General features: G+C 46.0%; 2 protein-coding genes across 2 annotated transcripts; one reads left to right on the top strand and one right to left on the bottom strand.

Annotated features, from left to right (window-relative positions):
- Window positions 1-29,470: 29,470 nt before the first annotated feature.
- LOC148532201 (uncharacterized) lies at window positions 29,471-42,322 on the bottom strand. Its single transcript, XM_088468222.1, is given in 3 exon segments — window positions 29,471-29,530; window positions 29,532-29,827; window positions 42,019-42,322. Coding segments are annotated over 3 exon segments (660 nt in total).
- Window positions 42,323-48,103: 5,781 nt separating this feature from the next.
- Window positions 48,104-127,669, top strand: LOC148532200 (uncharacterized). Its single transcript, XM_088468242.1, has 9 exons — window positions 48,104-48,348; window positions 54,626-54,719; window positions 67,714-67,867; window positions 98,253-98,398; window positions 100,462-100,638; window positions 107,993-108,112; window positions 116,268-116,354; window positions 124,658-124,805; window positions 126,260-127,669. The coding sequence occupies exons 1-9, from the start codon at window positions 48,335-48,337 to the stop codon at window positions 126,289-126,291; spliced, it is 972 nt and encodes a 323-aa protein (XP_088324368.1). The 5' UTR covers window positions 48,104-48,334; the 3' UTR covers window positions 126,292-127,669.
- Window positions 127,670-144,179: the final 16,510 nt, after the last annotated feature.

Here is a 144,179-nt window from a genome sequence, read left to right as displayed (position 1 = left end):
GTAGGGCGACCTGACGATGCGGCTGACAACCCCATGGAAGCGCGCACTGCCCAGCATAGTAGGTACACACTTGACGATTTGGACGATTTGTCGTTCTGATCCATCGGAATTGCGCAAATCATTAAAAAAATTGTTAAGTGTGTACCCAACTCTGTACTCTGAAATATTTGGAAACAAGGCTATACTACAGTTGTAAGAACTTTAGAGGGAGGAAAGAGCTGGCAAGTTTTCAAAGGCTTAAGTTATCAATACCAAAGTCATCTTTGATATAGCAAAGCTGCATATCATGCCCACTGGGGAGCTGTTCATTCCCTTATGAGTTGGATATAGTATTGTTACCCCTGTATATCTATATAAAGACTGGTAAAGTGAATAGTAACTGTGTAAACAGGAGTTAAATCACTTCAGAAGAGAAGGACTATAACTAGCTACTAATTCTGATATGTCATTGCTGGCCAGTCAATGTTTTTGTATGAGTTGTAGGTAGAGATGGCAATCGACCGTCGATGATTAGAAATCATTGATGGTTGCCACCTGATGTCAGATAGTTTTACCATCGATGGCGGAGAACCAGATAGTCTCCAGCCATTGATGGTAGCCCTGGGCCCAATGTTTCCCCCATTACACAGTGTTGCACCTATAATAATAATACACTTGGGAGATAAAGTATAATTTAGCCAATAAATATATGTAATTTGTCTGGTGAATTTCTCGAAAATGCTCAAAAATGGGTTAAATGATGTTGAACGGGTATGTTGAGGTCTTGTATTGATGGGAAATGGGGTTTTGTGCTTGCAGATGGGAGCTAAAACTATTTTTTCCATCAGTTTTTAAAATTGTATAAAAAAAGCTGAAAAAATAAAATCACATTAAACACATTTTTTCTGTACCCCAAAATACTGTAAAGACATTAATTTGCTAATAAACACTGGCTGAGTATCATTTTTCCACCATTAAAAAATTAACATAAAAATCAGCCATTTTACACCTTTTAAGAACCCCCAGTACATTGTTTGTGGCCACTAACAACCTTCGATATGATCCTGCTATCTCAGATGACTTTTTGGGGTTTCAGGATGACTTCCCCACTTTTTCATGCCATTCTCCCAACTCGTTTTTTGTAGCAAAGTTGCCCAACATCGCCATGATACCCACAAATCATAATTTCTAACTGAATCTCAAATTTATCAGGTTTGTGCAATGCAAGTTTGATGATGCAAGTTCACTTTCACAATCACGCACCTAATTGGATTGGCTTCTTTCACTGTACATTGTGTGAAAATTGTGTGTCTTATCTTCTAGGCATAACCTATTCCACCCAGGGTAATCCTACATAGTGCACCCAAGATGGCTGCCTCATCTGGTACCTTTTGTTGGTGGGATATATAACCCGTGAAAGTTATTTCCCAAAATGTCTGCACTAACCCTTCAATATGCTTATTGTGCTCTCTAGGTTTTGGTTGTTTTTAATTATCTCCATATAGTTCTCTATTTTCTGCAATGCCAAATCCTTGAACAATGTATCATGTTTTCTGATGCCTAGAAAGCGACTTTGAGTCCTGCAGGAGAAAAGCGCTATATAAATATTATTATTATTCATACACACTACACATTTTTAATGATCTGTTATTCTGATGTGTCGAAATCAGCCAAATTGTTAAAGATATTGTGTAGTGTGTAGGGTTCTTTACAGTGTAAGGTAAGCTTATGTTGATTTAAATGTTATAGGAAAATAATATTGGATGCTTAGATATTAGAGATGATCGGGCCAGGATCCGATTCCGTCTCGGGTTTTCTCGACCGACTCGGACCCCAAAACGAGGCAAAACTTCATCCTCCCAATGTCAGTTTCTCACGGGTTTTGGATACTACAAAGGTAAAGTGTAGTGAGCTTAGAGGTGCTGTGTCCATCCAGGGGCTGCTGTGTCTGTCCAGGGCAGAGGTTGCTGTGTCCATCCAGGGGCAGTAGCTGCTGTGCCCATCCAGGGGCTGCTGTGTCCATCCAGTGGTTGCTGTGTCCATCCAGGGCAGGGGCTGCTATGTCCACCCAAAAGGTTACTGTGTCCATCCAGGGGCAATGGCTGCTGTGTCCATCCAGGGCAGGGGCTGCTGTGTCCATCCAGGGCAGGGGCTGCTGTGTCCATCCAGGGGTTGCTGTGTCCATCCAGAGCAGTGGCTGCTGTGTCCATCCAGGGGTTGCTGTGTCCATCCAGAGCAGGGGCTGCTGTATCCACCCAAAGGTTGCTGTGTCCATCCAGGGGCAATGGCTGCTGTGTCCATCCAGGGGCTGCTGTGTCCACCCAAAGGTTGCTGTGTCCATCCAAGGGCAATGGCTGCTGTGTCCATCCAGGGGCTGCTGTGTCCATCCAGGGCATGGGCTGCTGTGTCCATCCAGGGGTTGCCGTATCCATCCAGTGGCAGTGGCTGCTGTGTCCATCCAAGGCAGGGGCTGCTGTATCCATCCAGGGGTTGCTGTGTCCATCCAGGGGCAGTGGCTGCTGTGTCCATCCAGGGGCTGCTGTGTCCATCCAAGGGCTGCTGTGTCCATCCAGGGCAGGGGCTGCTGTGTCCTCCCAGGGGCTGCTGTGTCCAACTAGGGTCTGCTGTGTCCATTCAGGGCAGGGGCTGCTGTGTCCACCCAGGGGTTGCTGTGTCCATCCAGGGGCTGCTGTGTCCATTCAGGTCAGGAGCTACTGTGTCCATCAAGGGGCTGCTGTGTCCATCCACGGGTTGCTGTGTCCATCCGGGGCAGGGGATGCTGTGTCCATCCAGGGGCTACTGTGTCTATCCAGGTGCAGGAGCTGTTGTGTCCATCCAGGGGTTGCCATGTCAATCCAGGCGCAGTGGCTGCTGTATCCATCCAAGGCAAGGGCTGCTGTATCCATCCAGGGGTTGCTGTGTCCATCCAGGGCAGAGGCTGCTGTGTACATCCAGGGGCTGGTGTGTCCATCCAGGTGCAGGAGCTGTTGTGTCCATCCAGGGCAGGGGTGCTCTGTCCATCCAAGGTTGTCCAGTGTAAAAAAATATATATATATATTTTTTTTACTGTGAAGCTACTGGTCAGACCACAGTGTTATATTCATACACGTATTGTGACACAATAAGTCTTAGCGCAGTGTAATATTCATACACGAATTGTCACTGTAAGAGGTAGCGCAGAGTATTCATAAAAATTATTGTGACGCTGTAGAACATTGATACCGCAGTGTAATATTAAAAATTGGTATAAATTGACGTGTGTGCTGTACCCCACTTAGTTCGTGTTTGTTGATATGGAGAATGATCAGTTGAGAGGAGAGCAGGAACCACATATTAGTGCTGCAGCTGCTGCCAGTGCCACCAGTCATGACGATACTAGTGTGTCTACTAAAGCCGATGCCCAAGGGCATACAGGGCTTAAGTCAGGGCATCTAAAATCAAAGAAGCAATCTTTTACAGTGGTAAAGGAAAAAAAATCAAAGGGAAAGTTAGCTGCAGAAAGACAAAATTGGCAATATGCCTTTCTCCACACGAAGTGGCAAGGAAAGGCTGAGGCCTTGGCCTTTATTTATGACTGGTGGTTCTGCCTCTAAATGTGTCGGCGGGTGCCACGTGTGAGCCCAGCCTGTCCACAGCTGTAGTCGGAGTCTCCTTTCAATACTTATACGTCCTCTGCAAATGTGTAAATGAGCAGCACAACTCAACATGCTGACATAGAAATCGAGGATGCTTCTGTGGAAGTGCACCAGGATGGAGAGTATATTTGTGTAGCTGACGCTAATAAGGATGTTCATGATGAGGATGTTGTTTGTGTAAATCAGGCACCAGAGGAAACAGTTGTTGCTCATGATAAGGGAAAGCCCATTGTCATGCCTGGGCATACCACATACACCCACCTGAACCCACCGACACCCGCATATGGATACGGGATCACCGGTGTCAGTTCGCACCCCCTCCACTCTGTCCACAGCTACCTATACAAGTCACTAAGAGGCACCCATCGGTCTAGGCTACTGCCTGCACCATCAGCAACCGGCCACCAACCTCCCACCAACCCCAGCGCCCATAACCACTGGGGTGTGTACACCCACAATGCACAATGCAAGTGTCATCTGGAGAGTAGAGTCACCCCCACCATTGGCCCAGCCTTCTGCCGACTGCTACAAGGCAACTATCACTGGGCCCAGGGGACCTGGAACCCCACATACACTGTGTGTACGCTGACAGCAAATAGCCATTTAAAGATCCCATGATGCGCACTCACTCATTAAGGTGGCCTGGCCACCTCCTCCGACAAGCGACCTGCATTCTCACTTTCTAACCACCGAACCAGCACAGCAAGGAAGAGAAAAACAAAGCATTCATCCTCAAGCATCTTGGCTGCACCATCCACCCACTCCAAAAAACCTACTGGCAGGTAAGTACTCGTTAAACTTTGTTACTACCATGCGGGATGCCGCCTATAGCGAGACAATCTTTAAGCAACAAACTGACTTCCAAGGTACCTGGACACTCCCATAAGGCTCATAAGACTGTAGACCATAGGTCCAGCTGAAAGGGTCCACCTACCTTCTCATTCATAGCCTGATCACCCACACCCTCCCCCTCCACCCCTATCACCCCCATCCTCAAGTCCTCATCGGAGTAGCATTGTGCCTGCTCAATATATGGCCTCCCTACAATGTTTGTCTCTTATTTATCTCATCTATCAAATGCACCAACACTACCTCCATACCTACGACCCGCTACAACCCCCTCCCCCACACACACACACAGGAAGAGAGCACCTTATCATCCTATACCACATGCCTGGGCATAAGACAAGTGTGGAATCATTTATACCCAAATCCAGACAAAAATTATCCAGCCATCTGTACCCATTGTCATGCCAGAATAAGTAGAGGTAGGGACCTTAACCATCTAGGAACTTCCCTGTTATATCATCTACAGTGCTTCCATCAAAAGTGTTTGCAAAATTCAGAAATTTTGTTGAAAAACTTATCAAGCAGTCCAGCATCAGCTAGCTCCCTTCTCTCTGCTAGATCCAAGCACCTGCCTTCTTCACCACCAGCACCTTCATCAACAATATCCTCAATCATGATCGGAAGTAGTCCTGCATCCAATTTGATAAGGCTAACTCAGTCCTTCACTATCCTGGATTCCTCAGAAGAATCCTTGAGCGCTATGCCTGCTGCTGCTGGGAGTGAATCTTCATCCCAGAAGGGGACCAGGAAGACTACTTTTAGTAGTAATTAAAAAAAACAATTCACTGTTAAACAATCCTTTTCAAGAGGGAGCATGTTTGACAGCAGTCACCCAGTTGCACAGCGGATCACTGACACCATAACATCCATGCTGGTATTAGATGTGCATCCAATATCCGTCATTAGTGCAGTGGGTTTTAGACAGTTAATTGAGGTCCTGTGTCCCCACTGCAAAATCCCATCTAGGTTCCACTTCACTAGAAAAGCAATTCCCAGCCTGTACAGGGACTTTAAAAAAAACCTAATTAGTGTCCTCCAAAATGCCGTTGTACCCACTGTCCACTTAACCACAGATATGTGGACAAGTGGAACAGGGCAAACGCAAGATTACAGGACTGTAACAGCCCACTGTGTGGGTGTATTGCCTTCAGCGGCGCCAACAGCAGCAGCAGCAGTAGCATCTAAGAAAAAGCAACTCATTCAGAGGCAGGCTACTCTGTGTATCACTGGTTTTACGAAGAGGCATACTGCTGACAACCTCTCAGAAAAAGTCAGGGAAGTCATTGCAAACTGATTTACCCCGCTTGGACTCCTTGGGATTTGTGATTTCTGACAACGCCATCAATATTGTGAGAGCATTACAGCTGGGTGAATTCCAACACGTCCTATGTTTTGCTAACACTATTAACTTGGTGGTGCAACTTTTTTTATAAAATTACAGGGCCGTGCATAAGATGCTCTCTGTGGCCCGCAAACATTTCTGGGCATTTTTGCCATTCAGCAGCTGCATGTAGAAGATTGCAGTAACTGCAAGAAATGTTGAATTTGCCCTGTCACCAGCTGAAGCAAGAGGTAGTTACAAGGTGGAACTCCACCCTTTATATGTTTCAGCAGATGGATGAACAGCAAAAGCCATCCAAAGCTGCACAACAAAGTATGACATAGGAAGAGGAAGGGGAATGTACCTAACTCAAGCTCGGTGGAAAATACTTTCCGTGTTGTGCCGAGTGCTGAAACCCTTTGAAGTAGCCACCTGTGAAGTGAGTTCAGATACTGCCAGCTTGAGTCAGGTAATTCCCCTCATTAGACTGTTGGAAAAACAGCTTGATAAACTGAAGGAGGAACTTAAACGAAGTGATTCCGCTAAGTATGTCGGACTTGTAGATCAAGTCCTTTATTCGCTTCGCCAGGATCCAAGGGTTGTCAGGATCTTCCAATCAGAGCAATACATTTTGGGGACCGTGCTCGATCCTAGGTTTAAGTCTTTCTTCCCAACAGGCACAGATGCAAAGAGCTGTTGGTAAGCAAATTGTCATCACAAGCAGCATGTGATGCAGTGATGGCTTTGCCTTCAGTTTCTCCAGCAAGTGCGGCTGCCAGGAAAAAAATAAACTTTCACAAAAGACCCACTGGTGAGGCAGATGAGTCAAGTTTTGGCATTTGGTCGGGTCTAAAAGAATTGCCTACCATTAATGAGACCTCTACTGTGACTCCATCTGAAACAGTCACCATTCAAATAATGGTTGAGGACTATTTTAATGATAGCATCCATATAGGGGATAGTATCCACTTTGATCGGGATGCCGGGGCGTAGGGTCTCTAGGCATCGGTAAAATGACAGGCATTTAGATTTAGATGCCTGTCATTTAACCCTCACCGGGATTAAGCAATTGGGAAGCCAGCTGTCGGGATTAGGTCCGCCGGCTTCCTGACTACATACCGTCAAAATGGACTGGAAACGAGTGGAAATTAATGTTATTGAGGTTAATAAATACCATAGGAACAAAAAAAAGCCCAAAATTGTGATTTTAGCAGTTTTTATCAATTTTTGAAAAGAAAATACAGAACCAAAACCAAAACACGTAAGGGTGATTTTGGCAAAATCAAATCGAGATCCAAAAGACGAAGGAGATACAGATCCAAAACCAAAACACGGGGGTCGGTGCACATCCCTAATAGATATAGATACTGTAGAACATGGACAGCCACAATACAACCTCTTGCTAAAATCCAGCCTTCTACCTGAATTCAGCAGCTCTATCTGGAGGCTGCTTAATCCTTTATGGGTGGTGTATGGGAACCAAATTAGGTGAGGTGCCAGCGACATCACTTTCAGCGTGTCGCGGCCACACTGGCCCTCTCTGTTGCTTTGTCTATAACCCTCCTCCTCTGAACAATCCTGGGGTGATGTGTGCTTGACAACTTTAGAGTAGCATCTTAGTTAGTAATGCCATGGGTTGGAAAAAGTTTAAAATATTTGCCTTATGAACAAACTGTAGCTGCTGCTTATGCAGAAAATATTAATATCACTATTTTATTTAGCAGCTGTAAATTGTGTTTTTTGTTTTTCATTTTAACTGTGATCTACAGTACTGCTCCTCACACACATCATGAATGAGGTCCAAGTCACAACTCCACTGTTCGCATTAAGACAGCATCTCATCACAATGAGTCAAATTTGTAAAAATATGTTTATTTCAAGATGCAGATGAGTCCTCATACATCTAGCCTCAATCCACCACACAGTGTGACTTATCTGGTGTGAATGAGCCGCCAGGTCCCATGTCGGGCATCTTTTTTGCCAAAAATGTATCTAAGTCGCAATGTGATGTGACAAGGATGCACCAGCAGACCAGCGACTAGGACGCCCCAGAGGACATTGCTCATCGCCATGTTTGGCAGCTGGGGAAGGGTTCTTCACATTAAGGAATCTATATTTGAACCTCTATATACCCCTGCCTATACCTTCTAATATCCTACCTATAAACCTCTAAGGATGACGCTATTTTGCGTATGCAGTCATACAGTAAATAAAGACTTCAAACCTAGAATCTGTGGTTCCAAAGCACAAAGTATTATTCAAGTAAAAGTACAGCAGTTACACGCTATGATCCTCATATAATCTAAGCGCAAAGAGATTATACAGACCCAAGTACAATTATACATACGCAGCGCTCTCTGGTCCAGATGTTAGGCATCAGCAAGAAACCCCTCGTCAGTCAGCATTCAGCAAGAAGACTAAGACCCAGTGTTGGAGCACACATATTTATACACCCAAAAGATATAGACATCACAATAGAGAAGTTTGTTGCTGATGCCATTGGTCCTCAAGGGGGATGCATCTGTTACAGAGCATTTAACAGGCTGATTCAAATAGACACAACCCAGCCTCCAACAACTGAGGGTCTCTGGTTTCCCGCCCCATGCAACATCCTAACAGTTGTTCATATAATATACATTTTGTTGCTTGAAGTCTCTGCGGTCCATAAGTTGAGAATGCATGATGCGATCTCCACACCGATAATACCGGAATTCTGTTGAAAGAGTATGCATCAGTACAAAACCAAACACGGCTTACTTAGCATGTATAAAACCTTAGTTACCAAATAATCTTTATTTCACAGCATTTATACTAAATGAACGAACTTAAATCTTATCCCTTAAAGCTTATGGAACCTTGTATGTGGATATGTAATGTGTGAGTATGTGGGGTTTGATATAAAGATGCTAGTTAACTTGGAGCAGATGCGTGCGCATAAAGCTAATGAACAGCAATTTCATATAGGATCTTATGCATTCGCTAATATGCGATTAGTTACCAGCGCAATTGTGCGTATTAATGTGTGTATGAGAAATGATGCACTTAAATCTCACTTAAACTAAGTGAACACCTAGCAGTGTGGAATGCTGAGCCTTATAGTTCCACACGTCCCCCTCTCTCAGCAGCCCCCACCCTTCCCAGGCTCAAAAGTAAAGTCCTTTGTACTCCCAGGCTCTTGTGTAAATGCAAATTAGCACAGCTACAAGACCCAAAACCTAAGATAACACTCTTGGCTTTGAAGGTATTTTATTGCAGGAAGCCTGCTAATGTAAGGTGTGTATTCGAGCAGGGCCACCTGGAGTGAGAGCAGACATTATATCCAGGAAGCTTGTCTACACAGGCTAGTTGTCACGTGGCCATTTGCTCTGTTGTTGCTAATGCAATCCAATTTTGACATACTGTAAAGCCATTTCTGAAATATATCCTTTAGGGGAATTCTAATAATATACACTTTATCCAGAGCACCCAAACTACGTAAAGTCATGAAATGGGCTTTTGGTGAATCGCCGTAACTTATGGCGATGGTCACAGATGCAATCGCATGATGCTAGTAGTAGTATCGCCACATGTACTAAAGTGTGAGTTTACCTAAAATGGCGCTTAGGCGGCCATTCGCAAAATGGCGTCTTGCGATCTCATTTCCAAGATGGCGTCTTACGGCCAGTCGCAAGATGGTGTCGCTGTGATTCAATTTTAAACTGATCTTGTCTCAGCCAATAATCCAGCTTCAACAGTCCACCCTTTGATAGCGAACAACATGCTATCACAATCTGATTTTAAAATTTAATTTAGGCTTACATTTATATACTATTTAGTGTTATTATGGGATGGCACAAGGTGGTTCTTAATCCATCATTAATGTGTCTCTGAGTGGGGACATAAAACTACTATTATACGCACACCGCGGATCTTGGAAGATCATGTGAAAGGTGTAGGGAAGCACCAGTCTTATAAAATTGCAGTCTTGAAGGGGAATTGAGACTTTAGATTATCTGAGGTGTTTTAAAAATAACATTTCAATAATACATTTTATGCATGTCTAAATATAATACATTAAATGATGGTATTTCCTAGTTCAGGGTTATAATGCAGTTCTATATTTACCTCGGTATTCATATTGTCATTACTGACCACCATCTTAGTTTCATTCTTGCGTTTTACTCTATTTTCACATTTTCCACATTTCAACACAATAGGAACACACCGGACGCATATGCCAATTATTATGATGACAATCAGTATAAGGATCAAGAATTTGCCTATACTGGCGATCATTTCCTGGACCCATTCCCCTAGACCTGAGAACCATTTCACTGGGTTCAGCCATGAAACCCATCCTTCTATCTTCTCCCCTACTTCAGCCACTGAAGCGTTATGGTTCTTACGAAACTCCCATTTTAGCTGCAGAATTTCATCCATCTTCCACTCTATCACTTCCTTAGGGTCGCTGGTATCATTGGTGACATAGGTGCAACATTTTACTCCAAATTGGGTGGCCAGAGTTACGCAATACCCTCCAGTAACAGCAGTTAAATAATTTATCACTAGCCTGTGTTGCACCAGTTCTTTCTTGTACGCTTGCAATTCCCTCCCTGTATACCTGAATGTGTCATCGTACATCTCGGTGATATTATCTATCAATTTAGGAAGATCCTGAATATATCCCAAATTTAGTGTTCCCCGAGCGATCCTGGTGGGATCCAGTGCTACTAAAACTTGAAAGCCAGTTGTCTCACTAATTAACTGAGTGGCTTTATGCACGTCACCAGGTATCATATTTATTTTGCCTCTGTGTTCATATTGCGTGTGAAGATATGGTGATGGTATGTTTTAATGTATACCAAGCATTTCAACATGTGTGAGGGTCATAACTTCTGGGACTACTCTTCCCAGGTAACACAATAACAGTACTAAGATTGGTCAGACACTCCCCTGATTGGCATTGCACTCCTCTTGACTCCACTCCATCAGCACTGCCATCAGCTCCCATTTCCTCAATCGGTCCTCCATCACAGACACCGAGTATCCCCAAACAGATCATCACGACAAAAACTCTGGAAAAAAAAGAACTAGGATGACCACAGCAGACCACTCCATTGCTGGAAGCACTGATCTACACATTTCTTTAGCTCAGATATCTCACCGTCACCTTTTTAATCCTTCTGGCACAAGCTCGCAATCGACAGGTCCACGTTATCGGCCTTCTCTCCGCCTTGTATCTCCACCGGTTGGTTAACCTCCCTATAGTGAGTGGAATGGACCCACGTATCTTCCTCGGCCACCCTTTGAGGATGTGGTATCATCAGATACGGACCTTTCCACTGATCAGTCAAACAACCTGAGCTAAAAAAATTTGGATCATAACAAATTCTCCAGGTTTGACATCATGATAGTTTGCATTAGACATGTTAGTTAATAACACTTTTAATTTTGGTTATTCTCATTCATCTTCGTGAGACCCTGCACAGTAACCGCATTATCATATTTTCACATGAGGCTGCCTGTTTGAACAGTATCTCAAAGGGGACAAATAAAGGAAAAGACAGTCTGGGATAATCTTAGTGTTATTACCCATCACCTTACACATGTTCTTGGAAACGTCACCTGTAAAATAAGTCCCACTATCATTTTTAATAATTCTAGGGATATAGGGCCTCATTCAGAGGCGGTCGGAGGATGCAAGCGGTCGCTTAGAAACTGGGCAGCCGCTTGCATCCTGACCGCCCACCTCTGTTTCGGTCATTAGGCTGTGGGTTTACACCCACAGCTCTAACAACCGCTAGGGTGATGGTCGCGATGGTCTCTGGGGTAGGGTAGGGTCAGAGCCGGAAGCTCTCCACTGACATCACTAGTGATGTCAGTGGGGCCTCCCCCAAACGGTAGGCGTTCCCATGGGAACGCCTCCGTTTGGTCTGCCACCCCCCCGGCCCGCCTTCCAAACAGGACGAGCTGTCACTCAACATCAACAGCTCACCCCCTTTGGAAAGAGACCCGCTACGACCGGCGCTGTCGGTCGTATTGGGTCTCACGCATGTGCACGAAGGAGCCGGCTCCCTTGTGCGCATGCGCACTGGAAAACATCGAGGCGCCTCTGAATGAAGGCCATAGTATCTGCATACAGGTTCCTGCAATTAAGTCTTGTTATTAATAGCTAAATAATGCCTGGGCCACTGGGTTGGATAGTATTCCGAGTATTCGACCTTAGCCTGGCATAGCTGCCGTTTATCCTTAGCAACCTTGTGTCCTGTGAGTGGGAGATAAAGCACAACAGTTTAATATCATTTAAACATGACCTAAAATACAACAATAAATCGTCCACATTTTACATTAGAACAGATCCACTGATAGGTTGAAAAGATAGTAAACAGTCATATAAGGCCTGGGAGAAGATACTGGGGTTGCCTATGAACCCATGGGAAACTCGTGTTCCTGTGTGGTGTTCTTCACTTTGCAGTTCTTACTTATGTGTCCCACTTGGTGACAGTTAAAACATAATTTTGAACAGGGTGGATGAAAGGATTGTTGTGGGAGTTGAGAAAGAGGGAAAGATGGTGGGTATGGGTAAGGATATGAAGGATAAGGGTATTGTGGAAGGTATGACGTTTGTGGGTAGTATGAGGCCTGTGGTTGTGTATGATATGTGGGGTAAGGATGTGTTTGCTGTGGTGTGGGATTGGTGAGGACGTGTAACTGTTCAGGTGCAAGTGTGTGTATAGGTGCGAGTGTGTCTACTGGCTGTGATGTTACCGTCATTCCTTCCAGAGCTTGGATACTGACAGCCATTAGCTTTTCGCTCTGGGTCTCTCTCTTCTTTGAGATGTTTTTATCATGTTCTATGGCAGATTCTATGAGTGTATCTATTGTGACTCCCCTCCAGCCAGGTTGTGAGGTCTGATCCCGAGTCTTTAAGTCGTCTTTCAGGCCGTCCATGAGTACCGTGACTATCATTCCCCTGTGGTGAGTGCTATCTTTAATATCTTCTATCCCAGTGTACTGGGCGATAGCCTGCAGAGCCCGGTCGCTCTTCTGCAGATTCACTCTCCTTTTGCTTAATGGTGAAAATTTTGTTCCAGTTAACTACTACTGGAAAATATATATACCCAATTGAGTTATGATGCGGGAAATATTATCTTGGTTTACTTGGTCTGTTAAGGGAACGTCACCATCCAATACACAATCCGTGATAAATTTTGTCACGTCAGTATTGTGTGGTAGACAGGCCCTTAACACCACACGCCAATCTTTATTAGTTGGCTCATGAGAACTACCCAAATTCCTCAAAAATCTTTGACATTTGGCTAGTTCCTTTTTGGGATCGGGGAAATCATTTATGATGGAATTTAGTTCTGCTCTTGTCCAAGGACAATGCATTACTACTTCCCTCGTGGGCACTACACCGTTTGCATCTGCGTTTCCATTCGGAACAGTTATCGTCTGAATGGGATGCAGACCGGTAGCGCTGCTACCTTTGACCTGGTTAACTGGCTGGGGATTTAATCTGCTGCTGCTACGTATGGTATTAACAACTTCCTCTACGGGTGCAGAGTGTGTTAGCACTTCCCTTGCTGTTACCGATGAAGATGGCGGCACCACTCGTGATTGTGGTGATGCAGCATCTATCATTTGCACAGCATGGGAAATGGCAGACATTACAATAGGCTCATCATCCACATCATAAACATTTTCCTTATGGTTGCTTAAGAGAGGGTACAAATTGCTTGTTACATTTTTATGGGTATTTTTGGTAACTGTACTTGCACCTCCATCCACATAAGGTGGGGGTGGTGAGCGTGAACTGCTGGCAATACTCTCCACAATGCTACCTTGCTGCACGTGCGCGCCATTTTGCGGTACGCCCGTATTGCAATTTAGCGTCGCGGATGTATTCTCTGGCACTGCGCTCGCAACGCTAGTTTGCGTCACTTGCACATTTTTAAGCCACGCATCCCCTTCATGCTGCCGCAATTTTAAACATTCATAATATTTTCCCTTTTTTTGCTTACCGAGCGACTAGCACTTAGCCCTTAAAGGTCATACGGTACCTCTAATTGTAGGGAACAAGTTACCCCTACCAACAAATACTCACTGTTACACACTTTTTCCTGTGCAGAAAAATACACGTTAACCCAATTATTGGCAACAATTGAAAAGAATGTAGACCTCAATGGCTTTGTTTAAACACGTGGCAGCACAACCGGACGTACGTATACGTTATTGTGCAACCAGTCGCATACACAATAATGCGACTACCACACAACCGTATGACAACTTTTTAGCTACGTACGCAAAAGTGCGTCTTTACTGTGCGCAAAACTGCGACTCAGCCGCGTGCTCAATACTGCGGCACCCCCTTTAAACGTTAGGGTCTATCAACAAAGGAAAACAAACTTTTTCCTCTCTTGTCCCTGGATTCTAGTCAGCGTCCTTGGCTCACACGAAAACAGGTAGCGATTTCTCAGCATCGAGCAGTTGCAGGTAAACCCTGCATGTGGCCACTCCACCCTTTGCTGGGATATCGATAACCGTATGTGCCGAGTGAGTAGGTAAGTGACTTCACTATGAGCCCCCAACTAAGGAATCTACAGTATATTTGAACCTCTGTATAACCCTTCCTATACCTTGTAATATCCTACCTATAAACCTCTAAGGATGACGCTATTTTGCGTACGCAGTCATACAGTAAATAAAGACTTCAGACCTAGAATCTGTGGTTCCAAAGCACAAAGTATTATTCAAGTAAAAGTACAGCAGTTACATGCTATGATCCTCATATAATCTAAGCGCAAAGAGATCATACAGACCCAAGTACAATTATACATATGCAGCGCTCTCTGGTCCAGATGTTAGGCATCAGCAAGAAACCCCTTGTCAGTCAGCAAGAAGACTAAGACCCAGTTTTGGAGCACACATATTTATACCCCCCAGAAATAGACAACACAATAGAGAAGTTTGTTGCTGATGCCATTGGTCCTCAAGGGGGATGCATTTGTTACAGAGCATTTAACAGGCTGATTCAAATAGACACAACCCAGCCTCCAACAACTGAGGGTCTCTGGTTTCCCGCCCCATGCAACATCCTAACAGTTGTTCATATATTATACATTTTGTTGCTTGAAGTCTCTGCGGTCCATAAGTTGAGAATGCACGATGCGATCTCCACACCGATAATACCGGAATTCTGTTGAAAGAGTACGCATCAGTACAAAACCAAACACGGCTTACTTAGCATGTATAAAACCTTAGTTACCAAATAATCTTTATTTCACAGCATTTATACTAAATGAACGAACTTAAATCTTATCCCTTAAAGCTTATGGAACCTTGTATGTGGATATGTAATGTGTGAGTATGCGGGGTTTGATATAAAGACGCTAGTTAACTTGGAGCAGATGCGTGCGCATAAAGCTATTGAACAGCGTTTTCATATAGGATCTTATGCATTCGCTAATATGCGATTAGTTACCAGCGCATTTGTGCGTATTAATGTGTGTATGAGAAATGGTGCACTTAAATCTCACTTAAACTAAGTGAACACCTAGCAGTGTGGAATGCTGAGCCTTATAGTTCCACACGCCCCCCTCTCTCAGCAGCCCCCACCCTTCCCAGGCTCAAAAGTAAAGCACTTTGTTCTCCCAGGCTCTTGTGTAAATGCAAATTAGTACAGCTACAAGACCCAAAACCTAAGATAACACTCTTGGCTTTGAAGGTATTTTATTGCAGGAAGCCTGCTAATGTAAGGTGTGTATTCGAGCAGGGCCACCTGGAGTGAGAGCAGACTTATATCCAGGAAGCTTGTCTACACAGGCTAGTTGTCACGTGGCCATTTGCTCTGTTGTTGCTAATGCAATCCAATTTTGACATACTGTAAAGCCATTTCTGAAATATACCCTTTAGGGGAATTCTAATAATATACACTTTATCCAGAGCACTCAAACTATGTAAAGTCATGAAATGGGCTTTTGGTGAATCGCCGTAACTTATGGCGATGGTCACAGATGCAATCGCACGATGCTAATAGTAATATCGCCACATGTACTAAAGTGTGAGTTTATCTAAAATGGCGCTTAGGCGGCCATTCGCAAAATGGCGTCTTGCGATCTCATTTCCAAGATGGCGTCTTGTGGCCAGTCGCAAGATGGTGTCGCTGTGATTCAATTTTAAATTGATCTTGTCTCAGCCAATAATCCAGCTTCGACAACACGGAGACTGCAGAAATGTGCACAGGTACCCCAGCCCTGGGGACATGCTGCTGCAAATGCTTACAGTAGATGCAATACAAATCTTTCATCCGTGATCCTCCTGCCCTTCCCAGATCATCCCAGTGGCCAGCCAGCTGCAGGGCAGCAGAAGTGGGGGTTATGGTAACACGGTATGCAATCGGGAAGCCGGCGGACGTAAGCCCGACAACCGGCTTCCCGACTGCTTTATCCCGGCGAGAGTTAAATGACAGGCGTGTAATTCTATACGCCTGTCATTGTACCGACGCCGATCGAAGTGATGCTGGGCGCCGCTGCGGACGGCCACGCGGGGGGGGAGGGTTGGGTTTAGAGCTCCTGGGGGGGACTTAGGGTTAGGCATCCCCCCGGGAGGTTAGGGTTAGGCTAGGGGGAGGGAGGGTTAGGGTTAGGCACCCCCGGGGGGGACTTAGGTTTAGGCAGCGGGGAAGGGGGTTTAGGTTTAGGCACTTAGAGGGGGGATTAGGATTAGGCACTGGGGGGGAAGGTTAGGGTTAGGCACCCCTAAGGAGGGTTAGGGTTAGGGGGGATTAGGTTAGTTGATACTTACCTGGGGACGATCGGGATTTTCAGCCATGTCGGCCTGCCGCTATCGGGATTTGAACCGCCAGACTTGTGTCCGGCGGTTATTTGTATGTATTCCAAAAACACAGATGCAGGGATGTGCAGTCAGGGTAGGCTCATACCCCTGAGATTTGATATAAAAATTATTAGAAAAATACAAAGAAGATATTTATAACTTAGAAACATCTTCTTTGTACATGTCCTGAATGTTCTGTACTGTAACAGTCCTTTTTATATTGTTTTATTCATGTTTCTGTTTATGTACTTTGTAAGGCACTGCAGAGGCCTTGTGGCACCATATTATTAAAGGATAATACTAATGAAATTACTGCAGCTACCTATGAGCAATTAAGAGGCTATTAGCAGCAGGAGCTACTGTATCAAGGCAAGTCCAGAGGGCATGAAACAGGGAAGAAGTGAGAGCAATGTGGAGGGGCCATAGAGTGATAACCAGGGGCATGGGAAGAGAATACAGGACCTAATTCAGAGTGTACGCTATGGTGGTACACGCCGTTGAGCACTTTTTTGCTATTGCGCATGCGCAAATCATGGTGGAAAGTCTCACTGCGCACATGTGGGGCAGATGTAAAATGTGCAGAGAGAGTTAGATTTGGGAGGGGTGTGTTCAAACTGACATCTAAATTGCAGCGTAAATTTAAAGCTGGCCAGCATTTGTGGGATACATGCAATAGCAGCCAGTGTTTACCCCACATGCAAAAAAAATTATGTATTTGCACCCCTTGCATTGCAACATGGTTTGTTACTCCATTTCCAAATCTGAATCATGCCCAATGTGCATCCAATACATACATGCTGACTTTCTGGCTGCCCCTTCCGGTAGGGGGCTGCCAGGCCGGTCCAGCAGGGAGGGTGCGGCATTACAAAGCAGGGGGTGGGGTTACGATGACGCGATTTAGCGCGAATCATGTCATCGCCTCCCGAACCGCCCACTTCTACGTGCGGTCGTGGGCGGTTGCGGGCTGCGGCGGACAATGTGGGAGACTTGCCTCCTCTTGCAGGGTGTCGGGAGTGGCACCCCATTTTCGGGAGGCTCCCGACAGTCCTGGGAGAGTAGGCAAGTATGGTCCAATGTTGTGTTATTGATGGTGTGTTATCAACCCCTCACACACAGCGCAGATAGGGGAAGTGGGTGTAGCAACATTTGCTCAGTCCATTGCACACTATGGGCCTGATTCAGAGATGGACACTAATGTGATTGCAGCTGCATTTTCATACGCAACGCAGCTGCTATAATATGCTAATGTTTGCACAGATCATCCGAGCAGAAAGACGCCCACTGCTGCCTTCTTACCTGCGTGTGACGACGCACATTGGCGGCCATCTTACCCTTGCAGAAGGTCTGCCCTGCCACAGCCTTGAGAGCCCTTCTGACACGCAGAGCTGCGAATGCACTTGCAGTGGCTAATTTATGCACGCCCATGTAGCGGCGTGTAAGCAGACAGACACACCTGCGTTTCTCAGGCCACCCCCATCACCACCCCCAAATTCTGACAACCTGTCACTCACTCTATAATGGATTCCTAGGTGCGCCCGTAATCGTAGTGCATTCGCTACGCATGCGCAGTGTGGCTTGTACACATGCATCTCGCAAACAAACAATCACTTGATTGCGTGCGTAATCGCCTTTCTGTCTGTCTGTTAGCACGTTGTGAGCACGAACATAGTTGAGAGTTAGCATACAACTCTAACTCAGGCCCACAGTCAGGAGAGGCTGGTTTGGATGAAAGAGGGGAAATCAGTGCTCAGGAAGACTGTAGATAGGAGTGTGATCCAAGAAATGGAGGAGGGGACCTAAGAGCTCTCACAGCGGAAAGCCTCCAAGAAGCCATGTACAAAATAGGAATTCATTATATTTGTCTACTTTTTTTGACCTCCGCTACTGGATCTGGTAAGGGAAACTTAAGTTAGTGGTATGATGATGTCAGTATCATGGGTTCGGGAAGGTGGCCTACTCTTTCAGGAGTATGAGACATCGCCCCAAAATTCCTGTGTATACTCTATCATGTGGTGTTTATCAGTGGCATAGCCAAAATTTGAAGCGGGAGGAAGCAAAATAGGAGCCAAATGTTTGTCAACATCAGGTAACTGAATAAAAACATTCAAACACACAAATTTGATACATAATGAATGGAAGTTGTATATGAACACTCACTGCTGGGTGATTACATGCCATGCACACGGCATCTGTTCAGTGTGGGTAGAACTTGGGGGCAGCCCAGCATCTGTGTGTGTGCTGGGCACACTCCCTAGAGTGATGGAAAGGGAGTGCCACGCCCCCCTCCCAGGGAGACCACACCCCTTTTCATCTGCACGCAGATGTGGTCTCCAGAGAGAATGGCATCCTGTCCTCCATAGACCCAAGAATAAGGGATGCGGTTTTTGGGATTTACCGCATTCCCCATATGTACAAAGTACCGTAATGCGATGCATTCCGGGGCTTTAATCACTATGGGTAACTCCATGTTTAGGTGGCATTACCCAATAGAAGCCTATGGGCTTCTTATCAGGAAGCTCCTCCTTGGGAGGGATGCGATCGGATCCCTCCCATCACCCCCTGCAGCCATTGCAAAGAACAGCTCTTATCGGTAGGGCTGTCCTTTGCGATATTCTACATACATACAGCGAAAATCAACTGCCGCATGTTTCGTGAAGACAGGCAGGATGTATGTATGCAGTGGGGGAAGTCCCGGAGATAATGGAGTCATTTGCCGCCGGGCGCCAGCCCTGAAGGGGGCACCTGGCTCCATTGTCCCCGGGAGCTGCATGGAGATGGAGCGCCGCTGATTGGCACTCCACCTCCATTATCGGAACTACGGAGGGTGTAGGGGGTGCGGTCACACCCCTTGCACCCTCCATTTGAGGGGCGCCCGGTGAGTGTGTTACCAGCGGGCGCCCGGCTCCTATTCAAACCCCTCCGTCTTCTGGGTCCCGCGGTGCACTATGGGAGTGACATCATGACGTCACTCCCATAGTGCCAAGGAGCGGACGCCGGGGACGGAGCTCAGGAGTGAGCTCCATCTTCCGGGTCCCGCAGTGCACTTTGGGAGTAACATCATGACGTCACTCCCATTGTGCCGAGGAGCGGACTCCGGGGATGGACGGCAGCAGCACTGAAGCGGGGATACAGGTAAGTGTTTGGGTTTTTTTTGTGTGTGTGCGCGCGGGGATCACTACTGGGGGCAACTACAGGGGGCTCACTACTGGGTGCAACTACAGGGGGCTCACTACAGGGGGCAACTACTGGGGGCTCACTACTGGGTGCAACTACAGGGGGCAACTACTGGGGGCTCACTACTGGGGGCAACTACTGGGGCCTCACTACTGGGGGTAACTACAGGGGGCTCACTACTGAGGGCAACTACCGGAGGCTCACTACTGGGTGAAACTACCGGGGGACCACTACTGGAGGCACTGCATAGAGGGACCATTACTGGGGGGCACTACATAGGCAGGCACTGCATAGGGGGACCATTACTGGGGGTATTGTATAAAAGGAACTGCATAGGGGGGCGGCGGCAGCTGGGGCTGGCATAGGTGCTGGGGGAGTGGTACATTTTAATTGGGGGGGGCACCAACATTTATCTTGCCTCCGGGCACCTGGGATGAAGTTACGCCACTGTATGTATGTATATGTATGTGCCATGGGTGTCCTTATAGGGTTGAGTACGGGATCCTGACAGTCAGGATGCCTACGGTCAGAATACCGAGAGCAAAATCCGGACAGTCAGAATCCCAACACATTTATGTAACTTTTATAACCCTAACCCTCCCCCCTAACTCACCATTCTCTCAGTCTAACCCTTCCATCCCGCAGCCTAACCTAACCCTCCCCTCCCACAGCCTAACCCTAACCCCACCCCCCCTTCCCGGTGCCTAACCCACCCCCTAACACCAATACTAACGTTCGCAATCTGATAGTATTCTGACATTCATGATGCCGATGTCAGTACTGTCACCGTCGGCATCCTCACTGTCGGGATGCCAACTACATCCCGCCATATATGCGGATTTAGGGCCTGATTCAGACCCACTCGCGAGCGGCTGTCCGCTCGCAAGTGGGTCGATGTTATGGACTGAGCATGCGCACGACGGAGGGAGCTCCGTCGTGCGCATGTGCCAGACGCGACGAGCGAAGGAAAGTCCTTCGCTCGTTGTGTCCGATCAAAGGGGGCGTGCTGTCAATGTTGATTGACAGCACGCCCCCTTTGGTGGGCGTGCCAGGGGCGTGCCTCCCTGACGGGGGCGTTCCCACGGGAACGCCTCCCGTCAAAAGCCGGCCCACTGACATCACTAGTGATGTCAGTGGGAGTGATTTTGGCTATGATAGAGCCAAAATCACTCCGGAGCTTGCGGTTGAAAACCTCAACCGCAGGCTCCGGCTCGCAATTTCGTGGTCGCGATGGTCACGTCCATCGCGGCCATCACAATGCACGCTCGTATAGCCTGTGGGTGGTGACCCACAGCTATACGAGCGTCCAGGAGGACGCTCCATTTTCATGGAGCCCGGCCCTCATTCAGAGCGTGCGCTCTGCTCAGAGCGTACGGCTCTGAATGAGGGCCTTAGCACCTAATCTCTACTGACAGATAAAATGTGACTTTGTTATTATTGCATACCAAGCGAGAACGCCAGCTTGTGTACTTCTCTGGGTTATGGATCTGAAGCCTTTCATTATAGGGCTGATTTGGACGCATCCGCAGGCCACTTTTCCGCCTGGCAGCAGATGTCTGTTTATTTCATTATGGCAATGCTAGAATCCATCTTTGTATAATAAAGATCTGTGTGACTGTATGTGGAAGCCTCTCCCGCCAACTGTTCTTATGTGCGCTGCCACAGTTGGCCCAAATGATCCAGCTGATACAGACTGTCCGTATTCTCTGTGAATGAGCACAGGGGGTCATTCAGACCCGCTCGTGAGTGCAGGACGCTTGCAAGCGGGTCGATGTTCCCCCACTGCGCATGCGCACGACGGAGGGAGCTCCGTCGTGTGCATGCGCGAGACCCGGCGAGCGATGGGCTCTCCATCGCTCCGGGTCTCGCACCGCTGGGGGCATGCTGTCGATGTTGATTGACAGCACATCCCCTTTGGTGGGCGTGCCAGGGGCGTGCCTGCCAGACGGAGGTGTTCCCATGGGAACGCCTACCGTCTGAAGCCGGCCCCACTGACATCACTAGTGATGTCAGTGGGAGTGATTTTGGCTCTGATAGAGCCAAAATCACTCCAGGGCTTGCGGCAGCGAGACCCTACCGCAGGGTCTCCGTCGCAAGCCCGATGGTCGCGATGGTCAAGACCATCGCGACCATCATCATGGATGCTCGCATATGCTGTGGGTGGTCACCCACAGCTATGCGAGCGGCCAGGAGGCCGCTCCATTTTCATGGAGGAGGGCCCTGATTCAGAGCGAGCGTTCTGGTCAGAGCGTTCGGCTCTGAATCAGGCCCACAGAACACTCCCACGAGACAGAAGAGTTTAGTGCAATTGCATGGTCACCGTCCAGCTGTCACCCATTTACTGATAGTGTGGTCTGCTGATAGATCAGTCTGTATGCAGTAGCGACGTCCACCCGTATGCATATGCTTGATACGGCATTTGTGCTAAAGCCGATTTCTTTCTGTGGCGCGAGTGACTTGTGTGCCCCTGAATCTTACATTTCCTAATGTAACTGGTGGGAGAGACAGTAAAGCACTTGGTAGAAATGTTATGAATGAGGAAGATTACAGCACTAAAAAGGAAGTTATGTATATATTTTCCCCTAAGAAATAGTATACAACCATTACTCATCATTGCATATCTAACTTGCAGAAAATGAAAATGTAAGAGAACTGCTGTTTGGAAATCATGAGGTGACATTGTGCAAGAGCCCTGGTATGCAGAAGACTCCATGCACCGGGAGCCTGCCAGGCCAGGGCTGCTGCTTGTTGCAGAGAGAACTTACAGCCTAGGGTGTTAATTTTGAGGTGCATGTGACTATTTATTTATTAATAGGCAGGGCTACCATCAAAAATTATGGGGCCTGGGACTGCAAAAAATAGGCAGCCCCCCCCCCCACAACCCTAGACATTTACCTAAGTTACCTCACTTCTTTTCTTTTGTTCTAGCTGCTCCTACCGTCCTCACACGCGGCTCCTCATTCAGCAGCGCTGTGCGGCGTTATATCGTCATGCCGCACCAGCTAACAAGAAAAACTGTATTGCACTAGGTATGAGGCGGAGCGGGAGGGCGGCTAGGTGAGAAGTGACCCATGAGTCACTTCTATTGCGCAGGTAGTGGTGGGTGGTACGCTGGTAGGAGCGGGTGAGTCCCTGGTTGGGCCTGTCACTCACTTATAAGATAATAGTAGTAGCGGGCGGCTGGTGGTACAAGAGTAGGCAGGCCCCAGAGTGTCCGGCGTTGTTAGGAGGCAGAGTGGGAGGGCGTCCCTGGGCTTGTGTGGTGGTGGCGGGGGATAGGAGTGGACGGACACCCCCGAGTGTCCGGGCCCGGGACTCCAGTCCTGGCAGTCCCACCCTGATGGCGGCCCTGTTAATAGGACTTGGTCCAGATAATTATTTCTTATCGCAGCTTCTCACAGCAATAAGAAATTAGGTTTTGCCTGCCACAATTTCATGAAGTTGGAATCCCTTGTTATTCTCACTGTAATAGGACCCTTCCAGGCCTGGTTTGTTTTATTTATTTATTAGGTACCCTATTGACTCTGCTGCCTGGTGTCCCCCCCTTCCCACCCATTACTGGTTTTTACACCTTAACTTTTCAAAACAAATATCACGAAAACAAGAAAGTTAGATGTCTTTTATTATCGATTTTGTGGCTGTTAAATTTTTATCTTTTCTTATTTACTTGTTATCTACCTTTTAAAAATAAAGAGATTTAAAAAAAAAAAGAAATTACATTTTGACCAAATGTATTACAATTACATCCAGGAACAGGGGCATGGCGTCCATTTAGTGCCGGTAGCTGAGAAATGCGGCACTAGGTCACGCCCCTAAAATGTCATACACCATGGGGTGCAGCTGACTAGCAGCCATGAGACCACACCTCCTTTCACACATGCGGGTCTTCGCCATGCTTGTTGAGTCCCACGACTGGGAATAAAAATATTGGTACCCTACTTCTGAGGTGTGGCTATTAAATAATGATACTGTACAGTATTTGCAAAAATAAACCATACCGTTTGAGTTAAAAGGGGTTGAGGGAACATTGACCTTAGACTATCACAAAATGGTTTTGCAAGTTTCACCCCTCTCGCACAGATTGGGCCTGATTCAGACCCAGTCGCTATGAGCGTACGCTCGCATGTTGCATATGCAAATATTTGACAGTGATGCGGCAAGGAGCAATCGCTCACCAAGGCATAAGCACGCCCATCTTACCTGTACGAGCATTCACTTTGTGTATGCAGACTCCCCTTAGCATATGCAAAGACGCCCACTGTCCCACGTCATCTCCTGGAAGTTTATGAAAACATTGGTACATCGACTACTATCGGATATGAACGCAGTGCTTGTGGTAGCTTTTTTTAACGCAAGCATTGCGAGGAAAGCAGAAGAAAAAAATGGCTGGTGACGTGTACTATGACGCTGCCTGTTAATTATGCACAACTCTAAAACGGCGTTGAAACACTCGGGCACGCCTGCGTTCGCATCTACAACCCCCAGTTTTTACTGGACTGCCCCTGTCACCACCCACAAATGGCCTCTCCTGTCACTCACTCTGCTGGGCTGGTTTTGCTGGGCGAGCGAGGGATCTGTGATCGCACAGTGTAGTTCGCGCATGCACAGATTAGCAACCATTGGCAATTGTGAACGGACTGCAGATACCGTCCGGGTCTGAATCAGGCCCATAGTTTGCTGTCACAGCATTCAAAGAAGTGGTGTTTTTTCCATGCATTGTAAAAATGCTTCATTCAAAAGTAGAGCAATGTGTTAACTTAACATTTTTAGTTAAATTGGACAAAACGCCCACTAAATCTTTCCATATGCTAACCGACGCTTATGGAGCAGATTGTAAGTCTCGTGCACGTGTATTTGAGTGGCACAAAAGATTTAGTGACAGTCGTGAGGATGTTGAAAATGATAAACGTCCCCGAAGGCCTTGCACATCAAAAACAAATAAAAATGTGGAAAAAATTGACCGTCGACTCAGCATCCGAATGATAGCCGAAATGCTAAACATCAACTAAAAAAAATGTAAGGTACATTTAACATCAAGATCTTAACATGATAAAAATTTGTGCTAAGATGGTTCCAAAGCTTCTCACTGCCGTGCAGAAAGAAAAGCAAATTTGTACAGACATTTTGGAACAATTCAAGCGGATTTGCATTTTTTAGCTAAAGTTATTACCTGTGATGAAACATGAATCTTCCAGTACAATCCTGAGACAAAATGGCAGTCCATGCACTGGAAAACACCATCATCATCAAGAAAGGGATGCGGTCAAAATGCTGACGGCCTGAAAGCCGTCTGACTAAATCCCGGTGTCTAAGTCCCAACGCGGGACTAAATACAGGTGGCGAAATCCCGACGCCCGTCTAGATCGCGATACCGGAATCTAGACAGACGGCTTCCCGAAGGAAGGTAAGCCGAGCACTGTTAGCGCTTAGCCGTGGAGTTAGGTTTAGGCACCCCGGGAGGGTTAGGTTTAGGGTGCGGTAGTTAGGGTTAGGCACCACCTCGGGAGGGTTAGGTTTAGCTTGCGGAGAGGGGGTTAGGTTAGAGCGCCCCCGGGGGACATGTTAGGATTAGGCACCACCGGGGGGATGGTAGGGTTAGGCACCACTAAGGGAGGGTTATGGTTAGGCACCACTAAGTGAGGGTTAGGCACCACTAAGGGAGGGTTAGGGGGAGGAGGGGATGGTTAGGGTACTTACCAGCCCCAGTTGGGATCTTAAGCGTTCGGGCTTGCGGCGTCGGTATTCAGTCAGACGGCCTTCGGCATTTCATACCCTACCATCAACGAAACATCTCAAAGCAAATCCAAATTCGAAAACATGTTAATTGTTTTCTTTGATATTAAGTGTTATTTTGGAAGACTGGGTACCAGAAGACGCAACAGAGAATCTACATTACTACAAAAATATTCCAGTAACTTTGCGGGAAAGAATCAGAAAAAAGAGGCCAGAGTTGTTTAATCCTCCACCGGACAATGCACCAGCCCCCACAGGTCTCTGTGAAGCAGTTTTGGCAGAGAAACAGATTGCAGTGCTAGAACACCCACCATACTCGCCAGACCTAGCACCATGTGACTTCTTTCTTTTCCCTAAAGTTAAATCTGTACTCAATAGAACCCATTTTGCATCAGTTACTGAGGTAAAGAGGAAAATGACGGAGCTGCTGAGACAGCTGACAGATAATGAGCTACAGCACGGCTTTGACCAGTGGAAAATAAGAATGCAGTGATCTGTGGCTGCAGAAGGGGAGTACATAGGGCCTGATTCAGAGCCAGACGCTATTTGCGCTCACTCGTTTAGAAAAAGGGGCCAGCTATTTAAATTGAGCGCTCGCTCTTTGCGGTCTGTTGACGCCTCTATGTCTGAGCGAGCGAACGAAACATGCGCTCGCTATTTTGTAAAGACGCCCCCTGGCCACTCGCATCCTACGTCATCTCCGCTATTTATTAGATTAATCGAGTACATCGAAAGGCGTCTGAACTGCTCGCAGTGCTTGTGGTTGGATTTTCTTACCGCAATCATGCGAACAGTTCAGGCTAAGAAACAACCAAGTGACGTGGTCGATGACGCTGCTTTGTTAATTATGCACACCCTTAAAACACCCGTTTTTACTATTTGGCACGCCTGCGTTCGGATCTCCACTCCCCGTTTTCAAGCACCTTCCCCTGTTACCACCCACAAACGCCTCATTCTGTCACTCAAATTAGCAGGCATTCGCTATTTTGCGAGCACACAATTTCCGACCGCAATGACTTGTTCTCGCATGCGTATTACAACCCATACGCATGCGCAGTTGTGCGAACATCGCTCGGAGCGAACGAGCGGCTCTGAATCAGGCCCATAGTACATAGAAGGAGACTGGAGTTAAAATGTACTTCATATAATTAAACATAAATTATAGCATCAGTCTAATTTTTTAATAGTCACATCTCGTACATCCCAGGGATACTTCAATTTAATGGCAATGTTTGCGAAGTTACTTTACTAGTAAATATACCCCTATGTATACAACCATTAAGCACTATGGCATATCTAACTTACAGAAAACAATACAAAAAACAGTTCCCGGAATGTAAAGGCCCCTACACACTAGGCAATATTTTGAACGATATGGCCGATTCTGACTCATCGGAATGACAAATCGTTTAAATTGTCAAGTGTGTATACACTATGCGTGCTCCTGTGGCATTGTTCGTTGCATCTTCAGATCTTCTCTACATGCAGGAAGATCTGTCAATCTCATTAACGATTGCCCTCAGATCGTGCAGTGTGTACGCACTACCAGACGATCAGGTGATACGGTTACATTATATAGTTAACTATATAACCACCAAACAATGCAAGATATATCGTTTGGTCGTTTGTTAGATTACACAGTGTGTATGCACTAGATCATTTGTCCGGGAGTTCAAGGGAAATAGTTGACGACATCGCATCGTTTGCAAGTCGTCTAGTGTGTACCTAGCTTAAAGGTGCCCACACACTAGACGATTTTAGGCATGATAAGCACGAAAATATCAGAATGAAACATCGTTTAAAAATGTGCAAGTCGCGCAGCTTCTAGGAACAATAATGATCCAATGCGCGTTCCTGCAGGTCTTTGGTCGTATCTTCAGGTCTTACCTACTGCAGGGAAGATCTGGTAATATTGTTAGCGATTTGGTGCAGATTGTTCGTATTTCTACACCTGCGATCGATCATACGATAAATCATCTGATCTGCGTCATTTGAGTGGCATTTCCCTGGACACTCCCACCCTCCACTTTATACAGCATCGTGAGGAGAGTGGAGTAGCAGTACACGCAGCAGAGACACTGCATTTCAGCCCCGATTCTACTGTTTTTGGTATGTGTGTACTGCTGGTCACCAATGTTTATTCCTCTGAATACCAATGTAGGCCCATAATGTGTATTTATTTTACTCCCCTGAACACCAATGTCTGTATACACTGACCCCATCAATGTTTGCCCACCGATAACGTATGATCCCCTGAACACCAATTAATTTTTATATTTTCCTCTGTCCTCCATATACGTAGTATATGCTACTGTCCTCCAATGTGGAATATTTGCGGATGACGTGCAATTGTGTTTTATGTGCTACTGTCCCCCAAATGCGTAGTATATGCTATTGTCCCCATATGTGTTTTATACGCTACTGACCCCAAAATTTATATTATATGCTACTGATGGCCATATGTGTATTATACGCTACTGACACCCAAATATGGCTTTCATTCACACAAAGGTCACTGCTCTTTTCTTTAAATTTTTTGTTAAATGTGAGGTTGTTGTTTCTTTTTTTTTAAATGATCTTTGTGTTAATGAAATTTGTTTTGCCACTCTTTATTGTACTTATACATTAAAAGGCAATTATATACATATAAAATAATTGAGATGAGTAAACTAATAAAACTTTATTAAAAACAAAAACATTAACTCAACATTAAAAACAATATAACTATTTAATTTAAAAAATCTTTAAAAAATTTACACAAAAAAAACCCAAAATTTTAAAAACTTTTCCATAAACAAAATTTCCTTTGTGTTAAAATAACTGTCCCCACATGTGTATTATATGTTTACTCCCAAATGTGTATTATATGCTAAAAAATAAGGTTTAGGGATCCCCCATTGATTGGGGACCACAATAGTTCAAAAAGCTGGCCACTCCCACTGTTGGGGGTGTTCAGATATCAAATTGTAGTCTGTGTTTAAATCCTTTCTCCCTTTAACAACAATAGTCCCAAAAATGTAATTTATTTTTCTTTTATTCTTTTCTCATAGATATGTCAATGGACAAGGATCGTGAATTTATCCAAGGCTTTATTTAAATGTACAGGGACCATGAGTGTCTTTGGATGATTAAATCCAGGGACTACGACCAACAAGTTTAAACATAACCAGGCTCTGCAACAGTTGACTGAATTCAGCAGGCCATATTATGAGGCTGCCTCACTGGATTGGGCACGAAAAAAAAATCTAGGATCTAAAAACAGTTTTTGTCAAGGAGCACAAAACAAATACAGAATTCAAGGACGTCCGATGCGGGGACCGATGAACTGTACCAGCCCACTCTTTGGTATTCTGACCAGCTCCTTTTCACCCTTGACCAGGAGCCACAGAGAAGAGGACTGGTAGTAATGATCATGAGAGAGAGCAAGTAGATGTGGGGGAAATATCGGAGGCACGATCAGTAAGTAGAGACACAGTAATTAAATGTAATTGTGAAATGTGAGAGTCCAGATTTTTTTTTAAATGTTTGTTAATTGTGAAAAGGTCCCCAATTGTCCACTCCACTTTATCTAATAGAGTACTCCTGCCATGGCACAGGACATTAAAATAGGCCAGGTACTCCATCCTGACCCATTTTGCCCGTGTAGTCCCAGTGAACAGAACTCAAGGTGTGGTGCTGCTACAGACTACATTTGTACTACCTCCTCTGGTTATTCTGAGTCTTCTGGGACCAGCTGTGCCTGATGTCCTTTGCTGGTTGGCTTTGCGGCAGAGAAAGTTGTGCAGGACACAGCATGCAGAGACGACCCAATCAGTCTTGTCCACCCGCAGGTTGATGGCAGTGTGGAAGATGCGTAAGCGGTTGCTGAGGATTCCAAAGTCATTCCCCACAATATGACGTGCCCTAGAAAGCCTGTAGTTGTAGATGCGCTTCTCCTTGGTTTGGCCCCTTTGGGTGTATGGCTTCATGATGTGCTCGTGCAGTGCGTAGGCCTCGTCTGCCACAAACACAAAATTTAGGCCATGCTTGGTTACCTCCACACACGGCAAGTTCAGGGTCTTGGAGGTGAGCCTCTTGAAGAATGGCGTATTTTTGAAGGACCCACCATCTGAAGCACAGCCATTCTTGCCAACATCAGGAAATATGAACTCGTAGTTAGCATTCACCACCACCATGAGCACGATACTGAAGTACCCCTTATAGTTGTAGTAAGATCCGGTGTCGGCAGGTGGGGTTATCCAGATATGTTTCCCACAGATGGCTCCCCCGCAGTTAGGCAAATTCCAACGCCTTTTAAATTCCTCAGCGTTGGTTTTCCACTCTTCCACGCTTGTAGGGAACTAGAAAAAATGAAAATAAAAATGATTATTACAAGATCTTTGTTTTTTTTTGCCAACATACTCCAACCCCAGACCAGGACATCCAGAGCACCCTGGACCCTGCTTTTATCGCAGAAAGTGAGGGTGATTCATCAGGGCCGCCTCCTCCAAACCCGCCTCACCCCCCCCCCCCCCCCCAAGAAACAGCGCTGAAAGACCAGGCACAACTAGGAGCAAGAGGATGTGTTTATAAAGCAGGCTCGGGAAGTATTGCAAAAACCCCATGATCATTTTAATAATTTTAGGACTTCCGTGAGCAGTGCACTGAGACAACTGGACACTGACTAGTAGGTCCAATTTGAGCGCCTCGTAAGCGAGATATTTCAGGGGTGAAGAAGCCTCCTTGCATCTGACACGTACCTGGCGCGGCCTGCAACCAGCACCACTGTTCCTCTCTCCCCATCACACCTTACCCCCCCACCCACCTCATCACAACCTGCTCCCCCACCCACCTACCCATTCACCTCATCACAACCTGCTTCCCCACTAACCTACCCATTCACTATATGCCTTATTACAAGCAGAGGAGGAGAATCCAGATTTTTACAATCTGTGAAGTGTTCCCCAGTTATCATTCCCAATACCTATGGTGCTGTATGCTATATGGTGCTTTCATCACAGTTTGAAGTAGGTCAATAAAACACATGCTGTAAGTGCACATTGAAGGGGCCGGGACCTCAGTTTGCATTTATGGCACATGTTTATTCTGCTATTCAAACCTGTGCCAGAAACACCATACATCAAACCACACCCTATTTATTGGGAATGATAAAACTTGTTGATAATTTATTGTTAATATTGTATTATTATTTATAATCAAAAAGTTTTGTACATATTTTTACAATTTAACTGAGGAAAGCAGCCATGTTGATCGCAAAAAAACCCTCTTTTCTTGTGTTTTTATTAGACTTAATAAAAAAAGAACTACTAAAAAAAAAAAGATAAAAAAAAGTTTAATAAAACTTTTGGAATTCGCAACAAAATTAGGATTTTGTTACTTACCGATAAATCCCTTTCTCCGATTGCACAGGGGACACCGGAGCCTCAGTACAATGGGGACGTCCCACAGCTCACATCCCGGGTGGGAGAACGCTGAGAATCCTGCAAAACTGCACGGCCAAACTCTGAAGCGGAGTCCGCAAAAGTATCAAAACGGTAGAATCTTAGAAACGTGTGCTTGCCGGACCAAGAGGCTGCTCGACAAAGCTGGTTTAAAGAAACCCCACGAGCAGCCGCCCATTAAGGTCCTACCGAGCACGTAGAATGTGCTGTAATGGAAGCCGGTGGTTGTCTGGAAGCCACCACATAAGCCTGTCTGATAGCCAGACGTATCCATCTGGAAATAGATTGTTTGGAAGCCGGCCAACCTGGTCGGGCCAAATCAAACCGAACAAACAAAACATCCGATTTTCTGAGCGAAGCAGTCCTGTCGACATAAATCCGGAGTGCTCTGACTACGTCTAAGGATTTAGAAACTGGAGACTCATCCTTAAACACAGGGTCCACAATTGGTTGATTTATATGAAAAGCAGATACTACTTTTGGAAGGAAGGATTTTTGTGTGCTTAATTCTGCCCTATCTTCATGGAAAATGAGATAAGGAGGGAGGCATGATAAAGCACCCAGTTCAGACAGACGCCTCGCTGAGGCGAGTGCCAAAAGGAGAACCACCTTCCAAGTTAAGTACTTTAACTCCACCCTCTGTAGCGGCTCGAAGGTTTCAGACTGGAGAAAAGCCAATACCAAATCTAAGTCCATGGTGCCATAGAAGGTGGTATTCCTTTCTGTCTGAGAACGGCCCTTTCAGTAGCCATGTCGTCAAACAAAGCAGCCTTAAGTCTTGATAAATAAACGGCCCCTGAAGAAGGAAGTCGTCTTGAAGAGGAAGGGGCCACGGCTCGTCTACCAACAGATTCTGTATCTGCGAGTACCACGCTCGTCTGGGCCAATCTGGTGCTATGAATAGCACTCTGACATTCTTGCGTTTGATTCTCTAAAGTAAGCGAGGAATTAGCGGGAAAGGAGTGAATAAGTATACGTAGCGGAACCTCCACAGTGTTGTCAGTGCATCCACTGCTGCTGCCTGTGGGTCCCTGGTCCGGGAACAGTAAATTGGTAATTTGTGGTTCTACCTTGATGCCATGAGATCAGCCTGTGGACGACCCCACCTGAGAGTTAGTTGGTGAAATACCTGAGGGTTGAGCGACCATTCCCCTGGATGAATGTCCTGCCGACTGAGATAATCGGCCTCCCAGTTTTCCACTCCTGAGATGAAGATAGCCACTGCAAATTCCTCTGCCCAAAGCAGGATTCTGCTTACTTCCCTCATGGCGGCTCTGCTTTTGGTGACGCCCTGTCTGTTTATATAAGCGACCGCTGTGGCATTGTCCGACTGTACTCGGATTGCCTGACCCTGCAACAGAGGATGCGCCAGCTGGAGAGCATAAAATACTGCTCTTAACTTCAGAATATTTATGGGCAGACCTGCCTCCCTCTGAGTCCAGTGCCCCTGAAAATGTTTTCCCTTGGTCACTGCTCCCCACCCTCTTAGACTTGTGTCTGTGGTGAGGAGAATCCAATCCCATACTGCGAACCGTCTTCCTGTCAGCAGGTGCGAGGGATTCATCCACCAAATGAGAGATGTTCTCGTCTGGGGAGACAAAAGGACTTGCTGGTGGAGACATAGGTGGGATCCTGACCACTGGGAAAGAAGGTCCAACTGAAAGGGGCGGACATGAAATCTTGCATATTAAATTGCCTCGAAGGTTGCCACCATCTTCCCAAGCAGGCGGATACAGAGATGTACCGATACCCTGCGATGCCGCAAAATCAGGTGCACCATGTTTTGAATGGAACAGACCTTGTCCTGGGGCAGAAATACCTTTTGTTCCACTGTATCCAATATCATGCCCAGGAATAGCAGACGTGTCAGAGTCAGGGATGATTTTTGGAAATTTAGAATCCACCCGTGTTGCAAGAGAAGATTCTGGGTTAATTGAATGTCTATTAACAATCGAGCTACTGATGGGGCCTTGATCAGGAGGTCGTCTAGGTATGGGACAATGACTACCCCCTGGAGCCGCAGCAGATCATTATGGCCATGACCTTTGTGAACACTCTGGGTGCCGACGAAAGACCGAAAGGTAGGGCCTGAAATTGCAAATGCGAGTCTAGGACCGCAAATTGAAGAAAAGCCTGATGAGGAGGCCAGATGGGGATGTGGAGGTAGGCAACCTTTATCTCTAGGGACACAAGAAACTCGTCTTTTTCGGGACCTGCTATAATAGATTGGAGAGACTCCATCTTGAACTTGAAGGTTCGAAGATAAGGGTTTATATCCTTGAGATTGAGAATGGGTCTCATAGAGCCATCCGGCTTGGGCATCACAAACTAGCTGGAATAAAAAACCCTGGCTTCTATGATGGGTCGGGACCTTCACTACCACCTGGGACAATAACAGCTTCTGTATTGCTTCTAGAATAACCACTTGTTTTTCTGATGCCAGTGGTAAACCGGTTGTGAAAAAACGAGAAGGCGGTTCTATTCTGAAGTCCAACTTCAGACCGTGGGTAAGGATGTCCCTGACCCAGGCGTCCTGGCAAGACCTGATCCACACTTCCCTGAAGTGTAGAAGACGAGCTCCCACCCTGTGATCCCCCAACTGAGAAGGGAGAGAGTCATGTGGAGGGTTTTGCTGCTGTCTTGTCCTGCTGGGACCCGGATGTAGCGGATGTTGCAGATCTACCGCGGCCTCTAGACCCGTGGGAGAAAGCCGGAGCTCCTCTGGAGCGTCCTCTAAACCTACCGGGGGCACGAAAGGACCAAAAGGAGGGTCCCGCTGTAGGTCGTCTAGGAGGAGGAGCCGCCGATGGTAAGTGGATTTCCCACCCGTAGCCTGTGAGATCCACTTATCTAACTCCGTCCCGAAAATAACTTCCCCGGTGAAGGGAAGAGCTTCTACTGCTCTCTTGGACTCTGCATCTGCATGCCATTGATGCAGCCAAAGGGCTCTTCTGGCTGATATAGCTAAAGCCGAAGATCTAGCAGAAAGACCACATATGTCCTTAGAAGCTTCCCCAAGGAAAGCGGCTGATTCTGCAATCTGTTCAGCCAGCTGGATAAGATCTTCAGTCTGTGTTTCGGTCCTGAGACCTTCTGCAAGCTGTTTAGCCCAGGCTTCGACAGCCTTATTTACCCAGCAGCTAACCAGTGCTTTATGCAGTGATACTCCTGCCACTGTATATATGGATTTTTGCGTGTTTTCCAGCTTTCTGTCAGAGGACTCCTTTAAGGAAACAGCCCCAGGTACAGGAAACACTGTCTTTTTAGAAAGACGGGATACCGAGGGATCTACTGCTGGGGGAGTTTTGCATATTTTCCTACTATCTGGTGGAAATGGATAATAAGATAAAAGTTTCTTAGAAATTTGAAAGCTCTTATCAGGGTGTTTTCACGCTGAGGTTAGGATATCATCCAACTCCTCTGCTGGAAAACTGACAGCCTGTCTAAATCTCTTATCAAAAATAGACAGTTTAGAAGTCACCTCTGAGTCTTCTATATGTAAGGCCTGGCATACTGCAGTAATTAATGCATCTACGCCCTGAGAAATAGGTTCTGACTCATCAGGAAACTGAACTAGCCTTCTTCTGGCTCCTGTGCCTCTTCGTCATCAGAATCATCCCAATGTAAGGGATTCTAGATAAGTCTCTTATTAGGGACATTATATGACGAGGCAGCAGGGGGGGCCTGGGACATAACTTTAGTAAGTCCTTCCACAGATTTGGCTAAAGAACGTGCCCAATCTGGTTCAGGTGATCTCTGGGCCTGATTCAGACCTGCTTGCGAGCGCTCGCAACCGGGTCGATGGTGGGAGCCGGCTCCATCGTGCACATGCGCGAGACCCAGATAGTGTTGGGCAAACCGTCGCTCCAAAGGGGGCGTGCTGTCGATGTTGAGTGACAGCACGCCCCCTTTGGTGGGCGTGCCGTGGTTGCCCAGACGGAGTTGTTCCCATGGGAACGCCTACCATCTGGGGCCGGCCACACTGACATCACAAGTGATGTCAGTGGGAGTGCTTTCGGCTCTGTTTGAGCCGAAAGCACTCTAGGGCTTGCGGCAACGAGACCCTACCACAAGGGTCTCGTCGCAAGCCCGATGGTCGCGATGGTCTTGACCATCGCGACCATCTTCCTGGCCGCTCGCTATAGCTGTGGGTGGCCGCTCTAAAAATCAAGAAGGACGGCCCTGATTCAGAGCGAGCGCTCTGTCAGAGCGTCCGGCTCTGAATCAGGGCCACTGTCTGATCACCTCCCTGTCTCTGCGAGCTGCTTCAAGCTCATCAGACAGTCTTGACATAACAGATGTTATTTGATCAGACCATATTGGCTGGGATGGTGTGTCGGCCGCCTGAGGCTGTGACACACACTTGTCACACAGCAGAGAAGAGTTAGATTGGTCCTGTGTGAACTTCTCTGCACACTTCTTGCATGAGAAGGCTTTTTGTGCAGCTTTAGATCCCTTGAAATTCATGCTGCAGCACTCTGTCACACACACCACACACACACAGTAGGCGATAGGACAGATCTAGAGACCACACAGCAGAAGGGGGGGCAGAGAGGGAGATATGCTATGCACCCTATAGAGCTCTAATTAATAGAGCTATAATACATGAAAAAACACCCCTTACTGGCCTTATTTAGCAGTCTACATGCAGCTTCCACAAGCAGCCCTTCTTCTAAAATGGCTCCCCAGCGTCCTTGTAGAAGCGCTGGGGTTGCTGGGAGGCAGGAGCAGAAGTCCGACTTAGGCTCCGCCCCCTTCGCTATGGCGCCTTCACAGCGCTGGCGGCTGCTGCTCCAGTTTACCCGACTGTTTAAGTCCTGGTTCTCCCGCTAGTCAGGGAGCCAGGACGCACTGACCTTATCGCTGCCGATGCTGCTGGCAGCGTGGTTTGAGCTGGGGGAAGCCCGTGACGAGCGCCGCATGCAGCACGTCTAGGGCTCCCCAGAGACTGAGGTCTCTGTAGCTGGAGGCCTCAGCGCAGACCGCAGGCAGTAGCGGTGAGGTCTCCCCAGCAGTGCAGACAGGCAGGGGCAGTGGGCTGCCTGTCTGTATCCTCATTTTGTGTTTGCTTGTAGATTTCTATAGTATGCCTAAAAGAGCCTAGGTCCAGCTCCGAGGGCACAATTTTTAGACTGACCTGGGGGGGTATAGAGGGGGAGGAGCTAGCCACCATTCAAGTTTTTCTTATTAAAGGTGCAAGCTCCCGGTTAACCCACTTCTATACCCCATTGTACTGAGGCTCCAGTGTGCCCTAGTGGATGAAGGAGAAAATATGAGATATGGTAAGAACTTACCTTTGTTATCTCTATTTCTACGAAGTCCATAGGGTTCCACAGGATACCTTGGGGTATAGGTGTGACGTCAGTCATCGGGCACCATAGAGTTAAGCTTTCAGCCTCCCAGGATGCACTAGGGTCCCCCTCCTATACCCCGCCCCCGAGATAAGGCATCTCAGTTACGTACCAAGCCATAGGCCGGAGGAGGAGAAGGGAGAGAGAGAAAAAAGATCTGGACACACAGAAGAATCACATTCTCACCAGAGGGAGACGGAAAAACCGGTGACCAATAGTAAAGCCCATCTGCAGCACAGGTGCGACAGGGCGGGAGTCCTGTGGAACCCTATGGACTTCGTAGAAATAGAGATAACAAAGGTAAGTTCTTACCATATCTCATATTTTCTACTTTAGGGTCCATAGGGTATCCACAGGATACCTTGGGGATGTCCCAAAGCAGTATCCTTTAAAGGTGGGGACGCTCCTGTGCTGTAAGGAGAATCCGCCACCCGAAGGAAGCATCCTGAGAGGCAAAGGTGTCAAACGCGTAATACCTCACAAAGATATGGACCGAGGACCATGTGGCAGCCTTGCAGATCTGGACTGCAGAGGCACCACGTCGAGCAGCCCACGAAGGACCCACATACCTAGTGGAATGAGCCCTCACAGAGGAAGGAACCGGAAGACCTTCATGAAGATAAGCTTCTGAAATGGTCATACGAATCCAGCCTGCCAAAGTCTGCTTTGAAGCAGGCCAACCCTTTTTACGGAAGCCATAGAGGACAAACAAGGCGTCAGACTTCCTAAACGAAGAAGTGCGGTCAACATAAATCCTTAAGGCCCGCACAACATCCAAAGTGGCCTCACCCACTGAAAGATCAGGTGAGTTAAAAGCCAGCACAACGATTTCCTCGTTGATGTGAAAACTGGAAACAACTTTAGGAACGAAACCAGGGCGAGTGCGCAGCACCGTACTGTTCCTATGAAAAATCAGAAAAGGGGGTCTACAGGAGAGAGCCCCTAAGTCAGAAACACGTCTGGCCGAAGCAATGGCCAGAAGGAAAATAGTTTTAGCTGTCAGCCATTTGAGGTCCACTGAGCCCAGTGGTTCAAACGGCGGTCCCTGGAGAGCCCTCAGGACCACAGCTAAATCCCAAGGCGCTATCGGTGGAACAAAAGGTGGCTGAATTCTGAGAACACCTTGCATAAAGGTGCGCACATCAGGGATTGCAGCAATCCTACGATGGAACCAGACGGACAGGGCAGACACCTGCACCTTCAGAGACGCAAGGCGAAGCCCATGGTCTAGTCCCGCCTGTAGGAAAGCTAATACTCTAGACAGACGGAACTCCCGAGGGGCATAACCTCTCGGCCGACACCACTGGAAGAACGTATGCTACACACGATGGTATATCCTTGCAGATGATGGTTTCCGAGCCCTTAGCATTGTTTGCACTACAGAGCTGGAAAACCCCCTGGACCTTAACATGGCCGTCTCAACAGCCACGCCGTCAAAGACAGCCAAGTCAGGTCCGGGTGAGGACAAGGATTCTGTTACAGGAGGTCTGGACATAATGGCAACCGCAGAGGAATGTCCACAGACAGTCCCTGGAGGTCTGAGAACCAGTGCCTCCGGGGCCACGTGGGAGCTATCAACAGGAGCGTCCCTCCTTCCTGTTTGAATTTCTGGATTACCTGTGGAAGAAGGGAAAACGGAGGAAACAGATAAGCAAACTGGAACGTCCACCGGACGGACAGAGCATCCCCCAGAGATGCCTTTACACCTCTTGTGCGAGACCCGTACACCGGCAACTTGTTGTTGTGCCGTAACGCCATGAGGTCGATCTCTGGAAGACCCCACCTGTCCACCAGCAGTTGAAAGACGTCATGGTGCAGAGACCATTCCCCTGGATGAACGTCCTGGCGACTGAGAAAGTCCGCCTCCCAGTTTAGGACTCCCGGGATGAAGACTGCTGATATGGCCGGGAGATTGCGCTGCGCCCAAACCAGGATTCGGGACACCTCTACGAGAGCTGCCTGACTTCGGGTTCCTCCTTGCCGATTTATGCAGGCCACGGTGGTAGCGTTGTCCGACTGGACCTGCACTGGATGACCTTGGAGAACCCGATGTGCCTGCTGGAGAGCATTGAAAATGGCGCGGAGTCCATCTGCCCTGGAACAAGTGTGGACCCGTGACCGCTCCCCAGCCCCAAAGACTGGCGTCCATTGTCAATAGGACCCAGTTCGGCACCCAAAACGGACGACCCTTGTTGAGATTGGTCGTCTGCAACCACCAGGCAAGAGACAGGTGAACCTCCAGAGTGAGCATCATCGTCTGGGTTTTGAGACTCTGAGGCAGTCCATTCCATTTGGACAGGATCAATTGCTGCACAGGTCTGGAGTGAAACTGGGCATATTCCACCATGTTGAATACGGACACCATGGAGCCCAGTAACCTCATCGCCGAGTGAAGAGACACACCTCGACTCTGCAGACAACTGCGTATCCTCAACTGCAAGGCAGAGATCTTTTACCCCGTCACAAAGATCCTTTGCTGTCCGGAGTCCAATAAGGCTCCCAGGTGCAGAATCCTCTGAGACGGGATCAGGGTGGACTTTTGCCAGTCTATCAACCAGCCATGCCGTTGCAGTACTGCAATAGTCAGATCCAAATGGTGTAGAAGGAGTTCCGGAGATCCTGCTACCAACAGTAGGTCGTCCAAGTACGGCAACATGCGGACTCCCTGCAGCCGCAGGGATGCCGCCATCACCTTGGTGAACACACGTGGAGCAGTCGCCAAGCCAAAAGGTAACACCCGGAACTGGAAGTGATCGTCTCGGATTGCAAACCTGAGAAACTGTTGATGGCGCGAAAGAATAGGGACATGCAGATATGCGTCCTGTATGTCCAACGACACCATGTAGTCCGCAGGTTCCAGCGCCAGAATGATGGACCGTAGGGTCTCCATCCGAAACCTCGGCACCCGCAAGGACTTGTTGAGTGCTTTGAGGTTGAGGATCGGACGGTACGACCCATTGGGTTTCTGCACCAAAAACAGATTGGAATAGAAACCCAGGCCCCTCTGGGTAAAAGGAACAGGCACTATAACTCCAGCCTGGAGCATAGTGTGCAAAACCTTCCGCAGTTCCGTGGCTTTGTTCCGGTCTGATGGAAGACCCGTGGTGAAGAATCGGGACGGGGGCCTGTGCCGGAAGGAGAGGGCATACCCGTGAGAAACCACGTCATGAACCCAACTGTCTGTCATGGTTACCGACCAACACTAGGCCCCGAAGGGAGGCCCGGACCGTCAGGCCGCAGGCTTGTCATCGGACTTAGGGGCCGGACGTCTGGTTCTCCAGGCCTGCTTCCGGGGCTTGGCCGACTTCTTGGGGTCAGCCTGTCGGAGAAAGGACTGTGTTTTAGGTCTACCCTGGGCCCTGTAAGGCCGACGTACCTGAACTGGAAGGAACTGCAGCAGACGGGAGACATGCCGATTTAGCTGGCGCCAGCACGGCTACAATTTTGTCCAGATCCGGACCAAAGAGGACTTCTCCGTTAAAAGGCAAGGCTTCCAAGGCCCTTTTTGGAATCAGCGTCCGCCTTCCAAGATCGCAACCATAAGGTGCGACGAGCCGCCACAGCAGCCAAAGAAATCCGTGAGGTCAGGGTACTGATATCTAAAGCCGCTTCATTAATGTAAGTGGCCGAATCCCTGAGATTGCCTATCAACTCGGTCTGTTCAGCCGAACAGTCGGAATCGAAAGACGCCTCTAAAGTATCTGCCCAGCGCTCCATAGCTCTGGCTACCCAACAAATGGCCATAGCCGGCCTAGCTGCTCCCCCCGCAAGGGAATAAACGGACTTTAGGCAGATTTCCACCTTACGGTCCCTGGCATCCTTTAAGGAGGACATGGAGGGCATGGGCAACGTGGCACTTCGGACCAGGCGTGTAACATGTGAATCCACCTGTGGCGGGGATTCCCACTTAGCAAAATAATTGTCTGCAAACGGATACGCCACTGCTAAACGCCTTTGAGGCTGATACCGTTTGCCTGGATGTTTCCACGCCTCCTCTAAGTGGTCCACTAATTGACCCGAAAGAGGAAACACTGTGGCATCGCCCTTAACATCCTTGAAAAAGGCATATTTGGATTTTGATATCGGAGGCTCATCATCCTCAATAACTAAAGCAGTGCGGACTGCACGAATAAGGCCAGGAATATAAACCTTAGATTTAGCGTCTGACGTCCCGTCATTATCCTCATAAGGAGCAGACAGAGACGCCACCGGCCGCTTGTGAGGCCGCAACACAGACTCCCCTTGCAACATGTCCGACAAATGCTGTACAGAGCTTGTCAATGAATTAACCCACGCAGGCTCATGAGAGACCTGAGGAGGGGAAATAAGGAAACTGTGGGGTACCATCAATTGTCTCGGAAAACCCTGCATGGGTGATGACACCACTGACTGCTGGGACAATCCCATCTGAGGGAAGGTAGGCTGCGGAGCTAACTGGCCCACAAGGGTTGTAAGCGCTTTGGCGAAACAAGCCCAGGGTGGTTCCTGTACTGGAGCCGTGACAGTAATTGGCCGTGTCAATAAATAACACTGCCGACATAGCCCCTCCGCGCTACCGTCCCCCTCCGCTATAGGTACCTTGCACGTAGTACACATAAGCTGGAGAGGAAAGTCACTCTCAGACATGATGGTATGTGACCCCTCTCACTGATACTCGTAGTATAGTGTGAGACCACCCTGCAATCACCGCACCGCAAGGGCTTTAGCAGAAAAAGATCAGGGACAGTGAAAAGGCTGACAGTAGAAATGAAAGTACAGGCAGCAGCGCTAGCAGAAGTCACATACAATGCAAAGAAAATCAATTCCTGCACTAACAGCGCTGATAATCAACTACACAGACACAGAGCCTGGTAGGACCCAGCGCTGCATACACAGACCTGAACCAAACGGAGGAGAGGTATGCCGGGGGACCCAGACCGCGATGCCACTGCTTCCAAGCTTCCAGCAGTGTTCACCATGCTCTTGTAAAGATGGCCACCGAGGAGCATAGAGAAGGCCGGCCTGGGGGAGGAGCGCTGCCACAAGGCCAGTCAGCACAGTGCAGAGAGGGCTGTGTGCAGCGGGGGAGGCGCCGGCTGTGCTACAGGGAAGGCGAGCTCCCCTGGCATGCAAATAATCCCTGGGACGCCGCAGCACTAACGCTCAACCGCGGTCCCAGGGGGGTAGTGGAAGCACAGGTTAGGTACCTGGCTCCACGCTGCAGCCAGTCCCCAGGGAGCCCCCTGCCTGGGGACTTTGGATCATGTTTCAGCGGGGACCCACCACGGGACCCCGCTGTTTACCTGCTGTCCCCCTTGGATCCGGCCATGGTCCCAAACATCTGGGGTCACCACTAGCTGTGACCCCAGATGCTTACCAGCATCCCCGGATCGGTACCGGTGTTCTGGTACCGGCGGGGGTGTAGGGAAGACAGCATTGGACGTCAGTACTGACTGTCCATGCTGTACTTCCAGATGTGCAGCCACAGCTGCATTGAAGAAAACTTCAGGGGCTCTTCTTAGCCCCCCTCTAACAGGTGCATCCGACTCCGGCCGGGCACCAAACGAAACTGAGATGCCTTGGCTCGGGGGCGGGGTATAGGAGGGGGACCCTAGTGCATCCTGGGAGGCTGAAAACTTAACTCTATGGTGCCCGATGCCTGATGTCATCACCTATACCCAAGGTATCCTGTGGAACCCTATGGACCCTAAAGTAGAAAGTGTGGTGTATTTTCCTTTCCTTACAATACTGGTACTGCAGCACCTTCACAATAGCTTTGTAGGTCTCCAGGATGATTATGCCCACAGCTTGCAGGGAGATGAGGGTCCCAAACTTCATGTCTTCAAAGGACTTTCCTGTAGCCAGATACCTCAGGGTAGCAATCAGCCTCTTGTCAGCAGGGATGGCCCTCCACAGTTTCGTATTATGCCTCTGGATGTAGGGAGTGACCAGACGTAGCAACTCCTGGAAGGTGGCATCATCCATACGCAGGTAGATGCAGTAGTCGTCAGGACTGTTCTCATGGATCTCCATCAGCAGCAACATGTGAGTATCCCTCTGCAGCAGCCACTCCTTCGTCCAGCAGGATCTCAGCCTCCTCCTATGCTGGGCCCTCTCACTCTCAGGTTCACCACAGCATAGGCTAGCACAGTGCTTAACCACTTGCCTGGCACGGTCGTATCAGATACGACCAGTCAGAAGTGGCCACTAGGCGGCTGCGGGAAGCTAATCTTCCTACAGCCGCCTATGTCAGAAGGACCTGCTGGTCCCTCTGCTTCCTCAGATTCCTGCCAGTGTGTCCCGATCACTGCTGGCCACAGTGATCGGGCACCCAGCAGGACCCCCTCCCGGCAGCCTGTTTTCAATAGAAGAAAACAGCAGCTGCTGCTGGCAAGAACCCCCTCCCGGTGCAGCTTCTCATACCTGACAGCGGGCGCTGTCCCTGGCCGCATCCACCCCTTCCAACTCGGCGTGGCTGCCTGGCTTGATACAATAGAGAAGTAGCAACCGTGCTCTGTTCCCGGCCGCTCCCACCCCTTCCATCCTGGCGCGGCTGCTGAGCTATGTGCCCGGCAGCTCCCACCCCTTATTTGCCAGCGCAGCTGCTGCGCTATGTGCCCGGCCGCTCCCATCCCTTCTCTGCCAGCGCAGCTGCTGTGCTATGTCCCCGCCGCTCCCACCCCTTCTATACTAGTGCGGCTGCTGCGCTATGTCCCGGGGCCGGGGACAGCACACGGCAGCTGCTTCTCTATAGTAATAGTATGCCGCGCCGGTAAGGAAGGGGTGGGAGCGGCTAGGGACATAGCTCGGCTGCTGCTTCTCTGACTTGATATAAGTACTGTAGAGAAGCAGCAGCCGTGCTGTATCCCTAGCGCTCCCACCCCCTACATCCTGGCACTTCACTACAGCACTTGTTCCCCTGCTCGGCGGCTGACAGTTTTGTGTCCCCGGCCCTTCCTTCAACACCACCCCTGTCCATCCCCCATGTCCTGATCACTGCTGGTCACAGTGATAGGACATTGTATTTTGTATAAAAAAAAATAAATCACTAATACATATATATATATATATATACAGTCAGGTCCATAAATATTGGGACATTGACAGAATTTTCAGATTTTGGCCTCTATTCACCACCACAATGGCTTTGAAATGAAACAAACAAGATGTGCTTTAACAGCAAACTTTCAGATTTAATTTGAGGGTAATTACATCCAAATCGGGTCGACGGTGTAGGAATTACAATGGTTTCAATATGTGCCTCCCACTTTTTAAGGGGCCACCTCACAATAGTGTTTTTATGTCCAAAAGGTTGCACCGAGGTAGCTGGATGACTATGCTAAGCGACACGAGTGGGCGGCACAAACACGTGACCCATCTAGGCGTGATACTGCAGTGGCACAGGATGGCAGTTTGAAAAACTAGGCCCCAAACTGTACATAATGCAAAGAAAAAAAAGAGGTGCAAGATGGAATTGTCCTTGGGCCCTCCCACCCACCCTTATGTTGTATAAACAGGACATGCACACTTTAACAAACCAATCATTTCAGCGCCAGGGTCTACCACACAACTGTGGCTGAAATGATTGGTTCGTTTGGGCCCCCACAAAACAAGCTGGCAATTAATCTGTCCCTGCACAAACTGGCTCTACGGAGGCAAGATGTCATCCTCATCCTCCTCATCCACCGATTCCTCACCCTCTTCAGTGTGTACATCCTCATCCTCACAAAGTATTAACTCGTCCCCACTTGAATCCACCACCACAGGTCCCTCTGTACGTTCTGGAGGCTGGTCTCCCTGGAAGAGCTGATAATTCATTTTGATGAACATCATCTTCTCCACATTCTGTGGAAGCAACCTCCTACGCCTTTTGCTGACAAGGTTCCCGGCTGCACTAAACACTCTTTCGGAGTACACACTGGAGGGGGGACAACTCAGGTAAAATAGAGCCAGTTTGTACAGGGGCCTCCAAATTGCCTCTTTTTCCTGCCAGTACAGGTATGGACTGTCTGACATGCCTACTTGGATGCTGTCACCGATGTAATCCTCCACCATTCTGTCAATGGTGACAGTATCATATGCAGTGACAGTAGACATGTCAGAAATTGTTGCCAGGTCCTTCAGTCCGGACCAGATGTCCAAACTTGGTCCTGCCTGCCCTGCATCACCGCCAGCGGGTTGCTTAGGATACCTAAGTTTTTTCCTGGCAGCCCCAGTTGCGGGAGAAAATGAAGAAGGAGCTGTTGACGTGTCACGTTCCGCTTCAGCTGACAGTGTGTTCACCAGCAGGTCTTTGCACCTCTGCAGGCTTGTGTCGGCCGGAAAGAGAGACACCACATAGGCTTTAAACCTAGGATCGAGCACGGTGGTCAAAATGTAGTGGTCTGATTTCAACAGATTGACCACCCTGGAATCCTGGCAAAGCGAATGAAGGGCTTCATCCACAAGTCCCACATGCCGAGCGGAATCGCTCAGTCTTAGCTCCTCCTTCACTTTCTCCAGCTGCTTCTGCAAAAGATGAGGGGAATGACCTGACTCAAGCTGGCAGTGTCTGAACTGACTTCACGTGTGGCAAGTTCGAAGGGCTGGAGAACCTTGCACAACACGGAAATCATTCTCCACTGCGCTTGAGTCAGGTGCATACCCCCTCCTTTGCCTATGTCATAGGTGGATGTATAGGCTTGTATGGCCTTTTGCTGCTCCTCCATCCTCTGAAGCATATAGAGGGTTGAGTTCCACCGCGTCACAACCTCTTGCTTCAGGTGATGGCGGGGCAGGTTCAAGAGTGTTTGCTGGCGCTCCAGTCTTCGGCACGCAGTCGCTGAATGGCGAAAGTGGCCAGAAATTTTTCGGGCCACCCAAAGCGTCTCCTGCACGCCCGTCGCTTTTCAGAAAATTATGCACCACCAAGTTTATTGTGTGAGCAAAACATGGGACGTGCTGGAATTTGCCCAGATGTAATGCCCGCACAATATTGGTGGCGTTGTCAGATATGACAAATCCCCAGGAGAGTCTAAGTGGGGTAAGTCACTGGGCGATGATTTCCCTCAGTTTCTCTAAGAGGTTGTCGGCGGTGTGCCTCTTACTGAAACCGGTGATACACAGCGTAGCCTGCCTTGTAACGAGCTGGCGTTTCTGAGATGCTGCTACTGGTGACGCTGCTGCTGTTGCTGCGTAAGGTGATACATCTACCCAGTGGGCTGTCACAGTCATATAGTCCTTAGTCTGCCCTGTTCCACTTGTCCACATGTCCGTGGTTAAGTGGACATTGGGTACAACGGCATTTTTCAGGACACTGAGGACATTTTTTCTGATGTTTCTGTACAGTCTCGGTATCGCGTGCCTAGTGAAGTGGAATCTAGACGGGATTTGGAACCGGGGACACACTACCTCCATCAATTGTCTAAATCCCACTGCACTAATGGCGGATACCGGACGCACGTCTAACACCAACATAGCAGTCAAGGCCTCAGTTATACATTTTGCTTCAGGATGACTGCTGTCGTACTTCATCCTCCTCGCTAAGGACTGTTGGAGGGTCAATTGTTTAGTAAAAGTAGTGGTGTTCCTACTTCCTCTCTGGGATGATGAACGACTCCCAGCAGCAGCAGGAGGCGTAGCAATGCAGGATCCTCCGGAGGAATCCCCGATAGGAGAGTCAGTCATGCCAGTGACATGGCCTGCAGGACTACTTCCGATCCTGACTAAGGAGGAAATTGACGAGGAGGGAGTTGACGGTGTGGTTTGCAGACGCTTGGATACAACAGGACAACGGGATTTAGGTGTCCCTGGACTACTTACGGTCTTAGCCAAAGTTTCTGAACTTGACAGTAACTTATTATGAACACGCTGCAGGTGCCGTATAAGGGAGGATGTTCCTAGGTGGTTAACATCCCTACCCCTACTTATTCCACCTTTACATAAGGTACATATGGCAAGACAGTTGTTGTCCGGATTTGGATAGAAATATTGCCAGACCAAAGAGGTGGAATGTTTGGTCTTCTGCCCAGGCATGACCGTGATGGGCTTTTTCATCCCGCGGACAACAACTGTCTCCCCCGGAACCTGATTTAAACAAACCACATCACCATCAGAATCCTCCTCGCCAACTTCCTCCTCAGCGCCAGCTACACCAGTATCCTCATCCTGTTGTACTTCAACAGTGACATCTTCAATTTGCATATCAGCAAGTGGACTGTGGGTGCTCCTTTCAGCACTTGCAGGGGGCGTGCAAATGGTGGAAAGAGCCACCTCTTCCCGTCCAGTGCTGGGAAGGTCAGGCATCGCAACCACCACCACACTTGGACTCTCCTTGGGGATTTGTAATATCTTCTTAGAAAGCACAGTTCTTTGCTGTGCTTTTGCCAGCTTAACTCTTTTGATTTTTTAAGTGGGAGGAGGGCTTCCATCGTCATGTGAAGCTGAACCACTAGTCATGAACATACTAGGGATCGACCTTAGCCATTCCTTGCCACTCCGTGTCGTAAATGGCATATTGGCAAGTTTACGTTTCTCTTCAGCTGATTTAAATGTTTTTTTCAAGGTCATTTTCCTGAACTTTGTCATTTGGGATTGTATGTGCCCTCTATTATGACATTGGGCATCGGCCTTGGCAGAAGACGTTGATGGCATGTTATCGTCTATGTCATGACTAGTGGCAGCAGCTTCAGCACTAGGAGGAAGTGGTTCTTGATCTTTCTCTATTTTATTTTTATCGGAGAAAGTTTGGTCCTCCATTTATGTTATATCGATTTGATATATACGTGCGGCTAAACACAGAAAATATTTCTTTATTTTTGCTGGAGAGTAGTGCACTTTGTGGGTTACACCAGCCTTTAAGAAATGAGCCAGCCGGCTCTTTACTTATGGGACACAGGCGCACGTTTGGCGCTGCTCCTTTGTTGATGCACGTGCGGCTACTGCGCACACAATTCACAAACACAGAAAATAATTTTTTTTTTGGTTTGGACTGGAGTGTACTTTGGGGGTTACAGCACCCTTTAACGGTCAAGCCAGCCGGCCCTTTACTTATGACACAGGCGCACGCTTGGCACTACTTTGTTGATGCACGTGCGGCTACTGCGCACACAATTCACAAACACAGAAAATATATATTTTTTTGGTTTGGAGTGTACTTTGGGGGTTACAGCACCCTTTAACGGTCAAGCCAGCCGGCCCTTTACTTATGACACAGGCGCACGCTTGGCACTACTTTGTTGATGCACGTGCGGCTACTGCGTACACAATTCACAAACACAGAAAAAAAAAATTGTTATTTGGTTTGGAGTGTACTTTGGGGGTTACAGCACCCTTTAACGGTCAAGCCAGCCGGCCCTTTACTTATGACACAGGCGCACGCTTGGCACTACTTTGTTGATGCACGTGCGGCTACTGCGCACACAATTCACAGACACAGAAAAAATATTATTTTTTTTAGCACTTGGGGGAGCACTCCTGATGGACAGAGCACCCCCTGGACAACACTACAGTCCCGTTTTTTGCCGGGACAAATCCGAACTCGCCGTGGAAATCCGAACTAATCCGTACCAGCTCACCTCTACCAACGACCCAACGATATATCGTGCATCGCTAACGATTTCATAACCAGCGGGTCGTAAACGATATCCCCAGTTACCTGTACATGCAGTCCAATCTGGGGATACCGTTAACGATGTCATGCTTGGCATCCCCCCATAAGACATCGCTGGGTACACACATCGTCCAGTCTGTACCCAGCTTAAAACAACTGCTGTTTGGAAATCATGAGAGGTGACATTGTGAAAGAGCCCTGGCATGCAGAAGATTCCACGCCCCATGATGCACCGGGAGGCGAGCCTCCAGGCCAGGGCTTCTCTGCTGTGTGCTGCACAGAGAGCTTACAGTCATTCTAGGCATCAAGGTCCGGTGCTAGAGTGGCAATTCTGCGGTGCTCGGCCGTGGAAGTGACGTGAGTGGGGCAGAGCCAGTGATTTCTTGGGAGTTTTATTTCCCGTCTGAGTGTATGGGCGAAGGGAACACATCTCCCGGAGAGACCACGCAGCACAGAGCTTCTGCAGCATGGACGATCACAGGTGACACACGTTATGTAGTGATCCTATCCCGGCACCTGCACTGTGTGTATGATCTACCTATAGCCAGGCACAGTGTGATGGTGACACAGCCATTCCGCCTTTTCTATTTATGCTCCACAGTATTTATGGATACAATTTCCATTGACACTTTATGAAACTACAAATCCCGACATGTAGCATACGCCTATTGCAGAAGTTCTGTAATACTGCTGGCGGACGCCTCTCTACTACTGTATACTCACTGTGCAACACAACATACCGCCATCACCACTTCCTCTCCTCATACAACTACTGTTGTTCTCTGTGTAACCTAGGTTCTCTAGTGCAGCCCTATGCAGCAATGAGATTTTGTTGTGGTGGACTGTGTGTGTAGAGTGTGTATATGTGTGTGTATGTATGTATGTATGTATGTATATATATTATGCACTGCTCACGTGAGTCCTATATATAATATGGTGGCACTCAGGCAGAATTAGGGATGTATACAATTAGGTAGCGAAAAGCCGTTCTTGGAGAAACTTTTTCGCCGATTAATGCATTTTTCGCCGATTTGAGTTATCCCGGTATTCATTTTTCTGACTTGTCGCCGGAGCGAAAAGTCTATGCATTGGGACCAGCGATAAAGTATCACCTATGAATAGGTGGCGAGAAAAAGTGCAGAATTGGGGTTTTGTGGTGCAGACAGGCCCCCAAAGTTATTCTGTATCAAAATTTTTTTAGAAAGTACCTTAGGACACCCCAAAAAAGTACTTTCATTTTGGGGGCAAAAAAAAAACAACAAAGTTGGGGGACAAACTTGTAAACTAGCGAAATAGACTCTGGGGGGATCCACAAGTATGCGCCAGGTGTTTTTTTTTTTTTTTAGTGCAGGTGGTTGCGGCAGGTGGATTATTTACGTTTTTAAAAAATTCACATTAGCCACTTTAAAATATGCTTGCGCCCCTCTTCGTGTACCCCAAATTTGATGGAACTACTTATTTTGCCCCCCAAAAATTGCTAAATGCTATTCTAATCCCAGCAAGTGTTTAATGACAGGCGTTGAAATCTCGACGCCTGTCATTAGACCTACGCCAGGAGCCTGACACCCGGCTTACCGATCGAAGGTAAGCCGGGCGCAGACAGCTGCGGGGGGGAGGGGGATGTTGGGTTAGGTTTAGGGCTCCCGGGGGGACTTGGGGTTATGCTAGGGGAGGTTAAGGTTAAGGATAGGCACCCCCCGGGGGACTTAGGTTTAGGAGGCGGGGAAGGGGGGGTTAGGTTTAGGCACTTAGAGGGTGGATTAGGGTTAGGCACTTGTGGGGGATGTTAGGTACCCCTAAGGGAGGGTTGGGGGGTAGAATAGGGTTAGCAAATACTTACCTTTGACGATCAGGATTTTCACCCCTGCCGGGCAGCCGCTGTCGGCATTTGAACCGCCGGCAAATCATGCTGATTCCAGTGAGAGTGCCCTTACATGATGCTAGTTTTAGTGAATGAGAAAACGTCCTTTTTTCTCTGCACATCTCGACAAGCAGCAGAACTACATTTTATCTCCATATATTTTGCATGGACAAAAACAGCCCTCAGGTTTACACCGTGCCAGGGAAGGCCACAGGCTATCTTAATATTCCATGATTGCTTTTCATGCAGTATTTCCTGCCTTTTATGCCACTGTGCATGATACGAATGCCATGTTTTCTTAGGTGCTCATTTTTATCTTGAACAGTGAGCGTTGCACATGTTTAGTGAGACACAGTTTCTGTGCGTTATAACATGCAAATGACTTAACAATGGGTGACCTTTCCCAGTAATTTCAATTGGAGGCACATGTGCAATACAGGTCAGGCGCATGCGCAGATTCCCGTAATTGCGTCCGCAGATGAATCGCCCCCATAGTTAACACCCCACACAAAGTAAATAGTGTAAAATGATTCAGTGTATTAATCCCTCAAAACGAGGGATTAATACACCTGTTGTAGCTGTCTGTAGCACATTGCATAACCCGATACGCTAACAGATGGTAGATGTGCAGTTAGCAGTCCCTAGTTCTCAAGTGAGTATATTGGACTTGTAGTTTTACAAATTCTAACAAATCCTAGGGTGAACTAAAAATGAAAAGAAGTGAAGTTGGTAAATGGAGTTTGCTTGCTCCTGACGCTGGGTACAAACTATACAATGTATCATACAATATATCGTTCTGACGCTGATTGGAATGATATATTGTGCAATCATATAGCGTGTATGCCGTTGTTCATCACTTTATGCCATCTTCTGTTTTGCACAGCAGACGGGAGGATGCAATGAACGACACGGTGCTGTAGTATGCAGCATGTGGTGACACGTCGCGCCGTTGTACACTGGACTGTTTACAGTAGTGTGTATGGCGCGTGCAATGTATTGTTGCATTGTACAAATCGTATGTTGTGTACCCAGCTTTACTCTCAATCCCATGACCTTAGTTGCAATATTCTACAGTATAGTAGAGCCAATCCAGCACCTTGTATCCCCTACAATTTAACTTAAGTGATACTTTCCAAAATATTTGACCATCCCTCTGGGAGATCCTGAAGGGGATATCCAAGGGGCAAGTGCAGGTGACATGGCGGCACAATTCGTGTTATAGCGGCAGTGCCATGATTTGCTGCACCACACACCATCATGGCCAAATGCTTGAGTTTAGAGCAAGTGTGGCCAGTCCATGGAGAGGGCATACTTAGCACATAACCAGCTGTAATATACATCATACGAAGTTTAGTGTGTGTAATAATTCTGGGATATACAGGACCAGTGATCACAGTGTGCCATTTAGGGGTCTATTCATTAAGATGTGCGGTACAGTATGGTTACTCAGTTTGATGCAATCTATATCTTAGATAAGTAGCTATTTATGTACCCTCACCTGTTTTGGGTAGCGATGCGGTCTACGCTGGAGGTGCGGTCCGGTCTTCTCTTGTCTCCAGGGTGGTTTTGGAATTTTTTTCCTCCCTCTTATGCGCATGCGCCATTTTGAAGCCTTAACGGCGTATGCGCCTGGCACTTGCTGTGAATCCTACGGCAGCAATGGCTCACAGGAAAAAAGGGGCGGAGCAACAAGAGAGGATGGGGCCCGGCACAAGGACAGGCAAGTTCCTCGTCCTTTCCATTCACGAACACCACACTTCACTATCCTGAGATGGCGAATGCTGTTCAGCTATCTTTCATGACTAGCACTCGCCATACAATAGTATGGTGATGCTAATCGGGCATAGAGCAAGTGCATCGCTGGAGAAGAGACCAGCTTCACCATGGTAACTTGCTTTATGAATGGCAGAAAGCAGAGAAAAGCCCTGTTTAACGCAAAACAGGACTTTTCTCAGCTCTATGAATAGACCCCTAAATGCGGCAGTAGGGACATCCTGTCTGAGCTGAATGTTTTTATTACAGATGTGGGCTCCATTCCAGATAATTGTAGCAAGTTTGGGAGTCAGGGGGAGCAGCAAAAGAACCTTGCACTGCCCTGGACATATATGTACACATTGGTCTCCTTATGCACTGGATGGTGTATTATTATACAGTATTAATAATTGGCCCTATAGATGGTCTATAGCCGTGGTTCGCCAACTTGGTCCTCAGGACCTCACACAGTTCAAGTGTTCCAGGTCACCCAGCAGATGCACAGGTGTATTTATTACTCACTGACACAGTTGAAAAGGTCCACAGGTGGAAATAATTATTTCACTTGTGGTTCTGTGAGGAGACCTCGAAAACATGCACTGTTTGGGGTCCTGAGGACCGAGTTTGGGAACTTGTGGTCTATATCAATTCATCCCTAACAGTTTGTTTTACAGATCTCCTAGTTGGTGCACAAGTGCATTCATTACTGCCTCACACATTTTAACAGATTAACATGTGGTGCAAATAATTTCATTTGTGACACTGAGGGGATCTTAAAAACATACAAGAAAAAGAAAAAAAAACAGCTGGTGCTGATGCACTAAATGTAGACTCAGGGGTCTAATTGCTAAGCAGTGTTAGGAGACAGAGTGAAAAGTAATAAGGTGCCAGCCAATCCGCTCCTGTCATTTTTCAAACACAGCCTGTGAGATGGCTGTTAGGAGCTGATTGGCTGGCACCTTATCACTTTTCACTGTCTCCTAGTACTGCTTAGTAAATAGATCCCTAAAAGAGATATGGTCAATTTAGCAGCTGTTCAACAGTGGAATACTGCAAGTCCACAAAAGGAAAGAAAGAAAAAACAACTAAGATATTAGTTTAAACTGCGCTTTGGAAACCATATCACACACAAACTGCAAACACAATTGTATGACGTTATTTATTATAAAAATGTTTTCATAACACACATAAAAACTGGTTCTTGTTTAAGAGCAAAAAATCCACAAATAAGCAGCAATCTTTCATAATAATAAAGTCATATGACTTATAGTGTAACCCTTATTCAAAGGTATCTTTCATGGAACCCTTGGATACAATGTCCCAAAGAGCAATAGATAAACAGACCCGGCTGTTATAAATAGTATCCACACTGTTCACTCCGCAATAAGGTGAAATACTGAAAAAGTCCAAGATTGGATGTCAATATCTGTGCCCCTATGGCAAAATGTCTTACCACTCCTTTGGTTTAAGAAAAAGTCTCCACTGGTCCGTATACACCATGCGTGTACTTCCGGTTACACGCGGGACAATGTCGACAACAAACCGGAAGTCAGCGGCCGCAAACTTCCTGCCTTCAACCTCCTTTCATTAAGTGAGGGTATAGAAAGAGGGCTGCAAGCATGCACGGATCCATACCTTGACAAAGAGCTCAGGAGAAGCTTGAAACGTGTTGGCTGGACTGTGCATGCTGTACTTAACTTTTGGGACGACCTTCCCTGTCTGGGAACAAATTCTTTTGGAGCCCATATAGGGTAGTCCGGACTTACCCTGTATTTCAGATCCTGTGGCTCCATATTCTCAACTGGGTAGGATATTCCCCCTTTTTTTCATCAATTTGTGCATAATCTGACATCTAGCACTTTATATCCACATACTGTATTTGGATTTTTTACATGTTGATATCTTTTTATATGTTTGTTTTATTCTGCCTCTTTTTTTTTGATATTTTTATCATATGTTAATAAAATGCTTTTAATTGGCATGTCTAGTAGTGATCATATGACTTTGAGGCTTTATATATTTTTTTAATATATATTTTATTGTGGTTTGAGCGCCAAGAAGTCATCACTACTGCCTTTTACCATTCACTTTCTTCTGGGAGTTTAGGGACTTTCTATTGTGGTTGACTTCTAAGGCAGACTCCAGATATATTTTGCGCTCTTAGGGGATTTCTACACATTTATATACACTAGTCTTCCTAACATGTTTCTTTACACCAGGTAATTTCATCAGATTTTCTGTCGGATATCTGTCCAATCTGGCTGGTTGGAATGAAAACCTGGTAATGTATGGGAGCAAATGACAGTTGATCATACGGTTTTAAACATTGAAAAAAGGACAAACAAAATTGTTCAAATTGGTTAAATTTGTTTGTTTTAACCAGTTTGTCTGAACAAACATTTTTGGCTATTTTCCAGTGTTTGTGAGCAAATGGACGATTGTCATTTGCTCCCATACATTACCAGGTTTGAGAAAATTGTATAGTGGATACCCAGTTTAAGACTTAACACATAGGAGTTTCTTTATAATTCTTTAACTATCACTTGTAATCTCGCACTAGTGTGATGCAGTGGGGCGGTTCTGCTGGGTTGGCTTGTGGGGTGAGTGCCCTGTATTTGTTCCATAGGAGTGTTAGGGACCTGCCTGATAGAGGTCACCTGGATGCTGTGGGCAGGCCCATAATTATGGCCATTATTATGCTAAGAACCTCTTTGATGCAATATAGCAGTATTATTATTAGGATATGGTTAGAGTGTGCACTTGCATTTTTTTTCTCTTTCTTCTTGCAGCACTACTAGTCTCAGCAGGTAGCACCTCATATTGTGCTTAGGGTGTGCAATCTAGGGCACCACCCCTATGCTATCGTCATTTTGTCCAGCATAATTTACTTCAACAACAATAAAAAAAATTTTCATACTTGTTTTGCACACCCAAGTTGTATTAAAATCATAAATAAATTGAATTAGTAAGTGCGGGATTGATAGCCACCACAGGCCCTAGGAGAGAGCCATGTGTTTTATAGCAAGAGCTGACCAATAGGTCTATTGTATTTGTGGCAAATGAAATGTGTGACTATAATGATCATGGGCTGTGCTTGTGTAATGTCGCTTTGGGTAAATTGCTTATTTTTTGTTCCCCTCCATAGGTCTAGTATTTCAGAAAACAGTGATGCCTGCGACCTGCCTCTGCCAAACCTGCGACCGCGGCACCAGGAGCTAATTCCTACACCATGTGGCCCTGTAAGTACTAATTGGCAACATGCAACTATTCTGGACAGAATGAAAAATGTTGTGTTGGCATTCGATCGTGTTTATTAAAGTCTACCCGATTTACCCGGTTTTACCCAGGTAAACCTTAGATATTTACTGTTTCCATTTCCATCTGACCATTCCAGTAACACAGGGCTCCCGATCGCCATGGCGACTAAGATTTTGGTCCTGGCGACCAGGTTTTTCAAGGGTCCCCCCCCACCACACTCCTTCCCCGCCCGTCGCAGGGAGGCTCCATTTGCCGGGAGCCCGCTGAAATTGTGCCAGCGGGCGCCCGACTCCCCGCAGCGGCAGCCGAAGCTCGCTCCTGAGCTCCAGCGTCCGGCTTCCCCCACGGGCACTATGGGAGAGATGTCACGACGTCTCTCCCATAGTTACAAGGAACGCCGGACGGCAGCCGATGCAGGATCGGGGCTCAAGGTAAGCATTCTGTTTTTATGGGGTTTTCTTGTGTGTTCGCGTGGCACTAATACAGGGGGCTTACTACTGGGGGCACTTTTACAAGGGGCAACTTTACAGGGAGCTTACTACTGGGAGCACATTTACAAGGGGCTTACTACTGGGGGCACTTTTACAATGGTCAATTTTACAGCGGGCTTAGTACTGGGGGCACTTTTACAGGGGGCTTACTAATGGGAGCACTTTTACAGGGGGCTTACTACTGGGGGCACTTTTAGAGGGGGCTTACTACTGGGGGCACTTTTAAAAGGGGCTAGATTACAGGGGGGCTTACTACTGGGAGCACATTTACAAGGGGCTTACTACTGGGGGCACTTTTACAAGGGGCAGTTTTACAGGGGGATTACTACTGGGGGCAATTTTACAGGGGCACTACTACTGGGGTCTCTATTACAGGGGTCTTACTATTGGGGGCACTTCTACAGGGGGCAATACTACTGGAGGAAATTTTACAGGGGCACTACTACAGGAAGCATTACTTTTGGGAGCACTATTACAGGGGCTGGTATGGGCATGTTGCAGAATCTGATGACCATTAAAGAGGCATGTGTGGTGATTTGATGGCATGTGGGGAGGTTGAGGGGCACTGAAAAGGCATGTGTGGTGGTCTATACAAGCTTTTGGTAATGTACGATGGTCTGGCTCCTAAACTTGTAAGATGGCTCCTAGATTGTACAAAAATTTGTCGAGCCCTGCAGTAACACATTAATCTTTCACTTTTATGCATCACTGCTATAGTACAACATTCCACTCCCTCACCTGTGTACTAACACATTACACTCCCTCACATCTGTAGTAACACAGTATTCTCTCACATCTGTAGTAACACATTTCCCATCCTCTTTCTTCTTTTTCTTTGCAAGAGAGCAAAGCAAAGACAAAAAAACGGCTTTTTTTTAATTGCATAAAAATTTTGTGATTACAACTTTAAAATATAACTTTAATTAGATACTAAAATATGTGTATAAAACAAGTATTAAATATTGCTGGGTTCTGCTCTCTAAAAATCACATAAGGTCTTTAACAAATTATATTGCAGACTTGCTACTAATTACAAAGACCTTATGTGATTTTTAGACCTGGTTATTACAACAGTGTCCTAAGCTTTTTATGCTTTCATGAAACTGAATGCAAATTATCTCATGAGATTATTGCTGTTATTTATGTGACTTTTATTTGAGATATATGTGTATATATTTATTTATTTTCTGTTTGAATAAACTATATGTGGTATAATTGAACCCAGCCTCCTGTTTGCATAATAGATAGCAGACTTTTTACCATATTATTGCAGACTCACTGGATTATAGCATAATTAATACCAGCGGAGTGATTATTGTTTTCAATGGTAGAAATGCTGTCAAACCCCCAAAATGCGGGTTGACCGCATTTGTCAATGCACCAAGCCCTGGAATACGATGTGAAGATGGCGATCTGTTGGGAGTGCTGTGAGAGGGTTCCAATCTGATCCCTCCCAGCACCCCCCATGGTGTGTGTGTCCTTCTGCGCATGCGCAGAAGGATGCCGGAGGGGATTCTGGGTCATATACCTGGAAGTCCCTCCAGCGGAAAGGGCCGCTCTCACTGAGTGTTCTTCATGCATACTGGTGCAGCTAACGCCAGCATACATGCGAAAAGTGGCGGGATGCATCGCATTCCGAATGGGTTTCATCAAGCATCCCGCCCAAGGAGGGAGGCAGAAAGCGAATTGGGGGAGGGGGGGGAGAGAAAGAGAGAGAGAAAAAGGGAGTGAGACCTGGGCCCCCATTTATTAATGATCACTTTTGCAACGCAATCAGGGCATGACAGTGCCGCCCATGCTTGCATTGCATTGCAAAATGCGATCATAGCGGACGAATGTATCATCTCTGAAAGGAGCCCGTCCTTGCGATGTGCCCAGAGAGCTGCCGGCCAGTGCAGGTTCTACTGAACATGCATAGCCGGGGAGGGCACCGGAGGATAACTCAGTTGGCTAATTATGCGCGGTGTAGTCCATAGGCTTCAGCGGCTAACGGCGTTGCGGGGTCCAGTATCTGGTATGCATCGCATTCCGAATATTGGTAAATGTGGCAGCATCGTATCCCCCATAGAAACCTACGGGGTATGCGGGTGCCAGCAGAGATACCTGCTGCGGTCCCTCCTTAATACATCCGTAGAATACTTAATATTTGATGTATAATCCCCGAAAACTGGTGGAGTTTACGTCAAATATTCTTTAATAAATGGGCACCATAGAGATAGAGCAAATAAGAGAAAGGTAAGGAAGAGGGAGGGAGGGACGGACAGAGGGAGAGAGAGAGAAAAGGAGTGTTAGAGGGAGGGGAAATAGAGAGGTCATGAGGGAGAGAGAAAGCCCGAGAGGGGGCGAGAGAAAGGGAAGGGGAGGGAGGAACAAGAGAGGAAGGGACAGAGAACACACAGCCACGCACACGCTAACTTGATTTTCCAGCATCAGGCAGGCTTTTGATGGGGGTGGACAATTCACGGCATTAGGCTCCGCCCCATGCAACCACGAATCGCGGCAGTATGTTAGCGAGGGGGCGGGGCTTCTATCATCAGCCACAGTCAGTGACACTGCTGTCACTGATGTCGGGACTCTGAGCCGTTCATAGAGCGTATGTATGCCACAATGTGGGGGCCCCTAATGTGTGGGGGCCCCTGGACAACCGCCCCGTCCACCCCCTTTATAATCCGGCTCTGCCGACAGTGCTCGTTCATATGAGCTTTTTTTAAGCTCTATCTGATGTTGTGTTCCGACCTATGAAAACCACTCTGAAACTCCTGCAGCACCAGTTCACTATTCCCAGTGCCTCCCCATGGTTGTGCACATAAGCCATAGGGTAAAACCGATGGTGAGACCAAAATGCTATAAATAGCTGTGGTATGATGATCAGGTGTTTCAAAGAAACACTTGATTAACGGGTTTTTCTGCACAAAGAACCTAAATTCTTTGCATATCTTTATGTATCCGTGTGATTTACATAGTAAAAGTGAAATTTCTTTCCGTATACTGTTCATCCTTGAAAGATAATGGCGTACATGTGGTTTAAAGAAATATTTATAACCTGCAATATATGTACAATAAACTTACTCACCAGCTCTACCCAAAAGCTCTTTTTAAAGGAAACTGTCTAAGGGACTATTAACTGTATTGAAAGTTGTTATCCATTATCAGTAGTTTTCTGTGATCGCTGCACCAGCTTTGGCTGTGAATATTTTTCCACAGAGAGATTTCCGCTCCAGTCTCTTCCGTCACATATGTGAGATATAAGTAATCCGTATAGGATTCAGGAGTGTGCTGTACACAGAAACAGGACGGCTTCCATCTATCAAGTGTAAAAACTTTTAAATGGACTATAATTAAATACTAGAGTTTAACAATAGGTTATCACACACATACTTGGATGACCTTCAATTGCACTGCAGGAGCCAGATAAGTAGAACATATACATACAATAAATATAGTTAGTTATGTATTCTATAAATTGTACTTTATATTGTATGAATTTTATAATGTGATCATTTTATTATACATATATAGAGAGCTGAACCTCTACTCTAATTCCAGAGTGCCACCTTCCTGATAAGGAGATTAGTATAGCAAGTCTACTGTGCTCAACCCCTATCTATGGCGTGTGTGAGTATAATAAAAAAAATCTGATGAGACCTGGAATAGCTGTATAGTATCTTTATAACGTGTGTGTGTATGTATAAGTACGTGTATATATATATATATATATATATATATATATAATGTGTGTGTGTGTGTTCACTGACAAACAGTGTATATAATTGTGTGACCCTGTTTTATAGCAACATAACAGGGTGTGAGGAACAATAAGGGTAAAAAAGTTTCCACAGTGGATACAGAACTGAACAATGGTGACCTCCGGTGTGAGGTTTAAATAGTTCCTGTAGTATAGGAGAAAGTCACTGACTCTTCACAGAGCTGCTAGGCATCTGGGTGCCTTTTAAAGTTTATATGCAAGTGCAGTGGTTAGTATAGTCTCCAGGTGGACGAATGGTGGTCGCAACCTCGAGGGTAAAGTTTAAACAGTACCTTAATGGTGTGCAGTAAGCGGCATCCCGCTTATCTGCTGTGCGTTCTACCTGGTCCTGTGGTGCTGCTTGAGCTGCAAGACATGCAGTGGTGGACTACAGTGTCGCTAATCAGATGTGTAAGTGGTGCAGAGTTTCAGTGGCTTCACTTCTCAGACTGAGATGCTTCCGGCGGTTCTCTTTGTGGGGGTCACCGTCAGGACTTTGATCCGGTGGGTGTGTCCACTTTTCGGGTGGTGCTCACCGCTGCTGTCTCTAGTGCAGGTTTCTACCGCGGGGCACACACCTCTTGCTTGGGCTCTGCTGTATATCTATTGATACTTTTTCCAGTATATGGATGTGATACAATAGATTGTCTCAGGCGCGCCCGGGCCATGACCTGCCTATACGTGGCAGCATGAAATCACAGGGCACACACGGCGCGATGCCTGTCTAGCCTGCCCCAACAGAGTCTCAGCCAGCCCTTCTCTCCCGCCTGCGGACACCCAGTACTACCCTCCCTCGGCCAGTCACCCAGCCAGCCCTTCTCTCTCACTCGCCTGCGAACAGCCAGCCACTGCTGACAGCTCTGCACTGTGGGAACCCGCAGCTGATGACGGACAGGTACGTCTAGAAAAATGAAAATTTATTTTTGATGTGGTAGCCAGTATGATTTGATTTTGTGGAGAGCAATGTGGTTTTTTTTTTCTTTTGGCGGCCAGCCAATGGTTTTATTTTTTTGTTTGTTTCTGTGGGAGCCAATGATATTTTTATTCTTTGGGGGCCTATGTTATTTTTTTCTTATGGGATGCTTCAGTATTGCGCAACTGCAGGATTTGTAACACTGTACTTTATCCTCAGGCTCCGGAACATAGTGGGCTCTGTGTCTGGTGTTTCGAAGCCAGAAGGTTTAGTCTGCCATGTCATCCAACCAGGAACTGACTTGGACTACCTCTCTCTTCGGGAACCACTATGGATGCAGTCCTTCTTGCAGGTAATGTTGCAGTGTACTAACAGACTGGCTCCGTCAGGGCTTGTATCCTTACCAGGGGCCCAGCCACACCCGGTTGTACCGTCTCATCAGTGCAGGGTTTAGCGAAGCTGTCTGCATCTTTCCAGGCGCAGACCCTCCAGGCTGGATAGTTCTACACCCCTGTCTGGTTATATTTTGGTCTCACGAGGACAATATGCTTCAGGGGCCGAGACCTTTTATTTTATTTCCTTTATCTCCCTTCCGCACCTGAGGTTTGGTAGAAATGTTTTCGTCTGTGCAACTGGAGGGCCTCTTAGCGGAGGCATGGGCGCTCCCTAAGATTGATCAAGCCAAATGGGAGACTCCTCAGGGTACTCGCATTGCCTGCCTAGTCATGAACCCTACCCTTCCTATTCCTAATTTGACATCTCTTAAGAATCCGACAGATAGGAAGGGGAACCTTTTCTCAAGGGTATTAATACTCATGCAGATGCTATCGCACATCAAGCCCTGGATTTTGTCTGGGTGGCTAAAGTCATTGGAGGCTGGGTAGACGCCCTTCAGGAGGACCTCATATCGGGTACCTATAGGAACGAATTTTGGTGGTTAGTTGAGCATTTTAGTGAGGCGGCCTCTTAATTGTAGAGGCAGAAGTAGATACTGGTGTCCTAACCTCTAAGTTGTCGGCATCCTCGGCTGCTAGGCGAACCCTCTAGTTTCGTCCCTGGCGCACTGGCTTAGACTCTAGGTAGGCCCTAGAGTCTCTTCCTTTTTCACGGGACGTGACTATGGTAGCGGAGTCTAGGACGGCCTTCCTCCCTTCTGCGGCAGCCCCTTGATTGTGAACTTCTAATTTTCGCCTCTTTTATCTGCAGGGAAAAGTCATGGTCCAGCCTTGCTCTAGTTCCCAGGGGTTCCAGGTCCGAGCTAAACAGCCTCGGACGCCCTACCACCAGGTCTACTGACAAACCTGCCGCTTGATGGGGTACGTTTCCACCTGGGGAATACCAGCGTGGGAGGCCGACTTCTGCTGTCTCTGAGACCTCTTTAGCGAACACCTGGGATGCCTGGGTGAAAGGGTTGTCTACTGAGTCTATGCTCTAGCCATTCAGAAGCGGCCTGCAAACCAATTTTGTTACACAGGTTTTCAGGTTAATACAGGCAAAACAGTGATCCTGCGGGTATCTTTTCACTCCCTGGCTGGCTTCCAAAGTAATTGTTCCAGTTTCACTGTCTCAATGGGGCAGTGGCTTTTTCAGCCAGCCTCTTCTTGGTTCAGAAACCGAACGGTTCCTTCCGGCCAATCCTCAACCTAATAGCCCTCAGCAGGTTCTTGTGGTCCCCAAATTCCGAATGGAGGGTGCCTTGTTAGCGCATTAGGTAGCGGGTCAGTCTTGTAATCTGAAGGTCGTGAGTTCAGTCCTCACACAGGGCATTAAATCTCTGCGTTCCATCTTTCTGGCTCTGTAGCCGGGAGTTTTCACAGCCTCCTTGGACACCCAGGAGGCTAATTTGCATGTTCTGTCACCTGAGCTTCCTTAGGTGGGCGGTCCGGGTGGAACATTTCCTTTTTTTTTTTTTGTTTTGCCATTTGGTCTTTCCACAGCCCCTTGGGCCTTCATGAAAGTCATGGCAGCTCATTTGTGCCACAGGTGTACCAGGATTCTGCCTTATTTAGATGACCACCTGATCCGTGCCCAGAACATATCCATCTCACAGTGGATGTCCTCCAGTCCTATGGAGGGATCATCAGTTAGGAATTCCTCTTTGTCTCCATCGGAAGATGTACCCTCTGGAGGCCTTGCTGGATTCTAGGATTCAGCTGGTCATCTATCCGCTAGAAAAGCTTGGGGCCTGCATGCCAGGATTCGCAAGTTCTTGTGTCATTGCTGACGTTCAATACTGTCGTGCATGCAGATCCTGGGCTCTCTGGTCTTTGCCTTCAACAGGGTGGAATATGCTCTCCCGTTCTCTTCAAATTTTGTGGAACTGTTTTCATCTGCAGCTGAAGATGTGGAAAATCGTTCTCTCTTGAGATGTTCAGCTCTGCCTCTTGTGGTGGCTTCAGGGTTCCTACTTGGACATGGGTCGCCCCTTTTGACTTCTAGAATGGGTTCTCCTCACCACCAATGCAAGTGTGCACTGGTGGGGAGCTGTAACCTGTCGGCAGACCTTTCAGGGTCGGTGGACGGCTTTGGAGAGTCTGTTGCTGATAGAGGTTCTGGAGCCTCTTGTGGTCTTCATGGCTCTTTGCCTGGCTCTGCCGCTTTTCCAGCATCGTCCTGTCCTGGTACAGAATGATGATGCGACAGTCGTCGCCTACATTAACTATCGCTCTGATGCAATCGCAGTCGAGACACCTTCAAGTAGGCGAGTTGCTTTTATCAGCTGGCCACAGTATCATCTTCCGGCTCTGTCAGCAGTTTTCTTTCCCGGGGTTCGGAATTGGAAAGCGAACTTCCTCCACCAGGCTGTTCACGTCGGCGTATGGACATTTCACCCAGATGTCTTTCAGCTCCTGGTTCCTCCAATAAGGTTTGCTGGACTTCGCCTTCCTGGCACTTCCATAGGCTACAGAAACAAAGGGATTTGCCCTCCAGCACACTGTAGCAAAATCAAAAAAAATACTTAAATCCTACATAATAGAGATTCAGAGGTATTAGTTACATACATTTGCAAATATATGAATAAGCGCCAGGCCAATCGTCAAGGCTCTTCTATACTGGTGTCCCTAACATTAAGGGGTTCACATCCGAGAAGCAGGGTACCCCAAAAAATTCCAGCCAAGGACCATCCCCAGGGCATCACACGAAAAAGGGAAAAAAGGTGATAGTGAAGTGAAAAGAATAGATGTGTAAGGATAAATCAAAAGTGTTAATGAAATGTGAAAGAATTAAAATGACATAAATACTAAACAAACAATTAGAAAAGTGATGAAAATATTTTATGTGAATTAAGTGGTGATGCCCTGAAAATGGCCCAGCCAGAACAACTCTGGGGGCCCCACTCCCAAATGCTCACCCCAAAATAATTATTGCTACATAATAGTAGCACCCACCCTGGGTCATATAATTACAAATTGGTGTACTGCATGATATAAGGACCAGCACCTCCTACTAATGTTGGCTCCCTTCATACCTCTCAAAACTGCTAAAAAGTACGGTGGTTGCTCAGATCAGCTTAATGATTTAACACAGGTGCTTGTAAAGGGTGGGGTTTACACTGAACACAGGAACAAAAGTGATTTGCCCTTAGTTTTGAGAGGTATGAAGGGAGCCAGCATTAGGAGGAAGTGCTGGTCCTTATAATGCCATGTGGAGGTTTCTGGGGTAGCTGTAAGGTGAGTTAGCTCTCAGCTTATACATGTTCTGTTATCATGCAGTACACCAATTTGTAATTATATGACCCAGAGTGGGTGCTACTGTTATGTAGCAATAATTATTTTGGGGTGAGCATTTGGGAGTGGGGCCCCCAGAGTTGTTCTGGCTGGGCCTTTTTCAGGGCATCACCACTTAATTCACATTAGAATATTTTCATCACTTTTCTAATTGTTTGTTTAGTTGTCATTTTAATTCTTTCCCATTTCATTAACACTTATGGTGCATACACACGATCAGATTTTTCCTTCAGATATGAACGATAACGATTTAAAAATTGTTCAGTCGTTCATATCTGAAGGAAAATCGTTCATATCTGACATGCCTGAACGACGGACGATCAACGATGCGCGTTCCCGTTTGTCAGATAACGATATCTGACATCTGATGGGTTTGCAGTCAGACTTGGACGATTCCATTCATTTTAATGCAGTCAAAAATCGTTCAATCGTTCAAATCGTTCAAAACTTTGGTAAAATCGTTCAAATCTTTAAAATCATTTAATCGTTCAGTCGTTCATCTGACAAATCTGACCGTGTGTACGCTCCATTATTGATTTATCCTTACACATCTATTCTTTTCACTTCACTATCACCTTTTTTCCCCTTTTTGTGTGATGCCCTAGGGATGGCCCTTGGCTGTAATTTTTTGGGGTACCCTGCTTTTCGGACTTGAACCCCTTAATGTTAGGGACGCCAGTATAGAGGAGCCTTGACGATTGGCCTGGCGCTTATTCATATATTTGCATTATTATGTAGGATTTAAGTATTTTTTTTGATTTTGCTACAGTGTGCTGGAGGGCAAATCCCTTTTTTCTGTGTTCAGTGTAAACCCCGCCCTTTACAAGCACCTGTGCTAAGTCATTAAGCTGAACTGAGCAACCACCATACTTTGCACTTCCATAGGCTGCTGAGATTCTGCGTTTGCACCATGTTCCAGTAGCTTTTCGGGTGTACGCTTTGACGGGCCGGTGAAAGTTAATTCTCCTGTACATCTTTCCCTCGATCTTGCCAACTCCACGGGTCCTCCGCAAGTTGATGTTGGAGGGTGGCTTGGTATTCCTGGTAGCCCCCAATTGGCCATGTCATGTTGATACGCAGATCTCCTCATCCTTGGACACTCCGCTGTGTCTTCCTCGGAGGTCCATTTTTCTGTCTCGGGCTCCCGCTTCCATCCGGTTCTGAACAGTCTCGCTTCAACGGGGTAGTTATTGAGACATCCGTCCTGCGAATGTAGGGCTTTTCCAGTGCAATCAGTCGTACTATGCTGAATGCCCGTATGCCTTCCTCTGCAAGATTTTTTCACCGCATTCGCAGGCTTACATTGCTTGGTGTTCTAACAGGAACTTTAACCCCAGAGTAGTGTTTTTTTTTTTTTACCTTTTGGGTTCACTCTAGGCGGATCTTGATTGGGGCCTCTGTGTCTTTCTTCTTTGCAGGTGTGGAACCGCACTTCTGGTCTTCTAGAGTCAGATTACTCTGTTGCCCAATGTACAGGCTTTTATTCAAGGAGTTTTCTTCGTACAGCCCCCATTTGTTCTTTCGATGACAGTTTGGCACTGGTCTTTAGTGCTTCGGGCTCTTCAGTTGTTGTCCTTTGAACCTTTGCCTTCGGTGGACATTTGTTAGATTTACATGGAAGTTTGTCTTCCTACCGACTACTGCGTCTACCCGGCTGGTGTCAGACTTGGGCAGGCTAGCTTGTCGCTCCACATTTCTGTTTTTTCACATGGACCGGATCGTTCTTCAAAGTCGCTTAGGCTACCTTCCTAGGGTAGTCTCTAGGTTTCTCATCATTCTGGAAATCGAGGTCCCTGTTTTTCGGCCACCTGATTGTTTTACAGAGGAGGCGTCTTTGGACGTTGTGTGGGTCCCCTGGTCCTTGGTGTATAGGACCCGGGAACTTCATAGGACTGGTTCATTTTGTGTGTTCTACGACTTTCACGGACTCGGCTGGCCTCCTTCAAGAGGGACTTTGGCCAGTTGGCTCTGTTTGACTATTTGTCACGTCTATGCTGTGGCGGACCTTCCTGTTTCATCTGTGATGATGAACCATTCCACCGGATCGGTGGGTATTTCTTGGGCAGCTCGCCAGGGTGCCTCGGCTGAGCAACTTGATAGGGCGGCCCTGTGGTCCTCCGCCCATATGTTCCTAAAATTCTATTCATTTCACACCTTCACTACCGTGGTTGCGGATTGTGGCTGAAGGGTTGTCAGTGCAGCGCCGGCATGTCCCCTTTGCTTAGTTGGATAGCTTTGGGACATCCAGTGGTAATGCCTGTGTCCCCTATGGCATGAAGAAGAAAAGGAGATTCATGGTCTTACTTGGTTAAATCATTTTCTTTGAAATCCATAGGGGACACAGGGCGCCCACCCTGATGCACCAGGCTTGCAGGGTTTTTACTCTGCTTCCAGTCCTACCTTTGGCGTTTCTGGGTGTTGGGACGTGTGTGTGTGTGTGTTGGTCTTCCTTTTCCTCTTTCTCGCTCCTGCCTTGGGCTTGCTAACTAACTGGCTTAGCTGGGGTATAGGGGAGGAGGAGCTGGGGCTACTGGGAGAAAAAGTTTTTAACTTGGTGGTGCCCTGACACCTCCTGCTCCAGCCTATACCCATGGTAATGCCTGAGTCCCCTATGGATTCTGAAGAATAGGATTTAACCAGGTAAGATCATAAATCTCCTTTTTTGAGGTAAACCACTATTGGACATCTAGTAGAACAATGGAATTTTGTGCCGGGTTCTCTGTGCTTTGCTAGACATACACCCCTACTGATACCTGGCATGACAACTTAGAGATTTGTTATAATACGCCATGGTAAATTTCAAACCAGTTTCTACTACTTTTGTTTTAGGTTTGGGGTTGAAAAATTGATTTGACTGGTGGCCCCCTTTTTGTTAATCTTTCTATTTCATCATCATCTAGTTCTTCAGAGACCTCTTTGTAATTGTGTCCAGATGTATTTCTAAAGGGCGCATGTGCAGTAGACCATTTTGGCATGTCTGTATTACATATTTATTCCATGTTAGAGTACTCTGTCCTGCTCCAATGAATACAACTAGATAACTGATAATAATTTGGTATTTTTGCACTCAGTGGCTGTGTCTGCTTGACCTACACAGTGTCATATGGCTCTCTGCTTCGAGTAACTGACTTGAGATAGGAGGACTGAAATTGGATAGCATTTCTAAAGCAAAGATCTATACTGAGCACAACATTAGCTACAGTATATGCTTTTTTTTTTTTTTCCTAAAGCTAATTTGCTTGATGCTTGCAAATGTATTTGTAGTGTCATCAGTTACCCTATATCTTGTTTTACAGTCTTATTGGAACATAAAAATACAGCCTTGGGGGCAGATAAAATTGACACCAGGGACTAAATGTAATAGACTGCTAGTCGGCACCGTCTCGCAGTCTATTACATTTAGCCCCATATATTTTACCCTTTTTGCTTCATTTTGAGAACATTCTTGGAACAATAAAATAATTTTATTCTTTTACCAGTAGAGGGCTCCATTTACTTATAGTTGCTTTATTTATCAGTGAGTGCAGAGCCAACACCATTAACAAACTGTATCTGGGTTGTGTTTTGTCACATATAATAATGCCGGGCAGGCCTGGTTTTTAGTAAATGAAAACCTCAGTGACTGGTATTTGCTAGGTTTTCATTGATTAAGGCAACTTTACTTTTAACATATGTTCTCTTAACTATTGTCAGATTGGGGATTCAGTTGGAAGCATGGATTTTGTTACCTATAGAAATGCATTTTACACCACATTGACAGGAGCCTCAAGGTTTAGATCTTCAGCTTGGCAACATGTTTGACCGGGCACTGCCCCTTCAAGCTTGCTATACATGGACACACGGGAGTTAGTTGCAGTTAAGTTGCTGATTTTCTGTTACCGGCTGTCTAACCCGTCTCACTTCATCTGGCCGCCTGTCTCCGGTGGTGGAAATGAGTGCAGCAGGTGTTCTGACACCAGTCTATAACACAACTAAATTGCACAGATGATACATATGGCAGCGTGGGCATATATTTTACAGATGGCACTATAGGCACAACTGTATATATATATATCTTTGTCCTTTTAATATATATTTTTTTTCTTGTTTAAATGACAGATCAAACCCTGGGCAGAGTTGCCATGGCCAATAAAAACCTATTTCTGTCTGACCATCATTTCTCTTCTCTGTGTGTTTGGCTTAACCATCTACAACCTTGTGCAGCAGAGCAACGAAGATTCAACGGTGTCTCTCATTCAGCTGATAGGAATTGGTAAGTGCACAAAGTGACTGTAGAGATAAAGCCAGGTTCATTTGTTTGTAAATGAGCAATATAACACAAAGGGGGAGATGTATTAAGGTCTGGAAAGTGATAAAATGGAGAGTGATAAACTGCCAGCTACTCAGTTCCTAACTGTCATGTTACACACTGTTTGAAAAATCACAGTTAGGAACTGATTGGTTGGTGGTTTATTTATTTCCGATTTATCACTTTCCAGGACTTAATACATCTGCCCCAATATACTAGTGTTCACTCTAGGTCCGGCACCAGACCTAGAGCAAAGGCACATCTGCGTACTCTCCCCCGAAAAGGGGACATGGCCAAGGAAAAGGGGGCGTGCCTTTAAGACGCGTCCCCTTTTTGTCACTCTTGGGGGCGTCCCCGACACTTACGGAAATGCCGGGCTGCTCCCAAGCGCTGCTGTCAGTGTGAATGGGTGCTGGGCACGTGTCCAGCATCCATTCACCAGCGGTGACCGCTACATCACAGTTTTCCCCACCCGTGGGACTCTGCGACCCCAGGGTGGGAACGGCACCAGCAGGCTGTTTCAGTGGGGCGCCACGCCAGAGGGCAGGGTGCTTTTTTGCCCTTTAGAAATAGGCCAGGGCTCGGCGCCCCACTAAATCAGCCCAGCGGGAATGCTATATACTATATTATATGCATTTTATGTACTGTACCTTTATTACATTTTCTCTTGGACAGCAGCATCTATTGTTTTCAGGCAAAGTATCTTTCTGTTAATAGTTGTAAATTGTAAATGTTTTATACCATTCAGAAAGTACAAACCTTTTATGGTGCATCTACATATAGGGCGTTCCATCCCCATGGCTAATGTTGAGAGAACAGATCTCTGTCAGATTCGGCCATACCCATGTGGCTGACTCTCTGAGAGACATCCGTCCGGTATTCGGGCTAGGTTCTGACATTGCAAAATGTGTATAACGGAAAATACTACGTTTATTTCTCCCACTAAAGATGTGATAAATTCTGCTGGTTAAAGTTCAGGTCTTAGCTGTGTTATTGGCAGTGCAATGGTCAGGTCATTACAGTACAGTTTATATTTGCACTATACAGAATTTATTAGCACTGGGACAATGATGATTTATTCATTCTTCTTAGTGGGGTAGTTCACTGATGTTTGCGATGCATTTCTTTCATTAAGGCAGGAAAGCACTTATCCAGTGCATATGCACGGAGTACACATTTTATATGTGTTGTAAAGACGATTCTATAAATTTCAAATGTGTTGAAACAGTAACATTAAGCATTAGAGAAAAGCAAGAACATGAGTGATAATAGTATATAATGTAGGCATGGACTGACTTGGAACAATAGTCTTTTTGCATACATTAAAAAGCATATATGCAACAGAATCCAATCTCCAGTGAATATGTACCTTTAGGCCTGTTGGCACCTGTGAATTGTAAAATTCCACAGGCAAATGTGGAATAGGAGAATGTTTTGTGGAACAGTTTTGAAATTTCTAATATACATTGTGTACTAGTGCCGATATCATAGAGAAGACCTGTAAACTGAGGCCTGCTAAGCTGTAAGGTTATACCCCATGTAATTGGCATGAAAATAGAAGCGCACCCAGCACTGTAATCACATTGTAAGTATGAGGCGTTTATGCTGCAGAATAATGGATGAGAACGACACTGTGTAGTAACATCTAATGTCAGAGAGTGTGTGTGTGTAATAAATAAATATATATATATATATATATAATGTGTCAGTGTCGACTGTGACCCACTGCAAATATGTTAACAATGTGTGAAATGTGTGTGGGGTGTTTTGGGTGTAAAAACGATTGTACTGGAAAAGGAGGGAAGCTGCCCTAGGAGGGAAACAGGACCTCCCACCAGCTGGAGTTTGGAAAAAAACAATTGTAAAAGGTATATGGAGCAACTCCTATTGGTGCTATACAATCAGGATGATGGTTCTGGTATTATAGCAGCAATCACAATAATATACTGTATATTAAAAAAAAAAAAAAACTAATGATGGATTGGCAATGATGATACAATATAGATAAATACAAACAATGTATATGTTGTTCTATGTATGTACTTTCGCCTTGAGATCTATACTGGCATTTTTAGGCATAGCAATGGAGAAGTACAATGTATATAAATCAATAACTTTCTACTTCAGGGTCCGTAGGCTCCACAGGGAGACTTTGGGGTATAGGTGATGATATGGGGCACCACGAAGTTAAACTTTTCTCCCAGGATGCACTGGGTCTCCCTCCTGTACCCCGCCCCCGGGCCAGAGGCACATCAGTTTCGTTGGGGGCCCGGCTGGAGTTGGGTCACTGCACGTGGTTAACACAGCCCCTGAAGATTTTATTATTTTAAAAGAGTCCTGCGCTTCCACTAGGCCACCAGGGACAGCAGGCTGGAGGGATAACTGAAATGCTCCAGCATCCCGGGGGTTAAACGCTGGCCAGGGGAGGCTACCTTCCTTGTCTAACAGCCGGCTCCTCCTCTCAGCTAAAGCTCACCTTTCCACTGTGGTCTGGCTAGGCTGAGCTGCTCTCCTCCTCGGGCCACGCCACCCCCGAGTCTCCGGTGGCCAATTTCTTGAATGGCAGTGTCGCAGTTCTCTCTGGCCAGCGGGTGCCCAGTCCCCCTGCATACCTCTCCCTTTTGGGTCAGTGTATACAGCACTATTGCCCACCAGACACTGAGTCTGCGTAGTTGATTATAGTGCCATGGTGCAGGTCAGGGCCGGCCCAAGCCTAATAGTTTTGCTAAGCGAAGATACATTTTGGCACCCCCTTGCCCGAAGTTGCGTGCACCCGACAAAGGAAAGGGGTGTGGTCTCATGGAAAAAGCCACAATCACGAGTACCGCCCCGTAATTCCAATCATGCTGGGTACATGCCCAGTGCTCTTGGAGCTGCTGGGAATGCTCCCAGTCTCTTTCTCTAGTCAATAGATGCTGCATGCATGCACATGGCATCTATTCACCATTCTCCCCCCCCCATCTGGGACACTTTGTCGCCAAAATAGGGATGGTTGGGAGGCATGGTAAAGGAAAGGTCTCAAAAGAAAGGGGTGTGGTCACAGAATGGTATCCCCAATTCACACTACACCACACAGTAGCGCAATCTTATTCACATTACACCGCAGTAGTGCCCCTGATTCACATTACACCACATAGTAATGTCCCTTATTTATGTTCTGACACACAGTACTGCCCCTTTTACACAATGCCATTAGTGCCCCTTATACACTGCCCACAGTAGTAGTGCCCCTTATACACTGCCCACAGTAGTAGTGCCCCTTATACACTGCCCACAGTAGTAGTGCCCCTTATACACTGCCCACAGTAGTAGTGCCCCTAATACACTGCCCACAGTAGTAGTGCCCCTAATACACTGCCCACAGTAGTAGTGCCCCTAATACACTGCCCACAGTAGTAGTGCCCCTAATACACTGCCCACAGTAGTAGTGCCCCTAATACACTGCCCACAGTAGTAGTGCCCCTAATACACTGCCCATAGTAGTAGTGCCCCTAATACACTGCCCATAGTAGTAGTGCCCCTAATTCAATGGCCATAGTAGTAGTGCCCCTAATTCAATGGCCATAGTAGTAGTGCCCCTAATACAATGCCCACAGTAGTAGTGCCCCTAATACAATGCCCACAGTAGTAGTGCCCCTAATACAATGCCCACAGTAGTAGTGCCCCTAATACAATGCCCACAGTAGTAGTGCCCCTAATACAATGCCCACAGTAGTAGTGCCCCTAATACAATGCCCACAGTAGTAGTGCCCCTAATACAATGCCCACAGTAGTAGTGCCCCTAATACAATGCCTACAGCAGTAGTGGCACTTGTACAATGCCTACAGCAGTAGTGGCACTTGTACAATGCCTACAGCAGTAGTGGCACTTGCATATAATGCTGACAGCAGTGGTACCCCTTCTGCAGTGCTCCCAGTAGTCGTGTCCCTTCTGCAATGCCCACAGTAGTGCCCCCCTGTAGTAGTGCCCCTGTAATAGTGCCCCCAAAAGTAATGCTCCCTATATTAGTGCTCCAAGTAGTAGTGCTGCCAATAGTAATGCCCATGTAATAGTGCCTCCAGTAGTAATGCCCCTGTAATAATGCCCCAAGTACTTAGTCACCAGTAGTAGTGCCCCCAATAGTAATGCCCCTGTAATAATGCCCCCAGTGGTAGTGACCCTGTAAAAGGGCCCACAGTAGTAAGGCCCCTTTGATAGTGCCCCAGTAGTAAGGCCCCTGTGATAGTGCCCCCAATAGTAGTGCCCCTGTAAAATTGCCCGCACTATTAATGCCCCCTGTAAAAGTGCCCACTGTAGTAATGCCCCAAGTAGTAGTGCCCCTGTAATGCCCCCAGTAGTAGTGTCCCTGTAAAATTGCCCCCAGTAATAAGACCCCTGTAATAGTGCCCCTGTAAATTTTCCCCCAAGTAGTAAGGCCCCTGTAATAGTGCCCCCTGTAAGAGAGCCGTGCACACACAGACACACAAATAATCCCAACACACAAACTTACCTTAAGCTCCGATCCTGTGTCCGCTGCCGTCCACCGCTCCTCTGAACAATAATGTGTGCCCTGCTGCACCCACTCTGCTATTTTAAAGGTCAGCTGTAGCCGGTTTATGTGAGGAGGAGATGGTACAGGATGGATTAGGTGGTATAATCCACCAGGCCCTTCTAATGTCCCAGTCCCTGTGCAGGAACCCCTTTATAAGGGCTTCCTTTTATCTCAGGTCCTGGCTATTGCAGGCCGCTTAATGCCAGCTGATTTCTCCTCTATGGAGTTACCACAGCAGTCTGTTTTTTTCCCGCTCTGGAATTCCCACAACAGATTACTGCTATGCAGATTCCTCCTGTGCCCCCGCCAGGGGTGGATGGCGGCTACCTCTACTGCTCTACAGACTTGTTGGAGGAGGAGAAAGCCGCTAGGCCTTTCGGGCTTCCTCTGGTGTCAGCGTAGTCCACACACATCTCTGAGATGTCATCTGATGACGGAAAGATTGCGTATGTCTCTAACCCTGAGTCTGGGGTTACTATTCCTGCTTTGGTGTGAACTGTCAGAGCCGTCTGAGTCATAGAGGATAACGAACCAGCTCCTCTGTTCAGGCAGGCTCTGTTTGTACAAATAAAGGGCTACTTCTGCGGAATTCCCTTTATCGGATCATTTGGTTGATCGCAAGGCTACAGCCTGGGGAATGCCCGGTAAGAGGTATCAACCTCGGAGACATTTGGCTGCGTGTTATCCATTTCCAGAAGTTCCTTGCGCGAAATGGAACTCATCCCCTGCAGTGGACATGTAATATGGTTAATTACGAATGCTACGTTACCTATGCCTTCCATTTCTTCCCTGAAGGTTAGGATGGTGGGGGTTTGCCGGAAGTCTATATACCTTCCCTCAAATGCTTCTGAGGCCTCAGAGGTTTTTTTGGTTGGTAACATCAGAGATGCAGCCACACATATTGGGAAGACTTCTCTGGATATCAGTCTCCTGACTTCCAGTGTCTCAGCTGCAGCTATGTTGGCTCGCCGCTTCCTGTGGCGGTGTTCTTGGACTGCAGTCGGCTGCAGCTTCAGTGAAGCCTTGCACCTTCACCTTTCGATCCTTATGTCCTCATGGTTAACCCACAGGTCGGGCCTTCCCAAGGCCGTCGGCTTCCAGTAGAGCTGTCAAACCTGAGAAACGGGCCTGAAGTACAAGACATCCTGCTTCCAAGTCAGAGGTTAAACCCTCAGCCTAACGGGACGGGCCTCTCTCTGGAGGATACTGGCTTCTTCAGTTCAACCAGGGTTGGTGTCGGACCATCATAGACACATGGGCGAGAAAAGTAGTCTCTCACAGGAAAACAAGGCCTTACAAATCCAGAAGGCTGTACAATCCTTGGTTCAAGCAGAAGTCATTGTACCTGTCCCATTGCCCCTGAGGGGAACTGGTTGTTATTCCAATCTCTTTCTGGTTGAAAATCCGACCGGATCCTACCGGCCTATCCTCAATCTTAACTCCCTGAACAAATTTCTTAGGGTACCTCGGTTCAGGATGGAAAACCTACGCTCAATAATACTGGCTATGGAACCTGGGGATTTTATGGTGTCTCTGGATATTTAGGATGCATGCCTGCATATTCCAATTGCTTCGGCTCACCAGCTTTTTCTCAGGTTTGCCGTACTGCAACAACATTTCCAGTTTCGGCTCTGCCGTTTGGCCTATCTACTACACCTCGGGTGTTTACCAAAAGTTATGGCAGTGATGACAGCCCATCTGCGGCTGCAGGGGGTCCGCTTGTTACCATACCTGGACAACCTTTTACTGTTGGCAGGGTCTCCAGAGGTACTTCACCACCACCACCTACAGCTAACTATATCTATGTTACAGATGCACGGGTGGTTAATCAATTGGAAAAAGTCCTCCCTGATCCCATCCCAAAGGATGCTACATCTGGGAGCTCTGTTGGATTCACAACAGCAGCGTATCTTTCTGTCTACGGAAAAGATCTCCACTTTGCAGACGTAAGTACGCATATGCCTCCACAGTTGCCGAGGGTGCATCCACTCAGCAATGCAGTTATTGTGTCCCTTGGTGTCGACGTTCGACATGGTGAAATATGCCCAATTTCATTCCTGGCCTCTGCAGAAATTGATCCTCTCCAGGTGGGACGGATTACCCCGTCGGATAAAGACGCAAACGATGGTGCACTCTCTGGAGGTGCGTCTGTCTCTTGCTTGGTGGCTGCAGACTGCCACCTCACCAGGGGGTACCCCTTTTGGATTCCAGTGTGGGTCCTTCTGACAACGGACACCAGTCTCTGGGGTTGGGGCGCAGTGACGGGTCCACACTAATTTCGGGGACGGTGGACAGCAGAGGAGTTTGCTCTACCAATCAACATATTGGAACTTCGGGCGGTCTTCATGGCCCTGCAACAAGCCAGACTCCTACTTCACGGAAAGTCTGTGCAAGTTCAGTCAGACTACCCCACGACTGTGGCTTACCTCAACCATCAAGGAGGAACTCAAGTTCAGACGGCAAAGACAGAGGTGTCGCGCATTCTGACATGGGCGGTAGCTCATCTCCCAGCCATATCTGCAGTGTTCATTCCAGGATTTCGCAATTGGGAAGGAGACTTCCTCAACTATCACGACGTGCATCACGGGGAGTGGTCTCTTCACCAAGAAGTGTTTCAGCTCCTAGTGGACAAGTGGGGCCTTCCGGACGTGGACCTCATGGCCTCCCGACACAATCAGTGTACGGGTCCAGGACAAGAGATGCCAAGGCTCTCTTGGTCTTGGTAGTCGCTCTGTCAGTCAAATGGGCCTTCCAGTTTGCATACCTATTTCCTCCAATCTCCCTTCTTCCTCTGGAACTTAGGAATTTCAAACAAGGAGGCACGGTCCCGCTTGTGGCTCCAGCGTGGCCCATACGTCACTGGTACTCAGCTCTTCAGAGACTCTCCATAGACGCTCCATTGCTGTTGCCTCAATGTCCGGACCTGTTGTCTCCTGTTTTCATCAGAAATTACATCTTTCGTGGTCCTGTTTGTGTACGTTGTATTCCCAACTTCTTTACTACCTGGTTCTTAGCCAGCTTTATATGAGAGTTGTCATCTTATGTACTGCCAGGGAATTAAAGTGAAAGTGTATTAATGTTCTTATAATGATAAATATCTCAATTGGAGTACACAGTAAATAAAAGGTATAAGAATAAAAAATCTATTTGTATATTCTTCTTATATGGACATTTATAAATGAACTATTTTGTGAAAATTGCTAAAACACTAATTTAATGATAAAATAAAACTTGAAAAAAGAGAAACATAATAATGGGCAATCCCTGCATGATGAAAGTTAATAAAAAATAAAATGATGACCTTAAGAAACCCATATGTCATTGAATAAGTTAAACATAAGGCGAGGTGGAATATGTTTAAAGGAACCATTTTAATGCATAAGTCTGAATTTAGACGCATAGCAGAGCCCTCCAGCCACAGCCGTCCTGCCCCCTGCGGAGCCTAGAAGAAACACTCATATATACTAATATTAGGAGTTACTACAGTGTCATTATATATACTGACATTAGAAGTTACTACAGTGTCGTTGTAACTTCTAATGTCAGTATATATAACGACACTGTAGTAACTTCTAATGTCAGTATATATAACGACACTGTAGTAACTTCTAATGTCAGTATATATTACAGTGTCGTTATATATACTGACATTAGAAGTTACTACAGTGTCGTTATATATACTGACATTAGAAGTTACTACAATGTCGTTATATATACTGACATTAGAAGTTACTACAGTGTCGTTATATATACGGACATTAGAAGTTACTACAGTGTCGTTATATATACTGACATTAGAATTTACTACAGTGTCGTTATATATACTGACAGAAGTTACTAGTAGTGCCGTTATATATACTGACATTAGAAGTTACTACAGTGTTGTTATATATACTGACATTAGAAGTTACCAGTGATCGCAAATACGCGCTATACCAAGTATTTTACCCGTAAATGAGGCCAGGGGACTCCCTTTTGCAGAATAGGTGGTCCCCGGGGATGCGTTCCGCTGTGGCAAATCCCTAGGCTTTTTATTAAATTATTGATGTCTCCCTGGCCTGGTCAGGGAGAACTATAAAAAGAGGAGGTGCAGCCAGCTCTTCAGCACCTTTCCTAGATGCTGCGGCACCTGGCACTACAGTACTGGCCATGGCAGTAGCCTCCGGCATGTTGAGAGCCTCCGGCACCTGGCGTGTGGAGAGCCCCTAGACAGCACCTGGCTCCCGGCGTGTGGAGAGCCCCTGGACAGCCCTCCCGGCGTGTTGAGAGCCCCTAGACAGCCCCCGGCACCCGGTGTGTGGAGTGCCCCTGGACAGCACCCGGTGTGTTGAGAGCCCCTGGACAGGCCCCGGCACCCGGGATGTGTAGATCCCCTAGCACGAAGGCATGTGCAGAGCCACATGGACAGCCCCCGGCACCCGGTTTGTACAGAGCCACGTGGACAGCTCTCTATGCTTCACTACTATGCTCCTACCAATAACAACTCATTATGCTTTCTGCACCTTTCCCCAGACTACCCTTGCTCCCTCCCTACCCTCAGTACTGCCTGCCCCTAACACCCTCCTTTCCCCTATTACAACCCCAGTTGCTATATACACTTTCTTCCTCCCTACCCCCAGTACTGCCTGCCCCTAACCCCCTCCTTGTCCCCAGTACTGCACCAGCTGCAATCTACCCTTACCCCCTCCCTACCCCTAGAACTTCCTGCCCGAAAACCCATCTTTGCTCCCCAGCACTGCCTGCCCTTACTCCCTTCTACCTCCAGCTCTACCCCAACTTCTCCCTGCCTTTACCCCTAGCTCTACCCCAACTGCAGCCTGCCCTCACCCCCCCATAATAGGTGATGGGACCCAGAAACAGTGGCTTAGGACCCATATTCTTTAAAGTAAGGGGGTCCCTAGGACCCACAATTTTTTTTCATTCATCGTGATTACTGAGTTACTTCAGTGTCGTTATACTGACATTAGAAGTTACTACAATGTCGTTATCATCTGTTACACTCCAGCATGTGCACCTCATATCTACAATGCGACTAGGGTGCTGGGTGTTCTACTAATTGCAATTATGTTACGTTGTTCCTGCAAAGTGTGCATGTTACCTTATTTCTGCAATAATTGCATTTCCTACTTCACGGCTATGGAACATTGACAATCTGGTTGCTATGAGAAACTCCACATTTTTCTATTGCGACAGTGTAATTAAGTTTCCACAGTAGCTTTTATTTAAATACTGCCAGAGAGAGCATCACGCCACTGTTTGACGTTAATGTACATGAAAGGCAGAGTTGTCTTTGAGGAGAATTCAGTTGTGCGGGAAGTAGCGCCAGCTTTGCTGTGCACATATTGGGCACTTACTGTAGTACTGACATTGCAAGTTTCCCTTGCACCTCTATTGTGGTGCCGGCAGGACGCGATGGGCTATTCCGGAACAGCCCATTTTGTCAGTTTTTGGAATTTAATTATCGTTTATCTGGTACACTGTATAAAATGGGTATAGAGGACATACAGTGCATCCGGAAAGTATTCACAACACTACACTTTTTCCACATTTTGTTATGTTACAGCCTTGTTCCAAAATGAAATAAATACAGTTTTGTCCTCAAAATTCTACACACAATACCCCATAATGACAACGTGTAAATCGTTTTTTTTTTACATTTTTGCAAATTTAATTAAAAAAAACAAAACTAAGAAATCACACGTACATAAGTATTCACAACCTTTGCTCAATACTTTGTTGATGCACCTATTGGCAGCAATTACAGCCTCAAGTGTTTTTGAATATGATTCCACAAGCTTGGCACACCTATCTTTGGGCAGTTTTGCCCATTCCTTTTTGCAGCACCTCTCAAGCTCCATGAGGTTGGATGGGTAGCGTCGGTGCACAGCCATTTCCAGATCTCTCCAGAGATGGTCAATCAGATTCAAGTCTGGGCTCTGGCTGGGCCACTCAAGGACATTCACAGAGTTGTCCTGAAGCCACTCCTTTGATATCTTGGCTGTGTGCTTAGTGTTGTTGTCCTGCTGAAAGATGAACCATCGCCCCAGTCTGAGGTCAAGAGCGCTCTAGAGCAGGTTTTCATCCAGGATGTCTCTGTACATTGTTGCATTCATCTTTCCCTCTATCCTGACTAGTCTCCCAATTCCTGCCGCTGAAAAACATCCCCACAGCACGATGCTGCCACCACCATGCTTCACTGTAGGGATGGTATTGGCTTGGTGATGAACGGTGCCTGGTTTGCTCCAAACATAACGCCTGGCATTCACACCAAAGAGTTCAATCTTTGTCTCATCAGACCAGAGAGTCCTTCAGGTGCATTTTGGCAAACTCCAGGTGGGCTGCCATGTACCTTTTACTAAGGAGTGGCTTCCGTCTGGCCACTCTTATATACAGGCCTGATTGGTGGATTGCTGCAGAGATGGTTCTCCTCTCTCCACAGAGGAATGCTGTAGCTCTGACAGAGTGACCATCGGGTTCTTGGTCACCTCCCTAACTAGGGCCCTTCTCCCCTGATCGCTCAGTTTAGGCGGCCGGACAACTCTAGGAAGAGTCCTGGTGGTTCCGAACTTCTTCCATTTACGGATGATGGAGGCCACTGTGTTCATTGGGACCTTCAAAGCAGCAGATATTTTTTTTGTACCCTTCCACAGATTTGTGCCTCGAGACAATCCTGTCTTTGAGGTCTACAGACAATTCCTTGGACTTCATGCTTGGTTTCTGCTTTGACATGCACTGTCAAGTGTGGTACCTTATATAGACAGGTGCATGCCTTTCAAAATCATGTCCCATCAGCTGAATTTACCACAGGTGGACTCCAATTAAAGGCCCCCATACATCAGAGATTGATTGCAGCAATCGTGCAATTTGCAATTGATTGTGTATAAAAATCTTTCCCTTTTTCAATCGATTGCAAATTGCACGATTGCTGCTATCAATCTCTGATGTATGGGGGCCTTTAGCTGTAGGAACATCTAAAGGATGTTTAGTGGAAACAGGATGAACCTGAGCTCAATTTTGAGCTTCATGGCAAAGGCAATGAATACTTATGTACATGTGATTTCTAAAGCTGCATACACACACAACGATTTAGTAAATGAACGATTTTAGTAAACGTTTTTTTGTTCATTTTTTCAAGGGAAAAATGCTAAAATCGTTCATTTACTAAATGTAATGAACGATTTTTTTGAACTACAAACGATTTTTGCATATTCCCTTACTGAAAATCGTTGAGTTGGTCAGTCTGACTGAACTACAAACTACAAACGTGAACGTGCATGAACGATAATCGTTCATTGTTTTAACTGCGAAAGTGAACGATTTTTTCAACGATTGAAATCTGAGCTGAAAGCTCTCTGGAGCTTGTGGCCACGAGACCCTACCACAAGGGTCTCGTCGCAAACACGATGGTCGCGATGGTCTTGACCATCGCGACCATCATTCTGGCCGCTGGCAACCCACAGCAATGCGAGCGGCCAGGAGGTCACTCCATAAAAAAACCCAAAAAAGACGCCCTGATTCAGAGCAAGCGCTCTGTCAGAGCGTCCGGCTCTGAATCAGGGCCTGTATGTTTAACTGAGCTGTGTGTTCAGTCAACTTACCAAAGAAAAATATTCTTAACAATGGTTCATATCTGAAACATTTTTATTGGGGTAGTGGCCCGTTTTAAGCTGTATTTTCACCTTGTGTTTTATAGTTATTCTTTGTTTTTAAACAACAATAAATTGCACATAGATTTGTATTGCAACATCTGTTTCCATTCTTATACGCCTCAACTTGTTTCCTGTTTCTGAAGAGTACAGTTTGTTTTTCTAAATTACCAGGAAACGCTGCAGACATTGTAATGTAGAGATGCACTCAGTGGAAGCAAATCCAGCGATTGCCTCTAACTGCTGTGTATCGCTCACTGTCATCATAGTGTGGAGGCTGGATGGTTTGGAGCAATTTCTGCTTGCTGCACCCAGGAAATTGCACCACTGCTTATTGCAATGGGAAGATTGTGGTTATGGGAACATTATTTTTTACTTATTTTTGTGTATAGAATATACTGTATAGGATTTCATCATTTTGCAACTACTAAACCCTTTTTTTTTTTTTTTTTCTTTTTAAAAATTTTCAAAGATCTTTCACAAAAAAAAGTGTAAAAGTGGTTTGTTTCCTGTAAATAAAAGCACCTCCTAGTATAATCATTTGATTTTGTTTTGTTTTCTTTTGTATCTGTTTTATTAGATTTTCTAACTAATGCTGCCCATCCACTACTAGATGCGGGGACGACGGCACGATTACGACGCCGTTGTCTCCCGCAGGGTAAAGTGCATACACTGAACGTTCAGACGTTCAGTGTATGCAGATCAATCATCCTGGAACATGGCAACCTGACGGCGTTCACCAGATTGACCGTCATGTTCGGGCGATGATTGATGTTAAAAACGACCAGCGGGTGCGCGCATCGCTGGTTGTTTTTAACCTTTTACTGCCCGATTTGTGGGCGATTACCAAGCAATGGAGCGATAACGAAGGTCATTATCGCTCAATCGCTAGGTTTAATCACCTAGTGGATGGGCAGCTTAAGTAGAGTTCACAAAAGTGTGTCATTGTCAAGAAAACAAACCAATTTGGAAGAAGATGTAACATCTAGATCCTTATAGCACCCATGAAAAAGCATAATCATTTGTTTTTAAGTATCTGTGTCCCCACTCCAGTGGCAGTGTGACAACGGCAAGCAAACAGCACTTTATGGCAATGTGCAACTCGCTTGCAGTGGAGAGTAGCAATGTGAAAATCTGTAACAAAGTGGACAAGCAGCATGTGACATTAATTCAGAAGGAACCAATACAATGAATCTGCATTCAATATAGTCACCGCTTCACTCAGCTAATGTCCATAAATTAATTTCAGAGTTATAACAACTTCCAGCTTCCCAAACACTAATTCTGAACTGCGTCTTGGAGTATTTGCTGTTCACATGTTCTGCTCAGTTCCACCAATGAAGGATTTAGAACAATTTCCCATCTTGAGTTAAACCTTCTGTTTATGCTCCTTCATAACTATCCAATGTACAGTTGTATTTAGTCCGGTCTTTCTGCAGTTACTTTCAATCTGCTTTAATCACGGCTGCCAAGAGGAGGCCAACACGAGTGTGTAGCAGAGTCTGAGACGGGTGGTCAGATTCTGCCTCCCTATTTGTATCACATGAGCCCCACTGTAGTCTGGGAGTGCTGGGATTGGGTAATAACAGCAAATTATGTTTGCCTGATTCATTTTGTTTCTTCAAGATACTTCATGGCAGCCATTCCATGTGAGTTTACATCCCATCCTCCTATTGTTAGATAGGAAGTTTTCCCCCCCTTGGGACCGCCCCGTTAGGGCATATAGGCTCACTCCTCCCCTTCCTCTGTAGTCTTTTCAGTGTCTCCTCACATTCTGTACCTGGGGAAAAAAACACACTTGGAGAAAGAGTATATTCTAGGCTGCCATGAAGTATTCTCGAAGAAACAAAATTATCAGGTAAACGTCATTTGCTGTTTTCATGGCAGCCATAACTTGTGGGATATACCAAAGCATAATATAGGGAGAATTGTAAAATAGTCCAACGGAAATTTTCATGCTAAATGATTATTTAATTATGCCAATGCACCTTTAAGGACATGACTTCCAAAGTGGGTATCTGAAACATCCAAAGCATAATGCTTAGATAAAGTGTGAACAGACGACCAAGTAGCCATTGCACAAATGTCTTTCCCAGACCACAAAGCCGCCATTACCCTGGTTGAGTGTGCCTTCAGATTCTCTGGAACTTTACGACCATTCTCCTCCTATACAAACGGGATTAGCTGTTTGATCCAATTCGCTATTGTCTGTTTATGGGTGCCCCACCTTTTCTTGTACCTGTATGGAGGATAACAAATGCTTTGTTTTCCAAAACTCTTTAACTCAAACCAAATAGACAGAGATTGCTCGCAATAAGTCCAGCCTATGCAATCTTTCCTCCTTCTCATCTTTCGGCTGCAGAAATAACAAAGGCAAAATGATTTCTTTATTTAAATGAAATGTTGATATTTACCTTTGGCAAAAAACAAAAACTTTGTCTGGCAATACTGTATATTTAAATAGGGCTCTTCTACCCATAATGCTTGTAGTTAACTTTTTTTGCTGACATAATAACGAGTAAAAAGACAACCTTCCAGGTTAATATTGTTAATGGAATGGTTTAAATGGAGATATCATTAATGCATTAATTATTAGATTCAAGTTCCATGGGGGGTAAGATAGACCTAATTTGTTCTACTGCAAAATACAATATTTTTAACTCTTTCAATTACTCTACACTATCAAAAGGGCACCCACCGCTCCATGGGTGCCGGGGATAGCCCCGGACTATCAGCCTAGGCCTTAGGTGCCCTGGAGAGGGGGATCCCATTATTGAGGGGGTCCCGAACTCCCCAGGGATCCCTGGCCTGGGCTGACTAGCGGTCCAGGGTAAAGAGTTCCCCTGGCTGTGGCATTACTCACCCACTAGAAAAAGTTTGTTGTTGGTTATGGCTAATACAGGGGAACCCTTCGCTTTTTGTCTCCTGTATTTCCATAACCAGGATCGGCTCAGAGCCCAGTGCTGGTTGCGCTAAATACAGGGGACCCTTACGTTTTTTTGTCCCCAGTATTTTGACAACCAGGGCTGGCTCTGAAGAGCATGATGCTGGTTGTGCTAAATATGCTGGACCCCTACATCGTTTCTCCACTGTATTTAGCACAATGGCTGCATCTCCAAAGCCTGGGGCTGGTTGAGCTTTATGGGGCCCATTGAATTTTTATTTTTTTACAGTTTTATTCATTTTTTTTTTTTTACACAGATGCACAGACGAATCTCACTGATCCATCCCTGCATCTGTGTCTTTTATTATAGGTGCTTGCCACACTGATTGGTGTGTTCATCTGTGTCGTCCATGACATCGTTCACCGTGCGCACACACGGAATGATGTGTGGCAAATCGTTGAAAGACAGGTCGTGATCTTTCTGCATGTTGAAAACATCACCGACCACAACCAACGACAGCAGGAGCGCACATAGACATCGTTATCATGCCTACACACTGCACTTTTTAAATGATTTGTCGTTCCAACCTGTCAAAAATGGCAATATCGTTCTTAAAATATCGTACCGTGTGTAGGGCCCTTGAGAATCCTGCGTACCAGAGAACAGTTATCACATGAAAAACAAATATACAGTATGCAGATTTTTCTTCTTCCAAATCTTCTTCCTGGCTCCCAAGCTGGAGCACAAAGCAGAATAGATAGAAACTTTCACTGTAACTAGCATTACATAGTAAAAGCGCCCTCTATGAAGACTTACCTCTTTTGGGCGCATACAGTCCTTTGGGGAGAAGGCTCTTATCCATGTTGCTAGACACAGGATCACACCAGGTCAGACTTTTGTGGAGGGCAAAGCAACTCCATTGCACTCGGTGCTCAGATCTGGGACAGATGCATGTTCAGACTGTCCATGCACAGAACTCTGGTAATGGCCGCATCACAGGCACTTACGCCCATCGCCAACTTTTTCCCACATAGCCGCTTGCCACAACCATCTCCAGCGCTTCCGCCCGCCAAACCACACGAGGATACAGGACGGCTGCTGGGACTGGGATACACAGCGAGTAGCGCTATAGGCACAATGAAATCGGGCACAACACAGGGGCCCATAATTCTGCGGCACACATTAGCCTCTCCCCGTGGTGCTGACCCCCTTTCATATCACGGCTCCAAGAGGCCTATTTACTGGGTAGTCACTGAGGTAAGTCTTCTGCATTGATAAAATAACAATCTTCCCTACACTGTCTGCACTAGGAGACAGGAAAAAAGATTGAGGAAGGGGAGAAGTGTGCCTATATGCCCGAAGTGGGCGCTTGTAAGGGGGAGGGGGGGGGACACTTCCTGTCTACCAATAGGAGGATGGGATGTAAATCCACAACCAATGGCTGCTATGAAGTAGGAGGAACTACTAATGTAAAATGTCTGCTTACTACAATGCTTTCCTGTCCAATCCAGAATACTGTTGCTGGCACAGAAACAGACCAGGGGGCTTATGGGAACTCCTGCAAGTCTATTTTTTAAAAGCGGCAATCTTTTTAAAGGCAAATGATTGCCCCTTTTAAAAAAACAAAAAACGGGAATACTCGCAGGAGTTCCTGCAGCGACTGCAGCTCGCACCCTATTACATAAGCCCCTCTGTATGGATTTAGGCTTCATAAATATTAATTTTAAAACATTATTAATGTTCATATAAACTTTTTTTTAGATTTTTTTTTCTGAACATTGGGTTCATGTTTAAACTGTCTGTAGATTCTAGATATGCAGGAATTCACTGGATAAACCGGGTTGTTTTGATTTAATTTTACTTCACAATGTTATCATCTGAGTATAGTATGATCGGATCCTAGAGCTTTAAGATTGTGACACGTAAGAATGCTTAAGGCTGCCCTAGGAGCTAGGGAGTGACGAGGTATAGCACATCCTGACCTGGATTAAGGCCCTGCAGCCCCCCTCCCCCGCCATGTGTATGCTTATACGTGTGTTTGACTTAGATTTAACATTAGTATATATAATTCTTAATTAAACTCAACAGCATTTCTGCAACCTAGGTTCTTGACACCTGTCCGACCTAAGGGCAGGCCCACCTGGCCTTAAGTTGGGGCCTGGGTCACATAACTGGTGATCTGGTTCTGGATTCACCTCCTCTTGAAGTCCAGGTGGTTTCATTGGGGATTATTTTTTTTCCCATTAGTCTCCACTGTAAACCTGGGTTGTTACATTTTGGAGGGCAAAAGAATATGATGGATATTGCAGCTTCTTGTCCTCGCACTCACACCCTCTGTTCTGCAGACCTTTTAAAGCGGTGAATAAAAATGTAAAATTTGAGCTTTAGTTACATAAGTTCAATAATAAAATTAAATATTACCTGTGGTTCAGTCATCCCTATCCTGTTGTGCCCTCCATACGGGCTCTATTCATATATCCATATGAAATATTTTTGCAAAGCTTGCCTATCTTTATTGTGAAAAACAATTATTATTTTTCAGGCCATTCAGAGACCCTTTCCCATCCTGCTACGTAGTATGAAAAGTGGGGTCCCCAGTGATGATCTTACAGGGAGCGGAATGGTAGAGTGAAATACTTTTCACCAAAAAATACAGATGATGCATGCATCAGGACAAATGTGTCGCTGGGACTGGAGGTGGCCATTTTTTTGGTTGGATCCTTCTCCACAGTGTGTTGTCCACTCAGTCTCTGTTTCCTGACAGGGACTCGTGCAGTGCATGAGTTAAGGAAGTACCTGCTACACTGGTGAGTTATAGAGAGAGGGGGTTAGTTTCATTGGCTGAAGTCTAAGGGGACTGAATTTCCGGATCCTGCTTTCCTATCACTGCACTCCTTTTTGACTGGTGCCCTGCTCCTGGCCAGCCATGCCAATACTGACATTCAGAGCACTTGGCTGTCAGCAGCAGAGTTATTAGGTAATTGCTCTTAAATAGCATGGGAAGTGCTGAAGGGAATTTTGTATGAAATATCGGCGGCTCGATAGCCACTAGCTCAAATCCTTACAGTGGCATCCCGATATCTGAAGATCCTGATTCCCCCCCCCCCCCCCCCCGGTGGTGCCCAATCCCACACCCTAACCCTCCCGGGGTGCCAGACCCTCCCCGGGAGGGTGCCTAATCCTAACCCTCCACCTCCCGGCTAAGACCTAAGAAGCCCCTCTTACCTTTTGTCGGGATGTTGGCTGTCGGGATTTCGGCGTGGGGCTAAATATAAGCATTGGAATTTTGACGTATATCTTTAGTCCCGGGTCAGGCTTCCACTGTCAGGATTCTGAGGGCCGGCATCCCGGCCACCAGTAATCTAACTACAACCCATGCGGAAGTACCACTGAGTAGCCACACATTAATATTCCCTGATTACCAGCATGATAGCGAGTAAACCAGACATGCACTTTAATAACCTTGAGGTGGACTAGACTGTTGTGGGAACACAACTCTGTCTGATTACTTCCAGTTCATTGGCAGGAACTGATTACTGGGCAGTACAGAATTTGTGTCTTATTGGCTTTGCCTTCATCTAATTAATACAGTTCCTGTGTTAGTCGAGCATTACCGCGTGATTTTGTTTGCAGGAGATGGTACACTGGAAAGCTGACCTACAACCGGCACAGCAAGTGCAGTACATGGTAGTGACACTTCTGATTGGCCGCTGTACACTGAAGGGAGTTGAGCGACACACTAAGGACATGGAGGAGGCAGGAAGATGGTACTTATCACTGCTCCCCCCCCCCCCACCCCCACAAGGCAATTTACCCCACCCATAGAGGACGTACTGATTTGGAGAAGAGAAACGGAAAGACAACCTTTCCATTGTTCTCTGAATTGCTTTCCCCATACTAGTGTAAGTGGAAGCAATATTTGCACCTATTAGGGTAACGACTGAAGAAATATGAGATTCTCCACTATAACCCATTCTGTGAACAGATTGAGGCAGTGAAAAGTCCTGTTATTACAGGGGACAAGTGATAAAGGGCTTTTCACTACTTTATGAATAAAGGCGTATGTCTATAATAGTCAGGTAACACTGGGCCTAATGCAGACGTTCACATAAACGTGATATTTACACAAATCTCCGATGTTTGACATCTGTGCATGCGCAGAAGCTGCACTGCGTGTACAGATCTGGGTCTGCAATATCGATCGCAGTGCACCAAATGCAGCAGAATGATTGATATGCTGCTGGGATTTGGGGCGGCAACATGGAGATCTCCAGGAATTGGACGTATCTGTCCCATTTTTCTGAGTGTGCAAAAGCCGCTGGCTGCGTCCTTGGGTGCAGGTTCACTGGCCCCAGCAGCGTGATTTTTCCAGACATCCTGAGTAACCTGAGGGTTACTCAGATGTTCGATGGTCATGCAGTTGAGTCGATGGCTGTGTCCTCGGACGAAACATTGGATCAGAGAAGCCGGCAGTGAGCTACTTTTTTTTTCTACTTAAGACGGCACTTGCGGCTTTTGCATATTGTAGCACAGCTGCTGTTGTATAAAGACGCAGCGGCTGTGCTACTGCGTCTGTCCTTACTGTTGCTGCACAGGGTTTGTCTTCAGACAGATACCATGTTAACATCCTTCTGCTGTGGACATCTAAATCCTTTGCATGGGACGTTCAGTTGGAGGAGGACTGTGCAACACCGCTGCTTGTCTGGCACTGGTAAGAAACCCTGAGCAGTGCGGAGAGTGTCACTGGACTACTACAGATATCAGGAGATCCACTGGATTAGACTAAACACTAGAGTGCGTATTATTCAGCAATAATGTTTACCTTGATGAACATCACCCAAAACTGAACTTTGTTTGATGGTGTCCTTTTATCCTTTACTTAGAATTCAGAACTGCTGAACTTGTTGTTCCTCTATCATTTATTACCCTCAGTTATAATAATACTTTAAAGATGGACACACACACTTATTTTGTTGGGCAGTTGGCAGTACTGGTCAAAATCAGATTTTAATGTGTTATGGCGTAAAATGCATTCAGCCAACAACCCTGCATAACCTATTTTGCTATAACATCCACCCAGGAAATGCACCTGGCGGGTGCAGACATTTTGTGATTTGTTGTGCTTTATAATCCAATGATATAACTAGTTACAAACTTGTAGGCTAAATATTTGTTTGGCTAATACTTTGACTTCTTTTCACATATCGTTTTCTTATACTGAATTAGGACTTTTCATGCTTTGCTAATTTTATTTCTTCAGGTTTGTTCACATACATCTTACCTCCGTGCACCACAAGTCGCTTTGAAAATTACGCATGAGCGCCGTGTGACTCGGTAGCGCAGAGCGTCTTTTCCCTGCAACTTTTTATTTTCAAATATATCTTCTTCATAAAGTGATGTGAATAGGATGCACATGCAGCTTATCCTGATTAGAATGATATGAGGCATGCCTATATTCTGTGTGCGACTGCGGGTGTATCTCCATGCAAAATGCTACATTACAGTATCAGCGGCTGTGACACCGTAACGTAGCATTTCACATGCAGATACCCCCGCAGTCGCATACGCAATATAGGCATGCTGCATATCATTTTACTCATCAGAAGCTGCTTGTGTGGTGCTTTCCAAATAAGATGCATTTGAAGGTAAAAAAGACGCTCGGACCAAGTCACGCAACAGCATGGCGCGACGAGATGGGCTATTTAACGCGCAAAGGAAGTAAGATGTATGTGGACACCTCTGTACATCACTTATGCTTAAACCAAATGATTTATGAGTATTTAACCTTTTCTCTTATGATAATCTGAGGCTGGCAAGGCATCTGGGACTTGTAGTTTTACAACAGTTGAAGTGCAACGGGTTACCTACCTGTGTTTTAGAGTAATCTGAGCTTTGTGTACCACTGGGGCAGAAAATATTTCACGTATAGAAACAGTTGGTAATAAAATATTGTTTAGAGCTGGATATGGAAATGTATACTTATAATACTTATATATTTATATAATTCTGCATCTTCTCTGGGACCAGAGGCAATGTATCGAAGGATACCAAGAAAACACAATAAACCACTTATCTATAAGTTTGTTTCACTTGAAAATTTCTAGAAACATAAAGCGAAGGTAAGCCACATTTTATAGATGGGGTATACATGTAAAATGGACTCAACCACCGCACTCAGCCTGTCATGGCTGAATTAGACCACAGATATTATAGCATGCTTGTGAGGTTACCCAGCCAAAATGAAAACCACCTACCTACAGCATTTATCGCCATTCTGTGTGTGGCGACTATTGAAGTCTGAAGCCACTGATACTAGAGTGACAGGACAAGCTGCATGTCAGATTGATCTATGTCGGGATGCTCTGCAGACAGGCCTGAATATAGTAAGCATGGCCCCCGTCAGCCATTATAGGCTCTCCAAAATCAGAGTATGTTGCTGGAGACAGATGTGTGAGGTGATTATATTTTCTTCTTAAATGTGTGTCAGCTGGCTGCCCACTCCTTCCCAACATATACCAAGGCTCAACATATCCAGAGGAGAGCATTGCTGGGCTCCTTATTAAAGTCCCATAGTGACCTCCATCCTGTCCTAGGTGCAGATTATTACAGCCTGCAGATGGAGGAGCATAAGTGATGCCAGTTATCCCTACTCCAAAATCACCCTTTATTTTTTACCAGTTCTGGTTATACCTTAAAGTACCACTTCTCTGTTAAAATAATCTGAGTCCTGTTGCCTCCCTATGTTTTAGGTTACTCAGGGCTTTAAATGCCTCTTGTGCACGTAATAATGTTTCATGAATTGGTACACTTGGTGTGAAATATTGTTTAGGGAGTGGATATGGAAATTTGTACTTGTTCCTTTATAATAGCTAATCATTGTATCTGTGTTCTGTATCTGCTGTGTGACCTCAGGCTTCCTAGAGAAGGCTGCCAAGAAAACAAAACAAGGCTCCGATCTATACTCATGTTATATACCTGAAAATTCATGTGACCAGAGCAGGATATTGAATGTAAAGGTTAAGCCCACTTGGCATCCCTTTTGTCAGTATATGATACATACTGTATGTATTCTTTCATTTTAATGTTGTACTTCACACTGTTCTTAAATAAGTCCATGTGGTTTACGGTCCCCAAAAAATAGTTACTGTCACTTGGCTTCAGTGGGGCACCCAGCCGACCTGTGAAACAGATTATTTGTGCTGCCTGCTAGCACTATACATGTACCTTGCAGGACTTTCTACACTACGACTGCACTCCATTCATAATATATGCATGTCTATATTTTTACCAAATCAAAATATAGACAGTCTAATTGCTGATATTGACAATATAGGTCACTGCACATACTGTAACCTGCAGTCAAATTATAGGCATGTGTACATGCTTTGATTTGTCTTTTATTTAGCACAACTAAGCAGGGGATTAGTGCTATTATTTTTGTCATTTATTTAGCTCTACTCTTAAGGGTACTAGTGGCCGCGGCAATTGGCATTTGCTGCTGTGCCAGCAATGCCCTGCCATAGTTTGAGAAGGTTCTAGCAGCAGCACTACCATGATGGTGTCGACATTTTAACTGTGTTTACATTTTACCTGTCGATATTATGAATAGTTACAGGGTCAAAATGTTGACATTTGAAATATAGTCCAGTGGTTCCCAAACTATGCGCCATTGCACCCTGGGGTGCCTAAGGACACCTGCAGGGGTGCCTCAAGTTGACGGTCCAGCACCAAATCAAATTATTTATGGTCAATTTAATGTAAATATGTGGACAAAAAGAAGCGCAAACCTGTCCACCACCACATAACTGAACCTAAGGATAACTGATGAGCACAATTTACTTCAAATTACTACTTTACAAAAAATTTCCTGAAATTTCTCAATAATAAACTTTTGGCTTAGAGGTGCCGTGAAAACAATGCTGATACTCTAGGGCGCCGTGATTCAGACCACTGGTCTATATACTAATGTAAATTATGTACCTGTCAATAATTTGACTGTCTTAAGTTTTTGTCTACAAATAGTCCATGTCGGCACTTTGGTCTAATATTGTACCTGAAATGTCTTACCACACACCAATCGTCTGCCCGATGTCCTGGGCTTGATGGCTCACCTGGGCAAGCATTTCAATTTGCCCACCCAGTTCAGCTGACAATCACCACCGGGTCTCTGCAGCTTGTGTACGGGCGTTCAGTGGGCCCGTACACATCAGTAGATGACCATTATATCTTTGAGATCTATCATCCATCTGCTATGCTACACAGCAGATCGGATATGTCTGTGAACGACCTCGTTCATAGGCGTATCTGCTATACACACCCGGCAATGCACTATATATATATCGCCTGATCAATGTAACGGGCGATATATCTATCAGTGTGTACCCAGTTTAAGAAATGTACCCAACCCCTTAAACCTATTGTAAAGGCAATGTTGGCCTGTGGGTTTGCGTGGGAGGATTTGCTTTTGTTTGTTTATGTATGTTTGCTTTTGGGTTTGTCTGTGTGTAATTGTAGCGTTTCAGCAGCTGTGTATTTATTTTATGCCTATATAACATAGTGTAAATGTATTGTACACATTTTTTTCCCCTGAGTATACATGCATGTTTATTGCTATGAATTGATATCAGTGTTTCAAAACTAAGGGAGAGATTTATCAATGCTTGGAGATGGATAAAGTACCAACTAATCAGCTCCTAACTCATTTTTCAAACAGTCTGTAAAGTGACAGAAGCTGATTGGTTAGCACTATAATGCTGGGTACACACTGTGCGATATATCGGCTGTGTGCTTTGGCCAGTGTGTATCAGTGATGTGTCTGTGAATGACAGACGTATCACTTTGGCTGTGCAGCATGGCCGATGTATCTGCAGATATTTCTTCTTCCTCCATAAGGGACACAGGCTCTACGCTGGGCATAGGTTGGTGGGATGGAGTCTGGGCACCACACAGTTAACTTTAAGTTTTACTTTTTTATGAGTATGCAGCGCTTAGGTGTCCTGGAGGATGCCCGCGCTGCTGCTCCATCGCCCCAGTGCCGGCAGCCGCAGCACTGGCACCTGGGTCAGTTAAATCAGTTCTGCTAATCAAGAAAGCGGAGCCGGCCCCTGTGTCCAGTTCTCCAGTTCTGCAAAGGAAGGCCATTTCAGAATTTCCTTCTTCAGCGTAGCTTGAGGCCTTTTGGCGGAGACTTGGTCCCATCCTAATAGGCGCTTCCTGGTTTCTATTGCTGGGTACACACTGACAGATACTAGCGTTCCCGCTAGGCTGTTTTAGCGGGTCGCGGCGCCCTGCCCTCCTTCTGGAGGGCAAAAAGCACCCTGCCTTCCAGGAGGAGGGAAAAAAGCGCTCTGCCCTCACAGCCTGCAGGTGCCGTTCTCACCCGTGGGACGCAGTGTCCTGCGGGTGGAGAAACATGCGGTGACCCGGTCACCGCCGGAGAATAGACGCCGGGCGCATGCGCCCGGCATCTATTCTCCCTTTCTGCAGCGCTTGGGGGCTGCCCGGCATGTACGTAAGCGCCGGGCACGCCCCCAAGTATGATGAAAAGGGGACGCGTCTTATAGACACGCCCCCTTTTCATGACCACGCCCCCTTTTCGGATGCATGCGCCGCCAGAGCTAGAGTGAACGCTAGATACATTGGCCGATCAATTGATTGGCCAATATATCTGCTGCCCGTCGGCCAGTGTGTACCCGCGATATGTCGGTGAACGTCGTCGTTCACCGACATATCGCATTGGTCTGAAGACATCTGTCCATCGGCAAGTGTGTATGGGCGGTCTGCAGACAGCCCGTACACACACAGTGGCAGCCGCGGGGAGGGGGACAGGACACGCCCCCGGCCCGCCCACCGGCTGCTGGGTCCTGCCTGCAGATAAATCTGTCAGTTGTGTACTCGCCTTAAGCGCATTACTTCCGTTTATCCTCTGCTGGCTGCTGATTGGGCTAAATGAGAGTCTACTCCTCCGGTCAATGCGCATGTTGCCCACCTAGTCAAGAATACCACCAGTTCTCTTCCTAACATGGCATCACTTAAGGATCCATCGGATAGGAAGTTGGAAACTTTTCTTAAGTCTATTTACTCTAATGTGTGTGCAGTAGCTCGCCCGGCCCTTGCATCAGCCTGGGTTGCCAAGGCCAGCGGTCGCTGGCCAGGCACCCTGGAAGAAGGCCTCACTTCAGGTTTCCACAAGAATGATCTTTTGTCTCTCGTGAGCATATCCGGGAAGCGGCTTCTTATCTTGGAAGTTGCTATAGACACAGGTATACTTACTTCCAAGGTTTCGGCCTCTTCAGTGTCAGCTAGAAGAGCCTTCTGGCTTTGTTCCTGGCGTGCGGATACTGATTCTAAGAAAGCCCTTGAAACTCTCACCTTTTTGGGGGATGTTCTCTTTGGTCCAGAATTGGATAAAATAGTGGCTACATTGGCGGCATCTAAGACAGCCTTTCTCCCTTTCGGGGAAGCTCCTAGATCTCGGTCTTCTAATTTTCGCTCCTTTCGTCCGCAGGGTAAAGCCAAGGGCTTGTCGTTCTCTAGGTCCCATGGTTCCTCTGCCAAAGGTTCTAAACCAGCAGGTACAGATATGCCCAGCTACATCCTGGCCTGTAGCACAGCGAATTGCACCATGCATGGCGCAAGATGGACTCCCACGATTGTAGACACGCATTTGCGTATCCATAGGAATTAATGGAAGACACACTCCCGCGATCGGAGACGCACATTCGTGTCTCAAAAGGACTGAATGGAAATGCACACCCGCAATCGGGGAAGCGCCATATCGTGTCGTGGCGCATAGCGCAATGCGCGAACATGTTTGTGGCACGATCAGCCACAATGAACTTGGACGCATCTATAAGCAAACCTAGGTTACCACACGCCAAGCTGCTAAGCCAGACGACAAGCCTGCTGCATGACTGGGCAAGGCCTCCACCTGGGGGACACCAGCGTGGGAGGCCGGCTTCTTCTTTTTTATGAAATTTGGAAGGACGGAGGATGCCGGGGTAACAGGGCTGGTCTCCCGGGGTTATGCGTTGACCTTTCGGGAGCATCCTCTGATCCAGTTTTTTCCACATGTCTTCCTTTTGATCAGGAGAAAGTGATAGCCTTGAGGGAGTCCATTCACACTCTGTTAGCCTCCAGGGTCATTGTTCCAGTTCCCACGACTCAGCAGGGCACGGGCTTCTATACCAGTCTGGTTCGCAAGCCCAACGGGTCATTCCGACCAATTCTCAACAGGTACTTGAGGATTCCCAAGTTTTGAATGGAATCGCTTAGTTCCTTTACTCTAGCCATGGAGCTGGGGGACTTAATGGCCTCCTTAGACATCCAGGATGCCTATTTGCATGTTCCCATCCGTCTCAGTCATCAATGATTCCTCAAGTTTGCGGTCCAGGGGGATCATTTCCAATTTCTGGCTTTGCCATTTGTACTTTCCACGGCTCCTCGTATCTTCACGAAAGTCATGGCGGCTCATCTTCGGAGCAGGGGAATCCAAATATTTCCCTATCTGGATGACTTGCTTCTCTTGCCCAGTCTCAGGAAGTTCTTAGGGAGCACGTTCAGGTCACAGTGGATTTTCTCCAGGCTCATGGTTGGGTCATCAATTGGAAGAAATCCTCTCTGATTCCCTCTCAGGAAATGGTGCATTTCCTTGCTGGACTCTAGGGCTCAGCGGGTGTTCCTCCCGGCGGACCAGGTTTTGGACTTACAGTCAGACATTTGTTTGTTTTTGCATCACCGCTAGGTGTCAATTCACCCTTGCATGCAGATTTTGGTCCCTCTGATCTCCACTTTTGACATGGTGGTGTATGCCTAGTTTAATTCTCGGCCTCTCCAGTTGGAGATTCTAGCCCAGCAAACAAATCCCATCTACAGCTCAGGTCTCAGATGATTGTTCTCTCTCTGGAAATGCATCACCCTCTTGTGGTGGCTCCAGGGGTTTCATCTGACCAGGGGAACGTCTGTTTTTGGTTCAAGACTGGGTCCTCTACACTAGCGACGCAAGTCTTCGGGGTGGGGGGCTGTACTTTGTCAGCAGACTTTTCACGGTCCGTGGTCCGCTCAGGAGAGCCAATTGCCAATCAACATTCTGGAACTCTGAGCGGTTTACAGGGCTCTGTGTCGGGCTTTGCTCTTCTTCAGAGTTGCCGTGTCCAGATACATTCCGACAACGAGATGGCTGTTGCCTAAATAAACCCCACTCGCAGTCGTGCCGCCATGAGGGAAGTCAGTCGTATTCTCCTGTGGGCGAAAAGGCATCTTCCGTCCCTATCAACAGTTTACATTTCCGGAGTCCAAAATTGGGAAGCGGAGTTCCTAAGCCATCAGGACATTCATTTGGGCAAATGAGCCCTACATCTGGACATCTTTCAACTCCTGGTTCATCGCTGGGGCTTGCCAGACATCGACCTGTTGTGTCTCAACACAATCACAAGGTTCCGAGATGCTGCTCTCGCACCAGAGATCCGACGGCCTGTCTGGTGGACTCTCAGGCGGTTTAGTGGACCCTCCAATACTCCGCTCCTGTACAACTTCCTTCCAATCTCTCTAATTCCGTGGGTCCTCCGCAACTTGAAGTTGGAGGGCGGCATGATGATCCTGGTGGCTCCCGATTGGCCACAAAGAGTGTGCTACACGGATCTTCAGGGCCTCTCTGTCGACACTCATCTGTGTCTTCCACTGTGGCCAGATCTTCTGTCTCATGGCCCCGTGCTTTCATCCAGATCTGGGCCATCTCGCTTTGATGGGGTGGCTCTTGAGACATCCGGTTTGAGAGCTAAGGGGTTCTCCAGGTCAGTCATTCACACTATGCACAATGCCCATAAGCCGTCTTCTGATAGAATTTACTACCGGGTTTGGAGGACTTACTTTGACTGGTGTTTGGCTAGGAATCTTAACCCCAGGTCATTCTTTTTCTCGAGTTCTCTCCTTTATTCAGGCAAGGCTGGATATTTTGCATCTGCCTTGCTTCTCTGAGAGTGCAGGTTTCAGCCCTTTCTGTTTTCTTTCAGAGACAGACTGCGCTGTTGCCTGATGTTTGGACCTTTCTTCAGGGTGTCCTCCATGTACAACCTCCATTTGTACCGCCGGTGGCTCCTTTGAATTTGTCTGTGGTTCTTAGGGCCCGTCAGTCTACGTTTTTTAAGCCTTCGGACACAGTGGACATTAGTTGGCTTACTTGGAGCACTGTCTTCCTTCTTGCCATAGCTTCTGCCTGGCGGGTGTCGGACTTGAGCGCCTTGTCCTGTCGCTTTCCATTTGTAATCTTTCACCGGGACAGAGCTGTCCTTTGAACGTGACTAGGCTACCTTCCTAAAGTTGTTTCCAGGTTTCACATCAACAAACACAAAATGGCAGCTGCTCAATGAATCTGGCAATATTATTCAGGTGCAACAATATATGAAAACTATATGGTAATAGGAATTCAGAGATATTAGTTGCATGCATTTAAATATCTCTGAATTCCTATTACCATATAGTTTACATATATTGTTGCAAGTATGATTCAGTGTGCTGAGGAACAATAGGGGGTTAAACCCCCATCTTTTTTCTACTAGATTTCACATCAATCAACAGATTGTGGATCCTTCTTTCCAGGTTCCAGATTCTTTTCTGGAGGAGGCTTCCTTGGATGTCGAGCGGGCTCTCCAGATTTATGTGGACAGGACAAAGGACTTTCATAAGACAGATGCTTTCTTTGTCCTGTATGACTATAGCAAACGGGGCTGGCCGGCTACTAAGCAGTGACTGGCCAGATAGATCTGTTTGACTATTCGCCACGCTTATGCTGTGGCGGATCTTCCTGCACCGCCCGTGGTGAGGGCTCATTCAACCCGGTCAGTGGGAACTTGGTGGACATTGCGACGTGGTGCTTCTGCGGAACAGCTGTGTATAAGGTGGCCACGTGGTCCTCTGCCCATACGTTCCTGAAGTTCTACTCCTGTGATACTTTTGCCTCCCGTGATGCGGGTTTTGGGGCGAAGAATCCTCAGCGCAGCCCAGGAGTGTCCCCTCCCTTAGGGGATTAGCTTGGGGACCCACGTAATGCCTGTGCCCCCTATGGAGGAAGAAGAAAATGAGATTTATGTGCTTACCTGTTAAATCCTTTTCTTCGTTCCCACCCTGACGCACCTGGCTTGCGGGGCTTTGCTATGCTTCCGGTTCTCCTGTTCACATTTCTTGTGTGTTTGGACCTGAGTGCATGCCGGTCTTCCTTCTCCTCCTTCTCACTCCTGGCATTAGGCTTGTTAACTTAACTAAGGTGCCGGTGGCTGAGAGCGGAGTAAAGGGGGAGGGCGGAGCCTGGGCTTTGATTAACAAAGTTAACTGTGTGGTGCCCAGACTAGATTCCACCAACCTATACCCAGAGTAGAGCCTGTGTCCCCTATGGGATCGAATAAAAGGATTTAACAGGTAAACACATAACTTTCCTTATCTGCACATCATGCTGTGTGTACGGGCGGTCAGGCGATTGCCCGTACACTTGCTGCACAGGCCGATGGGGAGGGGGGCGTGATGCAAACCTCGGTCAGATGGATCTTTAGATGGTTGTTCAGTGTGTATGAACAACCATCATCTACAAATATATCTTTGTGGGGTGTACCCAGCTTCTCTCTCTCCAAGCTTTGATAAATCTTCCCCTAAAGCCTAAACAAGGCAAGTAATGAACTTATATTAGTTTGTATATGCTTGTATTGACATTAGTTGACAATGGATTTGCTTGTTTTATTAAAAAAAAAAATGTTGGGTATACCTCCATTGCTCTATATAGTAACGTTATTATCAATATGATATTTTAACCACTTTGAAGACTGGATGGTCTTTCCTTCTATTAACTCTTTCAGACGTTTTACTTTTAAATGTGAATAATGTATTTAGTAGTCTGAACACGTCTTTGGGGGGTGGCACAAAACTATGATATATGTTACTTATGTCCTATCTCCTGCTTGTAACTCCTCATCTTTTGAATTCAGCAAAAACTTTGCCTGTCTCCTTTTTTTTTGTATTTTAAACTAATCTTACAATTGATCAGGTCAAAATAACACGTGGGTCTTCAACTGGCCATGGAACGTGAAGTCTCAGCATGCCATCTTTGTACTTTTAGTTCTTGCTGTTAAAGCATGCTGGGACTTGCAATTTTAATACAGTTACCATAGGCTGTCCTAACAAGATTAACCAGGATTGTGCAAGTGGCCTGAAATTAAATGAGCTCTTCTCTTGACTTCTATATTTGAAATAATGTATAAGCTAATCATTACATTTGTACTCTACCTGTTCTCTCTATCAGTGTTCTGCATTTATTATGTGACTCGGGGTATCCTGCAGGAGAATCGCCAGGAACTCATTGTCTTTGTCGTCTCCATTTTACTGGAAATGATTCGTTCCATTGTCAACTTCAGTGTCCTCTCCAAAGATGCTAAACCTGATATACAGGTGAGATTTGTTAAGTTTCACCCCACCCTTAACCCCTGCTCTAGGACTTAACTATTTCTAAACTGATGATTTTATGTACTGTAGCTAATTGATCCCTAGATATAGCTTATATGGCAACACAAGAACACATCAGCAGTCACATTGCAGAACCTGTGCCCCCTTCACTTCTTTTTACGCTCATTAACCTTTGTAAGTTCAATCTATGATGACATTTCATCAGCTAATGTTGAACGTCTATGGTCACGTGTATGGGAGACCTGGTAGCAGGATTTTCATACACTTCATACCTCGGAACGCATTAGAACATCCAGGCAACATACTATGCGTTTGGTTGGTTCTGCCAAGCTCCTTCAAATTCATATAACATTTCTTAATAGGGCCTATATATCACAGGCCCAGAGAGGTTATATGCTCTCTGAGGAATCTAGCCAATGTACAAAGTGTCATAGACCATCTGCAACTTTAATGCATCATGTCTGGCAGTGTCCTAAGATAAGAAAATTCTGGTTTAAGATTAGAAATTGTATCATACAACTGACTTGTGTAACAGTACTTCATTCATGGTAGCCTTCGTATAAAATTGCTTTGATTCTTGGTCTCCCTCATTAATCCCTACAGACTATACCTCTTTTTGTCAGTGCCAACTACCCTGGCTAGGAAAGCAATTCTACTGAAATGGCTCTCCCCATCTGCCCCCTCACTGGCAATAGCTGAGTATAATTACTCTCCACATTGTACTTTGATAGACACACGCAATGCTCGATATTGAGAAGGGTTTACATTCTAGATTAGTGCAATTCCCAAGCCCCCACCATATTTCCTACCAAACCCAGTCCTCCTCCTCTGTCTACATCTTCACTCTTTTTTTTTTTTACTTTATTTCCTTCTATCTTTCCTGCTCCCTCTTCTCTTCTCTATATCCAAATCTGAAAATGTTATGAGGTTATAGGTCACACTTGGCCTCCAGTTTTTGACTTCGTTATATGTTTATATTATTGTCTGTATTTGAAAGTGTTATACTCCTTTTTGACGCATAACATATTCTGTAATGGCTGATTATATGCAAAACTGTTGTATCATGGCCTCTTGTTATAAAACAAGTCAGACAGAAATACGGCAACATACAAAGGGCAACAATTTTAATTACCCTCCTCTGCATTATATGATTATTATTTTTTTGTTATATTGTTATACACTCTAACATGTCCTCTTGCATATTTACTTAAAGGCAAGGCTGTTTTTGGAATGCAATTGCTACCTACACATATCCATCTAAAATTACCAATTTTGTTGAACCAGAAGATGAAAATGATAAGAACGCTCCCAGATACCACTGTTGCATATAGGGTTTGCAACCTGTCACTATTTTACCTGAAATCCCCCTTCCTCTGAAATGCAAAGATTGGCCAATGTAATGCTATGCTGATAACTAGAAGCTCACTGTGACCTGACCCTGAGTGGTGTCATTCATGCTACAGACACACACACACACACACACACACACACACACACACACACACACTTGTTTTCACGGCACCCCTAAGCCAAATGTTTGTTATTGAGAAATTCAGAAAAAAATTGATTAAAGTGAAGTAAATTGTGCTTACCTGTCATCCTTAGGGTCAGTTATGTAGTTATGGACAGGTTTCAGCTTCTGTTTGTCCACATATTTACATTACATTGACCATAAATAATTTGATTTGGTGCTGGACCACCAACCTGAGGCACCCCTGCAAGTGTACAGAGGCACCCCAGGGTGCCACGGCGAACAGTTTTGGAACCACTGCTATAGTGTGTTAAGGAACAACCATTTGTAAAGGCATATATTGGTAAAAATAAGAGCCGAACCATTCGTTATGCAACCTTGGGTCCTGTCTATGGCCCTTTGGTTACTGTGACCATTTTTTTGTTTTTACAAATGGAGGGCCCCAAATCAGGATCTTGTCTAGGGCACCATATGGTCTTATTTCATCTCTTCAAACATAAACTACTATATGTATGTTCTTTGATACTTGAGTGCTCACCTCTATTACATCTTTCTATTGCTGTTTTTGTCCATTCAGCCGCGCTTCATAGTAATCCTAATTGTTGGTCTTATCCATGTGGTCTGCGCTCTGAGCCTGGTACTGGGGCAGAATATGATGGCATTCCGGGTCGGCGGTGCTCTGGAAAGTCTGCAATTGCAGTACAACATGTTAAGCCTTTGCTTCTCATTGCTGACATTTGACCTGCAAGCACAGGTACTGTACCACTTCATTTTATAGCTTTACGTGATCCAGTAATAATGTGATCTTTGGTACCAGATTACCAACTGTCATGCTCTTCAATTTTTACCTAAAGATAGACCAACTTGTTACATACTAGACTCCTTGATATGTTTTACAAAAGGGAGGGAGGAATGTGCTGCTACAAGGAACTGAGACCCTGATTCAGAGCCGGACGCTCTGACCAGAGCGCTCGCTCTGAATCAGGGCCGTCCTATTTAAATTTGGAGCACCCTTTTGGACGCTCGCATAGCTGTGGGTTACCACCCACAGCTTATGCAAGCGTCCATGATGATGGTCGCGATGGTCAAGACCATCGCGACCATCGGGCTTGCGACGAGACCCTGCGGTAGGGTCTCGCTGCCGCAAGCCCAGGAGTGATTTTGGCTCTATCAGAGCCAAAATCACTCCCACTGACCTCACTAGTGAGGTCAGTGGGGCCGGCCCCAGACGGTAGACGTTCCCATGGGAACGCCTCCGTCTGGCAGCTACGCCCCCGGCACGCCCACCAAAGGGGGCGTGCTGTCACTCACCATCGACAGCACGCCCCCTTTGGTGTGAGACCCGGAGCGACAGCTTGGCTGTCGCTATCCGGGTCTCGCGCACGCGCACGACGGAGCTCCCTCCGTCGTGCGCATGCGCAATTGGGTACCATCGACCCGCTTGCGAGCGTCCTGCGCTCGCGAACGGGTCTGAATGAGACCCTGAGGGAGCAATGGGCTGCTGTGGATGAGGAAATGTGCTGCTATGAGGGAGAGAGGGATGTTCTGCTACAGAGGAAAGAATGTGACCATCTTAACAAAAAAATATTGTAAACCCCTTATCTAAAGGAAGACCATAGAAAGTCCCAGCTGCCAGTATAGACTCTTAGGGGGGTATCCAATTAGCTCCGAAAAATTTTCGGCCCGTAAAAAACAGGTTTTATTTTCCGATGTTCAGGTATTTTCCGCCGATTTTTATTTATTTATTTTTTTAAAATTTTTTAATCGTGCTATCCAATTAAACCCCATTTATTACGCCCGAAAATTTTCTGTTTTTCTCACAAAAATACATAGGTCCGCAACTCTTCATGGATCCTATGTATTTTCTCTGCCACAATCGGGCCTGAGGCAGGCGAAACAAAATCCCTGATAAGTACCGGCTTCGGACTAATTGAATTGCCCCGGGTGAGGTAATTAGCCGCAGTAATTTACCGCAGCTAATTGAATATCCCCCTTAGTAAGAAATAATTATTAGAGGTAGATGGAGTGAATGAGTAAAGAGTTAGGAAGGCTTTGATAAAAAAGAAAAGTGTGGATTTTTGGGGCGTATTTGAAGCTAGGAAACTGATGGGAAGTCTGACCGGGCGTGAGAGTGATGCATGCATATTTCTATTCAGTAGTGCACACATTTGCTGATTATAATCTGACCAAACACACTTGGGGCACTATTAATGAGCGCTCATTTGTCAGTTTATCACGTAATAGGCTTATTTGGTATATTTGGAGATATCACTAGGGGAATTTAGCCACAACACATCTCATACAGTCCTGAATAGTTGGTCAAACAGAGAACAGGTAGATCTTGGCATAAACATGCGTATTTGTACCGGCCATATGCAAAAACAAGCTTAGTCAAGACTTACAATGCTGGCATTGTAGGGGATAGCTTCATTTGTACAATCGATAATGGATCATAATTTGCGGTTCGATATGTGCGGCTCACAGTGGAAGTTTTAAACCACCAAAATGGTTAAATTTAGCTTGAACTTTTTCGGCTTTCATAAATTTATCTTGGCCTCCATTCAGGGCGGATCTAGACTTTTCCTTTAGGGGGGGAGCGGACGGATTAAGAATTAATCCTGAACACACACACACTCATTCACTCTATGGGACAACCCAAATTATTCCTTCCTTATGCTGGGCATACACGGCCAGATAAAAGCCTGTCAGACCGACAGACATTTTATCTGGCCGGCTGCCAGCCGCAGATGTCGCCAGCATACACTGTGAGATTTCTCTCACAGTGTATTCGGCAGACATCTGTGCTCCGCCCCGGGGGAGGAGACATTTCCCTGTTCCTTCCGTAACACAGGAAATGTCTGTCTGTCGGCTGCGGCTGGGCATACACTGCTCGATGCGGCCGACAGTTTACCGGGAAATATCGCATCGGACGGGCATGCTGGACAATCCGGCATGCCCGACCGAGCAATATTTAACCCTCGGTCGCCCCCCCCCCCCACACACACACACACCAGGCAGATCGCCCCGATAATTGTAGCATGTATGGCCAGCATAATGCTTCCTTCTGTCCCTCGGTCGGCATGCTTGTAAGCAAGCAGTTTCCTGCAATCTGATTGGTGGATGGCAGGAGCTATCCACCAATCAGCGTGTGTAGAACTCCCACCACTATGATTGGTGAATGGCCAGCGTCATACACCAATCGGAATTCTAGCAGTCGTTTACAGGCTATGACAGACTTTGACACTGTGCTTTTATAGAATCCACAAGTTCCAACTGTTGGCCAGGAGGCTGGACTCTGAGGTGCCTGAGCCTGAGGCAGTCAGAGTAAGTCCAGGGATCTCCCCAGCGGCTACTCCAACTCTGCGGGAGCCGGATCGCAGCTCTGGCCCCCCTGCTGGCACCCCCTTCCTCCTGCCCTGATCGCCTCACTGCAGTCCGAACTGCTGGAGGAGCAGGTTGTGTAAATCTGAAAAATGTGTGTGACTTGGGGGGCCAATTGCCCTGATTGCCCCCCCTCCCCCTAATCTGCCACTGCTTTCATTAATAAATCGACTACAGAAAGCAGCAAGATGTCCAGAGATAGAGGGGAAGGGGGATTATAATGCCCAGATCTCCTACCTACTTGCATCAATAAAAAAAAGAGTCCCCTCATTTGATACAGAGGGGACTTCAATGAGGTGTGATTATCTCGCAGCGCACCAGGGAAGGAGGCCAGTTGCCGTTGCGATGGCGTGTAAATGCCGGTAACAGCATTGGAACTCTCTCTCCTCGCGGCTTAAAGTCCAGCCAGACTAACACATTTTCACTAACAAAGATCTGCGAGTCTGGAAGGACCATAAGTGTGACATATAACATCGCACCTAACTGAATTCCACCCAATAGGTTGAGGTCTTTCTCTGCATGGTATGCCTTGTTATTCCATATTATTCCAACACATTTTATGTGTTTCAATCAAGCAAATAATAAATGCAGACCTTGATACGAAAACCTGTGTGTAGAATGCAGCTATTTGATGTTTAGGAGAGGTGGATTATGCTCGAAGGAAGAACCACAAAGTATTTGTTGGTGGTGGTGAGAAGAAAAACGACATATTTGCTTTTAGTTAATTTTCTTGAAATTTCAATTAAAAAAAAAAAAAAATCGCCTTTTCATTAGATTCTTTGCCTTGTGAGGTGACAGAAGGAAATTAATGAGATTTTCTGCAAACTAAAAAGTAAACAAAATACCAGAGCGCTAATTTATGTGGGTTCTGCCAAAATAGACTCTGCAGGGAAGGTGTTGAATCGTTGCTGCAGGGTCTTGAGAAATTAGATTTTACATTCCCTTTAAGCCACTTTTCCAGACTGGTTTTTCAATAGCAGAGTCTTATGTTGGTAGCAGTATACTTGTCATTTCAGACTATTTATTTCTTTTTTATGCCAAAACAAGCTCCAGCTTCTACATGATAGTCTTGTCTGCTTAAAGAGGCGCCAGTGGTCATTTACTAGCTGCAGAGTGTGGTAATGTGCGGTACATTCCATTATGTGTCACTGAGGGGATGGGTACAGGATGCCGGCGATCGTGATCCCACGGCAAGTAACCCTCCCTCCCTGCACCCTAAACCTACCTCTCCCCATCTAGTTCCTAACCTTAACCCACCCCCCCTTCCCTCCCCCGAGCCTAACCTTCTCCCTAATGCCTAACCCCACTACTTACCGTCGGCATGCGGGTGCCGGCATTCTGTGCCCCGACAGCCAGGATTTCAACTATCTCCCGTCACTCTAGGACATTTAAGGCCTGATTCAGAGTTACACGCAATGCCGTTGTTCGCGTAGTTTTAATTTGCTACTGCGCACATGCGAATATCCCTTTCCGGCGCATGTGTTACACTGCAGACTGTACGGTAGTGATTGAGATGCATGGTGTGTGAAAAGTATGAGGCAGCAGGGAGATGTACCGTCTAATGTGAGTGTCATTTATCTGGTTGCAGAGTCAGGCGCATAATCTCCCATTGGGGGCCATACTCTGACGGAGATTCTGCCCCTAGCATAGGGCTGCTGCAAGTTTCCATGGTGCGTCCAATGGCTGCATCTAAAGATGCACAAAGTAGGCATCCCAGTCTTTGTCAATCAGACACACACTTGTACAGCAGAGCAAGGGCTGATACTAGCATTGGTATAAACCCACAGACATGACTACAGCGGCTTGTGACTCAGTATCAGCCCCTTAAGGTAAAGCTGCCCCAAGTAAGCCAAGTGGAAAATGTGAAGGTGTTGAACCACCTCCTATTACTCTCATAGTATACCTTTCCCCATAAAGCCATATGTTATTGATGAGTGTAATAATAAATTATTATATAACTAGAATCCTATTCTGCTTATTTCTTCAGCATTACCATACAGTCCACATTATACCTTTCATTACAAATACACTTTAGTTTTGTGTACATCTCTTATTGTTAATACTTTATGGTGGTTATTTCACCTAAAAGACAGAAGCAGGTGATTCTGTAGCTTGTTCATGACCACTTCTAGCAATGACTGGTGCACCTGATAGTCTGCAGTATCATCATTTCCCATGCCACATAAGTTTGGGCTGGTAGTAGTCGGCATCCTAATTGCCAGGATGCCGACGGTCAGAATACCAGCTCCTTAATCCCACCGGTCATCAGAATTACGGCTTCACGGGACGGGAGGGTTATAGTTAAGAGAGGATTAGGGTAAGGGTTAGAAGACTCTACTAAATCTGTAGGGACTATGACTGTCGGCTTCCTGACCGCAGGGATCCTGTACCCCACCCATTTGGGCTACAAGCAGTAACCATGCGCTGATGGTGCACCTGATAGTGCCCAGGCTCATCATTTCCCATGCTACTTAAGTTTGGGCTACTAGGAGCAGACCATGGCTTGGTCCGGTGTAACTTTTCTCATTTGGGCTGTTGAACTGTGGTTTCTGTTACTACTTATCTCACAGCTTCTAGTCTCCTATTAAAACAACGTTCCTCACCTGATGATGTGAGAGAGAGAGCAGTACTGGCAAGGTGGGTGGGGTGGGTGTGGGCAAGAGTACAATAATTGCCACCTACAGTAGGTATTACTACTTTAGCTTCAGGTTGACATTTCTTTGCCCAACAATCAGATCCTTGCAATGTTCACAGCAGCACAGATTATTTCAGGATCTAAGTGTACTGATCCTTTTTAGAGGCTGTAACCTCACCCTTGTGTCAGTGGGTGCAGAGCTACATATGACAGGGGCAGTGTGATGGTATGAGGATGGCATTGAAGTAAGCAGGAAGCCACAGACTCTGCTTTTAGAACAGTGAAATGAGCAGGGTGCCCCAAAAACACACAATAGTGATGTCAGACTCCTTTGAAACTGTGATAAGAAAACTGTTTCGGCAAACGCCTCAATATGAAACCAAGTTCATTTAGCAAACTGGAACACCCAGACAGGTGTGTAAAACTTCAATTACGAGATTAGTGCATTTTTTTGTAAACTATTATTGTGTACAGCACCTCATCCAGACTGTGGGTCTGATTTTTTGAAGTTTCTTTTCAACAAAAAAAGTAAATTCAAAACCTATTTTACAAATATTGGTCCCATTAACTCTCCACGGGAGATCACGGCTGCTGGATCAATATACAGTATTTGGTTGTAGGCATTTCACGCGGCACAATTGTTCCCTTGTGTAGCGCAATTGTGATTCTTCTCAGGACAATCTCTCAGCTCTTCTTTGATATGTATAATAATATAACTGGGGCCGGGATATTCAGGCTAAAATATTAATAAAGTGACAAAGGTCAGTTTGTGGCCTACCTAAAACTTTTCAGCAATTCTATAAATATAATCAATCTTCCTATTACATTATCTCTCTGTCAGTTCTTCCTATTGCTAATTGTACATTTAAAAATGTTTCTCTATTTTGCACAGCTGAAATACTTATTTCTCCTCATGAAGCTCCATTATGTTACATTAACAATACAAAAAAATGGAAGGGTCTCAACCTCTGTTCATACCCTAGAAAAAAGTGTCAGAATTTATTGAGAGCGCTGTCGAATCGGAGACCTCTGGGGTACCGTAATATGGTGGGGTTGCTATATCCACGCACGTCTTGAAGAGCGATGAAATTTGACTAACACAATTATTGAGATTCAAGGCAGGATGTGGCATCGGAGAGAAACAGATTAGTAGAGCTAAAATGGAAAGCAGATGATAAAAGAATGACCTTACTGCTTTCTGTAATGGTTAATGGGAATAATGTGCTTTGCCGAATTATAAATAGTTTTGCATGTCCGTGAAGTTTGGATGTTTTTGACTGTGGTGTGAAATTGAACGAAAGTATATTATGCAGTTTTTTACACTTTCCATTGGATGCAATCTGTACAGTACAAATAACAATATACTCAAAGTGTTTCTCAAGATTATCTCAGTAAGTTTCTCAACAGCCTACTTACTTCCCTTAAAGGAAAACCTTTTTTTTTTTTTACTTTTGTAGTTTTTATGAAGAAATGTCTTCATACCTCAGTGTAACTTCTGATACACATGCCTTGTTTTTTACAGATGTGGGGAAGGGGGTAGATATTTTTTATTTGGTGTTGGACACGCACTGGAGGCAGGCCTGTGGTAAAGCAGCCTATTACTAGTAACCAGTACCGTAAATAACTGTCATGTCTGGTATATATTGGTTATGATAGGCCGCATTCTCCTGAGTACTGATTCCATCCACAATATGGCTTCTTCCACTGTGCGCAGGCATTAGTGCTCTTAGGACAGATGTACTAAGCTCTGGAAAGTGATAAACCACCAACCAATCAGCTCCTGTCATTTTTCAAACACGGCAGTTAGGAGCTGAGTGGCTGGTTGTTTATCACTCTCCAGTTTATCACTTTCCAGAGCTTAGTACATCAACACTTGTTATATATTGCTGGGCAGTGAGTTCGCATAGAACGATAGCATGTTTATTCATTTCATACTGTTACGGATAAGTGTGGACGGTACATGTGCTGACAACTCTCCTCCCAAGAGTTCAGCGTTGATAATGGTATCGTGGAAATTATTACACAGTGTGGAATTGGTATCAGGGAGTCTTACAACTAAATACAAACATTGGATCTCTTGTTTTTTTCCTAGCTCTGTCTGACAGTCCTGGTCTTCTTCTCTGGCTTATATGAAATCTCTACTCTGCATAGCATCATTCTCACCTTTGGCTTGATCTGGGCTGTTCTGAAAGTCACCATTGGTATTCTGGCTGTGAGTATTAATGTTTGTATCTCCTACCTAATCTGTTCCTAAAGCAGAAACTTAGGGGTATATTTACTAAAGTACGGGTATTTAGAAGTGGAGATGTTGCCCACAGCAACCACTCAGCTTCTTCGTAACATCTATCTAGCACCTTCTAGAGGATAATAGCTAGAATCTGGTTGCTATGGGCAACCGCTCCACTTTTAAAAACCTGCATTTTATCAAACATACCCCTTAAAGTGTTGGGTCGGTCCAGTTGTGAGTGATAACATATAAATGTATTTTAATGACTATTGTAATACACAAGTGGAAATAAAAGGCCTATATATGCAATCACAGATTGCCTTTTTAGATTTACAAATAATGCAGTTCCTGGAAAGTGAAGTGTTTCTATTGGTTTTTTTATTTATTTTTTAAATTTTTTTATGATGTCCTCTTTTATATATAATTCATGCATGCGAAATAGCTTATGGTGCCCATCCACTAGGCGATTATACCTAGCGATGGAGCGATAACGACTGTCGTTATCGCTCCATCGCTTGGTAATCGCTTGCAAATCGGGCAGTAAAAGGTTAAAAACGGGCAGCGATGCGCACGTACGCTGGTCGTTTTTAACATCAATCATCGGGATGATTGATCTGCATACACTGAACGTTCAGTTTATGCAGTTCACCCCGCGGGAGACGACGGCGTTGTAATCGTACCGTCGTCCCTGCATCGTTAAATGGATGGACAGCATTAGACTTTGCCTGTAAATATTTGTATAAACATGTAGTGATGTTATCACTTAAACATTCATTACATAACTTGTTTGTATTATGATTCCCACAGTGTACAGCAAGGTCCTGGAACTTTTTATATTTGATAACTCGCCTACCAGACAATAAGGAGTATATTTACTAAAGTGCGGGTTTTCAAAAGTGTAGTTGTTACCCATAGCAACCAATCATATTCTACTTATCATTAATCTGGCACCTTCTAGAAGATAGCTACAATCTGATTGGTTGCTATGGGCAACATCTCCACTTCTAAAAACCCGCACTTTAGTAAATATACCCCTAAGACTTCTCTTACAGTCTTGATGCTGAAAAGGCTGACACAAGAATTTCTCATACTGTCTGCAGTAAATTAGTCCAACATCAAATATGTTATTAAGCCTGCGTATGATGCATCCCCTGTACACGTTGCTAAAAGCTCCCTTCTATAAATGGCTTTGGACTGTATTCATGTTTGTACTAAGGCCCTGATTCAGACCCACTCGCGAGCGGCTGTCCGCTCGCAAGTGGGTCGATGTTCTGCACTGAGCATGCGCACGACGGAGGGAGCTCCGTCGTGCGCATGCGCCAGACGCGACGAGCGAAGGAAAGTCCTTCGCTCGTTGTGTCTGATCAAAGGGGGCATGCTGTCGATGTTGATTGACAGCACGCCCCCTTTGGTGGGTGTGCCAGGGGCGTGCCTCCCTGACGGGGGCGTTCCCACGGGAACGCCTCCCGTCAGAAGCCGGCCCACTGACATCACTAGTGATGTCAGTGGGAGTGATTTTGGCTCTGATAGAGCCAAAATCACTCCGGAGCTTGCAGTTGAAAACCTCAACCGCAGGCTCCGGCTCGCAGTTTCGATGGTCACGACCATCGCGGCCATCAAACTGCACGCTCGTATAGGCTGTGGGTGGTGACCCACAGCTATACGAGCGTCCAGGAGGACGCTCCATTTTTATGGAGGGCGGCCCTCATTCAGAGCGTGCGCTCTGCTCTGCTCTGCTCTGAATGAGGGCCTAAGAACCTTAAATTGTTCTACAGGTTGAGTCTCCCATATCCAAAATGCTTGGGACCAGGGGTATTTTGGATAACGGAATATTCTGTATTTTGGAATAATTGCATACCATAATGAAATATCTTGAGAATAGGACCCAAATATACACACAGTGCATTTATGTATTATATACACCTTATACACACAGCCTGCAGGTAATTTTATACAATATATTCAATAATTTTGTGGCTCAAACAAAGTTTGTGTACAGAAAAGAAATTAAGGTAATTTTATACAATATTTTTATTAATTTTTGCCTTAGACAAAGTTTGTGTACATTGAACCATCAAAAATCAAAGGTTTCATTTTCTCAGTCATGCCAAAAAAATTCTGTATTTCGGAATATTTGGATATGGGAGACTCAACCTGTACCAGGATTGCATTGCTGCCCTTTATTCCTTGTATCATGTATCATGTACCATGTTTATAGAAAAGATATGCATATAATATATATAGTACACACAGAGCGCACCAACAGACCTTGCTGTTTTATTAATGGCTATTAAGTACGCATTTAGCATATTCCACACTTTTTCCAACATAGGGCGGTATTCAATTAGATTCGCACCCGCGATAAAGTTTTGCATGCCGAACTTTTCACCTACATCGCGTATTTTAGACACGGAAACTTATCGTGCGCGTACCCGCCATTCGCCCTATTCAATTCCAAATGACGTGAAAACGGAGACACGCGAAGTCAGAACAGGCGAAAAGTGGTGTTAGAATCGGGGAAATCAGCCTGAACCTCCCAAAAAGATGCAGAAACATTGGGGATCAAACTGTTTGGGGTACTTCAGTTTGCACAATTGCCTCTAATTAGTGTCTTTGCACAAGTGGTGAAGAAAGGCATTATGCGATTTTTTTTGGGGGGGGGGGATGAAAATAAGTAGTCCTGTCAAATTTGGGGTACCTGAAAGTGGGTGCAAGCTTCTTTAAATGTCTCTAAGGTGTAGTTTTTATAAAAGTGAAATTCCTTCCTCTTAAAAGCACCTGCAATCCCAAAACCACTTGGCCCCTTCTTAGAGCACCCCCAGAACCTTATTTCGCTAGTTTTTTTTCCTGGAATTTTTTGATGCAGTTGTCCTTTGGGGGCTGTTCCTAAGGGTGCTGAGTGGTTTCCTCACCTTTACACCCCAAAATAAAAAATGTTACACTTCTTTTCTCCTGCTATTTAGAGGCGAATCTTTTTAGTCTATTACATTGCATTGCCTTTCCGCGTATGCGAAAACCGGATGGAATTGAATACGGAGATAAGTTTCCGACAGGCGGAAAATCACAATTGGCGATACTTTTTCGCGGATCTCGGCTTTTCGCTTCAAATTGAATATGGCCCTTAGTAACTAAAATTACCTTTGCACACAATTACTTCGACCTTCCCTGTCACATAACACAATGACATAAACTCATCCATCTAGTCTCCAGCACCCACAAATCGCCCATACTTGCTTTTTGTACTATTTTGTACTCAGAGGGGTGGAAGCCCTACAGGGAGAAGGCAGCAGGACAGGGCTCCACCTATATTACAAGATTATTCAGTGTGAGAGGCCTCTTCCAACATTCACAAATGCCATGTAAATGTCTGATGTACTGACTAGACTTATAATGATGGAAAGTTTGGATCATTTATTTATGCTACTGTTGTAAACCCATAGACTGGACTTGCCTGTGACTGGTTTGTACAAAAAGCAATGCTTCCACAAGGAAACGCATAACGATATTAAAAATGTTAAAGCAGTAGTTACCAAACTTTCTTCATTCACGATGCTCTTAAACTGCATACACACGTCTATAATCTACATTCAGTCTGACCCCTGACCTACTAGTTGATCAAACATTGGAAGAATGTGTACACTTACCTGACCTATGCTTTCATCCAATCCACCACTGGTGAGGTGTAAAAGTTAAAAATCAGGAGACTCAACAGTCGACCAATATAGAATTGTGTATGATGCTGCGACTACTTTGTCCAATTCTTTCTTGATTCCTTCCTCAAGCAGTTCTGAATTTTCGGGGAGCTGAAAGCACGGCTTTGTTACGTGTGAAAAAAATAGAGTAATAGGTTAATTTAAAAAATGTGTAGGGGCAGTGTGGGGTTCCCCCTATTTTCCAAGAACCAGAACCAGCGTGGGGTTGGGGGTAATGCTATACAGGTTGAGTCTCCCATATCCAAATATTCCAAATTACGTATTTTTTTTTTTTGGCATGACTGAGATAGTAAAACCTTTGATTTTTGATGGTTCGATGTACACAAACTTTGTTTGAGCCACAAAATTATTGAAAATATTGTATAAAATTAACTGCAGGCTGTGTGTATAAGGTGTATATAAAACATAAATGCTTTCTGTGTTTATATTTGGGTCCCATTCCCAATATATTTCTTTATAATATGCAAATATTCCAAAATACAGAATATTCCGATATTCAAAATAACCCTTGTCCCAAGGATTTTGGATATGGGAGACTCAAACTGTAGCAGATTCTAAGAATAATTTGTGTAACAACAGCGCAATAAGAATGGTCAAATGTCAATTTGTATACAAATATACCAACATAAATTTTTTTAAAAATGGTTTAATAAATCATCATCATAATCGTAATCTAAAACATACACAATGTCTGCAATTCATATATAGTAGCCACAAATATTGAATAAAACATATCTAAAAAAGAGATGATACACCAGTAAAAAGTGAAAAAAATTGATGAGAATAGTAATTAATTATTGTAAAAATAAGTTGTTGGATCTATTCATGCTATAAATTGCTTTAATGTAGTCTGTATCAATGAAGGTTCAGTCTTTAAATGAACAATTGCTACTATAATTGAATATGTGCTCACTCCCTAAATCCTTGTATATAACTCCAATGGTTTGTGGTATATAAATAACCTCTATGCCCAAATCTTGCTGGTGTTTGCCAAAAGGAGAAAAAAAAAGGAGTTTATGCCCAAAGCCGACTTTGGATATTTAAGGTGATATAATATTTTTACTTCATTTTATTCTCATATTCATTTATGCATATATATATTTTAAGGTTTATTCTAGACAGACAGGGTGAATTCTAGTCCTTCCAAGCGCCACAGGCTGTTTCTTTTTCAACCTGTAGCAAGGGAGACACACAGCTTGGGGTCCCCCTGTCATAACGTTAACCAGCCCGGGGCTTGAATCCCTTGGAAAGCCAGACCTCTCCTCAAGAAAATTGGGTCCCCCCTCCCGAGGGACAACCAGCCCAGGGCTGTTCCCCACACCCCCTGGACTTTGGGTATGTTGGTAATGGTAATGAGAGTGTTAATAACATTATTCTTTACAGGGAGCCTACAAGTCCCAGCAAGCCTGAACTTGGCATGAAGGCACTTGTAGAACCACAAGTGCCAGCATGCCCGGACATTAAGGGCCTGCTGGCGCTTGTAGTTCGCCTGTAAAGAAAATATTAAAACACATACAGGACACGGATACCAAATGTTTTAGTACTTTATTGAAAAAGCACTCCCCACACAGCTCTCATTTTCCAATCCTTGGATCAGGTACTCTTCGATCCATGTAGGCATCCATTGGTTCTTGGGGAAAAAAACAAACTGACTTGCTAGTACAGCCTGGTGCTGGTTGTTGGAAAATAGGGGGAACTTCACAATGTTTTTTCCCCCTATTTTCAATTCCAGCTCACAATCAGCGGTCCAGGGCTGGTTACTGATATGTGGGGAGACCCCAAGCGTTTTGTTTAATTCATTTTTTTTTAACCTTTTTTATTGTATTTTTATTTTTTTTAGCCTGCACAGATCATACTGTGCAGTGTAGCTCTGCCAATTATCATGTACATTTTTGTGTGAGTGGCAGCTGGTCTGCCAAAGATTGGAAGAGTGTGTATGGTGATGCAGATTGGAGATCTGCAGCAAATTGGACAAGTGTATGCTCTAAATCTGGGTACACACTTTTCCAATCCTCGGGAAATCCGACTCCTGACTAACCAGTCTGTCTGGCATTGTACAGGTGTGTACCCTCGGTCAACCGACCTGTTCTTCCCCACCACCCCCATCTGGTGTACCGGTTTTTCCGGACCCCTGATTCTGGGCTGGCATTAAAATTGGGGAAAACCTGTGTGGCGTTCCCCTTATTTTCCAATAACCAGCACCAGGCTGTACCAGCAATGGCGGTAATGCCATAGTAGGAGGACACACAGCGTGGGGTTCCACTGCCATCACATCAAGTAGCTCCAAACTGGTCTGCCTAGAGCTGGAATACCTCATAATAAAAACAAAATTAGGTCCCACTCCCAAGAAACAACCAGAACAGGGCCATGCCTTGCACCCCTTGTGGCAGTGTATGCAGGATCCTTGGTGTTATAAATCGATAATATTGTATTTTACAGCTGGGCTAAAGGTCCCAACAAGCCTGCCCTGGCATGCAAGTGTCAGCATGCCCAGACATTAAGGGCCCACTGGTACCTGTAGTCCACCTGTACAGAAAATATTTACATACAGGACACCTGTTGTTTTAGTAATTTATTGACCTTCACCTGGAGGGTGACTGCCTTTCAGCTCTTTTGCATGGCAGCCGCCCCCACAAGACTTCTGGCGTCTTCTGACTTCAGGAACTCCTTCCTACTCCGTTGGACTGCCATTCGCTCCCTTGTGCTGGCTAATACTGAACTTTAAAATGGGTGCCTCAAGCGAGCCAATCACGGCTTGCGGCACCATTTTTTAAGTGGTATGCGCTGCCATTGTGCCCTAAACCCACTGCCGACCTCTACAGTAATGGCTATTAGGGACTGGATTCTCCAATATCCAGGCTCGCCGGGTCCTGCTGCATTGGTGGAAGGTGTCGGGTTCCGGTCTCAGCAGCCTACACACTTGTATATTGGTCGTCTGATCGCCGGTCAGGTCTCCTGGTTTTTAAGCATGTTTAAAAACCAGGAGAACCTGACCAGGCGACCAGGATCGGTTGACGCAATTGGTCGGCTGAGGGTACACACTTGTCCAATGTTAGACCAACCGATTCACTGCAGAAGTGTGTAATCCGCTATAGATTGGATGTAAAATCTGTGATCAGGTCTGCAATAGGATTGTATATACAGAGCCTGATTCAGTACGGATCCCAACTGCGATTACGCACGCAGTCTCACTGTGATATGCTAATCCTCTGCGATCGCTATGCCGTCACAGGACAACATAAGGACGCCCACCTTACCTTACACATATCCGGAATATTTTGCAAGACTGAAAAAACATCGGTAACATCGAGTACCACCGGAGCCTCACGCATACTTGCACAAGCTCTGACCTTACTCGGGAATTGCTAACCTCATCGCATGCAATGTAAGACTAAGCTTTTATGGCATTGCAGTGCCTAATTTATGCATGCCCCTGCAACAGCGTTTAAACGCACTGGCACGCCTGCGTTTCGTCAGCCCCCCTTCCTGTCAATCACACTGCGATGGCTCTGCGTAGTCACTGCGATAACAGTCCAGATTGCAGTTGCTGGTTCACGCACTGCGAACACAACAATCGGCCCATTGCGTCATGATCGCAGTTGTGATCCTTGCTGAATCAGGCCCACAGTGTGATCTGAAGTTAGGTAATCTGAGGATTGGACAAGTGTGTGCCCAGCTTTAGTGCCTGAGCCAGTGGTTCCCAAACAAGGAGCCCTAGAGTATCGGCATTGTTTTCGCAGCACCCCTAAGCCAAAAGTTTGTTATTGAGAAATTCTGAAAAAATTAAGTAAAGTGAAGTAAATTGTGCTTATACGTCATGCTTAGGCTCAGTTATGGGGTGGTGGACAGGTTTGCACTACTATCTGTCACATATTTACATTACATTAACCATAAATTGATTTGGTGCTGGACTACCAACCTGAGGCACCCCTGCAAGTGTCCACTGGTCTGAGGCATTTTTCCATGGCACTGCTGGGCCAAAATAAATACTCTCAATAATGACATCTGCTGAAGTAAACCCAACGCCTCAATAACTATCATCATATTTCCGTTTTTTCAAAATTTTGCAAGTGGTATGTTTTCACTTCTATACTTCTTGTAAATGTTCAAGAATCTCTGTATTACATTACTGCAAACAATATGGGAACCACTTACCTACTGGGAAAAAAGAAAAGAGTCTATTGCATGAAATGGGTTATTGTGTTTTTTTTTTTTATTTCTAATAGATACAAATTTTTTTAAGGAAATTATTTATTTGGCATCACACAATTTATAATTGAACAGTAGTATTTATTCCCAAATTAATTTTGGTTCCATGGTATAAGAAAACTTAAATATAAAAAAATGACAGTAATACATCTATATAGCTATAGACTGGTTCTGAGATATTGTTCTTTTATTTTGCCACAATTTCATATTTTTAACAGATTCTAAAAGAATTGAAACCTCTTGTGTGGATATTTCTGCTGCAGAACCTGCCAGAAGTGGCCTATCTGGTGTACCTCTTATACAAGGTACTATCAATCATCTTTGTAAATATTGCCATGACTGCACTATACAGATGTGTTCTTATACATTTAACCTTATTACATATCACCTTAATACATCACACAGCGCGACCTGGTGTGAGTGAGCCGCCTGGTCCCGCGAGACACTACTAGTGTCGGGCGTATTTTTATTATTTTTTTGTAGAAAATGCATCTAAATCGCTATGCGATGCGACTAGCACACACCAGCAGTCTGTGCTGAGTAATGTGCTATGTGACACCTGTATATCTGTGTGGGCCTGAGTCTGTATATGAAGCACAACGAAACATGGTATGAAAAAATCTGCGGCCGGTACATTGTAGCACTTCGTATACAGATTTAGATACTTAATTGCAGACAGATATACAAGTGTCACACATCAAATTAATCAGCACAGTCTCCTGGTGCGTCCTAGTCACATTGAGACTTAGACGTATTTTCTGCATTGAATATGGATGAAGAGGAAACGGCCATAAGGCTAGATGCAGCCGCCATTCAGTAGACACACACAAAAAGTTGTTTTAAAAAATCATTATACAGTGAAGGTAATGTGCCTTTAATCATAGAAAAGGAAATCCTATAACTAAATATTAGACCATCCCAAGGCAACTGGTTCTCCATCACCTACAACCTCACAAACAAATAGCAATTCTACCTAGAGCCAAGGCCAGACGTCATTGCAAAACGAGAAGCATCAATTTGGAGATTTTTGCCAAAGTTAGATGGATAAAGAGCAATGGCCGAGCGCGTAATATGTGCACAAATGGTCAGTTGATGTTGTTGGGGAACAAAACACCGAATATCAGCCTTGATGCAACATTTGGAAATACATCATAGTCTCCTTTGGTAGGATACAAGGCCTAACAAAAATATCAGTGAAATGTTAATTGTAAGTTTAGCGTTGTTGCTGTAATAATCATGATGTATGTGTTGAATGTTGTGGGGCTTGAGCTGCACCTGATGACCGTTGTGAAATGCAAACTCCTTTGTTATTATCAACTAATGTGTGTAATAGTTCCTCTGTAACAATCCCACACTAGTTACATCCATCACCTCCCAGCAATCGCTGCTGGAAGTATTAGACGTAGGGCAGGGCACATTTTTGAGCAACCTGCATAATGATGTCAGAAATGATGTCTTTGCAGTGTGTGGCAGTGGTGTTATGTTGGGAATTGATAGCCTGTGCACCGCCGACATAACAAGTACCTAGTAACAACTGTATGTGGTCATCCATAGCTACACCTGCTTTCTACTCTGATGCTAAATAACCACTGCACTTTCTACTTCAGGGTCCATAGGGTATCCACAGGATACCTTGGGGTATAGGTGTGATGTCAGTCATCGGGCACCATAGAGTTAAGCTTTCAGCCTCCCAGGATGCACTAGGGTCCCCCTCCTATACCCCACCCCCGAGCCAAGGCACCTCAGTTTAGTTTGGTGCCCGGCCGGAGTCGGGTGCACCTGTTGGAGTGGGGGCTAAGAAGAGCCCCTGAAGCTTTTCTGCATGCAGCTGTGGCTGCACATCTGGATGTACAGCATGGACAGTCAGTCCTGACGTCCATGCTGTCTTCCCTACACCCCCGCCGGTACCAGAACGCCGGTACCGATCCGGGGATGCTGGTGAGCATCTGGGGTCACAGCAAGCGGTGACCCCAGATGTTCCGGACCATGGCCAGATTCAAGGGGGACAGCAAGGTAAGCAGCGGGGTCCCGCGTTGGGTCCCCGCTGTTACATGGTCCAGAGTCCCCAGGCAGGGGGCTCCCTGGGGACTGGCTGCAGCGTGGAGCCAGGTAAGAACCTGCGCTTCCACTACCCCCCTGGGACAGCAGACCGCAGCAGAGCGGTAGCGCTGCGGCGTCCCGGGGGTTAAATGCATGCCATGGGAGCGCGCCGTCCCGGTCTCACAGCCGGCGCCTCCCCCGCTGCACACAGCCCTCTCTGCACTCTGCCGACTGGCCCTGTGGCAGCGCTCCTCCCCCAGGCCAGCCTCCTCTCTGCTCCTCGCGGCCATCTTCCTGAACGCATGGTGAACGCTGCTGGAAGCCTGGAAGGAAGCATCTTGGTCTGGGTCCCCCCCGCATACCTCTCCTCCGCTGTGGTCAGGTCTGTGTATGCAGCGTTGTGTCCTACCAGACCCTGTGTCTGCGTAGTTGAGTGATCAGCGCTGGTTAGTGCAGGAATTGATTTTCTTTGCATTGTATGTGACTGTGCTAGCGCTGCTGCCTGTCTCTTCTATTCTGACTATCAGCTTTATTACTGTCCCTGTTCTTTCTGCTAAGCCCTTGCGGTGCAGTGCTGCAGGGTGGTCTCTCACCTCTTTAAAATACAATTGGTGAGAGGGGTCACATACTTAGTACCATCATGTCTGAAAGTGATTTTCCTCTCCGGCTACAGTGTACTACGTGTAAAGTACCTTTAGCGGAGGGGGAGGGTAGCGCGGAGGGCCTCTGCTGGCAGTGTTTGTCAATGGCGCGGCCTATTACGGTTACAGCACCGGTACAGGAGCCGCCCTGGGCTTGTTTCGCTCAGGCGCTTACAACCTTAGTGGGCCAGTTAGCTCCGCAGCCCGCGTTTACACAGATGGGTTTGTCCCAGCAGTCAGTGGTGTCGTCACCCATGCAGGGTTTCCCAAGACAATTGGTGGTACCCCGCAGTCTCCCTATTTCCCCTCTCCCGGTTTCTCAGGAGCTGGCGTGGGTTAACTCCCTGACGAGTTCGGTACAGCACTTGTCGGATGTGTTGCAGGGGTGACTGTGATGCGGCCACATAAACGGCCGGTGGCGTCTCTGTCGGCTCCTTATGAGGATGACGAAGGGACGTCTGATGATGGGGAGATTCTGGATCCTTACGATCAGGAACCTCTCCATACTAAGGACGCTGACGCTAGGTCCAAGGTATATATTCCTGGACTTATTCGGGCAGTCCGCACAGCCTTGGTGATTGAGGATGAAGTTCCCCCAGCTGCTAAATCCAAGTATGCCTTTTTTAAGGATGTGAAGGGTGACACCACAGTCTTTCCTCTTTCGGGTCAGTTAATGGACCATTTAGAGGAGGCGTGGAAACAGCCTGGCAAGCGATACCAGCCGCAGAGGCCCCTGGCAGTGGCTGGCTTATCCGTTCGCGGATAATTATTTTGCTAAGTGGGAATCCCCTCCACAGGTGGATTCTCACGTGACACGTCTTGTCCGTAGTGCCACATTGCCGATGCCATCCATGTCCTCCCTTAAGGATGCTACGGACCGCAAGGTGGAGATCTGCCTGAAGTCCGCTTATTCCCTTGCGGGGGGGGGAAGCGCGGCCGGCTATGGCCATTTGCTGGGTTGCCAGAGCGATGGAGCGCTGGGCGGATTCATTGGAGGCGTCCTTTGATTCCGACTGTCCGGCCGAACAAATGGAGTTGATTGGTAATCTCCGTGATTCGGCCACTTATAGCAACGAGGCGGCCTTAGACATTAGTACACTGGTGTCTCGAATTTCTTCAGCAGCGTTGGCTGCTCGTCGCACCTTGTGGTTGCGATCCTGGAAGGCGGACGCTGACTCCAAAAAGGGTTTGGAGGCGTTGCCCTTTAACGGAGAAGTTCTCTTCGGTCCAGATCTGGACAAGATTGTGGCCACGCTGGCGGCAGCCAAATCGGCATGTCTCCCGTCGGCCGCGGCTCCTTCTGGTTCAGGACCATTGTCCTTTCGGTCTTATAGGGCCCAGGGCAGGCCCAAACCACAGTCTTTTCCCCGACAGGCTGGTCCTAAAAAATCGGCCAAGCCCCGGAAGCAGGCATGGAGTACCAGACGTCCGGCCCCTAAGCCTGATGACAAGCCTGCGGCCTGACGGTCCGGGCCTCCCGTTGGGGGATCCCAAAGTGGGAGGCTGCCTGCTGCAGTTCGCCCGGTGTTGGTCGGTCACCCCGACAGACACTTGGGTTCTCGAGGTGGTCTCCCACGGGTACGCCCTCTCTTTCCGGCACAGACCCCCGGCTCGATTCTTCACCACGGGTCTACCATCAGACCGGAACAAGGCCACGGAGCTGCAGAAGGTCTTGCACACTATGCTTCAGGCTGGAGTTATAGTGCCTGTTCCATTCTCCCAGAGGGGCCAGGGTTTCTATTCAAATCTTTTTTTGGTGCAGAAACCCAATGGGTCGTATCGTCCGATTCTCAACCTCAAAGCTCTCAACAAGTCTTTGCGGGTGCCGAAGTTTCGGATGGAGACCCTACGGTCCATCATTCTGGCGCTGGAATCTGGGGACTACATGGTGTCATTGGACATACAGGACGCTTACCTGCATGTCCCTATTCTTTTGCGCCATCAACAGTTCCTCAGGTTTGCAATCCGCAACGACCACTTTCAGTTTCGGGCATTACCTTTTGGCCTGGCGACAGCACCGCGTGTGTTCACCAAGGTGATGGCGGTCATGGCGGCTTCTCTGCGGCTGCAGGGAGTCCGCATGTTGCCGTACTTGGACGACCTGTTATTAGTGGCAGGATCTCCAGAGCTCCTTCTACGCCACTTGGACCTGACCATTGCGCTGCTGCAACGGCACGGCTGGTTAATCAACTGGCAGAAGTCCACTCTAATCCCGTCTCTGCGGATTCTGCACCTCGGAGCCTTATTGGACTCGGGACAGCAAAGGATCTTTGTGACGGAGGAAAAGATCTCTGCTTTACAGTCGAGGGTGCGCAGTTGTCTGCACAGCCGCCGGGTGTCTCTACACTCGGCGATGAGGTTACTGGGCTCCATGGTGTCGGTGTTCGACATGGTGGAATATGCCCAGTTTCACTCCAGACCTCTGCAGCACCTGATCCTGTCCAAGTGGAACGGGCTGCCTCAGTCTCTAAAGTCCCAGACGATAGTGCTCACCCCGGAGGTTCGCCTGTCCCTTGCCTGGTGGTTGCAGACGACCCATCTCAGCAAGGGACGTCCGTTCTGGGTACAAAATTGGGTCCTGTTAACAACGGACGCCAGTCTTCGGGGCTGGGGAGCAGTTTCGGGTCCACACTTGTTCCAGGGCAGGTGGACGCCGACAGAAGCGGAGCTTCCAATAAATATCTTGGAACTCCGTGTGGTCTTCAATGCTCTCCAGCAGGCACATCGGGTTCTCCAGGGTCGTCCGGTGCAGGTCCAGTCGGACAACGCTACCACCGTGGCCTACATAAACAGGCAATGAGGAACCCGAAGTCGAGCGGCTCTCGTAGAGGTGTCTCGGATCCTGGTATGGGCGGAGCGCAATCTTCCGGCCATATCAGCGGTCTTCAACCCGGGAGTGCTAAATTGGGAGGCGGACTTTCTAAGTCGCCAGGACGTTTATCCGGGGGAATGGTCCCTGCACCCGGACGTTTTTCAACTGCTGGTGGACAGGTGGGGTCTTCCAGAGATCGACCTCATGGCGTCCCGGCACAACAACAAGTTGCCGGTGTACGGGTCTCGCACAAGAGACGAAGAGGCATCTCTGGTGGATGCTCTGTCCGTCCGGTGGACGTTCCGGTTCGCATACCTGTTTCCTCCGGTTTCCCTTCTTCCACGGGTAATCCAGAAATTCAAACAGGAAGGAGGGACAGCCCTGTTGATGGCTCCCGCGTGGCCCAGACGGCACTGGTTCTCAGACCTTCAGGGTCTGTCCGTGGACAGTCCTCTGCGGTTGCCGTTACGACCGGACCTTCTGTCGCAGGGTCCTTGTCTTCACCCGGACCTGGCTCGGCTGTCTTTGACAGCGTGGCTGTTGAGACAGCCATGTTGAGGTCCAGGGGGTTTTCCAGCTCTGTGGTGCGTACCATGTTGCGAGCTCGGAAACCGTCGTCCGCGAGGATATACCATCGCATGTGGCATATGTTCTTCCAATGGTGTCGACCGAGAGGTTATGCACCGCGGGAGTTTCGTCTGTCTAGGATACTTGCCTTCCTACAAGCGGGACTAGATCATGGGCTTCGCCTTGCTTCTTTGAAGGTACAGGTTTCGGCCCTGTCTGTCTGGTTTCACCGTAGGATTGCTACAATCCCGGATGTGCGCACCTTTATGCAAGGTGTTCTCCGCATTCAGCCGCCCTTTGTTCCACCTGTGGCGCCTTGGGATTTGGCTGTGGTCCTGAGGGCTCTCCAGGGACCGCCGTTTGAACCACTGGGCTCAGTGGATCTTAAATGGCTAACAGCTAAGACTGTTTTCCTTCTGGCCATAGCTTCGGCCAGACGTGTTTCTGATTTAGGGGTTCTCTCTTGTAGACCCCCTTTCTTGATTTTTCATGGGAACAGGGCAGTGCTCCGCACTCGGCCTGAATTTCTTCCCAAGGTTGTTTCCCAGTTTCATGTTAACGAGGAAATAGTTGTTCCGGCCTTTAACTCACCTGGTCTTTCAGTGGGTGAGGCCACTTTGGATGTTGTGCAGGCCTTAAGGACTTATGTTGACCGCACTTCTTCGTTTAGGAAGTCGGACGCCTTGTTTGTCCTCTATGGCTTCCATAAAAAGGGTTGGCCTGCTTCAAAGCAAACTTTGGCAGCCTGGATCCGTATGGCTATTTCTGAAGCTTATCTTCATGAAGGTCTGCCGGTTCCTCCTTCTTTGAAGGCTCATTCCACTAGGTCTGTGGGTCCTTCGTGGGCAGCTCGACGTGGTGCCTCTGCAGTCCAGATCTGCAAGGCTGCTACGTGGTCCTCTGTCCATACCTTCGTGAGGTATTACAGGTTTGACACCTTCGCCTCTCAGGATGCTTCCTTCGGGCGGCGGATTCTCGTTTCAGCACAGGAGCGTCACCACCCTTAAAGGATACTGCTTTGGGACATCCCCAAGGTATCCTGTGGATACCCTATGGACCCTGAAGTAGAAAATATGAGATATGGTAAGAACTTACCTTTGTTATCTCTATTTCTACGAAGTCCATAGGGTTCCACAGGACTCCCGCCCTGTCGCACCTGTGCTGCAGATGGGCTTTGCTCTGGTCACCGGTTTTCCCGTCTCCCTCTGGTGAGAGTGTGATTCTTGTGTGTATCCAGATCTTCTTTCTCTCTCTTCCTTCTCCTCCTCCGGCCTATGGCTTGGTAACTAACTGAGGTGCCTTGGCTCGGGGGCGGGGTATAGGAGGGGGACCCTAGTGCATCCTGGGAGGCTGAAAGCTTAACTCTATGATGCCCGATGACTGACGTCACACCTATACCCTAAGGTATCCTGTGGAACCCTATGGACTTCGTAGAAATAGAGATAACAAAGGTAAGTTCTTACCATATCTCATATTTTTACTTGCCAGTCTTTATAGCTCCCACAGATACATAGATATTGAATATGCCCGATAGGATGAATTGAGGCTGAGATACAGAAATCATGATTTGCAAGCAAATTCCCACCCCCATCCAGGGCTAATTTGGCAGCCATAGGACCCATTCTCTGGAACAACAGATGCTGGAGTGATTTGTCTGTGCCCAGCCAAGGATAATGGTGCCACCACATCTGCATTTCAGGCTTCCGCAACTTGCACTTGATAATGCAGTCGGCTCATGCTACAGCAAATTCAGAGCTCTTTGCCTTCTTCATGGTGGAACGAGGCGTCCTGGTGCCGCCATGTTCACCCTTCACTGGTGATCCAACATGTGCTGTTATGCCAACTTTTAAATTAGATGGCCTTCTCGGCATGGTCTACTTTACAGCTGTCAAGCTCGAAGTCAAACATCTGGGCAATCCCTAGTCTATGGGATACACTGCTCACCTTCAAAGTATTGCTGATTGTCACCACAATGCACTATTGAAGCTTGGGTGTAAAAGGGTTCATCAAAAAAAAAATTTAAATCCCCCCCCCAAATTATAGCTCACACTGTGTATTAACCACCCAGTTCTGCCTCCACTTAGTGACTTTTAGAGCGTCCGCTTCGGAAGTGTCTAAGAGTGTGTGTGTATGCATGTATATGTGTGTGTGTGTGTGTATGCATGTATATGTGTGTATGCATGTATATGTGTGTGTGTGTGTGTATGCATGTATATGTGTGTGTGTGTGTGTATGTATATGTATATATATATATATATATATATATATATATATATATATATATATATATATATATAGATATATATATATATAGATATATGTATATAGAAATCCTTAGATCCAATTAGCACTGAATACTTAAGGAGAGCCCTAGCACAAAATAATGATTAAAAATTTCCATTACCTTTTTTTAGTAAAAAATAAATAAAAATAAACACATGGCTTATGTTGGCACTGCTGTGTATATATTACAGACCCTGGTAGGTTTTATTTATCCGTATTCACAGTGTCCGAGTACTGACTTGCAATGTTCATGTCTTGCCCTCAGGTGAGCATGGAGTGGGGGAGAGGAGACTCGTACACACTGGAAGCTGCAGCTGTGACCGGCTCCTTCATCTCCGTGGTTATTAAATCTGTGCTGTTTTGGTCTCTGTACCGCGTGTATCGTAGCTTTGGCCAAGGACTGAATGAGAGAAGTAAGTGTTATTCTTCACACCAGATACTGACCATTAAAAAACAATAACTGTAGTAGTATAGAAAGCATGTAACGTACATGTTTGCTGTAGTGACTTTATAGAACACATATGTGAGTTACGGTGATGTTAATGTATGTGTATGCATAAGTACATGAGACTGATGCTGGTAAATGCAGTGTGATTGTATGACATCTTATCAGTCACTTTAATAGGGCTTAACTTTTTTTCTTTTATGATGAGATGAAGGAAAACGGTCAGATAAGGGGTAGTGATAGGATTGTAGCGGGGACAGCCTGGGTGTGAGGATGGTACTGGGCTAATGCTGGTAATGTAATATCTGCCTGGAATAATGCTGGGAACACACTAGGTTGACGGGTCAGCCAAAGCACCTATCAGACAATTGGTAAGTGCATATACACTTACCAATCGTCTGCCGATGTGTCAGGCCAGACGTCACAACTGGACGGGCAAATTTGCCCGCCCATTTGAGCTGTCACTCATGGCCGGGTCCCTGCAGCATGTGTACGGGCGATTGGCAGGTCCCCCGTGCACATTAGCAGATGCACCTATATATCTGCATATATATCGCCCATCTGCTGTTCTGCACAACCGATGCGATATGTCTGTGAACAACGTCATTCACAGACTTTTCGGGGGTACACACCCGCCAACCAGTCAGAGATATATGGACTGTTCGATTGAACAGAAATATGAGTGAACTTAGGGCCTGATTCAGAGATGTACGTTCATCTGAGGATGAATGCTCATCTCCGATGTTTAGGGAACCCACAATCTCGCTCACAGACACCCCAAGCAGCATTACTGACATGCTGTGGCGTTTGGGGGGGCGGAGTGTGGGTATGCCTAGTCGCTATTCCCGGAAACTAAGGCGTGTCGTCTCCATTTTCAGGGAGGGATGAAGCCAGGATCTGCTTCAGCAGATGCAGATTCGTGGCCTCTTGTGTGGCCAGGCACGGGCCCACTGTGGTAAGCTTCAGCTCCTAAAGGAGCAATGGTCGTGATGGTGATCCCAGCGTGCGACTTCTGTCACAGTGCTGGAATCACAAATGCAGTAAGGAGGTGTCTCACGCCGCCTCCTGCATTTGCATCTGAGATGGACGGATTTGCATAGGCGCCTGTGTGCGGCTGTGTAACTCCGTCCATCTCTGAATCAGGCCCTTGGTGTGTAATGATTTGGTTCTGTATGCAGGACTTGGTTTTCTAGTGTCTTGTGGTTGACGGAACTGTACAGATTGTGTTCTAGTATGTATATAGTTGGGTGCAGTGTTGAGAGTTAATAGGATTGTATACTGTGTTAGTGTATCTGTAGGGGTTGTACTAGAAAGGTGACTAATCGTACTGTAAATTTTATTTGTCTTCTCTCGTCACTTTATTATTTTAACTGTACATGTCAGCCTTCTGTATGCCAAATAATGTGTTTTATTCTATTACAGTGTTTTCTTCCTATGGAAGGATTGACTCCTAGAATACTTTTCTTTTTCATTAAAAAAAGAGCATATTATTTCTGGATGGTTTGTGATGCCGGATTTGTACAGTACTGACAGTATGCTGGTGGCCAGTGAGGCCTAAGTGTGTAGTGTTCTCTACAGTCATCTGCAAACAAAAGGGAATCCTTCAGCCAAACTGTGTCATATATTTTTCTCTCCCAGTACCAGCCACTGCCTGCACTATGGGATACACTGTAATGGTGTTCATGATTGCACATGTACTTTACACAGATACATCAGTGAAAGATCCACACAAATTTTGAAACTTGCTTGTTGAAAGAATTGTGTATTTACACTGTGGGAAAGGCAGATCTTCTTGTCACCCATTATATCTGGCTTGGACAACCTGTGCTTCTCTGTGTGATGTGGAACTACAAGTCCCCTATCGTGAGTTTCCATTATAATGAAGGCCTTTCTATATTTTATTCCCTAGTTGGAGTTATTCTTGTGTTTACCTTGTAGGAGTGTAGCGAGGTTATACCGGTATGCGAACGTGAGGCCACAGCAGCCCCTTCTGCGGGTAAAAAGACCCCCTTACACTCAGTTCATTTGCCATGGCAGCTCTATTATATTACAGTCTTAGTTATATTTTTCTCATTCTAAGCACACTTCTAAAGTAATAACCTGGAGATGGGAATAATGGCATCTAACTTGCAGAGTAGGATAATTGTGACAATGCTGAAAAAGTGACATTTCCAGGAGAAAAATAAATCCAGGCAAATCTTTAACATTTTGAAATTAGTGACAATTTGTAACAATGCTATAACTTCTGCTGTAACATGCTAAGTGTCATTAAACATGCCTATCATTTTCCTATAAAGAACCTTAGTAGTTTATCAAACTTATGATTTTTCAATTGTTTTCTCTAAATACAACGGTTATGAAGATGGTGCAGTACATGCTCAGGGTGGACCATTTGTAGCTGAGAGGAAGGGAAAGTTACTCTTGAAGTGTATTCGCGTTCATTCTGCTCTATTGCCTTTCTTGGGCTGTCAGAATGGCTGTGTCACTCACAAAATGATTATTACTTTCACTGCAGGTCCACATTGCCACAGATTGTTTGCACCAATTAAGAAGTCTTTTGGACTTTTGGCTCATGTACACTCCTGTTCATTGGCTGACAGCTGGTGTGCATGCTGCTAGGATCTGTTTTATATAAATGGGATGCAATCGGGAAGCCGGCTGACATTTTACCGGCAGCCGGCTTCCCGACTGTCATATCCCGGAGAGGGTGAAAGGCGCCTGGCATCTCGATCGTAGCGATGCCGGGCGCCGCGCGTGGACAGCCGCGGGGTGGGGAGGGTTAGGTTTAGGGCTCCCAGGGGGAGGTTAGGGTTAGGCAACCCCCCCTGGGGGACTTAGGTTTAGGCAGCGGGGAATGGGGGGGGTTAGGTTTAGGCACTTAGAGGGGGGATTAGGGTTAGGCACTTGGGGGGGAGGTTAGGGTTAGGCACCCCTAAGGGGGGTTAGGTTAGTTAATACTTACCTAGGGACGATCGGGATTTCCAGCGCTGTCGGGCTGCCGGGAACTGTTCCAGTGTCGGGCTGCCACTTCCTGGATGCGGCCGGCGGTATTTCATACCGATTCTTATTATAAGTATTTCTGCTGCCACAACTGCTCATAGGAAGAAAGCGCACACCCCGCATACATGGTGCATTGCTCAGCACTGTTGAAGAGTTCATTACATTTCTTAAATATTCCATTGGGGGGTGTTTCTCTACTAAATATAACTTTCAACTTTTAAACAGCTAAATAAGCTGATGCTGTTATCCAACTGCCATTTACATAAATAACATTTATAGGCATATAGTTGGGAGCTGTGTGTGAGGATTTCTTTTAGGGTCCATTTATCATTTAATATTTGCGGTGTATTCCCCAAAAACACCAGTTTTCAGGGGTTACCTGCAAATAATAAGTATCCCCTAGATGCATTATGGAGGGTTCGAAGCAGATAATTACCACGATCCCTCCATTTCCGACAGCAGCAGCCCCCATAGGTTTCTATGGGGATTGCGATGCTGTCATATTTACCAAGCTACACAATGACGTTAGCCGCTGTAGTCTATGGGCTACTCTTGGCAAACATTACCGGGAGAGAGTTCTGAGACAGCCCTCCCCAGCAATGGCTGCCGCACATGCCAGACCTGTACATCACTCATGCACGGGAGTGAAGAGACAGCTGATCTCTGGAGAACCCCTGCTGGCAATGGCCGCCGTGCATGCCTGGTCTGTAGACCACGTATGTGCAGGAGTCCGCTGATGTGGTCATGTCACTCTAACACATCCTCCCAGAGCCCCGGTCCCTGCATGTGCTATTTCTTACATGCCTGCCCGTTTTTATTCCAAAATTAGATTTTTTTCCCAATGGAAATTGTGATGATAGGAATTGTCCACGCAGCTGGATACAGCTAGTCCATCGCACGTCATTAGCGCTCCATGGAGAAGTTCTGAAGCAGAATGGTCGCATTGAGTCCATCTGCACTGAGAGCAGGGACTTATCACATCCTAAATGGAGGGAAGCAGGACAGAGAGAGGGAGCTCTGATACAAATCTGACACCCTCTTTTAATAGTGCTAACCAAAATTTGGACAAAAAGCATTTCTGAATACATTGCTCAACCTTTGTCATCCTGATGTGTTACGGTTCAGAGTCTTTACCCCTGGATATGACATAGGTCTGCTTTGCGCAACAAACAATAACCACATTTTAAAAAGTACAAGGTGTGAGCGCTTGCCAGGGCTATTTAGTTGTCTGGGAAAATTGCCTTATGTGCATCTTAAGATACAGTGGGGTAGATGTATTAAGCCTTAGAGAGATGTATAAAGTACCAACCAATCAGCTCCTGTCATGTTACAGGCTGTGTTTTACAAATTTGTTATCACAGACACAAACTCATTCCTCAGGGAACACCAAAGGGGCACAGATCCACTTGTAGACATAGAAACGACTGCACGATTACGACATTGTACTCGTGCAGTCGTTTCACAGTCTGTGCTGTGCCTACACTGAACGATCAGTCATTCAGTGTAAGCACATCAATCCCCTAACACGCTCAACCTGACGTTATCGTCAGGTTGTTCAGCATGTTCGGCCGATGATTGATGTTGGAAACAACCAGCAGCAGCGCACATCGCTGGTCGTTTCCAACATTAATGTGGCCGTTTCATGAGCGATTTAACGATAACATTATTGTTCAATCGCTCATAGAAATCGGCAAGTTGGATTTGCGCCTTTACAGTGCATGGTTTCTATTTTTCCTAGTAGGAGTATTCATTACTGGCTGACACATTTTAAAAGATCCACAGGTGGATCTAATTATTTCACTTGTGATTCTGTGAGGAGACCTGGAAAACATGAACTGTTTGCTCCTAGAGCAATGAGTTTGGGAAACACTGCTGTACACAATACAGTTCATATGCATATTACGGTGTGTTAAATAAAGTACAATGCTCTCCATTTTAAAAACCTTTGGCACAATTCAATCACAATGAAATAAAATCTGTTAAAAACAAAAAGCACTGGCAGTGCCATCCAAGTTACACATACAGAAGAATGCAATTGTGTAAGGTCTTATTTAGTACAATGGTTTCTATTTTCACAGCTATTTGCATGTTTAATTTGAACATCTCAAGGGCTTAATAAAGATTTTATATGTTACGATGCTGGAGACTTTCTGTATTTTTAAAATGGGTGAGTATAATGCACCTTTAGGCGGAGCTCTGTGATTAGTCTACAGAGCTGCCCATCGAAGCAGCCAGCAGGCTTACTTACACTGTATAATGGGCCACATTCAGCGTAAGAATATGAATAGTTTTTTGCTCTACTGCACTAAGAGATAAAGGCCATTAAAATATATATTTTTTTGTTTTCATTTAAAGGAAAACTTGGGAGTACTATGTTATATTAAAGAACACAATAACTTGCTCAGTGTGTGCAGCCATTTTGGGTGGGGTACAAATAATCATGAGACTGAAGCCCAACTGTTTGCTGGGAACCAGTGCATTATCCTTAATATTGGCTTAACAAACAAAATGGCTGCTTCCCCTGTGACAGGCACTTTGTAAGTCATTGTTACTTTTCTGCTGAACTAAAATGTTATATTAATGGACTGTACATGTTGATTTTATGCTCAACACTTATTTTCTGCTTCTAATTTTGTATTATGCTTCCTTACTGATTTGTTTTCCTAAATGGCATTTTTACCTTCTCATTCCAGGTCTTGTAAGTACAGTGTTTTATTGGATTGATGCCAGTACACTGTTAAAAGCTTTAACAGAATCTAAATGTCTGCACTGTGACATATTGATACATGATGTATTGGGGATATATATATACACAGAGATTTTTATACAATGTTTGTTTTTTTTAATAAAATTGTGATTTCATTGTACATGTTAGATGTATGTTTCTTGGTGTCACCATAGTGGAGTAATGCAGCTGATAATGTCTGACTGTGTTGTGGGATTTGTTGCTTTCAATAGAAAAGGACACTTACGCAAATCTAACTTTTATAAACATGCAAATCATGGTTTTTGCACAGTGGGGGAGGGGGTGCGAATAATGGCTCCAAGTAGCTGCATTTCCAACTTGGACCTCATCTCTGGGATCTGCAGGGAAGGCATACAAAGTAGACATGGTTAAGTTTGTTTAAAGTCTTTGCGTATTTATTTTGTGCTATCAGTTTGCAAAGGTGATTTTTGAGGCTTCGGCCATTAAAATCATTTGTAAGGATAGATTAAATAATAAGTAAGATGAGTAACCCAAAGACCATTTGAAAGACAGCCTGATTCAGAGTTGGAAGCAAAATGTTTTTAAAAAAGAAAAAAAAAAAAGCAATTGCACGTTGGTAAAACCATGTTGCACTGCGGGTGGGGAAGAGTTACAATGTGCAGCTATTTGTAGGTGGGAAGGGGCGTGTCCTAGCTCCATTTTAAATTTCAGAGTAAAAACAAAGCTGCCCAGTACTTGTTAGCTACATGCAAAAGCAGCCAGTATTTTTCTTGCATGCAAAAACAAAAATGCATTTGCACCTCCTGCAATGCAACATGGATTGTTCCTTTTTTCTATGTTCTCCCAATACTGAGTGAGACTCGGTGTCTAGCAAGGGCACCTAAACCAAAGTGAGCGTGCTCCTCCCTTTCCCTTCAAAATAAAAGTTTAAAAGGGCGATGACCATATTTACTTAGCAGCTGTGGGCCTCTCTGGAGACAGAGTCCTGGAGGCTACATGGTGATGGGGTAGTGAGGAATCTGTATGTAATGCCGCTAGTCGGGATACCTCCTGTCAAAATAACAACAGCGGCATCCTGATGGGGGGGAGGGTTAAGTATACTTACCCTCTCCCCCCAACCCTCCCTTCTTGTAGCCTAACTCTCCCCACACCCTCCCCTTAATGCCTAAACCTAAGTCTCTCCCCTTCGTACCTAACACCCCCTGGGGGTGCCTAGCCCTAACCTCCCCCCAAAAATCTAACACTACGCTATCCCCCCTGGCAAACAGCTAGGACGCCCCCTGCTTACCTGGTTAGGGCTGGCATCTTGCCTGTATTCTGGTGACGGGATTCAGATAGGCGTTGGTATTTTGACAATATAAAGGCAAAGGGTTGAGTGCTCCTGCGCAACATAAGAAACTTTATGGACACCTACGGCGGAAGCTGCTTGGGAGTGAGGTCACCAGCCTCACTTATAGAAGTAATCCAAAATGAATTTGTCACCTGTAAGGTGATGCCCTAGCGCTAACCTTCTTTAGCTTGATCTTGATGTTCGTATTAATGATTCAAAACATGTATTGAATCCAATGGATTGTAATATATATGAAAATAGTACTACCAACAAGGGGAGATTGTGCACTGTGCTTACAGTGGGATTCATTGGAATACACACTTTATGTTGTTAAAGGAAACAATGTCTTTTATTTCAATGTTGCAAAAAAAAAAAAAAAAGGTGCCTTGGGTCCCGTGTCGGGATTCAGACCGGTGGCATGCCGTCCGCTAACTACATCCCGGTAGTGACTCCCATGACAAGTATGGATGCTACTATAAAAGGTTCTCCTTTAGCCAGGCTGATCTAATGCTGACTATTCTGGTTCAGATGTTCCCGGTTGCAACTCTCTGCTTCCCACTCTTATGCAGTAATATGGGAAGCAGATGTCCATTATGCTGAAGGCAGAGGGTACTTCGTATGGCGGTCACTGCATTAGCCTTTCTTATACCCCTTTCAGACAGAAATCCAAATTACCAGGTTAAACATTTCAACCCGGTAAATTGGTGATTTACACGGGACCTTTTGCTGTCTGAAAGGGTCATCCCGGGTCTAAATTCCCAGGACTTCGACCCTGGAATTTACCCGGTAATTTGCTCTTCTGTCTGAACGGTGGTACAGACAGAGAATTGCAAAACACCCTGGTATGCAAAAGTCTGGAAAAAATCTGAGGTTTTTTTGCCATTTTCTGTCTAAAAGTGGTATTAATGGGGTGGTTTGCTACCCTGATTTTTCACATATGGAAAGCCATAGCATGATCCCTTCCACCTTGTACACAGCAAGGCCACCTGGTATAATGATTAGATCAGTAGTTCCCAAACTTTTTTTTAACCAAGGCGCCCTAGAGTATTGTATAAAGTATTAAAGTGAAGTAAACTGTGCTGACCTGTCATCCTTAGGGTCAGTTATGTGGTGGTGGACAGGTTTGCGCTGCTTTTTCCCACTTATTTACATTACATTGAACATAAATAATTTGATTTGGTGCTGGACCACCAGCCTGAGGCACCCCTGCAAGTGTCCCAATGCACCCCAGGGTGCCACGGCACAGTGTTTGGGAACCACTGGATCAGATAAAGTACACTTTAGCTAATTGTTGGAAAGGATAGAGCCAAATACAAAAAAAAGTTGAATGTAATATTTTGGCAATGGTAGGTCTAAAGTACCACAATTATGTATAGTACAATAGAAATAAAATATGTAGACGTCAGCCTGGGACAGCACTTTTGTGCTGTACAATGTGCCCTTTATGGGAGGAGAGGGGTGTGTGGCTTTAACATTGCAATATGAATAAAAACTTACCATTATGTAGGACAGTCCTATCTGACCAGTATTCAATGCAGACACTATTATAGTTACTACTCAACAACACAATGTTAGTTACTCATACACAAGAGTGTATATTACTGAATAATCTACAATATCGTCCAGGGGGCTGATAAGGATGCTGCCTTTGAACCTCTATATACCCCTGCCTATACCTTCTAATATCCTGCCTATAAACCTCTAAGGATGACGCTAATTTGCGTACGCAGTCATACAGTAAATAAAGACTCCAGACCTAGAACCTGTGGTTCCAAAGCACAAAGTATTATTCAAGTAAAAGTACAGCCGTTACACGCTATGATCCTCATATAATCTTAGCGCAAAGAGATTATACAGACCCAAGTACAATTATACATACGCAGCGCTCTCTGGTCCAGATGTAGGCATCAGCAAGAAACCCCGCGTCAATCAGCATTCTGCACAAAGACTAGGAACCCAGAGTCAGAGCACACATATTTATACCCCCCAGAAATAAACAACACAATAGAGAAGTTTGTTGCTAATACCATTGGTCCTAAAGGAGAGGGCATATGTTACAAGGCATTTAACAGGTTGGTTCAAATAACCATGATCCAGCCTCTAACAACTGGTGGTCTCTGGTTTCCCGCCAATGCAAATCCTAACAGTTGTTCATATAATGTACATTTTGTTGCTTGAAGTCTCTGCGGTCCATAAGTTGAGAATGCATGTTGCGATCTCTCCATCGATATTACCGGAATACTGTAAAATGAGTCCGCATCAGTACAATACCAAACATGGCTTACTTATCACGTATAAAACCTTAGTTACGAAATAATCTTTATTTCATAGCAATTATAGTAAATGTGAATACTTGAATGTTATACCTTAAAGCTTATGGAACCTTGTATGTGAATATGTAATGTGTGAGTATGTGGGGTTTGATGTAAAGATGCTAGTTAACTTGGGGCAGATGCAAGTGCATGAAGCTAATATTCAGCGTTTTCATACAGGATCTTATGCATTCGCTAATATGCGACTAGTTAACAGCGCAATTGTGCGTATTAATGTGTGTATGAGAACACCTAGCAGTGTGGAATGCTGAGCATTATAGTTCCATGACTTGCTCATGCCCCAGCAGCCCCCACCCTTTTCAGGCTCCAAAATACTGGTCTTTGTTCTCCCAGGGCCTGTGTAGATGCAAATTAGCACAGCTACAAGACCCAAACCTCAGATAACACACTTGGCTTTGAAGGTATTTTATTGTAGCAAGCCTACTAATGTAAGGTGCTACAAACGACCCTCTTGCTGTATTTGAGCAGGGCCACCTGGAGTGAGAGCAGACGTTATGTCCATGAAGCTTGTCTTCACAGGCTAGTTGTCACGTGGCCATTTGCTCTGTTTAGCTAATGTAATCCAATTTTGACATACTGTACAGCCATTTCTGAAATATATCCTTTAGGGGAATTATAATAATACACACACTTTATCCAGAGCACCCAAACTACGTAAAGTCATGAAATGGGCTTTTGATGAATCGCCGAAATTATGGCGATGGTCACAGATGCAATCGCATGATGCTAATAGTAATATCGCCACATGTACTAAAGTGTGAGTTTATCTAAAATGGCGCTTAGGCGGCCATTCGCAAAATGGCGTCTTGCGATCTCATTTTAAACTGATCTTGTCTCAGTCAATAATCCAGCTTCGACAGTCCACCCTTTAATAGCGAACAACATGCTATCACAATCTGATTTTAAAATATAATTTAGGCTTACATTTATATACTATTTAGTGTTATTATGGGATGGCACAAGGTGGTTCTTAATCCATCAATAATGTGTCTCTGAGTGGGGACATAAAACTACTATTATACGCACACTGCGTATTTTGGAAGATCATGTGAAAGGTGTGGGGATACACCAGTCCTATAAAGGCAGTCTTGAAGGGGAAATTTGAGACTTTACATTATCTGAGGTGTTTTAAAATAACATTTCAATAATACATTCTATGTATGTCTAAATATAATACATTAAATGATGGTATTTCCTAGCTCATGGTTGTAATGCAGTTCTTTATTTACCTCAGTATTCATACTGACCACCATCATAATTTCGTTCTTTCGTTTTACTCTATTTTACATTTTCCACACTTCAACACAATAGGAACACACCGGACACATATGCCAATTATTAAGATGACAATCAGTATAAGGATTAAGAATTTGCCGATGCTGGCGATCACTTCCTGGACCCATTCCCCTAGACCTGAGAACCATTTCACTGGGTTCAGCCATGAAACCCATCCTTCTATCTTCTCCCCTACTTCAGCCACTGAAGCATTATGGTTCTTACGAAATTCCCATTTTAGCTGCAGAATTTCATCCATCTTCCGGTCTATCACTTCCTTAGGGTCGCTGGTATGATTGGTGACATAGGCACAACATTTTACTCACAATTGGGTGGCCAACGTTACGCAATAACCTCCAGTAACAGCAGTTAAATAATTTAACACTAGCCTGTGTTGCACCAGTTCTTTCTTATACTTTTGCAATTCTCTCCCTGTATACCTGAATGTGTCATCGTACATCTCGGTGATATTATCTATCAATTTAACAAGTTCCTGAATATATCTAAAGTTTAATGTACCCCGAGCGATCCTGGTGGGATCCAATGCGACTAAAACTTGAAAGCCAGTTGTCTCACTAATTAACTGAGTGGCTTTGTGCACTTCACCAGGTATCATATTTCGTTTGCCTCTGTGTTCATATTGTGTGTGAAGATATGGTGACGGTGTATTTTTATGTATACCAAGCATTTCAACATGTGTGAGGGTCATAACTTCTGGGACTACTCTTCCCAGGTAACACAAATCTTCGGAACTCGGGGAGAGCCACTTATACGCTTTTCTTCCACATATAAAATATACATTATCAGGGAGAACATAAGGAATGGTATGCATCATTATCATTAAGAACATTTCACATGCAAACAATCCTATTTCTGGGTCTTCCATCTGGTACATGCAAGTCTCTGGCTGTATTATTTTAGCACAATAACCATCTGGCACCTTACCAATAATCTTTGGTGGAACTCAATGCATACCGGTACCTAAAATGTCTCCCACTAGATTTAATTGAGCGTAACAGATCATGGTTTATGGACTCATTATCAGCTCTTTGTGAGAAGGTCATCGTCTGCTTATTCCCTGTCACTTCCCAACTCCCGGGTTTATTGGGGTTGGTTATGTTTAAACACAATCTACTTTATCTACTTGGAATTGATAGAGTTTGAAATGAGGTGGTTTGGATGAGAGGAATTTTCCATCCAAGGTTTTCCCTTTCTGTAATTCTAAAATTTCCGTGATATTCAGCGGAAATGGCACCAACCCTACATTATGCTGTCCCTGTGGCACATGTGAACACACCCAGCAATCAGTTTGATTTAACACTTTGCCTACCATGCTATGATAATCCTCTAGAGGATACCCACCCCAGTACGGGTTATATTTAGGCTGGCACCGCTGGATACAATTCTCATCAACTAGGGACCCACAAAGCTCACAAATACAGGAATCTTCAGACGATAAACCTCCACACCGTCCCCGAGTATCCGGAATAACAGCTCTCTTAACAATAATAGTACTAAGATTGGTCAGACACTCCCCTGATTGGCATTGCACTCCTTCTGACTCCACTCCATCAGCACTGCCATCAACTCCCCTCTCCACAATTGGTCCCCCTTCACAGAAACCGGACATTTCCGGACCGACCAGGATGATGAACACTCTAAAAGAGAACATGAAAATGAACACAGCAGGCCCGTCCATTGCCACAACAAGACTTGCAGATTTCTTTTAGTTCAGGTATCTCACTACAACCTTTTCAATCCTCCCGGAACAAGTTCGCGAGCGACAGGTCCACGCTATCAGCCATGTCTCCGACTTGTTTCTCCACCGGTTGATTGACCTTTTTGTAGTGAGTGGAATGGACCCAGGTATCTCTCTCAGCCACCTTCAAAGATGTAGGACTTGTCAGCAGCACCTGGTGCGGACCTTCCCACCGATCAGTCAAACAACCTGAACGCAAGAAATTTCTGACCATAACATATTCTCCTGGTTCAACATCATGACAGTTAGTTTCAGGCATATCATTGGACAACAATTTCAATTTCTGCTGCTGTTGTTTTAACTGCTTACTCATTGATATAAGATACTTTACAGTTACCTCGTTGTTACCTTTCAAGTCTTCCTGTGGACTTATAATCAAATGAGGTTGTCTACCGAACAGTATTTCAAAGGGAGTGGTCCTTATACTATGCAGGACCAACGGTAATGCTTCTGGCCAACCTAGTCCAGTCTCTGCCATGATTTTACTTAACTTATTTTTAATAGTCCCGTTCATCTCTCTACCCGTGCCAACTCTCTACCTTGGCACTGGCTTGCGGTCGGTAGGGGGTGTGAAGTCGACTATTAATACCCATCAGCTTACACATATTTTGAAAAAAATCACCTGTGAAATGAGTACCCTGTCACACTCGCTGATTTTAGGGATACCGTATCTGCATACAAATTCTTGGACTATTTTCTTGGCAGTAAATGCAGCAGTATTAGTGGCCGCTGGGTAGGCCTCAACCCAATTAGAAAATACATCAGTTCACACAAATACATACTTAAGATTCCTGCAGAGTGGTAATTGGATGAAATCAATTTGTAGCACCTGGAAAGGTCCATCAGTCAGTGGAATGTGGGACAGTTCGGTAGGGATCGCTTTGCCTATGTTCTTCCTCAAGCAGGTCAGTCAGGACATTGCTATCTTTTCTGCTTGTGAAGAAAAACCTGGTGCGCACCAGTATGCTCTCACCAACTTGCACATACCTTGTTTTCCCAGTTGAGTCAGACCGTGTGCTGCCTCAGCCAGGCTGGGGTAATATGCCTTGGGGGCTACTGACTTACCTTGTCCATCCCTCCAGAGCCCGGAGGACTCTTGCCCACATCCCTTGGACTTCCAAATGGACTTTTCCTGAATTGAACACAAATTTTGCATCTCAATTAATTTCAGCATATCAATTGTTTGGAAAGACATAATTTTTTTCAGTGGGAGAAAACATTTTTAACCCTGCTGCCCATTTTGCAGCTTCATCGGCTCTGTTGTTGCCCATTGACACCGGGTCATCCTCACATGTATGGACTTTACACTTGATTACTGCCACCGCTTTGGGCAGTTGGATTGCTTCTAAAAGATATTTTATGTGTCGGGAATGTGCAACTGGTGTGCCTGCTGCTGTCATAAGATTTCTCAGACGCCATAGAGCCCCGAAATCGTGCACCACCCCGAACGCGTACCTTGAGTCAGCGTAAATGTTAGATTTGCCTGCTGCCACATCACACGCTCTAGTTAGTGCTACTAACTCTGCCACCTGTGCTGAGTGAGGAAGACCAAGAGGTTTGGCTTCTATGATGTCTGTGTCATTTACAACAGCATAACCTGTACATAATTCACCTGTGTATTTGTCTATGACAACTCCCATCCGTGTAAAAAGTCACATCTACATTCTCTAAAGGTGTGTCGTGTATGTCAGGTCTAGCAGTAAAGGTCTGATTCAGATATTCCATTCAATCGTGTGTATCATTATGTCCGCTGAACTCACCCTCCGCCAGCAACTCGTCTCCTTCCACCCTTTGTACATCATGTTGTACATATGGTAAATACGTTGCTGGACTCAGCGTGCTGCAATGTTTAACAGTGATGTTCGCAGGTGCAATTAGAGCTAGTTCCCATTTGGTATATCTAGCCGAAGAGACGTGTCTGGTTTGAGCAGGGTTCAGCAGAGCAGATACAGCGTGGGGAGTATAGACAATCATATCATGACCCAATACTACGTCCTCACTTTTACTCACCAATAGAGCGGTAGTTGCTACACTTCTCAAACAGGTGGGGAGTGATCTCGCCACAGTGTCCAATTGGCCACTGTAGTATGCTACGGGCCTACTGGCATCACCATGTTTCTGTGTAAGGACACCTGCAGCACAACCATCGGCTTCCATACAATACAAATCAAAAGGTTTTTCATAATCAGGTATTCCCAATGCAGGTGCTTTGGTCAGACTATCCTTAAGATTAAGGAAAGCCTGCTCTGACTCCTCTGTGTGTATGACACGATCAGGCTTTGAGGAAGAGATTAAGGCCCTCATTCAGAGCCGGACGCTCTGAGCAGAGCGCTCGCTCTGAATGAGGGCCGTCCTCCATAAAAATGGAGCGTCCTCCTGGACGCTCGTATAGCTGTGGGTCACCACCCACAGCCTATAAGAGCGTGCAGGTTGATGGTCGCGATGGTCTTGACCATCGTGACCATCGCCACTGCGAGCCGGAGCCTGCGGTTGAGTTTTTCAACCGCAAGGCCCGGAGTGATTTTGGCTCTATCAGAGCCAAAATCACTCCCACTGACATCACTAGTGATGTCAGTGGGCCGGCTTCTAACGGTAGGCGTTCCCTTGGGAACGCCCCCGTCTGGGCGGCACGCCCACAAAAGGGCGTGCTGTCAATCAACATCGACAGCACGCCCCCTTTGATCAGACACAACGAGCGAAGGAAAGTCCTTCGCTCGTCGCATCTGGTGCATGCGCATGACGGAGCTCCCTCCGTCGTGCGCATGCTCAGTGCACACCATCGACCCACTTGCGAGCGGACAGCCGCTCGCGAGTGGGTCTGCATCAGGCCCTAAGTCCTGTAAAGGCAAGGCCAAAATAGAAAAACCTGGGATCCACATTCTACAATATCCACACATTCCCAAGAAGGTACGAATTTGCTGTTGATTCTGCGGCAGTGTCATGTTCTGTATGGCCTGAATTGTATCATTTGTGAGATGTCCTGTACCAGCCTATAACCCCTCCCTCCACTCTTCTTCACCGGAAAGATGGGACTGTTGGCTACACTAGCTGTACAAACTAAAATTCCCTGTTGCAATAATCGCTCAATTATTGGAAAAACCCCTAATTCTACCTCCTGTTTTAGTGGGTACTGGGGAATTTTTGGAGCTTGCCTACCGCTTTTTAAATTAACCATTACTGGGCTTACCTTTGCCATTAATCCAGTGTCTTGTCCATCCTTAGTCCTAAGGGAATCTGGAATTTGGGACATTTGATCTACCTGGGATGGATTTTCATTTACACTGGTAGAGTGATACATTATCCTTTGGGGAGTGTCCAACATATCCCGCACCTTGTGCGCAACTCTCTCAGGGATATCTAAAAATACACCATCGGGGGTGCAATATATAACACATCCCATCTTACATAACAAGTCTCTACCCAGCAGGTTAGTAGGAGCCGCAGCAGCCAGAAGGAAAGAATGCCTTGTATGCAATGGCCCAATAGTAACCTCTGTGGACTTTGTTAAAGGATAATGTTGCACTTTACCTGTTACACCCATTGTTGGTACTGTCTCATTGGTCACCTGTAAATTAACGGGAGATTTTATCACTGACCTGGTCACCCCTGTGTCTACAAGAAAAGGATATTCAGTACCAGCTACATCAACCATCATGACTGGTTCTTCCCTAGTACTTCCCATTAACCTGACTATCTGTAGACTACAGGTATGACCTGACCCCTAGCATTGGCTACTATTCTCCAATAAAGCATTAACGGCCACAATTGGAGCTGGTGCTTGCTGGATATTTGCTGGTCTCTGTGCGTATCCCTTATGGGGATATCCAGGTACTCTCTGGTTTGGGGGTCCTACCCTTTTTACTCTGCAGGTTCTACTTAAATGTCCTGGCTGGTTACAATTAAAACATATTCGTGGATCGGATGAAGACACGGGTTGTTGTGAGGTTTGAGCAGGGGGAAAAGGTGGTGGATATGGGTATTGTGGGGGATATGAAGTTTGTGAGTAGTGTGGGACCTGTGGTTGTGTAGGGTTAGTATAATAGAGCTGTTTGCTGTTGTGTGGGATTAGTGAGGGCATATAACTGTTCAGGTATAGGTGTGTGTGTGTGTGTGTGTGTGTAGATGCAAGTGTGTCTGTTGGCTGTGATGTTACAGTCATTCCTTCCAGAGCTTGAATACTGACAGCTATTAGTTTTTCGCTCTGGGTCTCTTCTTTGAGATGTTCTTATGTTCTATGGCAGATTCTATGAGTGTATCTATTGTGACTCCCCTCCAGCCAGGTTGTGAGGTCTGAACCAGAGTCTTTAAGTTTTCCTTAAGACCGTCCATGAGTACCGTGACTCTCCTTTTGCTTTATGGTGAAAATTTTGTTCCAGTTAACTACTACCGGAAAATATATACCCAATTGAGTTACAATGCGGGAAATGTTACCTTGGTTTACTTGGTCCGTTAAGGGAATGTCACCATCCAATACACAATCTGTGATAAATTTTGTCACGTCGGTATTGCGTGGTAGACAGGCCCTTAACACCACACGCCAATCTTTATTAGTTGGCTCATGAGAACTACCCAAATTCCTCAAAAATCTCTGACATTTGGCTAGTTCCTTTTTGGGATCGGGGAAATCATTTATGATGGAATTTAGTTCTGCTCTTGTCTAAGGACAATGCATTACCACTTCCCTCATGGGCACTACACCGTTCGCATCTGCATTCCCATTCGGAACAGTTGTTGTCCGAATGGGATGCAGACCAGTAGCGCTACTACCTTTGACCTTGTTACCTGGCTGGGGGTTTAATCTGTTGCTGCTACATATGGTATTAACAACTTCCTCTACGGGTGCAGAGTGTGTTAGCACTTCCCTTGCTGTTACCGAAGGAGATGGCGGCACCACTCGTGATTGTTGTGATGCAGCATCTGTACAGCATGGGAAATGGCAGACATTACAATAGGCTCATCATCCACATCATGAACATTTTCTTTATAGTTGCTCAAGAGAGGGTACAAATTGCTTGTTACATTTTTATGGGTATTTTTGATAACTGTACTTGCACCTCCATCCACATAAGGTGGGGGCGGGGCGCGTGAACTGCTAGGAATACCTTTCACAACGCTACCTTGCAGCACGTACGCGCCATTTTGCGGCTCACCCGCATTGCAAATTCAGCTTCGCGGATGTAGTCTCTGGTAATGCGCTCGCAACGCTAGTTTGCATTGCTTGCGCATTTTTAAGCCACGCATCCCCTTCATGCTGCCACAACTTTAAACATTCATAATATTTAACCTTTTTCTCTCTGGAGCTCATCAGACTGATGTGATCCCGGACATTATCTAATGCATCTTTATCAAAACTACCAATTCTGGGAAACGGTCTAACACTCTTCATTTTAAACCACACATCACAATACCTTATTGCATAAGTACCGTACTTAGTATGCATAATACGACGGGCTGATCCAAACGGCGCTTCCATTAGCAGCACATCATTGTCTAACATCGCTATTGTTTGCATGGCCCCCATTCTGAAACAACTCCTATGTTTTTTAATAAAGATTTAAACTGGTGAAAGACAGTCAAGATACTTTCACTTACCTGTGGACGATTTAACGGCAGCGCCCACACACCTGTGAAGATTTGAAGAAGGCTACTCCACCCACCCGGATAAGATTTAAGAAGGCAACTTCCACACCTATGGAAGTTTAAGTCGGCTACTTCCACGCACCTCTCTACAACAAAGACAACATGTACACCTGCTACTGTGTATAGAACGGTAAGCTGCTTACCGAGCGGCTAGCACTTAGCCCTTAAAGGTCATACGGTACCTCTAACTTTAGGGAACAAGTTACCCCTACCAACAAATACTCACTGTTACACACTTTTTTCCTGCACAGAAAAATACACGTTAACCCAGATATTGACAACAATTGAAAAGAATGTAAACCTCAACGGCTTTGTTTAAACACGTGGCAGCACGACCGGAAGTACTATTGTGCGACCAGTCGCATACACAATAATGCGACTACCACACAACCGTATGACAACCTTTAGCTGCATACACAAATGTGCATCTTTACTGTGCGCAACACTGCGACTCTGCCGCGTGTTCAATACTGCGGCACCCCTTTAAATGTTAGGTTCTATCAACAAAGGAAAACAAACTTTTTCCCCTCTTGTCCCTGGATTCTAGTCAGTGTCCCTAGCTCACACGAAAACGGGTAGCGATCTCTCGGCACCAAGCGGTTGCAGGTAAACCCTGCATGTGGCCACTCCACTCTTTGCTGAGAAATCGTTAACCGTAAGTGCCATGTGAGTGGGTAAGTGACTTCACAATGAGCCCCCAACTAAGGATTCTGCCTTTGAACCTCTATATACCCCTGACTATACCTTCTAATATCCAGCCTATAAATCTCTAAGGATGACGCTAATTTGCGTACGCAGTCATACAGTAAATAAAGACTCCAGACCTAGAACCTGTGGTTCCAAAGCACAAAGTACAGCAGTTACAGGCTATGATCCTCATATAATCTTAGCGCAAAGAGATTATACAGACCCAAGTACAATTATACATACGCAGCGCTCTCTGGTCCAGATGTTAGGCATCAGCAAGAAACCCCTCGTCAATCAGCATTCAGCACGAAGACTAGGAACCCAGGGTCAGAGCACACATATTTATACCCCCCAGAAATAAACAACACAATAGAGAAGTTTGTTGCTAATACCATTGGTCCTAAAGGAGAGGGCATATGTTACAAGGCATTTAACAGGTTGGTTCAAATAACCATGATCCAGCCTCTAACAACTGGTGGTCTCTGGTTTCCCGCCAATGCAAATCCTAACAGTTGTTCATATAATGTACATTTTGTTGCTTGAAGTCTCTGCGGTCCATAAGTTGAGAATGCATGATGCGATCTCTCCATCGATATTACCGGAATACTGTA

This window comes from Taudactylus pleione, unplaced genomic scaffold (assembly GCF_031769625.1).
Source record: "Taudactylus pleione unplaced genomic scaffold, aTauple2 ptg000082l, whole genome shotgun sequence".
Lineage (NCBI taxonomy): Eukaryota > Metazoa > Chordata > Amphibia > Anura > Myobatrachidae > Taudactylus > Taudactylus pleione.
The sequence above is the reverse complement of the archived record's forward strand: the minus strand, read 5'-3'. Positions and strand labels throughout refer to the sequence as shown.

Coding starts and splice junctions, on each gene's coding strand:
- LOC148532200 (XM_088468242.1), top strand. Junction 116,355..124,657: donor TGGTGTACCTCTTATACAAG/GTACTATCAATC, acceptor TCTTGCCCTCAG/GTGAGCATGGAGTGGGGGAG. Junction 124,806..126,259: donor CCAAGGACTGAATGAGAGAA/GTAAGTGTTATT, acceptor ATTCTATTACAG/TGTTTTCTTCCTATGGAAGG.